Source organism: Tachysurus fulvidraco, chromosome 2 (assembly GCF_022655615.1).
Source record: "Tachysurus fulvidraco isolate hzauxx_2018 chromosome 2, HZAU_PFXX_2.0, whole genome shotgun sequence".
Classification (NCBI taxonomy): Eukaryota; Metazoa; Chordata; class Actinopteri; order Siluriformes; family Bagridae; genus Tachysurus; species Tachysurus fulvidraco.
This window is the reverse complement of record NC_062519.1, coordinates 24,484,744-24,606,639: the sequence shown is the minus strand read 5'-3', so window position 1 is coordinate 24,606,639 and position 121,896 is coordinate 24,484,744. Positions and strand designations below refer to the sequence as shown.

Sequence of the window (121,896 nt, the reverse complement as noted above, 5' to 3'; positions counted from 1 at the left end):
AGACAATAACAAAAACAATGGAAATTGGAAGCATGCTTAGCTAAACAGCTTCGACTTAGAGTTAACAATTGGTGTAATAAAATGACAATGCAAGCTGCATCCAGCCATAATCAATAAACACATCGTTATAGCCAGGACAGCTGTACCATCACATTTGCATAAAGCTTTATGTCACAACTTGACACAGTATCATCCAGAATTATATCACAGTTTCAATCCAGGCTGCAGATGAATTGCACAGCTTGCATGAAACTTCATGGGCGAGTCTCGCAAAGTGACATTGCACAACCATGCAGCCATTAAATCTCATTTGTTCATTCGACCCTACCTTCACTGAATACATAATGGATCTGCTTTTGCTCCATCTCCTAATGCTGAAGCGGGGAATGCTTGGGCACATTAGGGGAGCTGCTGTCACGCTGTCAGCAGTGTCTACTTCTTTTTAGCACGACTCCCCAGGGCTGATTTCCCAGAGACAGCATTGATTAGCATGCAGGATCAACTGATCTGATCTACCATCACACATTCTGCAAATCACCTTTAATGTCAAACACATCTAGAGTTCAATGAATCTGGACTTGTTTGTTAATAAAGAAATAAAGAAAGACCCTTAGTACTCTTGAAAGCGTGCACGTGCGTATCTGGCTGTGTAAGTGTTTTTATTGTTGTTATTTTGTTGATGTGATTTGTATGGCAACTCCAAGAAACTCCTCTAATATTTATATAACGATCAACTGAAACATATGTACTGTGACTGAAATTTTGTAACTTTATTGGTCTTCTAAATAAAAAGTCAGTTTGCCATAATAAATCATATACAACTCCCGAAAGCCCCTATCGACCAACACTTGCTGTATTTATAATCACACCCTCCAGTGTCACCCAAATGAGGATGAGGTTCCCTTTTGAGTCTGGTTCCTCTCAAGGTTTCTTCCTCTTCCATCTAAGGGAGTTTTTCCTCACCACAGTCACCTCAGGCTTGTTCACTGGGGATAAATACAAACGATGCTCAGCAGAATATTTTGCATCACTGTTCAGAGAGAAAGAATAAAAAAAATGAAATAATAAAACATATACTTAGAAGGAGGTGGTATAATGTGGTGTTATCTGATGCCTGTGACTTCTGGGATTGCTGTGGATCGGGCTGCATGGAGACTGTCATGCCGTCTTTGAGCTACTAGTTGCGTCGGTCGGTTTTGTGCTCGGGCTTTCATCAGGGAACATTTGAAGTCTTTGGCAGGAAGGAACTAGTATTGGGTCTGTGGTGAACTCGGAAATGACTCTGACCTGTTAGTTCCTCAGGAGCTCTTGGTTGCTTAATTCAACTTGATTGTTATTTACATTGGCATTATTTCCTGTCCATTGTCACTTTAATGAGGATGAGGTTTACTTCTGAGTCTGGTTCCTTTTTCCTCATATCATCTCAGGGAGATAAGTAATAACTTAATTTGAAACTTTTACATTTCTATTCTGTTTCTATGTCTCTGTAATGCTGCTTTGAGACAATATGAAAGGTTAAAAGAGCTATACAAATAAATTAAATTGAAGTGAGTTGAGTATATTGTAGCTAGCTAGCGAATTTTACCATACAGTAAGTTTAACAAGGTAGCAAAAACCAGCCGTGTGTTATGTAAGCTAATTCTTTGTAATAGTCCCTGTTATTATCAACAACAACAGGTTTGTTCACAGCGGATGTCGCATTGTCTGATTTTTGTTTCGCCCGCAACGACAATGAAATGTTTTCAGACGTTCTCTTGCCTGCATTACAGTGGCATGCTGAAATCTCGCAATAAATGATGTGTATATGTATTAATCAGTTACAGTCTGTATTCATTATGTCCTGTGTAGTTTGTTTTAAACAATGAAACAATTATTTGATCAGAAAGACTAGTGGATGATTGAGAGATAGATAAGCAGATGGAAATTAGGTAGCATCACTAATGAAGTTTTGTTCAAACCAAATCTACACACATTCAGTATCAGCTCCTTTATAAGTTATATGTTTTATTGTGTTATGAAATGTTTTACAATTCACTAAGTTAACTAAAAGTTAGATTCATCATGCCACTCATCATTAATATATCAAATTCCCACTAAATGTAGTCAATCAGCCGAAATATGTTCTGTCTAAGGTTTTCTTCCCTAGATAGCACTAGAGATAACACATTAATGATAATTGGGATCATTAATCTACATAATACATTTAAAGAAACACTTTTGTGAGATAGCACAGCTCATAAATTTGCTGCTTATGTTTCAGGACTACATAATTATATTTTTGACTGAGTTGAGCTGATTTGGAGAAACATTTAAGGCTAGGTTAGTAAGGCCTGCGAGCTTATCAGTGCCATGAAGGAGAGCCAGTATATGGGTCCAGGGCTATCAAGTGTCACGCATTGCTCATGACTGTCATGCATTTATGTCTTTTGTCACGCTGTCCCACCACACATTGTATTTCTCACGCAGAAAAAAGTTTTTGACTATTTATCATATATTTAGTAAGCCGCAGCCCCAAAATGTATCTGTCCGCACCGCTGTCTCTATGGAACTGGGCAGTTTAGTATCTAGGGTATAATTCAAAAGAAAATTAAAGCACTACTTTACCAGTTTCCTGGTGGTTCTATAAGCAGACATGTCGATACTACATCATGTGCTATTTTATATTGTTTCTATTTAATCGAAAACAATATTTTATGTTGTTTTATTTTTACTCTAGTGTCAAGGCAGAAACTCTGAAATACAAAGCACATTGTTGGCCGATGTCAGTATGCTTTATGTTGGACTCTCTACTTATCTGTCATTATTTAACAACTATTTCAAAGCATTTTTCTATTATAGCAAAGGTTTGCTAATAGACCGTAAGTTTGCTTTTCTTTGTCCAACATTGTAATTCTTTATTCTGTCTGCAAACATGGCATCGCAGAGCTGCAGCAAATCTAATCCTGCCCAGTTCTAAAACAAGTTTCTTTGGACAGCTGAAACTAAGATGTTTTTGATGATGTGACTGCTGATAGAAGAAGCAGAATGAATTCTAAAGTGTATAGAGCTAAACTTTGTGCTCAGATTCAATCCAATGCTGCACAGTACTGATGGATAATGATAAAAAGCAACCCAAGATCTTCTTAAGGCAAAAAAATGAAATATTTTTAACAGTAGACAGACATCTGGCCTCGACCCAACTGAGCTTGCTTTTCACTTACAGAAACCAAACTGAAGGCAGGAAGGCCCACAATCAAGCAACATCAGAAGATGGCAGCAGTAAAGGTCAAGGCAGTGAAGGAAAGCAGCTCAAGGGAGGAAAGTCAGCATTTGGTGATATACATGGGTTCAAGACTCAAGGCAGTCATTGACTGCAAAGGATTTACATCCAAGTTCTACAAATAATCCAGCGCTTTCTAACCCTGCGTTCACTTAGGTTACATTTCTTGGGCACTGAACCAACCCAGCCACTGGGGTTGCACAAACCAGTGCACTCATTGTTGGTCCCAAGCCTGGATCAAATTGGGAGATTAAAGAAAATATCAGATGATCCACTGTGAAGACATCTAACGGGATCAAATAAAAGAAAAAGAAAAATTCCATTAACCTCTTTTAAATAAACCGAAGAAAGTTTACACTTCAGTCAACCTTCATTGCTTCATTTCGAATGGATTGTGGTGGGGTCCAGAGACTAATGAAATCCAAATACTTATGAAATTAAAGATAATATGTACCAAAGTAGTGTTGTTCTGTATGTAATAATCACTCACATTATTGACAATAAAGTATGACTGTGGAAATGCTGAAGGTGAATAACATATTTATAACATGAGTGTAATCTATGTTCTTCTTTGATATATAATATAATAAAGGAAAATTATCAATTGTCCCTAATCTTGTGATTGAAATTATGACCCCAGAAGAATGGAAATTGATCAGATACCACATGCAGGATTTCATCATTTACAGTATATCCATGGCATCCATGGCATTTGGCACATGCACTTTTCCAGAGCAACTTACAGAGGAGCTTTAAGTCTTTATTGATGAATACATCAATAGTGGTTACAGACTAAGACAACCGTCAGTCAGAAACTGTGTCGGGAGGAAATATAGCAAGAAAAGCCAGAGACGGCAATATATATATCTATAAGAGTGCTAATTTAAGTACTTCATGAAGAGGTAGGTCTACAGTCGTGGTTTTAAGACAGCCAGTGACTCAGCTGTTCGTTCCACCACCCAAGTGCCAGAACAGAGAAGAGTCTTGATGTGTACTGTACCTTCCTTGTACCCTGAGAGATGGTGGGATGAGTCAAGCAGTGCTGGAGGATCTAAGGGCGCATGGTGCAGTGCAGCGAGTGAGATAAGAGCTTTGAGGAAAAAGGGTGCTGGTCTGTTTTTGGCTTTGTATGCAAGCCTCAGTGTATTAAATCTTATGCATGCAGCTACATTGAAGAGAGAGAAGTGGTTTGAGCAATGGGGTGGTGTGGGAGAACTTAGGAGTGTTGAAAACGAGTCACTTCGCTGCATTATGGATCAGTTTACATGGCATAGAAAGAAGTAGGTTGCAGTAGTCCAGTCTCTAACGGCCAAAAGATTTTTTTTTGATGTTGTACAGGAGTGTATTAAATTAGCAACATTAGAGGAAAAGCACGACTGAGTGCGAACTGTAATGGCGAACTGTAATGTTCTGTGGCGAACTGTAATGTACGTGTTAGTATGATGGCAGGCCTCTTATGTATAAAACAGTCCTCTCATAACACCCTCTATCATGTGAAATAAAAAACAGACCTTGCTTTGTCTCTGTTTATTCAAACAGGCCAGGGTTTAGTCATTTTGCCTGGAATGATCTGTGGTTAGCACGTTCGCCTGACACCGCCAGGGTCGGGGTTCGATTCCCGCTTCCGCCTTGTGTGTGTGGAGTTTGCATGTTCTCCCCGTGCCTCGGAGTTTCCTCCGGGTACTCCGGTTTCCTCCCCCAGTCCAAAGACATGCATGGTAGGTTGATTGGCAACTCTGGAAAATTGTCCGGATTGTGTGAGTGAATGAGAGTGTGTGTGTGTGCCCTGCGATGGGTTGGCACTCTGTCCAGGGTGTATCCTGCCTTGATGCCCGATGACGCCTGAGATAGGCACAGGCTCCCCGTGACCCGAGGGAGTTCAGATAAAGCGGTAGAGAATGAGTGAGAGTGATCTAGAATGACAACACATCATATCATGTGCATATTTTCAGTTTTCCAAGATGGCTGCTCTCATAATATCACTGCTGTCAATTTGTTCAGAGGATATGGTTATAGGGAGATATTTACAGAATCATGGTATTGGTGTTGCTGGCATCTGGATAATGTTTAGACTGCAGAGATGTAAAACACTTGTAAGCAAATGCATGGTTGGTCAAACAGAGAGAAATCTGATAGTTGTTATTGTGTCAAGTCAAGTACAGTCAAGAAGCTTTTGTCATTTCAACCATATGTTGCTGACGGATTGCACCATGATGCTGCATAAATCCCACAGAGCTAAGGACTTAAGTAAGTTGTCCTCACCACATAAAGTGCATCGTGTGCAACCTAGTGCAAACAGTGTGAGACAGAAGATACAGACGATACTAAACACTACAAGACAAACACACAAAACAGCACAGACCAGTGTGCATACTGTATATTATACAGTAGATTGTGCAAAAATATAGAAATCTGTACAAAAATGGTTGTGGTAAACATATCTACATACAATAAAGAGTTGCTTGAAAGTTTGTAAACTCTTTAGAAATGTCTATATATCTGCATATATATATATATGACCCAAAACATCATCAGATTTTCACACACATCCCAAAAGCAGACAAAGTAAACCCAATCAAACAGATCAGACAAATATATTATACTTGGCAATGTTCAGGAAAATGTTTCAATGTTATATATCTGTGAGAGGCAAAAGTACATGATCGTCTAGGTTTGGTACTTAATTTCAACTAAACTAGAGTCCATTCCATGTCAGTCAATGAGATGACAATCAGGTCTCCATCCTGTTTTATTTAAAGAACAGAGCTATATCAAGGTCTGATGTTCATGATGTTTGTGATAAGGTATCTTTGCAGAAACAAAGGAGATTTCTGAGGACATCATCAGGCTGGAAAAGATTACAAAATCCTCTCTAATGGACTCATAGTCATATAGATTCTGTACAAATAAAAAAAGTACGACTCATTACTGAATCTCAAGAAATAAATGGGTCATACACGCGTCTGTGTACCAAAGAATGATTAAAGAGGAACAAGTCGGGGGCAAGTCGTGGCCTAATGGTTAGAAAGTCTGACTTGTAAGGCACCGAACCCCCCAACTGCTCCACGGGCGCCACAGCATAAATGGCTGCCCACTGCTCCGAGTGTGTGTTCACGGTGTGTGTGTTCACTGCTGTGTGTGTGTGCACTTTGGATGGGTCGAATGCAGAGAACAAATTCTGAGTATGGGTCACTGTACTTAGCCGTATGTCACTTGTCAAAGATAATGTTTTATAATGTCCAAGTCAATGTCCTGACTTTAATCCAAAAGAAAAATTGTGGAAAGACCTGAAACAAGCAATTTGTATGATGACACCTACTAAACTCCGAGTGTTGAAGCTCTCCTGTAATGAGGAATGGAATAAAAATCTTCAAAGCTGTTGTGCAGGACTGATCAAAAGTTACCGGAAACTATATTTACAGTTATTGCCGCACAAGGGCTTAGAACAGATACTGAAAGCGAAGGTTCACATACTTTTACAAGTCACAGATCAGTTATGCTGGAGTTTAATATTGTTGGCTTAATTTTTTGATTGTGTTCACTTTGTTTACTTTTAGGACTTTTGAAAATCTGATGATGTTTTGGGTCATATTGATGCAGAAATATAGGAATTTCTAAAAAGAAGCGACACCGTATATAACAGCAGCAGTTGGATGAGGTATTGAAGTGTGGTGTGCAAAACCGCAGTTGAGTTAAGTGTGCAAGACATCGTGTGCAAAAACAGCATGTAAACAGTTTAATATCGGGTGGTGCTGCAGACATGGATGTATATTGAATGAGTGGTTGAGTGTGTTTCCAGAGATGGGGGAATCGAGTCATATGACTTGACTCGAGTCAGACTTAAGTCGCATATTTGAGACTTGAGACTTGCTTGACAAATATTTAAAAAAAAAGACTCGACTTGACTTTGACTTGACATTCATGACTCGAGACTTGACTCGGACTTGAGTTAAATGACTCAGAGATAGGGGACTCGACTTGACTCGAGTCAGACTTAAGTGGCAAATTTGAGACTTGCTTGACAAATATTAAAAAAGACTCGACTTGACTTTGACTTGACATTCATGACTTGAGACTTACTTGCAGTGTTGTAATGTAACGGAGTACAAATACTTCGTTACTGTACTTAGGTAGAAATTTCACGTATCTGTACTTTACTTCGCTATTTAAATTTATGTCAACTTTCACTTTTACTCCACTACATTTCCTAGACAAAATGTATACTTTTACTCCGTTATATTTCCACTAAGCATCTTCGTTACTCGTTACTACAAAATAAACTCAGAAGAAATGTGTGTGACTGCAATAAGAGAGGTTTGGCGAATCACTGCTCCTAGATTATGTTACGCAGCTCCGCACGCTCTATTTCAGCGTAATGTTGCCAAAGGATTAGGAAGCACAACTGAACCCGCCACGGAAGCACCTACTGGAGGACCTCCCGTTATCGTAGACGACCACCCTGACGATAGTGGTGAACTCTGTGAACTACTATACTTCAAATACTTAAGTACATTAAATATTAGAAAATGACTTTTGTTACTTAAGTACAGTAAATATCAGATACTTTAAGACTTTTACTTGAGTAATATTCTAAAAGGTGACTTTCACTTCTACCGAAGTCTTTTTTTAGTACGATACTTGTACTTTTACTCAAGTATTGCTTTCTAATACTTTATACAACACTGCTTACTTGTGACTTGCACATGTGTGACTTACTCCCACCACTGGTGTTTTCGATTTGGTACAGTTTACTGCAGTTCTCACAGTATGAGTGTGTATGTGTGTCTTCAACACTGTTCGGTGTATGAATATGCAAATGAATTTAATACTACTGAGCACTACATTTTTGGTTCCTAAATTTTAGTTTAAATCTTGCTAGGAATTTAAAAGACTTCAAGTTTGACCTATTTAAAGATATTTTGGTTGACAAATGTTGCTTTTGGGGACATTTACATCAAAACATGTAGCACAGAACACCTCCTTAAGTGCTTACACCCTCCACCTTAATGTTTAGCACTTAATATTTTAATGTGGATAATCTCCATCCTAACATAGTCTGTATGCTTAAGACCCATAAATGAGATGGAATGGTTGTTAGAGATTAGAGATAAGTTAGTTAATTAAGTTGAATTATTGATGTAGCTCTAGTATGTGTCTCTGGAGCTAGAAGGTCCTTGTCTCATCACAGACTTTACTTTTAGGAACTGGCATTGCAGAATAATCTTATTTTAAATGTCACTCTGCTGTTTTAACATTTCAAACCAATCTGTGCTACCATGAAAGAGAATGAAATGTAAGCACTCAAGTGCTTTGGACACATTCCTGCCAGGTAGTTCCTGCCATCTTTGATCTCCAAGGATTTATGGCTAGAAATCTTAAAATGCCAGCGTGACCAAACAATCTGTTTATTCAGGAGGTATGATCAAGAGCCTTCTTTCTGTTATCAGACATCCTTTGGACTTTTTATCTGGATTTTTTTTTTTACAGTGTTTAAACATTGGGAATATTCATTCATTCATTCATTCATTCATTCATTCATTCATTCATTCATTCATTTTCTACCGCTTATCCTAACTACCTCGGGTCACGGGGAGCCTGTGCCTATCTCAGGCGTCATCGGGCATCAAGGCAGGATACACCCTGGACGGAGTGCCAACCCATCGCAGGGCACACACACACACACACACACACACACACACACACACACACACACACACACACACACACACACACACACACACACACACACACACTCACACACACACACACACACACACTCACACACACACTCACACACACTCACACACACACTCACACACACTCACACACACACACACTACGGACAATGTTCCAGAGATGCCAATCAAACTACCATGCATGTCTTTGGACCGGGGGAGGAAACCGGAGTACCCGGAGGAAACCCCCGAGGCACGGGGAGAACATGCAAACTCCACACACAAGGCGGAGGCGGGAATCGAACCCCCAACCCTGGAGGTGTGAGGCGAACGTGCTAACCACTAAGCCACCGTGCCCCCCATTGGGAATATTTATTATATTAATAAATTCATTCATTTTACCAAAAGTTATTCTGGTTTATTTTTGGTTCACTAACATGACTCTACTGTAGAAAGGGGTAAAATGGCAGGACAGGACTGGTAGGATGCTAATATAATGTGATAAGGTAACCTAAAATAATGGTATATTACTTATGTGCTATACTGATTTGGACAGTGACAGCTCATTAATATATTTCTGGGGCATTTAAAATAGGCTGTAATATATTTTTTTTAAATATAGACAAGTGGAGTTTTTTCCGTAGACATTGTTTCGACAGTAAAAGGTAAAAAAAAAAAGAAAAAAAAAGAAAAAGATAAAATTATCCTTCTCACAAATACATTTCCTGAAATATCCTGGCAGTTTCTTTTTGTAAATAATTGAATCCTTGCCATGTTGTTTGTGCATAAAATGATGTCAGTCCTAACATGGGGACATACCGAGACAATATTCTTTCATGACTCGAGACTTTGCTGTTGTGAAGCAGCTTGTGCACTTCCATGAAACTCTGCTATATGTCTAGGAGCTTATAGGTAACATCCGTGTTATTGGCAGAGTATGTTGTTCTCTTCGCAGCATCTGAAATTTATCTATGACATGTGGGATGAGAATCAACACCTCCAGATGGGATGAGAATCAACACCTCCAAATTCCAGGCCATGGTTCCTAGGAAATTTGATGGGAAGGGATGGGATGGATATTTCTGGTTTAAAGCTTAGTATAGGAGTTTCCTTATGATCTTATACATGAGGGATGGGAAAGTGTGAGTGTGAGATAGATAGACAGATTGAGTGAGTGGATGTGGTGCTTTAGTCACGTTACAGGTCCGTGGTGGTAAAGCAGGAGCTTGCTTTTTCAGAGAAAGCTCTCTGTTTACTAGTGAATTGATGCTTTTATCCTGTGGTGTGATCAAAAGATGTGGATTGTTACAAAACAAATGGATAGTTTAGCAAAAAAAAAAACAAAAAACAAAAAAAAAACGTTCCTGCATGCTGATTGGTTCACTAGACACCATAAGTCACGCTTCTCCACCTACGTAATTCTTTCTAATCTCAAATAAACTCTCGGACGCTGCCCCTGCACACGGCAATAGATTTTCTTTTTTACACTCTTCCTCTCCAGCATCTTCTGTGTAGATCTGCTGGGGTTTCTCCAGCTTTACCTTCTGCAGCAGCAGCAGCATGTTACTTAAAACATCTACGTTTGAACAGGTTCAACCCGGGCAAATCTTTGTACTCAGCCATCATCATCATCATCATCATCATCATCATCATCATCATCAGGAGCAGCAGCAGCAGCAGCATCAAGCCCAAACCTACTTGCATTTCATTCCTATCAATAAACGTCCATTCAATCCGTTCTGTAAGTTGTCACGACTGAAATAAAGAACTGCTCTGCTCAGCTCATTTTCGATAATAAGGTAAGGAAATTTGCATCGCAGAAGAGACATGAAGTATCTGTTCCTCTGAATTGTGAGGATCACTTGAGGTGGTTCATGCATGCCTGGATGCCCCCTGGTCTGCTCCTATTAGAGCTGTATCAGACACATCCACCTGTACAAAGACCATAGGGCAAACCCAGCACCTGCAGGAGTAATTATATCTGATTCCCTCAGGAAGAGCTGGAATCTAGGGATGGCAAAGAAAAACCTAGAATGACCTTCTCAACCAGTTTTCATTGCAACCATGATCAAGAAAGAAAATGAACAAATCAATGTTTGAAAAAATAACCAAAGTCTCTGAATTTGGCTCCATACTGATGTTTTTATTCGGGATGCAAATGATACCCTTTTTTTCTTAACGAGCACAAATTCATGTTCTTTGGTACTCAAAGACACTGATGACAATAGTGACACCGATATGAATCCACTACTTAGCATGAATTAATCAGGGACGATTATATGGAGCTCTTGTTACATTTCTTTTGTTTAAATAATGACCAAGAAAAGGGCACCTGTGTGTGTGTGTGTGTGTGTGTGTGTCTCTGCGTGTGTGTGTGTGTCTCTGTGTGTATGTCTCTGCGTGTGTGTCTCTGTGTGTGTGTGTGTGTGTGTGTGTGTGTGTGTGTTTGTGTCTGTGTGTATGTCTCTGCGTGTGTGTCTGTGTGTATGTCTCTGCGTGTGTGTCTCGTGTGTGTGTGTGTGTGTGTCTCTGCGTGTGTGTCTCTGCGTGTGTGTGTGTGTGTGTGTGTGTGTGTGTGTGTGTGTGTGTGTGTCTGTGTCTGTGTCTGTGTGTATGTCTCTGCGTGAGTGTCTCGTGTGTGTGTGTGTGTGTTCATCCACTGACTTTAAGAAGAAATCACTGTGTAATTGCTGCTATTTTCACTTACCTGAAAATATCATTTGGACATTTTTTTTGCATTAGTTGCAGCTTTGTGCTGTCTTGTACCGCTAGTAATGAACTTCTCATGCGGTATTTTTATCAGGTCACCTGTTAAAGACTCAATGTAGTACCTCCTCTTGATATTGTCACAGAAGACAGTTTGCAGTGTACTTTGCTTCAATTGCCAAGATGACTTGTGCGCCGCTGTCATCTTGTGTCATCTGTTTGTTAGCATAACAATATACACTAGGCTTTTAGCACATGGTTGGTATGTTTACAAGTATGAGTAAACAATCTTGATATTAGCCCCGATATCAGTATGAAAACATCACTAGAATTGATCTCACTTTCCTAAAAATAAGCCTAGCAGTTAGCAGCTTTTACTCAGTCACACTATCTACGAATGAAAATATGTAATGATTTGTTAAAGATTGAACACAAATCTGAAAGAACCAAACCAGTGTAGTTAGTTAGCAGCTAGTCACCCAAACTGGCTTACTGGCTACTAACCTTTTTTTTTTTTAATAAATGAAAGGCTAGAATATACTAGAACATGCTTATTCTTATTCATTCTTTGCTGAATTCTTAATTCTTCTTGTAAATAAATGGAATACTACATACTTGAAATTTTATTTTATTTTAATTTTATTTATGATAAAATTATTCATTCATATGTGCTTATGTTAAAGGGATCAGAACAGGTGCATTTAACATTCATTCATTTTCTACCGCTTATCCGAACTACCTCGGGTCACGGGGAGCCTGTGCCTATCTCAGGCGTCATCGGGCTTCGAGGCAGGATACACCCTGGACGGAGTGCCAACCCATCACAGGGCACACACACACTCTCATTCACTCACACAATCACACGCTACGGACAATTTTCCAGAGATGCCAGTCAACCTACCATGCATGTCTTTGGACAGGGGGAGGAAACTGGAGTACCTGGAGGAAACCCCCGAGGCACGGGGAGAACATGCAAACTCCACACACACCAAGGTGGAAGTGGGAATCGAACCCCCAACCCTGGAGGTGTGAGGCGAACGTGCTAACCACTAAGCCACCGTGCCCATCTGCATTTAACATGCTATACTGAAAATAGGATTTTGAGTTGTACTGTATAGGTAGTATACAGTGAAATTGTAGGTCGTGGAAATCAATTCATGCTCTGTCGCAAATAACTGGTGGATATCGTTGGATAAAAGATGCTTCTTTCACATTCTTGTGCATTTGTCAGCAGGTTTGCATCCATAATAAACCATCTGGATTGTACCACATCAGGTTTATTGTGAGGCATTTGGCAGCATAAAAGTCATGAATATTCCACACTGAACAATCTGGATAGTTTTGCCTTGAGTAGTATACAGTATAAGATTTTGTTGCAGGAGATGGTTCTCAATTTCCCAGTTCTTAATGGGAGCATTAAATACTAAAACTATAAAAACTTAAAACTATCTTGCTCAGATTGCCAAGCATCAGCATTGAGGATTTTTTGATTTAAAATCTGAGTGGTCCATATTCAAAGTCAATAGATCATCCAAACTCCACTAAAACAATTTATAATCAGTGAAGGCTTCATTCATCCTCCTTTACTCAGACAGAAAAGAGGCAGAAACAATGATGGTGTTGATTTAAGTAAGAGCTATTTTTGAATGAATCCAAAAAATGTATAATGTAATAATAATTCGGTCGATAATAATCAAATATAATGCAATAATGTAATAATAATAAAGTACAGAAGAACAGTATGAACTGTGTGCAACGTTTGTAAGTAACGATGGTAACTACATAAAAAAACAACAACAATGGTGTGATTGTGTTCTGGATGTTGTGAAGAACCTGGAGTCTAACGGCCGGAGAACAGGGGTACAAGGCAGGGGACAGTATGGACAGAGTGCCAGTCCATCACATGGCACAAATAAACAAACTCACAGGTTATGAACATTTTCTATATATAAACTAACGATGAGTTATTAAAATTTAAAATGAGTTAAAAAATATCTACAACACATTCTAAAAGATACCCAGAGAAGTGATAAATCAGTAAACGGCATATTATGGAAGACTTTGGCTGGCTGGATGATACTGACCAGCGACAGGAGTGTTTGAGTTTCAGCAAAAGTAGACGATTGGCTCAACTGCACCATCTTAATGTTCCCAACAAGGTTGTCCAAGCAGCGGTCTACAGGCAAGCCCAAAATAATGAGTGACCCTCAGGAAGCTTACAGTTTCTTCACTGTAAGCAATGTGGCATTATAAATATTAGATTTTTTTTAACACATAACCACAAACAAGTATACAGTATATAATACTGCATTGGAATTGCATTTTGGAGCTTTGTCTTTGTATTAAATAACAAGGAATTTCAGAATATCTTTTGCTTTTGCATCAAGCTGGTGACCCAGTGACATCACCAAACTGTCTCATTCTTCTTTTCCAGGCTTGTAGTTCAGCTTCTTTCAGTTGTTGTTTGCTTTGACTGGTTTCTCTCTTCAGACCCCTCTTCAGGAGATGAAATGCTGCTCAGTTGGGTCATGGTCTGGTGATTGACTTGGCCAGTCGAAAACATTCCACTTATCCCCTTGATGAAGTCCTTTGTTATGTTGCAGGGTTTGTTGGGTTTTTTGGCTTCCTCCCTATTAGACTGGATTAGATTGGATTTCTCTGTATATTGGCAGGCACCATGTTTCTGTAGACTTCTGAACTCATTCTGCTGTTACCATCATGAGTTAAATCACCAATAAAGATTAGGGAGCCTGTTCCAGAAGCAGTCATGCAAGACCAAGTCATGACCAACTGTATGTTTTGGACCATGAGCAGATCCTTTCTTTCTCTTTTGTTTTCTTTGAATAATAGCTTGTGATACCTTCCCCCTTTCCCTCTAGAGGTTGTTGGTAATGTGAATGTTTGTTGGTTTTAGGTTTTTCTTCTCAGCTCTCTCATTGTTTCTGTTCAGTGTTTGTTTGTTAGTACACCAGTGGTTTCAATTCAAAATTATTGCATTGGCTAGGACCAATGCTTCACCCTGATTGACGTTTCCCTTTTTCTCAGCTCTAATATGGCTTGCTTTTCTCCCATAGGCAGCTCTCTTGTCTTCATGTTATTTGACGGTGACAACAAGGTCTCAATCCAAGGGTAGACGTTCAAGCTATTAATTGTCAAAAACTAAAATCTGTCAAACATAGCAGACCTGGGCAACAAGAAACCTGCCAGTCCATCCATCCATCCATCCATCCATCCATCCATTTTCTACCGCTTATCCGGGGCCGGGTCGCAGGGGCAGCAGTCTAAGCAGCGACGTCCAGACTTCCCTCTTCCCAGACACTTCCTCCAGCACTTCAGGGGGAATACAGAGGCGTTCCCAGGCCAGCCGAGACACATAGTCCCTCCAGCATGTCCTAGGTCTTCCCCGTGGCCTCCTCTCGGTTGGACATGCCCGGAACACCTCTCCAGAGAGGCGCCACCTCAGATGACTCCTCTCGATGTGGAGGAGCAGCGGCTTTAGTCCTCCTATCCAATATTTTTGATCCCATGAAAAATCAGGCCATTCAAACAAAAGGTGCTAAGATGTTTAGCAGATCTAGAGGTAAAATCCAGGCAATTAAAGGTAAAATTCTCATATTAAGATTTCGAGCTCGAACCATGATGATTTCAACATATAGCAAAAACCAACAAATTGGCCGTGCTATTCCAATACTTCTTGAGGGAACGTATATCCGTCAGTTCTTTTTTGCGGTTGGACCCCACTCAGAATCTGCCAACCTTACATCTTTGTGTGGGCTAGTACAGTAGATTCCAAATGCTGAGTGAGGAAATCATAGATGACATATCTCATTGATAAACAAGGCACTAAGCCTGTGTTCTGACAGCTTTAGATACATCACACAGACTGATTTGCAGGAGTGGAGTGAAGATCACAAATATACCGCCATATATTTTCATGTGAGTTCACGACATCCATTTGGTGATTGCCTTTTGCTTATCTAAAACAGGAAGTTGCTCTGTCAATGGCTGAGAAAAGAGTTGCATATAGCCATGCAAGACTTTCTATGGCTTATGACTTAAGGTCTCATGACATCCTTAATTTTGAAGCATGTACCCTTCATGCCATTAGACAATTTTACCTTTTTAATGAGGAAGATTACTCGGCAGAAAATCAGAACCACTTCAGTAGGATTCAGTGGAGTCTCGGAGTTGCAGCTGTGTTCTGAATTAATGCCTAACTACCCACAAAGGATAATCAAAGCGTCACCTTTTCTTGGAGCAAATGGAGGAATGCAGATGTTCTGTTCTCTTCAGTGTGAGGGGAGATGGTACAGAGGAAATCCTTTCATTAAGCATCCACACTTCAGCAGACTGCTTAACCAAGCGAGAAACAGCGGGGCTTTTGTTGTGTGGAAGGATATCCCTGGTGTTTACAGAGACTGACATACTGCACAAAGATACCGTTTGCTACTAGAGCAGAACACTTTCTCAAGGCCACATATCTTAAAGGAAAAAAGTGATGAAGTTTTCATACCGAGGGCTGGGAATGAAGTGACATTAAACAGGTTTGACCGTACTTTGACCTGAGAGTGTAAGTACTTTTAAGGGTCGATAATTTATTCCAAGTTAAAGTTGTGGATATGTTATTTTGAATTAAAAGCTTTTCATTCAACCCAAATTGTCTTTTCCATCCCTCTGGCTTCAAACTCTATCAGTACAGTTTGATAAGGACTTATTTCTGAAAGACCAACCCTGCTATGTCCAGGAGCATAAGTCAGAAACTGCCTGAAAATTCTGCGCAGGTCATATCTGCAGTTTGCTTTTCTCATCTTCTGTTCTATCACACTCGACTCCCGCTGTAGGTGATCGAGTGAATTTCTAATGAAGTAAAACCACAATATGCAGTACTCTACTTAGTTAACTAACCAGTGAAAGAAGTATTGTATCAGAAGAGCTAGTTTTATAAACCAGGTTGCCATGTTTGAGCAAAGGTAATTTAAGGACTGGAAAAGTGAGACACATTTCCTTCTTTATCTCATAGCAAAGAAGGTCACTGTAGCACACATGCTTTTCTGATGTACAGATTATTATTCACTACATAATTACCCATTCCTTCTTCTGTGTTTTTCTATATACTTTATAATGTAAACTATTCTGAACATTCTAGACACATTGCAGCATTTTGCTTTTGCTTGTGGTAATATATTAAAAGTAATTCTGGCAAAATAGATAAACAAATTTGGTTGATATAAATAAATAAATAAATAGATAGATAGATAGATAGATAGATAGATAGATAGATAGATAGATAGATAGATAGATAGATAGATAGATAGATAGATAGATAGATAGATAGATAGATAGATAAATAAATACATAATTTCTTGGCTGCAGAGCATTTTAAAATGTAACAATTTGGTCGAAAATTGCAAACCTGGCAACCGGTTATTAACTGTTCTGTCCACTGCTCAGCCACCAATAAAAATGCACATAGAGCGTGCATGAGGCAGCATGATTCCCGCCTGAAAAGACCTTTGTTACAGTTTTTTGGAACACAAGGTGAAAATCAATGGAACATCAGTTTATATGTCAAATAGAAACATCCATCCGTCCATCCATTTTCTGTAGCACTTACTCTAAGCACAGTCAAAAGGAGCCTGGAGACTATCTCAGGGGACTCGGGGCACTAGATGGCGGACCACCTGGACATGGTGTCAATCCATCACAGGGCATCATACACACACACACACACACACACACACACACACACAGACAATTTAGAGGATGACGGATGTATAGAGTGGCGAGAACATGATGTGATAAGAAAAGCTGGTGTAAATGGTGGGGCTCTGGCTGGCTCACTTGCCCCATAGACAAGATGCCACTGGTTTTATGAACATTACTGAAATAAAACACTTTAACACCCAGGCTGAAAAACACTGAATCTTATCCTGATGCAGAATGAGCTCCTAGAGGTTTGTTTACACATGTTAAAATGCCTTCCTCATTCGAAATTTCGCCTGACAGTCAGAAGAGCCCTTAAGCAGAGCAAAGCCATTCCTGTGAAGGGTATCTGGATGAGACCTCGCTGTGCTGCCCACATTTTTTCCCCTTCTTTCAATTTGATCTCTTTGGGACACGCCTCCATCGGCTGATAAAAGCTAATGAGTTCCCACCATCATCGCTAGTGCAGAAGAACTTGAGGATTAAATGAGGTTATATAAAAGGGCCAGATCCCTTTTGGAAAAGCAAATACAAATCCAATTTCTGCTTCATTTTCCAGTTAACCAGCAACTGAACTTTTTCTCCCTAGTTAATTACGAAAGATGTGTACTTTAATTAAAGCCCATGGGACAATTTATGAGAAATAATACAAAATAAAAATAAAAATAAAAAATAAAATAAAATAAAAATAATAGAAGCATGTTCTCCCCGTGCCTCGGGGGTTTCCTCCCCCAGGCCAAAGACATGCATGGTAGGTTGATTGGCATCTCTGGAAAATTGTCCGTAGTGTGTGAGTGTGTGAGTGAATGAGAGTGTGTGTGTGCCCTGTGATGGGTTGGCACTCCGTCCAGGGTGTATAATGCCTTGATGCCCGATGAAGCCTGAGATAGGCACAGGCTCCCCGTGACCCGAGAAGTTCGGATAAGCGGTAGAAAATGAATGAATGAATGAATGAATGAATAATAATAATAATAATAATAATAATAATAATAATAATAATAATAATAATAATAATAATAATAATAAAATTAAAGAATATGATGATATATATGAGGATATAGAAATCTGAACTGTGTTTAAAATGGAATCGTTTGTATTAGTGTTTTTCTATTAATAAGTATCTAATGCTTAGCATGATTCATGTTGTGTTTCTTCCAAATAACAAACACAGTAAACAGAAAAGTTGTAATGATTTGGGATCAAACTTTTACCAGAGGCCAAAGAACTGAACTTGTTTTGTTGTCTTCGTGTTCAACATTGAATTTTTACACTTCACATTGGTGCTTAATATGACACTTATATGAAAGTAAACACTCTAAGATTCTGTAGAAAAACGTTCATATATTTGACACCGATTTTACTGTCTTCGATGTAAATGATGATCTCAAACCCATTTCTGCTCTCGGAGATGTTTCATGTGCTTGTACATAATCGGCTAAAATGTGAAGGTGTTTATCTTCAACCAGTAAAATTCTGTGTAAGGCTATCAACAGACAACACACACTCACTGCGTCACACTGAAAGAGACCTGACTCTTTCTATATCAGACTTGTGATGATAAACTAGGGGTGAATTTAAAGGGTTAATTTTGTGGGTTCGATCAACTTTTAGCTTGTCCTCTAAAGGGAAAAATAATCACTTTGTTCATGTTCATTATGTCCTTGAGTGAGACAGTAACATGCTTGGTGATGGAAAAAAAATTGTGTTGCTCTTGCAGACAGAGAGATTATGGATTCGAAAAGACAGAGGGTCACCTGACCTTCATACACACTCAATAATCACAAATTTAGTCTCCTCTTTGCTATAATAATAGTCTCCACTCTTCTGGAAAGAAGTTCTACTAGAGTGTGACTGTGGGGATTTGTGTGATCATTCACTGATGTAAGAACAAGGAGGTCACAGTTCATCCCAAATCTGTTTATTGGGGTTGAGTCAGAGTCAGGGCTCTGTGCAGGACACAAGGTCTTCCAGTCTAACCTTAACACACCATGTGTTCATGGAGCGTGCTTTGTGCACAGGGCACTTCAGACTACAAAGATGTTCTAGACATGTCTTTGCTTCCAACACCATGGCAGCGGCTTTGTGAGGAGCCACGTATGAGAATGATGAGCAGATATCGTCTTATATCTGAGCCAAATGAAGATCAAAACTAAATATGTGACATGACCGTCATTCATAGGCTGCTTGAATAATTGAGACAACTTCACTTCATACATTGTATGTTTATATTATCAGATATATAGTATTTATTTTAGCTTCCTTCCTTCCTTCCATCCATCCTTCTTTCCTTCCTTCCATCCATCCATTCTTCCTTCCTTCCATCCATCCATTCTTCCTTCCTTCTATCCACCCTTCTTTCCGTCCATCCATCCATCCATCCATCCATGCTTCCTTCCATCCATCCTAATTTCCTTCCATCCATCCATCCATCCATCCATGCTTCCTTCCATCCATCCTTCCATCCATCTATCCTTCTATCCATCCTAATTTCCTTCCATCCATCCATCCATCCATCCATCCATCCATCCATCCATGTATCCTTCTATCCATCCTAATTTCCTTCCATCCATCCATCCATCCATCCATCCATCCATCCATCCTTCAAAAATGAAAGATTATGTTGATATTCATTTGATATACTGCTAAACCACTGATACCACCTCAACAACAAAATTGATTTAATGAACATAAAAGTGTCACAAACTTCAACTCCCAGCAAATATCATGGCCTAAATCATGGACGCACCTACATGCTTCCTTCCATCCACACACACACCCCTACACACACACACACACACGCACGTACGCACGCACGCACCCACCCACACACTCACAAGCACACACACAATCACAAGCACACACACACACACACACACACTCACAAGCGTGCGCACACACACACACATCCACACACACATGCACACAAACTCCCCTGCTCGGTGTCATCAAGTGACAGATTGAACTCGTGCTCACAATCATTTTAAAATGACTTTCACTCAGACACATCACAACAAAGTATTAGCTCAGTTTGTGCTCCATTTCTGATATCAAGACTTTTCTTCTTTGTCTTGACATCTTGGTGATTTCTTGACCCCAGTGTCTGCCTGACGTTACATGGGCTTAGAATGAATCATGATGTTCCTTGATCACTTTTGACCTGTGCAGAGACTTGTTAATTTATTTCCTTCCTTTTCCCCTTCTTCCTTTAATCAGTCTGTTTAAGACCAGTTACAAACTGCAGTGATGTATCAGAGCCCACAGAATCGTCAGCATCAACAGTAGTGGTGTGGTTTATACGTAATTAAAAGAAAACTTCCTGTGATTTTGTCAGTACCCACTTTAGGTGGAATTGTGAACAGATTTATGGATATTTTCCTATAAACAGGTACAAACAGTGACTCTGTTTTTCCATTAAGGATCTTTAACTGCATCCACTCCAGCAGCAGAAAGCTAAATCTTTTATTGTGCTCGTTATGTAATAAGTCAAGTAGTGAGCTAGCCAATTTTGCTGTATACATACACATTGTCCAGGAAACCGCTTCATCTTCACGATGCTTACTAACAGGAGCTTGTCGATATGAAGAATGGGTTAAACGCTCATCCCCTTGTGCTACAATTGGCCACTTATGGTGTGAGGGGAAGTCATGCTGGAAGTGGGTTGTTTATACCTCATTTCTCACAGTGGGTCATTAAAGATGGGCGTTTTGTACATAATGTGGCTAGAAACCTACAACAAAATAACTTAGCTTAAAAAAAACAGAATCACTGAATGACGAGGCTAATACGAAGTGTTCATGCGTTTTATCCTCTCCTGGTATGTAAAACGTTTATTTCTGCTCATTTTATGACCAAAGACAAAACCAGTTTTGCTTTTTAAGCGACACCGCAGCTGGTTAGTCTTCAGTAATCAGCTGGATTGGACAGCCGGCGTGTTCGTGTGTAATCACTCACTCTCACTCATTTTCTACCACTTATACGAACTACTCGGGTCACAGGGAGCCTGTGCCTATCTCAGGCGTCATCGGGCATCAAGGCAGGATACACCCTGGACGGAGTACCAACCCATCGCAGGGCACGCACACACACACACACACACACACACACACGGGACCGGGGGAGGAAACCAGAGTACCCGGAGGAAACCCCCGAGGCACGGGGAGAACATGCAAACTCCGCACGCACAAGGCGGAGGCGGGAATTGAACCCCGACCCTGGAGGTGTGAGGCGAATGTGCTAACCACTAAGCCACCGTACCGTGAGCAGCACATATTTTACTTAAAGCGTAAAATCGTTATTAATACAGAAAAGACGTAGCAGTAAATAAATATATAAATACCGGACAAACCGTATAGCTGGGGGAAAAAAAGGGTTTTATTTTCCTTCACTGAAAATTTTCCATTTTCACACAGTGTCAATCTACAATAAACTCCTGCTGCCTAAAACGCATAGAGTGTGTGTGTGTGTGTGTGTGTGTGTGTGTGTGTGTGTGTGTGTGTGTGTGTGTGTGTGTGTGTGTGTGTGTGTGTGTGTGTGTGTGTGTGTGTGTGCGCACAAAAGCAATTCCCTGCGCTGTGAACAAGAACAGGTGAAAGAGTGTAATTCAAAAGGAAAGTGATGAGCGCTGCCACCGGTTATCAGCCTCCTTCACATCCTGCTTAAAGTCGATGAGATTTGAAATTTCAGATCTACATCACAAAGGCTAAATGAGTTAACTAGATAAAAATCCAATGCTTTCATATGTTTGGAACAGCAGAATGTTCTTTAGCTGAATAAGAAAGTTTTCTTTTTTTTTTTTTTTAAATAAATCCAAGTTGGATGAGATTAACTTTGAGTACTTTTTCTAGCTTCAGGAGAAAAGGGTTGAAATTTTTCTTGCATGGGTCACGAGGTGCAATAACGAGTGGAAGAGGAACGACGAGACGAGACGACACGACTCGTCAGGGAAAATCCTTATTTATTTCTTTTTTTAAGCCACGATCCACAGGAAGGTGTTTAGAGAGCTTTAAGCTCGCTGTGGTAAATTTTGAGCTGTCTATCAAAGAGAAACCCATCTGCATTCCTGTGGAAAGGTATGTTCATTTCTTCTTAAACATTTCATCTGAAAATCTTCCTGTAATTTAAGAGAAGTGGATTTTGTTGGCCAACAAGAACAACCCAGGCTGTGAGGATGTGTGATCGTTTTTACTGGGGAAAAAAAATAGTATTAACGTAACGTATAACGTCTTAGTATTAGATCTCGATTAAATTTTGTTGCCACTGATGGGAACTGCATTATAACGATAATATACTGCTAGAATATTAAACGTGTAACTAAACGAGGCAAAATCGTGCAGTGGTGAAGCATCGTAGGTCCGTGTCTCTGCTCAGGTGTCAACTCGGGTGTGATTTTGATCTCATTCACGGCTTTGAAATTTACGGAAGCCCTAAAGAGGCCGTGCGTTATTTCTTTTTCGTTTTGTTTTGTCTTGTCGTGATCTCGACATAAAAGTTGATCTATCTCGTGATCTATGAGTGAGAACATGTTCTAGTAATGCGGCATCACGGATAATCGCATGCGTAATAGCGCTGATAGAGCAAAGCGATCGTCAGCAAGCTCTTGCATCACAGAACATTAAACACAATGAATACAAATCACGATCGTTTTTGAATCAATGTGCGACAAAACGAATATAGAACAACTGACGGTATTTATGAGAATAAAGGCTTAACGGTTTAATAATACAGTACATACTAAAAAAATAGGGCATATGCAGAGATCATATGCAGAGAAAATGACTGTCGGGATCACAAGAAAATTTGATATAAAGATATAATAAATATAATAACGCATGGCCTCTTAGGACTAGTGTAGTAAATACATGCTCACACCATGTTCAGGTATAAAAGCTAACAGTTTAAACCTGCCTTAATTCACTCTGGTGGAACCGATGTATGGATCTGAATGAAGTACAGTACAGACCAAAAGTTTGGACACACCTTCTCATTCAAAGAGTTTTCTTTATTTTCATGACTATGAAAATTTTAGATTCACACCGAAGGCATCAAAACTATGAATTAACACATGTGGAATTATATACGTACATAACAAAAAAGTGAAAAAAAAAAGACCCCAAACACACCTCCAGGCTGTAAGGGCTATTTGACCATGAAGGAGAGTGATGGGGTGCTGCGCCAGATGACCTGGCCTCCACAGTCACCGGACCTGAACCCAATGGAGATGGTTTGGGGTGAGCTGGACCACAGAGTGAAGGCAAAAGGGCCAACAAGTGCTAAGCATCTCTGGGAACTCCTTCAAGACTTGTTGGAAGACCATTTCAGGGGACGACCTCTTGAAGCTCATCAAGAGAATGCCAAGAGTGTGCAAAGCAGTAATCACAGCAAAAGGTGGCTACTTTGAAGAACCTAGAATATGGCACATTTTCAGTTGTTTCACACTTTTTTGTTATGAACTAAATGTTCTCTTTGAATGAGAAGGTGTGTCCAAACTTTTGGTCTGTACTGTAAATTCATCAAGCTTTTTTCCCCCTCAGTGTATAAAAACAATGAGGAAATCCCCTTTTATTTTTTCCCCTGCTCACAGAATCAGAGTAAAACGGAGCTCATGTGAAATGATTGCTCTGCATTATTTATGGATTCTCCTCCATGATTTATTGAGTTCATGACGGTCAGCTCTGCACATCGTCTCATAATGTACAAACAGTATACAAAAGTGTAGACAGGAAGAAGAAGCATTATTTAAAAAAAAACAAAAAAAACAACAGACTAATCACATGCTTCCAGAATATCAGTTAGCTCATATATCGGGGGAAAAAAACAACAACAGAGGAAATCGCTGTGTGTCCAAAACCATGGAATATTTGACTGAAGTTGAAGTCATTAACGACCAGCTCGTGTTTGAGTAAACTGAGGTCACGTCCTGAAGGTCCTTCTATATTTTTAATTAGGTTTTGTAAGGAGCTGTGTGGAAAACTCGTACAGATCTTTGTTGATTTTCTTCAGGGTCTTCACCTCTTCTTCCAACTCTGACACACGTATTTTGGTGTTCTCTCCATCGCCGAACACGCTCTGTGAAGGTGGAAAAACCAGATGGAATAAAAAGTTATAAAATAAAAACAAACAAACAAACAAATAAATAAATAAGACAGAACTACGACGCAATCACTTCCTCATTAAGCGTGTTTAGTCAGTTTTCTTTTACTGTATTAAAGCAGCTCATTCGCTTCAGCGCTGGGACTTCCTCAAGCTGAAGGGTGAAAGAAAAGGAGTTTCATTTTTCCTTAAAAAGGTCATTTGTGGTTCGAAGGAAATTTGGTCGACCCGACGCTTATTTACCGAGTGAGAGCTCTAACTCTGCCGAGGAGAAAATCTCAAACATCGATAGGTTTTACGGGAACTAAAGACCAATTCTGCACGACGACAAAAAAAAAAAAAATTACGAGTTAACTTTCTCGTCGGGTTTGAAGAACGTCTTGGCTTCTTGATGAGGTCATCAAATCCCATTAAAAAAAAAAAATCCTTAATCTAGCAGAGCAGATATCGACATTGCTATTGTGGAGAATTCCGCAGCGCAGGCAAACGGTGGAGGACAGCAATGCAATTTTCCCACAGATTAAGAAGCAAGGAGGAGGGTGGGTGAGGGGTTAGAAAACTCGTGCTCTCCGTTCATTTATTTATTTTAGCATTTCCTTCAAATGAGTGCTGTGGGCTTTGGGCTCGCCCGCGGGATTCGGCTTCTGTTTTGATTGAGCGTAACTAATCCACTTAACGCCACGTCGGGTTCTTCCTCTCTAAGCACAGTGGAGAAGGTCCCACGGTGACAAAATGCGTTAAAATTCCCCTCAAAATAACAGTCTCTCCTAAAGGTCAACAGGCTAAGGAACCACTGCAGCCGGGTCTATCGGGTGAAGAGTTTGAATAAAATAACCTCATGTGAAGGTTAGGAGAAGAAAAGCGTTGGATAACAAGTCAGTTCCATTTTTTCAACCTTGGAGGCTCCATTATATCACATTATAATCCTTCCTGTAGTCAGCAGGTGGGATTTGCAATAATAAGCTCTTAAGGCATTAATGTCCAAGCCGTTTCTGTATAAATGTGTAATTTCTGAATGCACTTTGATGGTAAAGCACAAGCAATTTATTAGGTATGTAATTTAACAAGCTATTAATGAAAGCAGATCGTTTGGTATATGATGTGTCTGAGGTAGAAGTGATGAGGTTCTTGATCTTGATTTGTGCACGTTTTCTTCTAGTCTTTGGTTGAAGGACTCACAAAACAGGGCTGTTTTTGTAACTAGGATGAACATTTGAATTCGAGGTCCATACTAGAGGTCTTCACGGGTCCACTTAGATCCGAAAACCCGAGGCCTGACTAAAGGTTTCACGTGTGCCTCGGACACGGGTCGGGTATAATAATAGTGGCATCAGGTCTCGGGTAGTTTAAAATGAATATGTTTTTACCAAACGGACCTGAGAAGACCCGAACTACTGTATATCGCGTGTGTGCATCGACTCGAGTCCTTTTCCATCCTCTCCTCTTTTTGCCAAGACCGCTTGCGACATGTGGCTGGCGACATGTGGCTGGCGGTAAGCTCATTTTCGTTGAAACAGACCTGTCAATCAATTTTGAATCCACGCAGTAGCGGTTACTTTAGTGTGGATTTACGCAACATTCGTGTCCAGTCGGGTTAAAAAAAAAAAAAGCCAATGGGTCGGGTCGGACTCAGGTCTATTTTTTTCGGGTTTATCTCGGGTCGGGTCTTTCTTAAAAAAAAAAATATGCACGTCGGGTTTGGGTAAGAAGTGCTTCGGGTCGGGTACATTTTTTTAGACCCAAGAAGACCTCTAGTCCATATGTGTTTGGCCGTAGTTTGTGGCCAGTGGACGGACAGAAGACGAGCTGAACAGACAGGTAAAGATGATGATTCTCACCTGTCTTTTTTGATTTGTAACCTCCTTCTCCAGCTACTCGGACTATTTCAGTTAAATATTATGCGAAATTTCAGTGGGATTTCAGAATTACTGTATGTTCCACCATAATATGTGATCCGTATAATACAATAAGTAATGTTGGGTTTAAATGTTGGTGTAAAACAAACCGAACAAAAGTTTTAGCTGGATTTCTTCGAACTTACATGGATCAGCTGTAACATGCAGAGCGCGTTCCTAACACAGCTCATTTACAGCATTCGTTGGTGCTAACAACCTCAAAGGTTTAAGTGTTCATGCTGGAAATATGAAATGATCACCAGGCGGTGAAAAGTAGCCGGAGATGGAAGTTATTTAGACTCATTTCTATGCAGTAGCAGAACGGAACATGAGAAGTGTGGAGACGGAAGGCAGAAATGTGATTTAGGTGTGAATTAAATGAGACGTCAGTGAAACTCTACACAGGGAATCTGCTCTGTCGGGTGGCATGGTGGAAGAGCTGCACGGCGTTACAGAAAAAAAAAAAAAAAAGGTTTCATTCAAAATGACCGGAAGACGAATCATCAAAATAAATAAATAAATTGATTTCCTGATTAAAGTGAATTTAATCTTACAACTTGTGGCTATGCGCAGACAGACCCGGCCGTCCTCCAGTGCCATTTCTTTATTAAGAAGAAACAATTAGTTTTATTTGCCTTAATGTACGAGTTTGTCTTGGCTCGCTTCCTTTATTGTTCATATTTTTATTTAAAATAAAATGGCTGGTTTCCTCTGAATGTTCTAGACGATATACCTTGTCCTTGACCTTGTGAACTAACCCGAGGAGCGTTTGTGAGACTACAAAGATGTTCCGTAAGTCACTCAGTATAAGCAAAAGTCTGTGAAATGCTGTAAAAGTTACAAAACAAGCTATTTTAAACTTTTCAGAAGATATTGCAGTAAGGAAATCCACAAATTTCTATAAACTATCGGAATGTACTGGATTTTAAGGGGAAAATTCCAAATTTCTTGTGTAAACACTAATACCAATAAATCTTTGTATCCAGCTCGATAAATGAAGCCCAAAAGAGCTTGGAAGAGCTGCTATTTTGTTATGAATGCATAATGTTGACAGTAAAACTAAAGAAAAAAAAAGTAATGTTAAGTGTTTCTTTGTAGCAGCTAAGTCACAATCCTGATCATGTAACGCATGTACACTAATGTAACTTCAGCTGATTAAGGGCACGAACTGTGAGTTCCCTTAGAACTGCAGTAAACGATGGGGGAAAAAATAACAGGATCGGGAAGCAGGGTGATCTGGATTCTTTCACCCACCTTGTCTGTAACAGCGCACATCAGAGAATGGAGTCGGTCTGCTTTCTCCAGGTACGTTTCCTCCGGCTCCTGAAAGAGAAGATATTAAAACAGATATTAAAATACATCGCTCCTATACAGTATGCTGCAAATCTATGAATCCATAACCGAGATAACACGGGTGCCATTATTTACTGACAATGAGTAATACAGAGGAAAATGAATCAACACCAGGTCCGGGTTATTAAGAGATGCTAATCGGCATCATGACGTCGACTTTATTTATCGAATGAAAAGATGTGTTGTCGTGTTAGGAAAGCGTCATGCAAGAATTACAGCATGACTCTAACTAGTAGTCAGGTGAGATTAGTTTTTTTGGTTACTCCTTAAATCGACCCTTTTCCATATAATAAATACTGTTTAATATCTGGAAGTACATGTCAGGATGAAGGCTAGGACAAGTTTTAGAATAAATTCTGTCCATCTTTTCTTTGGGAAAATACATCATACTTTAATTATACTCATTAGTCATCTGAGCAGCTGACGGTTAAGCGTCTTGCTCAAGCACTCAACAATCTTCTGATCGGTAGCCCGACATCTTAACCACTGAGCTGCAGACTTCAACTCCTCACCACTGCTTTGCTGTCGGTTTCCAGCGATTCCACACTGGAGCTAGAGAGTGTACGTATAAATCTCAGCACAGACACCCAGGTGGTGGACTAAACTTCCTGTGGCTGTTTGAACAGCTGAGTCACTGGCTGTCTCCAATCAAAGAATAGAGACCTTCCTCTTCACTAAAAGCTCCTTTTGAGCAGAAACCTGACCTATTTTGTACCAACATGTGGAATTGTGTTAGACTGAAATGCACATCTAAGAGTTGATCTGAATAAAGCCGTCTAATGAATACTGTGGATTTAAAATAAATAATAATTTAAAAAAAAAAAAACTGGTTATGGCATGTCTAAGACAAAAGGAACTGAAATTTCACCTGATCCACAAATGCAGCTGTTGGATTTGTGGTACATCCCTGTTATAATCCCATATTCATTTACAGCAACGCTACTAGTAAACCTTTCACATTTGGCTGAGTGTAAACTCAAAGTAAACAGAATCCTGGATTGTCGTGTTTGACGTTGTGCTTGGACTTTAGCTGGGGTTAACTATAAATCCTGCTTCTTTATAATCTGACCGTTCACACTGCACATTCCAAAACCCTTCTTCTAATTTTCATATTCGCACAATCACCAACCGTGATTAGTTAAACGCAGCATGTGACGTTTTAAATAACGGCTCACCTCACAGATTCACATCGGTGGAAAAAAATAGGCTCGACACTTCGCAGCTCCTTCAGAACAGGGTCAACATTTTCAACACCACCAGGAGACGTCTGTTATGCGCTCAAGCAGGTTTTATTATCTTTCACATTTCAAGGCTCTGGGTTATTGATCGGAGGACGACCAGGCTACCTGTGTTGGGTTCTTGAGCAACGCCCTTAACCCTCTCTGCTCCAAGGGGCATTGTATCATGGCTGAACCTGTGCTCTGAGCCCAACCTCCAAAGATGAGATATGTGAAGAAGGAATTTCACTGTGCTGAAATGTCTACATGACAAAATAAAGGCTCCTATTGTAATGTTCTTTTAAATGGGTCATGTACTTGTCTCTCACGCTCTGTACGCTACAACTATTTACACAACACTCAGTTTGTGTAACTGTACAAATCAGGTGATATGAGACACACATTATTTCATTTTTGATTTCTGTTGCTTACCATCGAGCCGTAACATTTTAAAACCGTATGGTTTCACACTACAGGTCTGCCAAAGCGCTGCTAATTCCGCTTAGGAGCGGGGTTTCACAACCCAGGTTAAAAAGCCGCCTTAACCCTGCTTTTAAATTACAAGTGAGAAACGTTCCTCAATCGGGGGTTAAAAGCAGGGATTAGCTCGCCAATAACACGGTGTGAAAAGCTGGTAGGTGTCTGATACGTGTGTCAATCCCAAAACAAAGCTGTGCCTAGTCCTTTCCTCTCCACTGCCCAATTTCCATCTACTATAAACACTATAACAATGAGTGTCACCACTGTAGTGCCAGAAAAATGTTCTCTTAAACAGGTCTGTCCAACAATCAATCAAAGTCTGATTCAGTGTCGGCTCACATGCAGCAGGATTTACAGCTTCCCCCTATCAGTTTAACAGTGTGGGAGTTAGCACTTATTAAACAGCACGGTCGATAAAGCACTTATTCTTAATGCGGTAAAGGTTTTACATATACAGCTACTGTATGTGGGAGCACGCTGCACACCACAGGATCCATTACAGCTTAACAAAGCCTTCTGGTCAAATCATGCTTTAATAACCACACAGCCAATAACAACAACCAACAGCAGTTTCACATTTACAGTGTTACAGTTTCACATTTCTGGAATGAGTTCTGTTCTGTAACAGTTTAAACCCAAAACGGTGTAAAGCAGCGGCCTCCAATATCACGAGCAGCTAAAGGTTCATAAAATACATGTCCCGCCCCTTTCCGGTGTTGTACCGAATCTGAGTTCCCGGATAAATCCTACTCCTCTAGGTGTGCATGTACATCACGGTTTAACCCAGCCGCTCATTGATCATTTTCACACACGGCTAGCACCAAAATCGTACATTCAATTATATAAACTCAAAGCTACTAGCAGCAATTTTTAACCAGTTCGAATAAAATATAAAGAAAACACCAGACGGATCCGTTGGAAGCTGCCAGGGATTCGACCACGTTAGTAATAAAGCTACCAAGCTGCCAAAACTGATGAACGAATATATTTACATTTACAGCATTTGGTCGAAACTCTCGTCCAGAGCGACTTAAATTTTAATCTCATTTTATAAAACTGAGCAATTGGGGGTTAAAGGCCTTACTCAGGGTTGAGGGAGAAAATGAAGATGATTCAGATTCTGCTGAAAGTGCTGAATTTTTTCACTCTATAGAAAACAGTTCAGCTTCATCCTCATGGGATTAGCCAAAGCATTAGTTACCTCCTCGCCTACAGGTTTCGGTATTCACTAAAGAGTACCACACTGCTGAAATATAGATTGGTGAGGCCAAGATGAGTCAGTTTCGGCCGGGTCTTTTTGATCAGAAGTGATATGTCAAAGAAGGAGAAATTCTCAGCGTTGCAAACTGTGAAGATTAGTTCTGTTTATTATTATTATTATTTTTTTTTTTTTTGAAAGATCCATCAGACATCTTTTTAAAGTGAAACTTTCCATCTTAAGCTACTTTCTTTTCCTTTTCCATCTTTAGTCACATTTACAGCATTTAGCAGACGCCCTTATCCAGAGCGACTTACATTATCTCATTTTATTTTCTTTTTTTTATACAGCTGAGCAATTGAGGGTTAAGGGTCTTGCTCAGGGGCCCAACAGTGGCAGCTTGGTGGACCTGGGATTGAACTCACAACCTTCCGATTGGTAGCTCAACGCCTTAACCACTAGGCTACCACACGTCGTCCCGAGTCACACTGATGGCCAAAGATCGGCCCCAACAGGAAGTGAACAAAAAAACGCATTGTACAGTCACGGAAAACCTACGTGCTGTGAAACAGGATAATATAAAAACAATGAAAACGGAAAAGACGTCAACTGGGAATGTTACGGCTGGATGGTACAGTAAGCAACAGAAACCCGATTAGAAATGAACTGGAATGAATCGACTGGAGTGAAGTGGAGAGAGTCTTAGTTTTGTAGTTATGGTCAGCAAAGTCTGTTCAGGACAAACTGGGTGGCAGACAGCAAATACAAGATTATACAAGAAAAAAAAAAATTATAAAGCTGTGAAAGACGATAATACCTGCTTGAGGGCAGAACATAAGACGTGTCCCACTTTTTTATTTTTCCATTTTAGAGCCAATTGTTAAAGATGGGTCGAGTGATGAGCCTGTAATTCTCGTCGATGTGAAAGTGAGAGACGAGCCGTCATTTAAAGCGTCACATGCTGTATTAACCGTATCATGGTTGTTGATGACGCAAATACGCAAATAAGAAGGTTAAGCCGGTGTGAAAGGCCAGATTATAAAGGTCCAGGATTTATAGTTAACCCCAGATAAAGTGAGCAGTGAGAAATTCCAACACGATAAAACAAGATTCTATTTACTCACTCAGGGAACTATTTCACGTGTGAAAAGCCGTGATCAGAGCGAGGGTGGTCGCGGTAGGAAAAGTGTGATTTATCCTATACATCACACACAGTATTTTTAAGGTTCTCTGACAGCAAACGGGTTTATCTAAAAAAAAAAAAAAAACCTTATTGATATAACTTACATCTTATCTCTCATTGAAAAGGCTTATTTTGGAACGATGACAACATTCCCGCAGGCTGCAGGGATTAGCCTTGAAGTCAATGAGGAGAGCAAACAACCGTGGTGGAGAGCGTGTCAGAAAGAAACAGAGCAGGAGGTGGTGTAAACTGTGAACGTGAAACGTCCGGACGTGTTAAAGGACCAAAGGAAAAGTGTAAACACACAGCAGGTGGCTGGCAATTTGGAAAACCACATTATTCACGAACCTTTAATTGATTTTGACGTTAAAAGGCTTAGTGCTGGGCCATAAACAGCTGTTTGTTAACAATACTATAACATTTATCTTACTCTAATGTAGAAGTGAAGGTGCCACAGTGTCTCTTACACTAAATCTTTAAACGTGTACCGAATACGATAAACATGACATGACACGCTATATACAACAGTGACAAATGGTCCCCGTATTTCTCATTAAAAACAATGTTCTTCTGAACGATAGGTATTGAAGAAATTTGAAGGATTTGAATGAATATAAACGTTTGTGTAGACATTTTTTGCGGCATTTTTCCCTCACCGTAGCTAATTATGTTATGTTATGTTGAAGTTTCGTACAAGCTGAGAAGCTTTTCTGCTCACCGTGGTCGTCCAGAGTAATTATGGGTTGCTATACACTTCCTGGCAGCTTGAGCCTGGACCTGACGGTCTTTTATTAACAAGTGATTCAACCCACAAACTATCACAATGAAACAACTCTTAAGCCGCCTTCACACTGCACACGACAAACGACCGCCGATAAACCGGAAGTCATTCATTTCCTATGGAGAGTCGCAAGGTCGCTGCGTAAGGTGCCGTCATTTTCGGATCCGTTAAAAAAATTGAAATTGTGCGACTACACCGCATCCGATAGGCCGACGTAATGATGTGATGTATTCTAATGTTGTCCAATCAGGTTCGTGTGTGCGAGGTGATAAGAATTATTAAAAACTATTAATATTATCTTAAGTAATTTTTAAACTTTATCAAAAACAATCTTTTTGTTTTAAATACATTGTTATTGATAAAGTAATAAACAATTAATATTTATATTGTATTATTTTTAATGTTGTGTCCATGTGTCCTCAAAAATTATTCACGGTCTTTCTGGATTTATTGTTGTATTGATTGTTTGTATTTTACTCCTTCATTAATTCATTCATTCATTGATTCACCATGAGAAATGGAGGGAGAATACAGGCTCCTGCTTTTGCTCTCCTTTACTGGAGACGCAAAAGAAAACATTGCAAATCAGTGTGGATAAAACACTACCTGACTCGGAGAAAAGGTCTCGGCGAGGATCACCGTTTAGTGCAAGAGTTGCGCCTTAATGGAGAAGATTTCCGTGGTTATTTCCGGGTGTCACGAGAATGAGCTTCTCTCCCATGTTGACGTCTACACTATCATATTGCACATTCCGTGCGACTGCCACTAGGGGCGAAATGCGACAGTCGTGTCCGGTTTGTCGTGTGCGTTGTGAAGGCGGCTTTAGGGTTAGACATATTCCATATACTCAATAATCTTAATAATAACAACAATAAGTACATTTGGAATAACTATAAATCAGTAACGGTTTATAATACAGGTTTGTCCATTGTACCTGGCAGGTGGCACCCAGCCTGAGACACATTCCTCCGGTTCCGGCTCCTTCGGTTTGCTCTGAATTGTTCAGATGACGGCTGAAGCGAGGTAATGGGATGCCAGGCCGACTGTCGGGCAGGAACATGTTCCCGGGAGCTGGGATAATAGCAGCATTGGTCACCTGACCTGTGGACAAAAATTCAAGATCCATGTTCGGTTCCTGCAAGGCCTCGATAAATATACGAAGATTTCATGCTCTTGGATAAATCAGCCGAAGATAATTAGATATGTTATAAGGGATGTTGGAGTGAGCTGCACCTTTCTAGTTTAAATCAGAAAAACTTTACACTGTAACCCTTTCCTATAAATTTCCATGTAATTACTCACAGTACTTTATTTACTTTTTACTATTATTTCCCTAAACCTGGTATCATACTGCAGATACACTGCATTCTGGGATTGATTTATTGTTTTCTTCCAAATTCCAGAAGATTCCAGGTCTAGCAAATTCATTTGAACTTTTCTCCAGAGTTTAATGTGATGGTAGGAACAGACGCTGTGCTGCGGCCAAACTTGATTTGTCAGGAAGACTTGGATGAATTTGTGCGTAGTTTTTAAGCCTGTGACTAGGATAAATGGACTTTGGAGCACGAGAAGACAAATAAATAATTGTTTGTCTGAGTATAACGGTAACAAAATTTGTTGAAGCGCTTTAACCTTGGAACGGTAAACTTTTTTGGACTTTTGCTTAATCCCGTGCAAATATAAAGTGATATCTTACTGTAATTTCGTAGCGAAAAGGTTTCCAGTGAGCATTAAACCAATTAATAATAAAACAGGAAATGGTTTTGCCTCTATGTGATTTGACATTACCTTTTAGGGCCTGAAAGTTTCAAATGATTAAAAAGTATGACTAGAGAGAATACACAACTGAGACATCCTAGAAAATGCCAGAAATATTTTATCAGGTGTGAAAGCTTACAAAGAACTTGTAGGATGATAAATCAGTAAAGCGCATTAACTCAAAGTGATGCCCTTCATTTTTTACGGCTGAAACAAATGCTCAAATGCTTTTCGAGTCCTCAACCCTTCCTTTTTTTTATTTGCCCATTACTTCCAGTCAGACACATAAGTCCCACATCATCGAAACTGCCCATCTGTCCAAAGAAATAAAGGATCTCTCTCTGTTATTGCCTCTTAGGAAAAGATCCATAAAATAGACAGCGCAATGTACCCTGTTATCTCCGCATCACATGGGCACAGTTCGGTGGAGATTAAGGTACACAGTTTGAAGATTTGGGAGATTCTTTGGCATTTCTCTAAAGGATCCTGGGGATTAGATTTCTTACTTCAGAACAGAAGATGAGCAGCAGAAGCAGCCACAGATCCGCTGCACCTTCGGCAAGTTCTTCAGAGTCAGAAACTTGTACCCGTCTCTCACTTATTTGCGGCAATAAAACACAAGAAAGCTTTTGGGCCAAACGTTGTGTGTAAACTTTTCATGTCACAGCTACGGTTTGCTAAATAGCAATATAATCAATAATTGTGTGATTATGTGGCTGATTTTGATCGCATGTCGCACATGATATTGTACATTAAAAATAACACTGACATCAGACATCACAATAAAGGGAAAGTGTGATGTCTGTGACTTTAACTGTGACATGGGTGTTAGTTTCAGATGGGCTGGTGTGAGTATTTCAGAAACTGCTGATCTCCTGGGAATTTCACACAGACCAGCCCGAGGTGTTTACACAGAATAGTGTGGAAACAAGAAATTGAGTGAGGGACAGCTGTGCAGATGGAAACCCCTTGTTGCCAAAAGAGCAAAGCAGCCAGACTGTTTCAAGCTTCCAGGAAAGATATAACAACTCGAATAAACACTCTTTACAAACATGTTGAATAGAAAAAGCATCTCAGCATGCACAGAACTTGAGGTAGATGAGCTCAGAAGGTCTGACAGAGCACCTAATTTAGCTTAACTGGGAATCTTGAGTGATTCAGGATCAGTCTCTAAAGCAACTCTAAGGAAGGAAAATACAAACACTTATCTTAGAGAGGAGGCGGGGCTAAACCTGTCATTATGTATGACACACTCTTGAAGACTGTGATTGGTTGTTCACTAAAAACAAGAAAAAAGGGCGCTTTTAAAATCTGGTCTTGAAAAAGCCTTGACTTTGTCTCTATGTTAAGATATTTGAGACTATATCGTGTAGGGATTATGTTCGTGACCGATCATATTAGCGATGCGCTAACATCTGTATGTTATAAATGTAAACATCTCCGACACAGAGCAGAAATGTCACAGCGTCAATTTATATTATTTCTGCCGCTGTGGCATTTTAGCATTGTTTCAGACACGTTAGTGTATCTGTAAATGATGCGTGCATTTACATGTAAATACAAATATGTGACGGATCTCAAATCTCTAATATAATTGGACACGACAATATTCCCTACACGATCTAATCTGTATCATCTTATTAACTCCCTATCATTATTAAATATTGTATACGATACATTTCTTCTCCCTCCTCACCTTTCGGCCATTTTCTCCTCTGATAAGAAACTCTGAAACCTATTAAAAGTCCTCCTCACTGCTCCTGACACATTTTGTCCTTAAGAGCTCTTTTAAGAGTTAAGATGCTTTATGAATTACTTTTATTATTTTTTTATTACTTGCTTTACTCAGAATTACGTCACTAGGAGCAAATCTTCACACTGAAAACTGTCATGAATAGAGGGCCATGTCTTCAGATGAGGTTCCACTTTTGTTAAAATTACTGTGTTATTAACTGTGTTATAACTGTGTTATTTAGGTTACTATATCTATGCTGAAATCCCAGAAAACCAGCAGTATCTAAAATACTACACCAGCCCATCTGGCACCAACATCCATGCCATAATTAATTAAAAAGTCATTAAGATCACAATATTCCTCAATTCTGATGTTTGATGTTACCACCCCGCTGCTGCGATCCCTCCACTGGCTTCCGGTAGCTGCACGCATCCGATTCAAAACACTGATGCTGGCCTACAAAGCCAAAAATGGACCAGCTCCCTCTTACCTCAAAGCCCTCATCATTCCTCGCACTGCACCCCGCAACCTCCGATCTACCAGCACTGCTCGACTGGTTCCACCATCTCTCAGGGTAAGAGGCAAGTATACTACAAGACTCTTCTCTGTTCTGGCACCAAGGTGGTGGAATGAACTTCCCTTAGAGGTCCGGACAGCTGAGTCACTGGCTATTTTCAAGAGGCGGTTGAAGACCTACTTATTCAGGAAACACTTCAACTAGCACTTCTTTCCTTATCCTTTGCATTTAAAAAAAAAACAAAAAACAAAAAACGACACTTTTTCATTGTAACTTTGAACAAATGTTTTAAACTCATGTGACCTAGTGAACCAGCATTAATGTATTCTGTATTCAATGTCAGAGATTTAAGCACTTATGTACGTCGCTCTGGATAAGGGCGTCTGCCAAATGCTGTAAATGTAAATGTAATGTAATGATGTCAACATTAACTGAAACTCTTGACACACATCTGCATATATTTTATTTTTCCCACTGCACCGCTGCCATCCGAATTGGCTGATTAGTTACTTGCACGAGTGTGCAGGTGAACAGGTGTTCCTAATAAAGTGGACATTGTGTGTGTGTATCTTAACTTAGCTTACTGCTTGACCGTATGTGTCCTTGTAATGTACGATTTTGGGCTGTGACAAACACAATCCCGTCAGGGATCAATAAAGTCATAAAGAACACTTTCGCTCTCTCTATCTAAATTACATCACAATAGACTTTATGGAGATGCTTTATGGTTCTATTTTTTTATAACATTTTAATGCTGTTTTTTTTTTAATAATAGACATATTAGATTTTACAGAATGTATTTTCCCTCCTTTTGGATATTAAATACCTTTTTTTTCCTAGATATTAAATAAGTGTAAAGCTTTATCAAATGTAACGCGACAGTTTCGTGAGTGTCTCTAAAACCTCTATCTCTCGATGCATGGTGTGGGTCGTACAAACGTCTCGTATAAGTCGCACAATATGTTGGTCATTTATTTTTTAAATGTTGTGTTAAAAGGGAAATGATTCAGCTTGGAAACAGTGGACTGTGTTAGAGTGGAAAACAGAGTGGAGAAAAGTCTGGTTCTTGAGATTCGCATCAAAAAAAAAAAAAAAAAAAGACTAAAACAAGCCACAGGGGAAGTCTGCCGTCTCTGCAGCAGTTCTTGCGCCATCCACGGTTTTGAAATAGTCAAAGCACAACATGCAAAACATAAACCACAAATCAGAGGGGAATCCCATGTCCATGCCCAACTGTTCTAATTAAAAAAAAACAACAAAAAAAAAGAGCACAAACAGCACAGTGCAAAACATGTCAACATGGAGCTCTAATTCAGGCAGCCACTAATCTTCTGAAAACAGATTAAAAACCCAACGCCACAAGCTCCGGCCTCAAGCCTCTGGTTTTTATTTTTTGTTGTTGTTGTTGTCTCTAGTTTCTTTTTATTTTTCCTCTTCCAAATCTAAACCTGAACACATGAGAGTAAAGTGCAGCCTCTGACAGGTTCCAACTAACCAGGACTAACGATACAAAGCAGAATCCAGGCTCCGAGTGTTTACTTACCAACCGACCAATTACCATATAAACATCGGCTCCGGGTCACCGGCTACAGGCGAGCATGTGACCGGGGCACATCATCTAGATAAAGTGCAGCAAAGATAATTAGCTGTCATCTGGCCTTCCTTCCATCTTTCCTTCACACTTTTTACCACTCGTTACACCAGCACAAGAAACGTGCTGTGGAGAAAAAAGAAAAGAAAAAGAAAAAAAAAAAAGAAAGAAAGAAAGAAAGAAAGAAAAAAAACACCATTCGACGAGAGGCAGATATTTTCACCAGCAAGTGGCATAGATATATAATCTTATTTATATAATATTTATAATTCTATATAAATATAGAATTTATTATATTTCTGCATTTCTGCATGAATATAATACCAAATATCATTGGATCATTTCCCTAAATTAATAAAAAAAAAAATTTAAAAAGTATAATACTTGTCTCATTTGTTTGACTGGGTTCACTTTGTTGACTTTCAGGAAAATCTGTTGATGTTTTTATGGAACGCATAGAATGGGGGGGGGGCATAGAAGTCTTTATTATCACCACATATACATTACAGCACAGTGGAATTCTTCACACACCCCAACTGAGGAGGTTGGGGTCAGAGTGCAGGGGCAGCTATGATACAGCGCCCCTGAAGCAGGGAGGGTTGAGGGCCTTGCTCAAGGGTCCAGCAGTGGTAGCTTGGCTGTGCTCGGCCTTGAACCCCGATCCTCCGATCAACAACCCAGAGCCTTAACCAGTTGAGCCACCACTGCCCTTTTGTCGTCGCATTTATGCCGATATAGAAATGTCTTTTTTCTGCATGCACGGAAATGTTTCAAACGCATCGCCTGCTGTCGTCGTTTCCTTATTTGAACAAAATTGTCTCATGTTACATTGCCGTTCTTGATTAATCGATGTTCGACCACAAAGTCATTTCAGCAGCTGCTGAGTCGAATGTCGTTTAAGTCTCTTTTTCCAGTCAACAGAACTGATTTGAAAATCTTAAGCAGCTTTGAAGGCGCTGAAGATAATCAGCAGCATTTTGCTGAAGCGAGCTGTTTTGAAAGCTGAAAACCAAAACAAGCAAGACGTTCGGTGTTTCCCCTCAAAAGCCACGCTCCCGAACTCCCCGATGCTAGTCCGAGAAAGAAAGGGCAAGCATTATGACTGACAGGAGAGTAAACAAACTTCCTTGTCCTAATTACTGCTATAGATTTCTTTTCCCTCCCTCCTGTAGGGTCGCAACAAAGAGTTTGAGCAGGGAAAAAATAAACAAATAAAAACAAACAAATAAATAAATAAATCGATAGATAAATAGATAAACTACGTTTATATAGAAATTAAATTAAATTAAATAAATTTATTTGAGCATCAGCATGAGCATAGTAAGAAGAAAACATCTTGCTGAAGGGTGTCTTTTACTTACACCATACTGGGATCTGCTAAATCCCTCCGTGGCACACATTTCAGGCTTGACCTGGTCTTTGTGATATTTTCTGCGACCTGGCTATGATTTTAAAAAACACATACGACCACTTTGTGTGCGTGCGGTCGTGTTTCCTCTTCATATAAATACTGCAGACATGTAAATGCCCTCTCCAAACTTTTGTGAATCTATTCCAGGGTTCTTAGATTCACCGCCATAAAAATGAAGCATTGCTGTATTATAGCTGTGCACTTACAGGTGAGGGATGAGGCAGGAAAGGAAAAGGGATGAGCCTCATGGAATCAGGCATGAATCAAAATTAACACAGAAATGGGTTGGCTCTTAGAATACCTTAAATTCCATTACAGATGACAAGGCTTGGCATTTTTGCTAACGTAAAAAAAACACAAGACGACATAAGCAGAAGAATTTGCCTGTTTCTGTTTAACATTTTGCTCCTGTTCCTAGTGACATAACAGCATTAGCTTAAATGTCAGCGTCTTGGGTCGAGATTAAGCGCAGATTGAGTTTAAATGGAAATTGAACGTTACGTTGGCGGAACGCCGGCTTCTGAAACCGACGAGCTCAAACGCCACGTCGACGTACATCAGTGCACGGCGTTCTCCTCAGCCGGCTCCTTTGAAGGGAACCGAAGACCTTACGGGTATCGGATGGATTACGTTTAAATGTTAATTCGTGGCTCGAGTTCTCCGAAGACTTCAAATACTCCATCATCAGACTTTTCAAATCAGCACTGGGGTAGGCTGTAGCGGGAGCTAATTTCTCACCGGTGCACCAAGCTTCATGCTAAAGGGAGGATCAAATGAAAGAATGAGACCATGTGGGTGCTGACTTAACACAAGAGAACTGGGAGGTGATAACCTCCAATTGGTTGGGGGGGAAAAAAAAAAAGCCCTAATACAAAAGAGCTGGAGCTTCCTCTGTGAGCATGAGGGAATGACGTTCACCAGTTTTTAGCTTTAAACCTGTCTGATTCGAAGGCTCGACTCTACAGCAAAGAGTTGTTCATTTAGACTACAGATGCACTCAAGAAATCTGGATAATAATTATTTGGTACAAACAAGAAATAAACAGGAAAGGGTGTTTTTTTCGGTTGGTCTTCGGTGGATTTCAGACTTTCAATAATAGATTAATTGGACAACAAAACATTCCATCAGTCTCTCTCAAACGTCTCCCTTCAGGACCGACTGTCTATAATGCTGAGTACAGTATTTCTTAAAAACAGAAGACTGATGTATTAATTACGCACTGCTCTCTTACATGACTTAATGCTCCACAGGCAAATAACAACTAACATCAATACAACTTGTTAAATAATAATGGGACCTCGTTAATATTTAATATTCACTTTGGCTAAAGGCTTTGTACTTTCAATTTGAGACTGCATAATACTGATTAATAAGAACAACTGGAATAAAACAAATTGAAGAAAAAAAAAATCAGCTACTACACGCTAGAGGTGGCGGAAAAAAAAAAGAAAAATCACCCCAGGCCTGCATTTGTATGCCAGAGCATTTTGGAGCATTCAGCAGTTTAAGATTTGCTGGATCATTATTTTTCGCCATTTTTAGAAAATAAATGAATGTAAATGAACTGAAAACAGTTCATAAAGTTTACTTTACAGTTCATAACCCCAACCAAATTCGTCAACATGTCAAGCATGCTGTGTGTTAGTGAAAGAAAATGGGTAAAAGAGTGCACTTTTAAGGAATTAGGATGTGTGCACTGCGGTTTCTGTTTGCCTTCTGGTTGATGAGCTGTAGATATTTACATTTACAGCATTTAGCAGATGCCCTTATCCAGAGCGACTTTTTATCTCATTTTTATACAACTGAGCAATTGAGGGTTAAGGGCCTTGCTAAGGGTCCCAGCAGTGGCAACCTGGAAATCGAACATGGGAATCGAACTCACAACCTTCCGATTGGTAGTATAGCACCTTAACCACTAGGCTACCACATCCCCCAGAAAATCGCTCAGGTATGGGTTACGTGTTATACATCGCATTTGGAGGTCGGGTTAAACAATGGGTTGTATAAGGCTTTTCACACTGAGATTCATTCTGAAACCTTGCTATTTAATCCTGGGTAGAGGAGCATTTCACACTTGTAATTTAGAAAGGTTAGTGCTACTTGTTACCTGTGGTTATGAAACCCTGCTCTGAAGCAGAGTTAGCATCATGTGTGCAGCGTTAACCCCAGTATTGCAGTGTTAGAATGTTACAGCTAAATGCTGAGCAACAGAAACCCAATCAAAATGACAACAGATTGGAGGAGAGAGATGGTGAGAAAGAGAGAGAGAGAGAGAGAGAGAGAGAGGGAGAGGGAGATTGCGAGAGAGATGGCAAGAGAGAGAGAGAGAGAGAGAGAGAGAGAGAGAGAGATGGTCAGAAAGAGAGAGAGAGAGAGAGAGGGAGGGGGGAGATGGCAAGAGAGGGGGGGGGTGAGAGGAGAAAGAGCGGGAGAAAGAAACAGGTGGAGCAAGAGTAAGTGAGGGAGGAACAGTTGGAGAGAAAGAAGGTGGTGAGAGAGGGAGCGATAGAGAGAGAGAGACAGAGGGGATGAGAGAGAGGGTGAAAGAAAAAGAGGATTGATACTAATCCCGGGTAGAGGAGCGTTTCACACTTGTACTCGTACACACGATAACCCAGGATTCTGTCACCAAGGGAACGGTTTCACGTGTGAAAAGCCCTCCACTGTACTAGAGTCTAGAAGTTTATGCCAGAATTTGGCATCGTCTCTGTGCTCGGACTGCATTCTAGCTCACTCCCAAAATGTGCATCTGCCAAATGAGTAAATGTAAATTTCCATAAATAAAGACAGGGAAATAAAAGGTGGGCGCTGGGAGCCCAAGACTGGGTCCACGTTCCTGTCTCATTTAAAATGTCTGTAAAACGTACCCCTCAAAACCCCTAACACAGGCAAATGTGATCGCTTCAATCAAAAATCGACCCTTTACCTTTATTAGTGGATTTAAGCGTTAAACGAACAATAAACCCATCATCTGTTGAAATCTCAGACTGCGTGTTGCTCGAGTAGCCCAGTGTATTCATTCCTTGTTGTGTGCTATCGGTCCGGCTAATTATCTCTCACTCAGTTACAACTATTGATTCATTGCATGCTGGCTCCTACTGCTGGAATTACACTAATGGTCTGTTCCACTCCAACTGCAACACACATTTATAAACTGTGCACAATGCCAGGTAGGGTCACCGAATCATGACGTTAAGAGAGAAGGAGAGATGGAGAGGGAGAGGGGGGAAGAAAGAGAGGGGGAGCAAGAGAAAAAGAGGGAGGGATAGATGGAAAAGGGGAGAGAAACCGAGTAAGCGTAGATGAGCAGGAGAAAGAGAGGGTGGGAGCAAGAGAGGGGAGAAGAGAGAAGAGGCGGAGGAAGTGGGGGGCGAGCGGGACGGATAGAGGGAGAGATGAAGAGAGAGGTCGAGATGGAGAGAGAGAGAGCGAGAGAGAGAGAGAGTTCCAGCACACTGCAGATACATCGTCCTGCCACAGGAAACTCCCACAGGGACAGTGGGGTGAACATAAAAGCTACGCATGTAGCTAATGGTGGCAAAAGAACTTGCACAATCGCATGGCTTCCAAAGACTACACTGCTCCGACGCAGCTTCGAGGCAAACTGATTTGCTTTGTATTTTTCATAACGGCTTTCAGATCGGCAAGAAGTCTAACACAACACGACATCACCACAGCCGTAATATAGTGGAGCAAACTTATTTAATCTGCCAGGGCTTACGGAGTGAAGTGTAGAAAATCGTCTGGCCAGAGCCTGGTATAGAAGCAGATTGTCTGCAAATACCAGCTTTCTTTCTGGATTTAATACAACCTGCCTGTGAAATTAAGAAATGCTAGACCGCCTGGTGATGTGGACCCAGATGAAGACTTTCAACTGTGATTCATGATGACTCTATAATTACTGCAATAGATAGAGTCAAGTTCCAGACAGATGCCTGTCAAGCATGGACAGACTGCTGTGTAGTAGCTTGCTAGCTACACACTAGCTGAGGAGTCTCTGTGGGGTGGGATTTTCCTGGTTTACCACTTAAATCTGCGAGGGGTAGTTGCATTTTGGATCACGCAGGAGCAAGGCCCAAGCAGATAATACTACCATCACATGTCCACTTGACCCACCATCCCCAAGGAAGGCATGAAAAAAGACAAACGGAAGCTCTGGCTGACTTCAAATGAAAAACAAATGCTGGACGCAGCATCTCCTCTCCAACAGGGTTCAAGCTTTGTCAATACTCTTGGACTCTGACCCAACACTATATGGCCAAATGTTTGTAGACACCTGACCATCAGGTATATATGTGCCACAGATTTGGAGGCACACAATTGTATAGAATGTCTTTTTCCCCTTTTCCACCAAGGCAGTTCGAGTGCTGGTTTGGAGCCAGAGCCTAATTTAGAACCAGTTCTTTCTTTTTCGACAGCCAAAGCACTGGCTCTGAACCAGGAAAAGTGGTTCTTAAGTAGCACCAAAACGTTGCTGGTCTAGACTTAAGAACCGCTTGCGTCAGGGGCTGTGGGTGGGGCTACTGTTAGCACATTTGATGATGTACCTTAAGTATACTAATGTTTAATACACTTTTACTTTACCGCAATATGATCAATTATCAGCACACATGATAGTAGGTAGCTATATGCTAAGGCTAACTTTTTTTTTGTGTTAATGATAAAATAATGTTATGTACTTTCTCGATTACAACCTCCGTTTATACAAATTACACAGAGCTGCACGTACACGTTTTATTCGCCGCGTTTGGATGCCAATGTAGGTTCACAAAGCCATGAGCATTAACAGTAAAGCAACATCCGCCACTGTTGATGTGTTTGCGTTTGCCGCTGCTGCGCTAACGTTGCTGTGTAACGTGACACGTTTATACAGTGACGTCAGACTCGGCTCTGTGACGGCTCTCTAGCCGATGGAAAGGCAAACCGGTTCTTATAAGGATCGCCAGTGGAACCAACTGTGAACCAGCACCAGTCCAAGCTCTGAACCAGAACCCGGTTCTTTTTGGTGTTCTTCATTCCAACACTGGAATGAAGAGGCCCAAACCTGCTGCGGCATGACAAAGCCCCTGTGCACAAAGCACGCTACATATGTAAAGACATGGCGTTCTGCACAGAACCCTGACTCTGGCTCAACACCTTTGGGATGAACTGAAACACTGACGGCACTTCAGACCTCCTACCCTGCATCAGACCTGATCTTAGTAAAGCTCTTGTAGAAAGCCTTCTCAGAATAATGGAGGTTATAATAAACCAAAATGGGACTAAATCTGGACTGTTAGAAAAGCACATACTGTATGCGTTTGATGTTGATGTCAACAAACCATTGGTCATATCGTCTATGTGTAAACCGCATCTGCTAAATGCTGTGAAGGTTCTACGGGTTAGCCTGAAAATAATTTGCCTGATGCAAAGTTTCTTGATGTGCCTCAGTTAAACCTTCACATTTTGAGCTTTGTGTTGTGTTTTCTTCCCAGTTGATGATGCCATTTCATAGACCTCATGAACATTATTGCACTTTGTGCTTTACGATGTCTATTATCAATTCCACGTTATCTGTAATACGGAGGTTCGGGTTGTCGATGCCGCACTATACGTTTGTTTAGTTTAAAAACACTAAATCTGTTTCCTAACTTGAACACAACACCATTTCAGAAATGTGTTTGTCCTTAAATGCCAATTAGCATTCTTATTTATTACAGGTTTAATAAGCCAACCTTTATCAAGATAATTAACAAATCTACGAAGCATTTTTTTTTAGCAATTGAAATGTTTTCTAAAAACTTTAAAAGAACAAAAAGAAGCAAGAAAGGAAATAATAAAAAAATCAATAAAATGTCTAAAGCCAGAGGTAACCTGCTGGTTTTTTCTTTTATTATTTCACAGGCAACTCACGTTACACACGATGCTCAAGGTTTTCCAAAGATATCTTTCTAAGATGAGGTAGAAAAAAAACAAAAAAAAAAAACACGAGTGAAATGGGAGAAAACAACACAGTTACTAGACTCTGGAGCATGGAGAAGCCATCTGTACTGAAAGCTACAGTATCTTTGTTCGTGATGCTCTGTTATTTTTGCTCACAATTGTATCTACCCTGACACCCTGCTGGGAAACAGTCTGTTCAATCCAATGACTGGAAATATGACCTTAGGATTGTTTGCAGTATTAGTGTGTATCACAGAGGATGTTGCGAAAGTGATCGGGCAATTTTTAAAAAAAAAACTTAAAAATAAAAAAAAAAGTCAAGACTTCAAATCAGAACAGAAAACCCTACGAGCCGCAGGTTTGAAAACTTTCTTCGACAGCTAGTGAAGACTCCTACAGGAATGTACACGCTATCAGATACGACAACTCCGAGGAGCGGAGATCAAGACAGGATGAAAGAAGAACTGGTCTGACTTCTTAATTAAGTTTCTGACTGTCTCCATGTCTGATATCACATCCTATTCATCCTATTATACGGTCGGATATTTGGGCTCTTTGCCTTTTGTGGTTATGTCTGATAGCAGTGCACTCATGCAATCCCACAATGCAATTCTGTACAAACAGAATACTCACAATACTCATGATACGATATGCTGGACAATGTGAGAATTTGGACATAGTCTTTGATTTCCAGCTTTAAGGCAATCCAAGACGAGGGATTTGATTGAAGCTGCCTAGTCGAGATAGCAATCAGCTGTGTAATTAAGACAAGTTTCGACAACGCGGCCAGCCGCTTCTGACAGAGTTCACTCGTGCTGAGCGTGAACGGTGTTTCTAATGAATGGTGCCTTCTTTTTGAATCACCAAGCTTGCTAACCTTTTGCACTCCAGCTTGTTTTCGGTAACTAGAAAATCAATCATGCTTCCCCGTCAGTGACGATCCATAAAAAGTGGCTGATTGAAAGGTAGCTGTGTTAACCATCCATATAGTCTCCAACACCACCACACGTTGAGCTCCAAGAGTCATTTAAAAAAATTTGTTTGGGTCTTGCTTACTGCTCAGCTACATACGTGTATAGCTGCAGACCTTAATGAAAATAGATAAAAGGGAGTGAGGGCAGGGATCAGCAGCATCTGGGGAATAAGCGTGAAAGTGGGATTAATTGCCTTCAAGATCAAATGCTTTGGATGAAAAGTGTTGAATAAACACTCAAATTGGAACGATTGAACGCATTTCTCTATTCACAAGCGGTTCAAGGTTTCTGTGTTAAAGAAAGGAGCTCTTTAAGAGGAGCTAAAAAAAGCTGAATAGTGAAAGAAAATGGTGCGTGTCAAATTATTGTCAACAATGAACGGAGGCAACGAGGCTGAACAGCAGTTTGAGATTTAGAGGGATTGTGAAGACTTAGGGGGTTGAACGGCAAGCAAGATGGAGGATATTAACTAAAACACACAAAGCTTGTGGTGCTTGTTTAATTACTGCAGGTACTACAGTGTTGAGTGACCTGTATGAAGAGATGGCAAAGCCTCTTCACAGTCTTCCTCTGTCCAGTTCATTGTGTACCTGTCACTCCAAAGGACACCAATAACGATGGTCACCAAGGTCATTTATGAAGGGAAATATGTATCTTATTACTTGTTATACTTCCACTGCATATATCCACTTCATATTTACACACAATGTCTTTTGACTTGAATTAAAATAATGCAGTGCAGATCAGGTAAATGGTGTAAGAATTACAGCATTGTTTATATCTGGTCACCTGGTTTTAAGAGGTCAAAAGTAACTGGACAAGTCCAAGACTGGGGAAGTGTTATTTCCTCATTATTACGCTTCTGAGAAGAATTATCTGGAATAGAATTTATGTAAGGTATTTATTGGAATATGTTGCTTTCAATATAACGCTTTAACGGATGTCCCTGCTAGTGAAATATTAAATATAACCACATTTGTTGTAGAAAAAACAATTATATAGTGCATTTAAAAAAAAGAAAAAGAAAAAGAAAAAGAAAGAAAGCGAGAAAGAGACCAAGAGACTTCACCAGAGTGAATACAGACCAAGAGACTTCACCAGAGTGAATACAGACCAAGAGACTTCACCAGAGTGAATACAGACCAAGAGACTTCACCAGTGTGAATACAGACCAAGAGGCTTCACCAGAGTGAATACAGACCAAGAGACTTCACCAGAGTCAATACAGAGGCTGTAACACAATATGTAAACTTTTGGTAAGTCTTTTTAAACCAGGAATACCAGATTATAATTTACCAAAAACATCTACAACAGTCCATACAGCTCTACATCATCATCCTATGGCCAGATGAGACAACTAAAATGATGGGAAGAAGAGTACGGGAAAAAGAAGGTATGATATTTGAGTTTTAAGTCAAAAGACAGTATGTGAGCATATCAGAAGTGGATATATGCTGTGGAAGTATATTAAATAAACACAACAGTGTGTGAATACATATTTCCCTCACTGTACATGTCATGAAAGCTAAGACATACCAGAGAGTTCATAGGCACTGATCTTTCAGGATGACGGTGTTAACCGCTCAAAGTAAAAAAAAGAAGAAGGGGGGAAAAACCTCCTCTGTACCTCAGTACCGACCTGCTGCTTCTCCGTCTGCCAGAATTTCAGTTAGGGAAAAAATCCTGACAGTTAAAGAAGGAATTCTAAACTACCCTTTAGTTGAGGTGCTGCAATCTAACTATTTTAACAGGACTTGGCAGCATTGAAATAAATGTAAAAATGCTTTCAACATATTGGCTGCAAGTCAGCATGACCTAAATCATCAGCATGTTAAGCAGCCCATCAGGGCACCAAACCAGCAGACGGTAAAGCGAAGGGAGAAAGATGTTGGCTGGTACAACCAGAACTTTTGAGTCCTAATTATTCACAAGAAATCTGTCGATGCTCTATTCAGAATGCAAGGAAACACAAAACTAGATGCCACTGGATTAGCAGTAATATATTTTTTCGTTTGCAAAGCACCTGCACCTCTTTTACCTAAAAAAATCCATACGTTCTTTCCATAATGAAATTTCCTTTTTCAGTGTGTTAATGCGACCACAAATAGAAGTCATTGGCATAGTTTAGATCATTAATCGAATGAATGAATTCCTTGCACATCTGTCCTTTAAACCGAATCCTGCACGTGCTGCTTCTCTTCAGAACGCTAAACCAAAAGGAGTTCATTTAAGAGTGATGATGATAATATAGCTAATTAAAAACAATATGGCTTTTCTTAAAACTAATATAGGATTTAGAATTTTCTGAAACTTTTCCAGGCCTGGAAAAGGAAATTGCAAAACATTTTTTTTATTAAAAATAGCAAAATAAAAAAAATTGGTCAGTGTGTCAGTATTGCTTCGTGCGTTTCTGATGTAAGATGATGCATCAGGATTCTGAAACCAGACCAACGCTGCAGGGCCACAGCGACCAATCACACACTGATTCGGACTGTAACAAATGTGCCTGATGTGAAAATCACCTCATATGTAAAATCCCAGTTTCTCCAAAACCACATCCTACATACTGTACTGTATGGTTTTCAGGGTAAATCAGGATTGTTGTATTCTTTTTTCTAGAATATTCCACAGACGGCAGCTGATAAACACATACATTGGAGGATTGCCATTTTTTGCCAAGTCACACAAAAGCTATCCAGAGAATCCTACTGATGGCTACAAACACATGGAATACAGAGAAGCTCAAACGGTGGTCTATAATATTGTACCAAGAGTGCATGGCAGGAGAGTTATCTGCTAGAAACGTGACCAAGCAGTGACGAATGTTTATGAGAACAAGTTTAGAGCGTGATTTAAAATGCAGAAGAAGAAGAAGAAGAGAGCGAGAGGATGCTGCTATGCCGGAGGAGTGGGTGGAACTCACCTTTGTGGTTGATGCAGCGGATACACTGCTTGCTCTGAATGTCCCACATCCTGACAGTCTCGTCATGCGAGCCTGACAGCAGCAGCGTACCGTCCATGGACACAGACAGGCACGTCACTAGGTTTCTGCACACAACACAAAATTTGCAATTTAGGAGGCATGTACAATTTTTTCCCTATTCGAGTGGGAAAGAGCATGATCATATTATCTGCCTTTGCAAAACACTATGCTTGCTTCAGTTGACAGCACCTAGATGACCCTTACCGGGCAAATATGGATATTGACCTATTCCTGCTTGAAAAGCCAACTGCAGAGGACTACTGAAGGCATAACTGCCCTTGATCTGTGGCTTGCAATAGTGTGGCAGTTATTAGCTAAGACCTCATCTTTAAGAGTGCTTCATTGCTCTATGATGGGAGTATTTGAAAAAGTTGCCAAAAACACACCATGGCAGCAGGGGCAAGGTCAAGTACCAACTCTGAGTGAGAGGGGCATGGAAAATGGTAAGGAAGCCAATTTATTTGCTTTATTTTCCCCCCTCGGTTATGCTGCCAGATGCCAGATAGAGACAAAATAAACTGTATCGGCTGTGTCTGGAACTAAGCTGAAATTGAGCCGAATAGTGTGTTGCCGGGTTTTCTATTTGATTTTGTTTTTTTTGTGTGTGCGCATTACTGAGCACCAAAAAAAAAAGATAGAGCCTGAAAGCGATTAATCAAAAGATCATCTCTTCTCTCTCCATCTTCTGCATCATCCATCTCATCCTGATCAAGCTGGGGTATACAACAGATGCCAGGACATTTAGTCTCAATTATCCAGGATATGAGACACTATCTTGGAGTTCTCCCCTTTCATGCACCTTGATCCTCCTCAAGCCACCCTTGACCATAGTCGAACACCAGCAATGCCTCGACATGCTAGCATAAGTGGACCGAGGCAGATACAGGAAGTTTCGCTGCAGCTTACTGCAAACCACGAACGTTCCAGCTGCTGTCAATTCATCCGCTCCACATATTACAGATTCACACTCTCTTACGTTTTTTTTAGAGCATAATGTTTGCCTGTGGATGGTTTGAATCCCCAGGGGTTGTGCCATGACCCGGCAACGGTGAACAATGCTATAAACCGCCAGAGGATCCGACATAATGCTTTCGCTAAGAGTAACGTGTGAAAACTCGTTAGCTGCCATTTAAATTTGGTGAAATTTATCAGTCCCCAAAAGGACCCACGCCACACCTCGTCTCCCTCCACTGGCTTTGCATCAAATTCAAGGTCTCGATGCTCACCTTGTCTTCGCCTCTTCCGAGACTTAACTAACCCCCAAACTTGTTCCCGAGCTTAAAAAATGAAAAATAAATCTGCACTTACACCTCTACTCTATCCACCTTGCTGCTCTAGTGCTCAATTAAAAATCTTGTATGGCAGCACTAAATGTCCTCGCTCCTTGTTTTTTGCTCATTTGTTAATAAAAGAATTCACCTTAAATAAAATCGTCTGCTAAATGAATAAATGTAAAATTTGATTGAACATTCGATAAAAACCCCATGCTTTAGACACCTAGAAACAATCTTGGATCGACCGTATTTATTTACATACATTTTTCTAGTAGCAGCCAGTTTTTTTTAAAATAAATAAATAAAGAAACAAACAAATACATAAATAAATAAATAAATAAATAAATAGATAAATAGATAAATAAATAAATAAATAAATAAATAAATAAATAAATCACCAGGAAACACACCTAGAGCACATCAGCAATGCATATCACTGTTCTCAGCCTTAGGCATCACTATCACAGGTTGGCAGCTGTCAAGCAACAAAGGAGCAGGGGGAAATTGGGGATGACAAAATGAGGGGGAAAAAAATATCCAAATACAAAGTTCGGTAAGAAGCGTTCACGAGAACTTCAAAGGGATTGAAAGTGCAATCCAGTCGCTATTTAAAAAGCAGATTTCCCCTGCTCCCTCCAGCCTGGACTGTATGAGAGCTGAAAGTGATTATCACTGTACCTGTGGCCTTTGAACACCTGATTGCCTTCACCATCTGACTGGAAGGTCTTATCCCGGCTCACAGCCTGTCGGTATGAAAAGAAAGGAAGAAAGAAAGAGAGGAAACGAGAAACGTTTATTATATAAGCAAGACAAATGTTACAGGCTCTGAAAACAGGCTCTAAGCAAATTAGCTCACAATCCAGGTACAAAGCTAACGTGATCCTCGCTTCAACATCCATTAGTTTAGTAAAGTGTGTATTTTGGCCCTGAGCGTCTTCTAAACGGTTTGATCAATTGACGTAATTGCGTCAATTCGGGGGCGGGGGGTCGCTGCAGATACATGGGCGGTCCAGATTACTAAACCGCTGCTGACTCAAGTCATTACACCACTTTTTTAATGACTTGCTCAAGGATTCTCAATTAAACATGACAAGTGGAGTTCAAAGGCATGGATTACGCTATAGACAGCCAAAAGTCATTTATTTTCCATTCGTATATGAACGTTTGCAGCCGCTGTTCTGGTCGAGCTAGGATTTAAAATTCGAGTAATTAGTAGAAATCAATCAAAGTGTTGCATTATTAAATAACCGGATTCATTCTATGCAGCATGTGGAAATGGAAGATTTTTACAATTTTGCTAAACTGGAGGAAGCATAAATGTATCCCTAACACAGAAAAGTATTTTAAAGACATTGTTTAAAGACTTGATTCATGTAATAACTCTTTATGTCTGTAATTATTGCTGTCTTCTAGTAAGGGTGTGAAGGCCACATATGTTGTGCTACTTATGTGGATTTTGTCTTCATTCATTCATTTCCTACCGCTTATCCGAACTACCTCAGGCGTCATCGGGCATCAAGGCAGGATACACCCTGGACAGAGTGCCAACGCATCGCAGGGCACAAACACACTCACACACTCTCATTCACTCGAGAGATGCCAATCAACCTACCATGCATGTCTTTGGACCGGGGGAGGAAACCGGAGTACCCGGAGGAAACCCCCGAGGCACGAGGAGAACATGCAAACTCCACACACACAAGGAGGAGGCAGGAATCGAACCCCCAACCCTGGAGGTGCGAGGCAAACGTGCTAACCACTACCCGTGCCCCTGGGTTTTGTCTTTCCGGAATTCTAATCGTCTTCTGTTCATATTGTGTGTGTGTGTGTGTGTGTTAGGGTAGTGGTTAGTTAGTCCCTAACACCAGCATTTTTATGTTTTTCTGCCAAACTCTGGGGTGTGTGTGTGTGTGTGTGTGTGTGTGTGTGTGTGTGCATATATATATATACATGCACACACACACACACACACACACAAACACACACACACACACCCCGTATATATATATATATATGACTCTATTTACATTTACAGCATTTGGCGCCCTTATCCTCTTACATTTTTATCTTATTTTATACAGCTGAGCAATTGAGGTTTAAGAGTCTTGCTCAGAAGCCCAGCAGTGACAGCTTGGTGAACCTGGGATTCCAAGTCTAACACCTTTACCGTTATATATCCGTGTCCCTAGGCAACAACTCCATCTCTAAATCTCTCAGTATTTATACGCATCAGAACAAGCCTTCTTCCAGGAACCCCAAACACACATGCACACAAAATAAGTAGTATTTGCTGTGCCATTGTGAGATTATTTCTTCTTTTCCCCTGATTATGTTGCAGCGATTTAATCATTTATGACCTGCTTATTCGTGATCTCGGGATGCATGCTGTACAGGACACGATTTTGCTCGTTCATTTCTACACTATCTGTTTTCTGAGTCACAATGTTTTCACCTTTGCTCCTGTTTTCATGCTCTTTCCCCTACCCTTGGGGACGATCTATATGGTCTCGAGTACGTCTTTTGCATGCTTACACTATGGATTGCCTTGACTCTTTTTGTGCACAGTACACAATCTCCTTGACTATCCTCTGGTTGTGTGAATTCTTCAGGCATCTCATTGTTTTGTTTGACCAGAAAGAACCTGAATGGGAACTGGTTAATGATATTAGCACACTCATTTAATCTTGTAATTAGAAGCTTGATTAAATGAAGTTTAAGAAATGAAATCATGTTTTGATGAGAAACTTCATATAATTATGTAAACTTTACGTATATAATATGATCTTTTACACCTGAAGACTGCATAGCTCATATCTGGACGTGTCTAGAAATTAATGTTAGAAATGGTAGAAATTAACGTTAATGTACTTGCATTGATGACCACACTGAAATAAAGTAGACTGTATTATTATACTATACGCTTGACCGTATAGTCGAGTTTTAGAAGGGAAATGATGTATATTCCCACTAGCTGGTGGAGCTCGGGTGAGGATTCGGTTCCCTTTGTGTCCTCTCACAGCTTCTTCCTCATAACATCTCAGGGAGTTTTTCCTCAGCATCTCCTTTCTAGCTTGCTCTTTAGGGATACATTTAAATGTTACACTTTAGGATTCATATTCTATTTTAGATTTAGTTTGTTGGGTTTACAAGTGCTTTGCTTTATGCAACACATTTGGTTTTTGTCCTGGATCCAAATCCCTTAAAGCAAAGCCAGGACTTTTTAGTGTAATAAGACCTTTTAGTGCGGCTGTTCCGTTCACATATTTAACGACAGCACATGATGGTGCATCCGAGCTGCATTAATAAAACAAACAAAATCTAATATTTCTAATATAATATTCATGTGTACACTGCTTCCCTGAGATTACTGAGCGTAACATTAACAAAGTGTATCTAACAGTAAAACCATCATAGCCATCAAGTCTTTATTATCTTCATTCTTTCTTTCCTGCCTCCTGCTCTGCCTCCATCCCTGCCTCCATCCCTGCCTCCCACTCTGCTTTCATCACTGCCTCCCACTCTGCTTCCATCCCTGCCTCCCTTTCTTCCTCCCTCCTTTTTGTTCAGGGGATTGGGGTTCAAGCCCCAGCAGCACCAAGCTGTCACTGTTGGGCCCTTGATCAAGGCCCTCACCCCTCCCTACTCCAGAGGTTCTGTATCATGGCTGACCCTGAGCTCTGACCCCAACCTCCAAAGCTGGGAAATGATACTGTGGTGTAATATGTGAAAAAATATGCTTCTTCTTCTTCTTCCTTTCCCCGCTTCTTTTTCCCTTTCTTCTTTCCTACCTCCTTTACTTAAGACCAACGAATGCTATCTGTAAAGGTCATGAATAATATTTGCCTTTCGCAAAACAGACACAATGCCCCAGGTCAGAGCAGCTCAGCTGATTCACAATATTTGCTAAACACAATGAAGATGCTATTAAAGTAGAATATCAGATCATCCAGGATGTTTTAAGTTCACATGTGAGAGTCAGCGTGCTTTCTGTCTCGGCCCAAAACTGCATAAAATCTGTGCTATTTTAAAAAAAAAGTCAGAGTATTGAAGGGTTCACGAAATCACAAATTCCTGAGAGAGATTAACACCAGGTATAAACAGTGTCAGAGAGACTGGAATGTATCAGGAAGCAGCCTTTGGTAAATCTTTAGATGTTTTTAGGGGTTGAAAGTCTACACTAAATTGTGATCATCTTATCCCTGAGTCCTGAATTCCAGCACGGGCCTCATCCAAACAGACATGAAAAAGACTCTAAGCTTCCAATATCATAAACCCGAGTATGGACCTGAACGCTTTCAGTGATTTAACACAAAATTCCCTTTGATGCTGTTTTCCTGTGGAAAGGTGGATTGAGGTGAAGACGCATAAGAACCGACTCTTCGCGGCCAAGACTCTCTCTGTCATTCCTTCCTCTTTAGCACGATGTAAAGCTTTTCTGCTCCTAACCTTCACACGTCAGAAAATACAAAAAAAAAAAAAAAATAAAAAAAAAATGAACACTCTTTCAAAAAGATGAACCTGCCAACAGTGACTAAGAGTTAAAGGAAGACACGAAGAGCCTGTGTGCTGATGAACCACTTCACAGATTCAATTGAATTCCTTTTGAATAAAAACAGCAGTAGTTTACTTGCAGGACCTGCAGGTTCACACAAGGTCGGAGGACAAATGTGGATTTCTGAAGAAACGACCATACGCTGTAGTGACTGATACTTAATCACAGTCACGCCACAAGATCTAAAGCTGCGTTCACATGCACGGTGATTTTATCAGTACGGGTCTCCAGTTGCTGTACTATGAAGTCTCCAGTAGGTGTTCATTCGATGGGTTGCCATGGTAACAACATTTTTCAGTGGGTAGTGGAATGCTGGCACGAGTGGAATGCTGGCACAGACTCGGTACAGCGACCACCAATCGGAGTCGATCCATATTGGCTTAAAGGTCTAAACTCCTCGTTGTCGCTCGTCTCGCCGCAAGTTCTCATTGAAAATGCATGATTTCTGGTCGATTTGTCGCTGCGAGCGTCTGAACGTCTGAACTTAGCATGAAATATGAAACATTTTTTAAAAACAATCACGTTGTTTAACAATAGCCATTGATATACTGGTACATTTTTGTTAGGAGAACATTTACAGAGTTTCGCCTGTTTGAGACTTTAGAGATTTTACTCTGAAGAGTTTATTCATTCCAGTTTCTCAGCTACATACGTTCCATTTTTTTGAAACAGGGATGAAACTATTGTTAATAATTGCTATATAACATTTTAGTAGAAGATCAAAGACACACGTGTGCTGATATATAAAACTAATCTAGAAACGCAGAGAGGTAGGAGTCGTCTACTGGGGTTAAGGCTTCTTCATGCCATCTGATATAACAGCATAGTCTCTCGTGTACTAGCGAAACAGAACAAGTGGAAATTACGAGAAAGTGTCGGCTGGAACTTCAAGTGTGACGTAAAGTCGATCCTGCTGTGCGATTCAAGTGTGACTCGGAAGACAAGTCACTTCGCTGGAAGTGGTGCTCCACAATCTCAAGTCAGAATATAATTTAAACCAGAAAAGAATCTGATTTTGCACCAACGTTTCATTCGGTGTTTATTCTAAAAGGATTTCTTGCGAGTTTAAACTGCAGCTACACTACAAATGTAGACCTCTGTTCCAGTTGCTTCAGGATAAATTACACAAAATGGCCGCTGATTTTCTGTAGATTTGGGCCGAGACCTATTGTGAGACATCACAACACGCATTCGGTCCAAAACCGTATTCAATTCAGATGTACCAAACATGCGCACAGCTCTCTCAGAAAGTACGATGGACGATGTTTGAAAAATGCTTCAGAAAACCGAGTCGGGCCGTCAAAGAAAACAAACGTGTAGCCAATGAGCACAAAGGGCTCATTGGCTAGTCTTGTCAATATGGGGCGGAGAGAGTGTTCAGTGTGCATGTGTGACATTAGCAGAAAGCGACAGAAACATTGACATGGTGGAGACTTGCCAAGTGCATTTATTGATAAAAAATATCCCCTCGGCCAGCTGCCCCAACAGGTTCCGCCATAATAGTTGCCTGGGTTGCGTATGTATGTGTGGGGCGGAGCTAATAAAACAGGGGTGACACCCATTTGGATTAGGGGTGTGTTTGTTTTGGTGAGTTCAAATGTCAACATTGGCTTTCAAACATCGAGCACCACACCTTTAATGTGCGACTAACGAGCACAGAAACCGTCATCTCTCCATCTGACCTGATCTATTTATAGTCACTACAATTCCTTTTCCGATCAGTATTACTTACTATCTTTATTTAAATTGGGTTAAATTAGAACCTACTGGTACGTAAAGTGAGGTGTGAGAGTAGCGGATGAGTGTGTGTTCATCCTTTAAGCCTTAAAAGCTTTTAAAGCTTTTCCTTTAAACCCTGTGCAAGTTTCGAAGGTTTGGTTTCATTTGTAATGCTTCCTGAGGTCACTTGCGACCTCCCTATCGTTCCTCTACACCTCATCACGCTCGCACAAACGCAGCCCGCAACTGCTGAGGTATCGATCCCCTTTACACGGTTCACGTCTAATCGATCCTATAGATTTAAATTAGAGTCAAATGATGCAACTCGTGCACTCACCGTGTTACAGAGGGACACCTGAAAGACATTCCCGTCACTTCCTCCGCAGAACAGGAAGTACTCACAGGGGTCGAGGGTCACGGACATGATGCTGACGTCAAAGAGGACTGACAGAAGCATCTCTCCGGAGGAAATCTCCCACAGCTGGAAGATACATAAGGAAAGACAGAATGATGTATAAGATTATATAGCAACATAAAAGGATAGCAAAAAAACAGCCTTGTGTTCGAATAGCTACATTTTATTTGAATAGTTGTCTGTATTATTTTCATCATCAGCACCAAGGCTGTTCGCGTCGGACGTCCCTTTGCGCTGCCTTTTGTAAACAGAAGGCCCAGCTTTATTTTATTCTGTCATGAGCAGTGTTGTGTTTCAGTAGTTACTAAGAAATACTAGTTACTTCATTCAAAAAGTAACTCAATTACTTTGTCGATTACTTACACCAAAAAGTAACGCGTTACTGTTAAAAGTAACTTTTTAGTTACTTTTTTTTAAAGAAATAATGAGCATATATCCACTTAGAGAAACTCGTCTTGCTCTCGCCTTGACTCGCCGTTACTGTCGCACATACCTGAATAAACAGAAACACGCCCACAGTGCGGCGTCTTCGTGTTTACAGGTCGGGTATCCACCGATCCTACAATGCGTCGCTGCTGTAAACAGGTTAGGCTGTAGGCTACACTTCAACATAAATGAACTAATTTAAAAAAGTAACGGACAAACGCACCGTATGGTAACAGAGTTAATTTATTTAGATAGTAATGCGTTAGAGAATTAGTTACTGTCAAAAGTAACTGCGTTACAGTAATGCGTTACTGCCCAACACTGGTCGTAAGTGTACACCAGTAATTAATGTGCTCTACTGTAGATTAAACGGATAGATGGATGAATGGATGAAAGGATGAATGGATAAATGGATGGGTGGGTAGACAGACAGAAAGATAGATAAGCGGAAGGAAATGATGTATTGACACTGCAGATATAACAAAGCTGTTTATTTTCGCCAATCTGTTATAATAACTTGTAAAAGAATTTTAAAGACCACGTGTAACCGATACGTGACTAAACGCAAAGCCCGGTGTGAGTAATTTAATGAAAACGTTGCAATGAAAATAATACATAAGTAATAGATAATTTAAGGATGAAATAAGATTATTAAAAGCATAAATGAATCCTATTTCTCCCATACGATCACATGACGAAAAGGGAAAAGTTGGAGCCGATACAGGAAATTACATAGGCATGACGATTAGAAAGAAAGCGCTCGTTCAGACACCATTTAATTGTGTAGGTTCAGATCATTTTGGTATAAATATAAACAAGATCAGTTCTATACGGATTACACACCAGTTCAGACATCACCCGCCCAAAGTTCAAACCGAATCTCCGTCTCGTGTCGAACCGTCTCCTTCGAATCAAACCACAGGATTGTAGCTGTAACTTTTAAAGGTTTTTGTTTTCCCACAGTCCGTTCTGTGCTGATACGGATGTCGGTTGGTGCTCGTTATTATGTTGAAAGATCTGGCGTAACCTCCTGGCACAGGCAGGAGTCAGAGAGAATGTATAAAGTCATGAATCTTCACAAGAGCCTTTGAACCACCAACATGAAATAAATAAATAAATAAAATAAAATCCCTAAAGCGGCGATGGTCCATGGTCAGGAGCTTTTCCATGTGTGCACTCCCATGTGAATTACGGTATACGGTAAGAAGATCTTAAGATTGCCAGGAATTCTGAAGCATCCGTCTACGATGCTCAGCCCACCCGCTTTGTATGTGGTTACAGAGACAGGATGAAGGGAAAGCCCTGTTTTCTATCACCTTGGAAGACCAAGAGCGATGAACCATCTGATGCTAAGGACAATAAATATGAGTCTGCTCTGCATCGCACATTTCTGTTCCAAGCCGTTCCCCAAATTAATGACTCGACAGATCTAATTATTTAGAGATGATAATACTTTTGCCAAGAACTTTGATGCTCGGTCATTGTGCCCCGAGCCAATATAATATAGGCTTAGAGGAAGTGCTGACGAGTAGGTTTTAAAAGTCTACAGTAGGAATGGAAGGCTTATCTCATAGAGAGGTAGGTTAAGGCCATTCATCCTCCTTTAATCCAACTCACAGACTAGCTTTTCAAAGCCAACAGACAGCTCTGAGAGTTAAAAGAAGTCCAACATGCATATCTAACGTCTACTGGGTGAAGATTAATAAGCCGGAACGGCCACGGCGGAATTCCTAGCTGCCCTTCTTTTCCCCGTCCGATTTTTAATCAGACCGCATTTCTTACTGACACGGCAGTAGATTTTTTATTTATTTCCCCCCCCCGTTTTCCTTTCCCCGGATTCCTGGTCAGGATAGCCTCTGCCTCATGACCGAGTTGTACGGACACTAAATATAAGATTATAGAGTGTTCTAGCGTTCCCTCTTTGGCATACCTTCCACAGATCAGAGTGACGGATGGGCCATCATAAAGGAGACAAACCGACCATAAAATAAAGCTGGGATTGGACTAATAATTGGAGGAGATCAGTGTGACGACCCGGTCATAAAACAAAAAGTGCTGAAGCCGAGTGGAGAAAGAACTTGTGTGTCTTTCGCCCTCTGAAAGACGAACGCTACCTTTAATGGAGAAAGTTTAGAGGCATCAGGATTCAGCGTTGTTTGGATTGCTGGCGATCTGATGATCGTCTAGAGAACAAAATCTTTTGGTACATTGAATGTCCTATTTTCAAAATTTACTTTAAAAGACTCACAAGATGCTTGCTCGGACGAATTCGAGATAAAATTGCGAAACTTTGTAGTATCGGGATTTTACACCGACACTAGACTTTAAGATTGCAGATTTTGTGCTTTACCACGTAAACAGGTGAACAACTTGCAGCCTGCTGTAGAGCACTGCGCGGGACTGTTTTTATAAACCCGCACTCACCCGCTCCCACTGAATTTCTGACCAGGACCGCCCACGCCCGCAAGCTGCGTGTTCCACTCCCGCCCGCACCCGCAATGTTTGTGTCCACTCCCGCGGATTTTTTTCTTGAGAGCTTGTGAAAATTTTGATTGTATACAAATGATCAGACTAATTATTAGTTCAGGCTAATGTCCAGAATAACAGAATTAAACATGATTGCATTTAAATAAGATAAATTAATACTAAACCAAAGCAACACACCTGACAAAAACATTTGTTTTTTATGTCTGTTGTAAATGAACACTTTTGCACATTTATTGCAACTTATGAAGTTTAACTTTTTCCCATTTTTTTCAGTGACAATTGAGAATTGTGTCCAGATGTCTGACTTGCCTTGCTTTGCTTTTGTCAAGTAAACAGACGCTTTAAACTTCTTCTCAACATCATGTGTTGACTCCATTCATATTATTAGGCTACACGCCAAATCCCACCGGGTCCCGCGGATCTCCCACTAAATTTTCTGACCGCCCACTCCCGCCCGGGGCAAAGGTGAAACTGCCTGCTCCCGCGAGATTTGCGTTGGGTCCCGCGGGAGCCCAATCCCAATGCAGCCCTCTAGCCTGCTGCTCATTTATGCGTATGATAGATTGAGTGATGCTTTTTCCCAGCTGCTTCCTGTTCGGGGTCTCCATAGCGGATCACGTGGTCCGCATATTAGATTTGGCAAAGGTTTTACTCCGGATCCCCTTCCTGACGCAACCCTTTCATTTTTATCCGGGCTTGGGAGCGGCACTGAGAGTTAACTCTTCGGTGGCTTTATTAGCACCCTGCCTGGGAATCGAACCCGGGCTGTGACAAATGAAAAATAAAAAAAGAATGGAAATAAAAAAAAAAAATGTGAAATTGAATATTACATATAATGTAATAGAACATTAGTTACAGTGGAAAATATAATTTTTTCCATGCAGGTGTCTTTGTTGGGAACTCAGGGTTTTATTAATCAGTCAATTTTCTATTTTCTTAATCCGTTTATATAATTTAGTTCTCTCTCTCTCTCTCTCTCAAGGGTGTGATGCAGCATGACGTAAAGCATCATTTTCTTATAACCGCATGATCTAGACAACAATCTACCACTTACAGCTCGGCCGAGGCGTTTAGCGACGGTGTACAAGGTTTCCCTCTTGAAGACTTTCCTGTTTTGGGAAACAATGTTGTACAAAGTGCTTTGTGTCCGACACTAAATGTAAATCACTACATTAATGATTAGAAGAATGACTTTGTTAAACCAGAAGTTTAATTTGTCTAGTAGTCTAGTCTTATTAAATGATGTACAAATCTGTGTGTCTGAAATGTTCCTATAGCAACAAGGAGGTATTTGAAAGAGGAACAAATTGCTTGTGTTACAGCCGGAAATACGGTCCGAGCCGCGACATGGTACAATAACACACTTTCTGTCCAATCAGATTTGAGAATGTAACCCTTTATAAAGTTCCTATATCTACACCTTTACAGAATTCATTTCAATTTTATTCCTGTAGTGCTTTTAACACCAGGTATTGTTACAACTGGCTTTACTGAAATATACTGAATCAGGACATAAATGAATGATATTAAAAATTAAATCTATCCTTAACGAGCGAGTAAATCGTCCCTGAGATGATACGAGGAACCGGACCGAAACGGAACTATCTACAATTGCGTACTATTATTAAAGCTGCATCTTCTCTTCTGTCCAGTTGTGTTGGTCAGTAAAACGGTGAGTCAGTTTGTATTCAAATCAGCGACAACCATCATGAAGACACTCCAGTCTCAGTGATTTGCAAATTGATGATGATTACTACAGGCGTCCACCGGAGCGTTACTTGATGAGCATATCTAACACGGATGCCGTGTCTCATCAGAACCGTACGATTGTACGGTTTATATTGCGGAAGTTGACCGCATCGAGTGAATTTTTCCCTTGGTTTTCAGACGCTGTTTTAAAACCACAGACTTCATCTATGTCGAGTGACCGATTCATTTGAAGAACTCATTGGGATTGAGCCACGACTGAAATTGAAATACAAGCAAGCCACGACGCCTCGCAAAAGGGATTCTTTTAAATAACTTGCCGTCATTCCTTCATGCTGGCCAATAAACATACAGCACGCAAGGGCTACATCTCAAACTGCATATTATTCTGCTAAGGAGAAATGATTACCGAGGTAGGAAAACACAAGCCACTGGAGGAGTAGAAAAGGGCAGGATAATTTATTCTGGAAAAAATATAGGTATGATTTTCAAAGTTAAAAAAAAAAAAAAAAAAGATGGAGATTGTGTTTCATGAAGCCGTGCATCAGGAAGTGACCAATAAATAAATAAATTCCATATGATTATAAATCAAACAGATGGTTAGACGATTACATTAATGTGAAAATGTAATATCTATAAAACTAAATAAATAAATAAAAATAGAACAGGACTACAGGAACATGATGGTTGGGAATTGGTCTGCTGTTTCTAATCAGGTTCTGGTCGACAGTAAAGGTGACGCAAAAAACCTATTTATTCCCCATTCATTAGATCCTCCAATAGCTTGACTCATGCGACCTCTGGCTCGGATGGAACAAACTGCATCAGACAGAATCGTTCATCTCCGGCGACAAACACGCATCTACTAGAGTTGAGACGATACTGAACACCAGACACCCGGCCGATGACAAATGTGCGACAGCCAGGAGAAATTAAGCCCGAAAAAAATAACGAGCTGATAGATGAAAAATAGCTGCCAACGACACACTGGGTACTTGGGACAGATGAAGGAAAGTTTGTTGTGGAGATTGTCGAGGTTTATTGAGAAAAAAAAAACGGAAAAAAAAACGAATGCTACTGAAATAACATGTTGAAAATTTATTATACAGCAATTCTCCATAAATGTATACTGTAAGTAATAAACCCTAAAAAAAACAAAAACAAAAAAAACTCTAATTATACAAAATTCTCAAATCCAAAGGTGATTCGATTCATTAAAATCACAGCTAGAGCCTTTCCATGTCAAGCCAGCTAGCGTCGGTGCTGTACGTCTCCGATTTTGTTCGTTCTTTTTGTAGTTAATATTTCTTGAAAACCCCATACACACATTTCACCCAGATATTTCAGCCAGGATTCTACTATTGAGATAACGTCACCGTCGTGCCGCATAAACACAGCATAAACCGACAGTAACTTTGTTAATATCTGACTATCTGGATTCGTGCCAAGTTATATATTCTTTAGTTCTTCTCCTTTATTTCATGCACATATCTGCTCACGTCACACTAACCCTATTTTTCGCATTTTGTACACGTTGTGAAGCCGTGCAATGACAATAATGTATACTATTCTATTTGTTCAGACCTCAGATTTGAATAGAAAGTCAATGAAATATAGTAGGTCAAGAAAAATCTGAAACGCTCAGCATATGTGTCTAGAAAAGCAGCCTGTATAAGCCACTGGGAAATGCTTTTCATCTGTCTGTGTCAAAAAAAAAAAAAAAAAGAAAAAAAATAGTTACAATAAAAACAGAAACAATGATATACAGTGGTGTGAAAAAGTGTTGGCACCCTTCCTGATTTTTTATTTTTTGTACGTGTGTCACACTTTAATGTTTAAGATCAAACAAATTGAAATATTAGTCACAGATAACACGAGTAAGCACAACATGCAGTTTTTAAATGAAGGTTTTTATTATTAAGGGAAAACAAAATCCAAACCTACATGGCCCTGTGTGAAAAAGTGTTTGCCCCCTAAACCTAGCACCCTTAGGAGCAAGAACACCTACAAGCGTTTGCGATAACTTGCGATGACTCTGTTACAGCGCTGTGGAGGAATTTTGCTCCACTCATCTTTGCAGAATTGTTGTAATTCAGCCACATCGGAGGGTTTTCGAGCATGAACTGCCTTTTTAAGGTCATGCCACAGCATCTCAATAGGATTCAGGTCAGGACTATGTATAGGCCACTCCAAATCTTCGTTTTGTTTTTTTTCTAGCCGTTCAGAGGTGGACACACTGGTGTGTTTTGGATCATTGTCCTGCTGCAGAACCCAAGTTCGCTTCAAGTTCGCTTCAGCTTGAGGTCACGAACAGATGGCCGCACATCGTCCTTCATTTAAAAACTGCATGTTGTGTTTACTTGTCTTTAAATTATAATATTTACCTCTGTTTGATGATCTGAAACAATAAAGTGTGACAAACTAAATAAGAAATCAAGGACGGGGCCAACACTTTCACACCACAGGTTTAAAAAAAAAACAAAAAACAAATAAATTATATAATACTGTTTATTGGTAGAATAGTGCGACTATTGTGTGTGCGGATGTTCTGATGTTAGTACAATATATAGTAGAAAGGTCTAATCCTGATAGAGCTGATAAGAAAACAACTGGCCTTTTGAGCATTAATACAGACACCAAACAAGTTTGTCTTTTTCCCCTTTTCCACCGAGGCAGTTTGAGTGCTGGTTCGGAGCCAGAGCCTAATTTAGAACCAGTTCTTTCTTTTTCGACAGCCAAAGCACCGGCTCTGAACCAGGAAAAGTGGTTCTTAAGTAGCACCAAAACGTTGCTGGTCTAGACTTAAGAACCGCTTGCGTCAGGGGCTGTGGGCGGGGCTACTGTTAGCACATTTGATAATGTACCTTAAGTATACTAATGTTTAATACACTTTTACTTTACCACAATATGATCAGTTATCAGAACACATGATAGTAGGTAGCTACATGCTAAGGCTAACTTTTTTCTATGTTAATGATAAAATAATGTTATGTACTTTCTCCATTACAACCTCCGTTTATACAAATTGTAGGTTTTATACATAAAGTGTAGGTTCACAAAGCCATGAGCATTAACAGTAAAGCAACATCTGCCATTGTTGTTGTTGTGTTTGCCGCTGCTGCGCTAACGTTGCTGTGTAACGTGACACGTATATACAGTGACGTCAGACTCGGCTCTGTGATGGCTCTCTAACCGGTGGAAAGGCAAACCGGTTCTTAGAAGGATCGCCAGTGGAACCAACTTTGAACCAGCACCAGCACTAGCTCTGAACCAGCACTCGGTTCTTTTTGGTGGAAAAGGGGTATTTATGCCTGCCAAATTTCATGTATATGGAAAAAATTTATATACAAGATATTAAATCCTGAACATGGCTTCACTGATAAGACTTATTTTTCAATGGAATATATTATTTTTTAGGCTAATGGAAAAAAAAAAACTTTGGTCACAAGAAACAAATCAAAGAAAGAAAAAAAACAAAAAACAAACTGATGTTTAGCAACAGCTCTGTATGAACGGAACATGGAAGAACCCAGCAGTTACAACTCTATATCAAATCACGGGTTTATAGTAAAGTTATACAAACGGTAGATATTTAACTTGGTCTTTAATTGAATTTAGTTCGTTTTACTAGTTTGGCATTCAGAAAGGTGTAGAAAGTGAACAACAATAAAACAAACCACCAAATGAGCTTTGGTGTTACTCTGGCAACTTGATTTTACACGTCTGGATCTGTACTGGAGGGATGAGCACGGTTATTCACACAGATGGTGTTTTCGCCAATGATCTAATGCATCAGGCCAAAATCGCCCTGAGCGAGGACAGACTGGGACCGTTCAGGACATCAGGACAGACTGGGACCGTTTAGATTTCATTAAAGTATAGAAGAATTTCTTTGGGAAGGATTTTTCCTTCTAAGAGGACAAGTAGACCTGAACCCATGCTGGCAAAATGATCTCAAAGCGTAACTCTAATCTTATCATAAAAAATAGTATTAACCCAAATCAAACACTAGAACTAAGCAGTCAGATTTATTCTTGTATAGAAGCATTTTTTCAAAGTCTCACATGGAGTGAAAATGTATTGAAAATCATCATCATCATCGAAGATGGTACATGTAAGCGTTCTAACCAGCAAAAAACATAAACCCCACAGGAATACTAGTGAACTGGGCAAGTGCCTCCAAGTCCTTCACCCAATCATGAGCAATCAGGTTTCTCGATGTTTAGACAAAGCAGCTTTAACAATGTGCTCATACTCTGAATTCCAGCTCATCTCTCCAAAATCAGAGAGAAACATGATAGCATGGGGTTGTCAGAAGCCCGACTGGAACGGCACGCAAGAACACGAGGAACCAAACCAGCATGACCTTCTGAGAAGGAAGACCGAGCTAAAGCTAGTGCAGAAGGAACAGTACATCAGCAGAATCATCTGAGAGGATCTGAAAAATATGGTGCTTCTCATAACAAGTGGATCTTTTTTTTTTATTTGTTTGTTCTTACTGTCATCTATCCTTTAATTATGTACAGATCAGAGGTTCACCTGGCGGTTAGCAGAAACAGTCCGCATTGCGTTGCTGTAAACGCTTTCTCCCCAATCTCAAATACCAATAAAGGAAGTTTGATATTTATACAGTCCCAACATCTGGCAGGGTTTCAAAAAAGCTCTCACCGGACATTCTGGGAGTCATTAATTACTTGGGCTCGTCTTGTTACTGTAGATGTGAGGGATCATGGCTTGTTATATTGAAGAGAAACACTGGTCTATGCCTCAGGAATAAAACGGACAGATACATGCATCATTTATCTATAAATGCCACTTGTACATATATTATTTTTTCCAAATACTCAGCTACTGACTGGGTTACTAGTTCTCATCAGCGTTCTTCACACTGAGCTTCAGCTCGGCTTATTGTTGTTCTAAACCGTTCACCCTGTTTAGAGAGAGGTCTCACTCCAGCTACGCTCTTACAGCATGGAGAAAACTCTCGGTGCCTGACACAAACAGATCTCCGAATCTTTCCTTTCTTTCTTTAATCCTGTTCCTTTCTTTCTTTCCTTCCTTCTATTCATTCCTTCTGTCGTTTTTTTTCTATTCCTTCTATCCACTCCTTCCTTCCTTCCCTTCTGTCCAATCCTTCCTTCCTTCTTTTCCTTCTGTCCATTCCTTCCTTCCATTTTTCTATTCCTTTTATCCATTCCTTCCTTCCTTCTATCCATTCCTTCCTTCAATTCCTTCTATCAATTCCTTCCTTCATTCCTTCCTTCAATTCCTTCTATCCATTCCTTCCTTCCTTTCTTCTGTCCAATCTATCCTTCCTTCAATTCCTGCTGTCCATTCCTTTCTTCCCTTAGTTCTCTCTTTCCTTCTGTCCCTTCCCTCCTTAAGTTCCTTCTTTCCTTCCACCCGTTCCTTCCTTCTGTCTGTTTTTCCATCCCTTCCGTTCTTTCCTTCAGTTCGTTCCACGCTTCCTTTCTTTTCCTCCCTTTCTCTTTCCACTCCCTCCTTCATTCCTTTCCCTTTCTTTCGCCTTGCTCTTTCTTTCTTTTTCTTTCTTACCATTCTGTCCTTCATTTTCTTTCCCTCGCCGTCTGTTCCGTCCTTCCTTTCCGTTCTCTTTCTTCCCAATCGTTCCTTTCATCCTTTCTTCATACCGACTTTTGCTCAAGATAAAAGAGCACCACGGCTCAAATTTCAGCCAAAGACATTCGGCCTTTTTGCCGAGGGCTTAAACACGACATTTCAGCCCTGGATACATTATCTATATAAATGGGTACATGAAGATGTCCCTCGAAGGGATTCCACTATTCGTCTTTACCCATATTTTCCATGGTTTGTAATAATCTGTTTTTTGAGCACACTGAAGCTTTAACTTATTAATTTATGTAAGATTCGTCACTGCTCGCTTGGACCTTCATTTCACACTCCACAATGATGTCTATTGGGGTACCTGCCAATTTATCAGGGCAAAAACCAAATGTTGATGTAAGGTATAAAGACAAAGTAAGAGGAAGTGGATTTTATATGTGACAACCATCTACCATTGAACTTTTACTCACTGCAATGTTAAAGCCTTGGTGCAAATCAGCTCTGCCCCACCTTTCAGATTGTCTACCGACAGCTTGGACCATATTATTCTGGAACAGAATATGCCTGATTTTTTTTTTTTAATTTTATTTCCGACCCTACAGAAAATATTTGATTACTTCCCATCTAGGGCATTTCAATTCCAGTCTTTCTCCAACATGTGGAATAGATCAAAGGGGGGGAAAACTTATGCACTTACACACTATGTATTCAGATGACCGTATGAATTAGTCGTTAAAGCAAACAGCAGATCATCTGATCTACAGGTCTATGTTCTGAACACTTATTCAGGAACAGAAAATTGTGGCAAATAATGTTTCTGCCAAAATACCAGCTGTACCTTGTGACAAGCAAAGGGAAGTACCGTGTGGCTCCCGAGCCCCGGTTGCCTGTATTTGTCTGGCCTTTAAACAAGCGCTTGTGCCATTCCTGTCATTTCTCCTCATCTCGGCTCTCTAGTGAACATCCCCAATGATTCAGGTGAAAAATTCACAGGGTTCATGGTGTTGAAAGAACAATCTCTATGGTACTTCAGAAAGCACCTGAGTGTCTCGTACATATAAACACTAGGAGTCTTTCTTGCCACATGTCTAGAGGTTAAAAAACTCATTCCTGCACGCTCTGAAAATCAGTCATGGCTAACAGGCTTGATTACTTCACCTAATCCTCTCACAGCAATGTTGCCATGAAGTCCAAACAATCTGTGTCACACCGTGAGGTCACGCATGTCCAGAATGCACAAGTGACACAACGGCAGCAGCTGCACCATCACCATCATTTATAGCAGTTCGTTAGCAGCCTGTCAGTTAGAAATAATTCTATTTCTGCTGTACATGTAACATGGATTTAGATGATGAAAATTTAACGATGGAATTATTTCCCCAATATTTGCTGCAGGTTGACCAGACTGTGAGCCACTGATGTCAAGTTTTTATCCCATTTGAGCTGACGGTTCTATCAAAGGTCAACATTTCATAACTGAAACTACAGTAGCATCAAAAATTTTGATTAATGTCTCAGAAATCAGCTCTAACATTAAAACCACCTGCCTAATATCACTGCCAAAACAGCTCGGATTCGTCTAGGCATGTACTCAAGACCTCTGAATATTGCAAGCTGTAAGCTGGAGACTATATGTATAGACGTGTTTGTCCAGCACAGCTTGATCTGGGGGATTTGGAGGCCAAGTAAACACTTAAATCCATTCTTGAACAAATTTTGCATTTTGCCATTTGGCAGGCACACAGAGCACTTGAAGGTTAAGGGATTTGAACTCACAACCTTCTGAACAGTAGGCCAACATCTTAAACACTATGCTACTAAGCTATATACGTTATAATGAAGGAGTGTACTTGGTCTGCAACAATGCTTGGGTAGATGCTAAGGTGCCAAAAAAAAAACATCCCGATCCCGATGAATGCCTAGAACTAAAGTTTCTAAGCGCCTCATACTCCCTGTCAGCTTGCCATCTTCCCATAGTGCATCCTGGTGTCGTCTCATCCCCCAGGCCAGTTATGATGCTCACCTGCCCATTGTAGGTGCTTTCTGTATTGAACAGGAATCAGCATGTCATAGTCTTCAGCTACCACAGCTCTATACACAGCAGGCAGTGATATTCCAACACTATGGTATCATAGCCAGCATTCAAGTTTTCAGCAAATTTGTGCTACTGTAGCTCTTCTGTGGAATTTTACCAGACTAGCTAGCCTTCACTCCACACACACACATCAGTGATTCTTGGATGTCTCCATGACCCTGTCTCTGGTTCACTGGTTGTCCCTCCATGACACACTTTTGGTAGGTACTAACCTCTGCATACCGGGACTGTCGACTAGTCATCCCGATCTGGTCCTTGTCAAAGCTGCTCACATCCTTACACATGCTCTCTGTTCTCTATATACGCTCACTACATAAGGAATAACACAACATCTTTGTGGAACCTCATAAGAGAACCAAATGTCCAAGAGATTCTGCAACCCATAGAAGAAATGGGATCATACTTCTTGGAAGTGAACTCACTTTTCTAACAATTTTTATATATAAATCTTTTATATGTATTCAGAAAATGGATACATAATTTAAAATATATGAAAATGAAATGAAAGTTACTTACAGTCCACATGTACTTATTGCAGAAGATTGTCCCGGGGGGTGAATACTTATGCAACCAAATAATCGGGGTTTTTTTTGTTTTTTGTTTTTTTTAATTTCCAGCCCTACAGGAAATATTTTATTACTTCCCATTTAATGCCTTTCAATTCCAGTCCTTCCACAACATGTGGAAAAGTTCAAAGGGAGTGAATACTTACGCACTTACACACTATGTATTCAGATAACCGTATTAATTAGTCACTAAGGCAAACAGCAGATCATCTGATCTACAGTTCTATGTTCTGAACACTTAAAACGGTTTTTAAAAAAAAGACTAACCATATTAAAAAACATATATATATAATTTTTTTTATCTTATATTTATATATTTTCTATAATATATATATATATATATATTTTTTTTTTTTATAGTTATATATTTTATAATTTATATATATATATATATGTATATATATCTTATTTATTTCTGGTGACTTTCTACAAATTGATAATTCTTTTATATACACACACACACACACACACAAATAAATTAATTAATTAATAGATTTATATCAACGTTAATCACTTGCTACAAAATCCATATAGAGCAATTGCAAGTATTTGCTGAATTTTTTATTATTATTTTTTTAATCACACTATGATCTGTACAATTAAATTAAATTGCACGGATAATTTGACGTGCTCATGCAATTGAGTGGATGCCAGACATCAGCAGGAGCAGTGATAGCACAAATTTGCAATTTAATAATTCAAACCACATACTGTCATCTAATATTGGCATGATAATAACACCTGAGTGTTACCGAGTACGGTGATACCGAGAGGGCGCGGAGAGAGCGCTATAGGAAAATCACAGCCAGGCCGATATTTCAGACACACAGTACAGACGAATATTTTGTCTATTTTTTGCTCCGTTAGTGGAAACAGATCAGACAGAAGTCACACTGACTTTAAAGCAAACCATGTGCTTTTAATAAAACTGGCTTCTCATTCATATTTTTCATCTTCAAATAAAGGACCTTGCAGATTTGAAGTCAAAAGTCATTACCATTACCAGTCATCTCCGCTGATGTCATTACCGATACCTCGATAAAATACGAAGTGAAACATCCCAGTGTGGTTTATAGTAAATATAAGCACCGTTAGAATGACCAGGCAAATAAATTAGTGGACATGAAGGAACAGTTGTATAAAATGCTAATTGGTGGAAATTTATATCTAATCTTGTCGATCCAGATCTTTCCTGCTTTCTCTCTTTTTAAGACACTGTAGCGTTCAGAAAGCGTTCGTTCTTCTTCTCGTTATAGCATCGGCTCAATCCACCGCGATTAAAAAGCTTGGTCCTTCTGCGTTCTTACTGATGACTTTGTTGACCTTTCATGAACGTCAATATATCGGATGTTTTGCACAAAACATTGTTATTGGACACAATAAATAACCACAGATAGATTAGCGCTTGGAAAGATTCTAAAATATTTCTTCTTGTAGTTCTGGCTCAAGAATTACAAACAGTGTGACAATGTCTGTAACTACAATATAATACAAAGTCCCTTCAAATCCAGACCTCGGACCTGACCCGAACGTGACGCGTGACACTTTTTTTAACACATATTTTGTTTTGCGAGTTGATAAGAAGATTAGCAAAGGCTTCAAGAGCAAAAGCGACAGTTCGCCACCACCCTCCGTCAATCACAGCAGTCTCTGTCCCTCCCACTCGGACATTTAATCTTTATCGTATTGATCTTATTCTAAGTGACCCAAAAAAAAACAAAAACCAAGCACCCAGGAGAGCCGCATCAGCGCAGGCTATAAATAGCTGGAGGGTGACACGGCTTTATTGTTATGACTCCGTACTCCGAGTCATTGGATTCAGACTGAAACAACGACTTTATTAGATGGTATCCGTTTAGCTGTAATTCAGAGTGTAGTTACAGACTGCAAAGCACTTTAGAAGAGTACAAACTGTGACATGAATAAGTAGAAGTTCAGACACCTCGACTTCAACCTTTACATGTTTTACAGTACAATGAGGGGGAAAAAAAAGAAAAAGAAAAATTGAGAACAGATACGAAGGTAAACGCAACTGAACGGATTACATGTTGATCCATGTCATTTAATCAAGAGCGTTGACTGCCAGGTCACATTCATTACACTGCAAGGAGGATTTTACAGAGCTTTAAAAAAAAAAAAAAAAAAAAAGGCTGGAGGTGGAGGATGCTCATGTTCTTGTTGAAAATTAACCTACTGAACTGCTTAAACAGCAGAGAGGCTTGTAAACGCGTGACGAGATCTCGTTAAAGTCACGAGCACTTTGTACAAACAAAATAAAGCGCCAATAACCCACTCGAGCGAAAAGATATCCCGCGTACTTGAGCCTGCGATTCGTTCTCTTTTAAACCTGTGTTACCGTCGTGTGATTTAAACCTCGTTATATTTATAATTTAACTGTTAATCTGATTAACAGGATTAAGGTTAGCGGGTGTGTAAACACGTTAGAAATATTTATACCCCTTGAGCGGTTGATGCTACAATAACACAAGGAGCTAAGAACAGAGAAGAAGAAAATCACTACACAAATCAGTAATCAGTCCACATGACCGACTGTTAATGACTCTTCTTAAAGAGATTACAGGACCGATGGTGAACGCGGAGTTCGGCTTAAACAAGGGACCGTGGCGGTTGACGCGGCATTATCTCTATGCCTTCGAGTGGCGTGTGTACTGCTTAAAAATTAAACAACCTAATTTACACAACGCAATAAACCAGGCTTCAGTGACTAGAAGATATTAACTATCATTTCTACCGTATGCGAGTACAGTATAATAACATTTCTGGGTTTCATGAATATCCCACACTAATTTGTGGCAGATGAGGAAAGATATTCTTCCAAACTTTCACACACACTTTAACAGAAATGCTTTGTCGCTTGCTCGTTTGTAGGACTGCCCAATCAGCCAATCGTGAGGCAGCGGTGCGATGTGTAACGTAAAACAGAGATGAGGAGCTTCGGTTTTGTTGTTATCATGGAATATCAGAATGGAGAAAACGTGAACTTGGGGTCCCAGATGTCAGATGTAGAGCTGGTGGTATGAGTATTTAATAATAATAATAAAAAAAAAGGATGATCATCTGAGACAAGAGAATGGTGACTCATGTGGATGAGAGAGCTCAAAGGAAAATGTCCAGACGGGTTTGAGATGACAGAAAGGTTATGGTAACCATCGTGAGCAGAAACGTGTCTCAAAGCTCAACAACACACTAATCCTTGAGTAGGATGAGCAACACCACCAAACGACTAGATCATGACACACTCCGGTCATCCAGAACAGGAATCGGAGGCTACACTTGGGCACAAGTTTCCCAACAATAGACAAAGAGCATACGAGTTGTTTCTTTAATCTTGTGAATCAACAGGAAAACAAATGTTCCTGATAAAGCGTGTTGACTTTGTGTTCTTGGCTGTCAGAACTGGAACCTGACATGGTCTTTTGTTGTTGTAGCTTATCCACCTCAGGGTTATTCATTCCGACAAGCTTTTCTGCTCAACACGTTTGTACAGAATGATTTGCTGCGTTAATGTAGCCTTTGTGTCGGTTTGAACCAGCCTGCCCATTCTCCGTTGCCCTGTCTCATGCTTATTCTGTCTTCAGAACTGACGCTAACTAGTAGATCAGCAGTTCTAGAAAAACTCAAACCAGCCTATCTGGCACTAACAATGTCAATCACTGAGGGTGCTTTCGCACCTGCCTTGTTCAGTTCGGTTGAATCGTACCAGAGTTCGATTGCTCATTTGGTGCGGTTCGTCTGGGCAGGTGAGAATGCAGCAATCGAACTCTGGTTCGCACCAAGAGCGGACTAAACAAGCGTACCGAGAACTCCTTGAAGAGGTGGTCTCTGTACGCTTTCAAACGAACTCTGGAGCGGTTCGTTTGTGGTGAGAGCACGGTCCGAGATGGAATAGACCTAACTGCAAAAAGTATTGCGCATTTTGGACTAAACCAGCTGCCGTAGGGGTCGTTGGCAATATTTTCAGAAGATGAGCATGTCACAGTTTCGTAATGCTCGCCGCCTCCTGAAGTGTCTTGCGATGCGTCTTCGCCGTTTGCAGTGCATTACAATGATATTTTCAAGCCGCATCCGCACTTCATTATGAAAATTAAGACTTTGCATAGAGTGCTGTACAAAAGCGATGTAGTAGATCACAACCACGAACATAATTGCAGCACGCAGTCGTCTCTCCATGGTGTATGCTGTATTTTCCTCTTTTTGTTTACTTCCGGAGTTTTGTTGGAATTTCCCGCACGTTTATTCTGACCAATCGAGAAGCAGTTTAGGAAATACGCTCAAAGACATGTGGCCAATGAGTGATGTGGATGTTACCACATGACTGCATTTTGGTTCGTTTCAACTGGTGCGGAACAGAACGATCAGTGTGGTGTCAAAAGGAACCAAAACTGAAACTGTATAATTTTTTGCTTTTGGTCCGGACCAAATGAACCGAACTACAGATGTGAAAGCAGCCTTAGATCACTGTTCTGAGGGTCGACGTGAACATTATGCAAAGCTTCTGACCCATATCTTCGTGTATTTTGTATTGCACTGCTGCCACACGACTGGATGATCACATAACTGCATAAATGAGTGAATTACAGAAATTTGTATTGCCTAAAAATATCTTGGGTCTTGAAGGGAGTGAATGAGACAATTGTCATTTATTTTTATTCAGTTAGTTGTAATTGTTGTTGTTGTTCTTTCGGGCTTCTCCAGCCAAAGCACTTCAGCTTGTCCACATATTGTATCTAGTACAGGGTTTTTATGCCTTCCTGATGTAACCTTCCCATTTTATCTGGGATTGGGACCGGAACTGAGCTTTAATCCCTCAGCGGCTGGTTAGTTCCCTGCCCGGGAATCGAACCGGGACCATGGCGATAAGAGAACGGGATCCTGCTTCTGAACCACCAGGGGACGTTTTTTATTATTTGTAATAACTTATTATAATTGTGGTCAAACGTTTTTTCCTTTAAGTGTGAATATTCTTACCTTAACAGTCTGGTCTAAAGACGCAGTGGCCACTCTTGCCTGAGGTCCCATCAGCCCACAGTGGATGTCCGTGATGGGTAGAGAGTGACGTGAGAACACATGCCGAGGCTCTGGTGTGCGAGACGAGTCCAACTGTATGATACTGCAACACAAAGGCACTTAAAGTTTAATCGTGTCCTACATGATGAACTGTACATGGGCTTGTTTCATAGATTCTCTATGAAATTAGAGATTAGTCAAGAAGCAGGAATCAGGCTGCCCAATAACTTCCCCTACACTCTTTATACAGAGTCACAGTCTCAGTCCTATTTGTTCTGTCAAGCCTTTTGTTATTTAGTTCTTCTCTTAGGTCAAGGTGCAGACCTGGTGAGTTCTCAGGCAGATTGTGTTTTGGTGAACTGGATGTTTGGAGGCTGTGTCCAACTGTAACACGTTCTCTCAGGATCTCTGATGGTGGAGTGGCTGTCTCCCGTCTGTCCCAGAGTGCCCTTGGGTCGGTGTTAGCTTCCAGCGCTCCCTGTCATAACTTGTCTTGCCCAAGTCCCTTCTCACCCTCTGTGTATTAAATCACATTTTCTGAAACCATTACAGGACAAGAGCACATCTAATAATCTGTGTTCTCTGTCCCAATCCTCCCAGCTTCACAAGATACTCCAGGGATACCTGATACCTTCCTTACTAAGCAGTTGATAGTTTGAAAAAACTTCCCCGAGAAACTCTGACAATGATCATACTCATTTCCGCAATTTTAAAACATAATAATAAAAAAATATATCTTTTGATTGCCGCAGCCAAAATGTTTGGCTTTTTTCAAAATTCGAGATTTTTTTGTGCTTTTCTCCCTTGAATTGGCTGCACTCATGCTAAATGCATATGAACTGAAGAGGGGTTTGGTTGAATACGAGTTGTGATGATGTCGCGTGACACGTCTCGGCCCGAATCTACAGAGAATCTTGGTACATTTTGAAAAAAATCACAAGCTCCTCTGCATATCACAGAGTTTGCATAATTTTCTGTTCGTTATTATTTAGTTATCCTAATACCATAGATATTAATACTAAGAATAGAATGGGGGCACAGGCCTTTATTATCGCCACATATACATTACAGCATAGTGGAATTCTTTTCTTCACATACCCCAACTAAGGAGGTGCAGGGGCAGCTATGATACAGCACCCCTGGAGCAGGGAGGGTTGAGGGCCTTGCTCAAGGGCCAACAGTTACAGCTTGGCTGTGCTGGGCCTTGAACCCCGATCCTCCGTTCAACAACCCAGAGCCTTAACCAGTTGAGCCACCACTGCCCCTCAGGTAAGGATATATTTGGATTTCATTGGATTTCACACAATTAAGCTACACCCTAATTAATTGTCACAAAAACAAAACGTCACTGTGACTGCTTTGCGCTCTGTAATCATTTCAATCAGAAAGGTTCGAGGAGCCGGCTCTCCCTGCTTATCAATTATTTCATTTGTTTTTTGTTTACAAGGGTTGGTTATGCTTTTTAGCTTGCGTGGGTATTAGATCGGCCTGTGATTATGGAGGAGTTAATGATGCGTGTAATGGAAGCAATAGCTGACCTTCAACCAAAAGTTCTTATCTAGAAGGAGGAGCAGGTAGAAAACGATGTTTGGCTTGGGAAACGAGGCTAAGCTTAATTTGCTGCTTAGATCCCTGATTTTTCTGGTAGTTTCTGGGGTGATTCGTTATCCCCTTAAAAATTAGTGCAATTAAACATCTCCCTGCAGTGTAACCCAAGTAGATAACTGGACAAAATAAGGACTTCGCACTTCAGTATGTGTCCATGAGTAGGGTTTAGATGGATTTAACTTGGTTGATGGTGGCTGCAGGTTATATTAAGAATCTTGATCTGTAATCAGGCACGAAGCTGCTTGCTGGGAACAAAACCCTGCACCCAGACAAGTACAGTCTGGACCATAATGATGCACGATCACACAAGTGCATTGTCAGATTGTGTGCGTTTTTGTTTAGAGGTTTAGACAGGTGTAGATAAAGCTTTATGCTCAGATTCAATCAAATGCGATATAACTGACTAACTGGACGGCGCTTCACAGTACAGATGGATGATGAGCCAAAACTACAACGGAAGCAACACAAGTTTCTTAAAGCAAAGAAATGGACGTTTTTTTTTAAACGGAGTCCGAAGCCTGACCTCAACTCAACTGAGCTCGCTTTTTTGCTTAGTAAAGACAGAACTGAAGAACGACAGACCCACAAACAAGCAGCATATGTAGGGCGTAAAACCTGGCCGAGAAACTGGAGGGAGGAAACTTAGCATTTGGTGACATCCATGGGTTCCAGACTTCAGGCTGATTGCAGAGGATTTACATCTAAGCACTGTTAGTTTATCCAGTTTATTACTTTTTGTGTATTGTAAATAGAGTCACTATGAAACTTGGCTGCAATTCCTAAACATTTAATGCATTAATTTTGTGTTAAACCCCTTGCATTAGGGCTAAAAGTCTATTAAATACACCTCGATTGTTTCATTTCAAATCCACTATGGTGATGTACAGAGGCAAAATAACGAACACTGTACTTGTGGACTCTTTCTCTAGAATGTCAATATTTTTCTGCTTTAGTTTTTTTTCCATACCCTTTTGATTACTCACAGAAAATGTCTTGAGAGTTGGATCCCATTTGAATTTTTTTGGACTTGAATTAAAAGGACCAAAGCAAACACGAGTCTGAAGTCATTAGACAGCGTAATAAGGCACATTCTCATAAATTAACCAGAACATACATCAAAGAGGATATAAACTTTTTTTAGCTTGCTAATAAAGACCACTGCTGACTCAGAAGCAAGTTTCCTAAAAAAAAAAAAAAAAAAGAATCTAATTTTACGTTAGATTTCTATCCCATTTCCACTAGAACAGCTAAATTTCCTCAAAACACTGTTCCATACATTTACCAAGGGTGCCAATAATTTTGGAGCAGACGAGACTGTACTCCGTAGGCGGAGATGATAAATTACCCCCTTCATAGTGACATTACTTATAGAAAAGCGTCCTGTGACGCAATTTATGATGATAATATTATTATATAGTTTTGCTCAGTCCATTAAATGACCTCTGAGATGTTCATTCATTCATCTTCAGGAAGAATTTTAATCTGGTCAGAGTCACAAAAAAGGAGGAAAACCACAGATAAGAAACAGGTCTATCACAGCGCACACACCCGTGTGCACACACACACAAGACGCGCACACACACACAGTACCTGGCCACCTAGCGTCATGTTTTTGGGAAGAAACTGGAGATCCCAGAGGAAGCCAACACCAATACTGTCTGAAACTGTATTCGATAACAGTGTCAATGATGGAGAGGGGAAAATAAAGCAAACAGAATGTATAATAGGGAGAAAAAAAACCTCTCATTTCATGATCAAAACAGATGCACAAAATGCTACAGACAAAATGTGTTCAGGTTTACTGAAGCTTCAGAGTAACACCTTCAGCCACCGGCACCTCAGTTCTCAAGGTCACGTGCCGTCTACACGGAGATAACCTTTCCTGGCAACATTTCCCTATCTCCCCTGCGCCTGCATTTACCCAGAATAATTTCATTTACCGAGGTCTTTCTCAAGGTACAGGTTTAAGGCTTAAATCCCAACAAACAAATAATATTCATTGAAGTTCGATTTTCTGGTTGGATATGAATTCAATTTGATTTAGTTCACTGTGACTGAAATCGTTTAGACTAAAATGAAATGTAAATGTATTATTTCAGCACAAACGCTAAGTGTTTTATGCAAGGGAGTGTTTTACGGCATGGCAGTTTATTTATGGGGAGCTGAGCCATTACAAGTAATATTTGCAAACTAGGTCTTGGGTTTATGTTTTTAATCATATATTTTCTTCATTTTATGAAATTAAGGAGGCACTCATTACAAAATGAAATGATTTTGCTTATACATTAATTGAATACTTCAGAATTTCAGACAACACACACCTATAGCACTGGGGTTATATTTACCAGATACTACTTAGTAATAATAGTTACCAGTTACTATTTTAAATCTCAAACCAACAGAAATTCTTTTCATCGTTTTATGAAATTAACAAATAAAAAAATGAAACAATATTCCAGCGATTTTGAAAATATACATAAAAACATCTATATTACCGGGTAGTTATTAAAGAACACCACTTACTATCTGAAGTCTCAAATCAGGACGCTGCTTCGGTCGTTGTGGATGACGGCAAATTTATCGATGATGCGTTCAGCATCCAGGGACAAAATTGATTAAGGTGCTGTTTCGAACTTTGCGGACAACCGACATCTGAATCGTTCAGTACTTCGGCCTGGGTAAGTTTAAATTCCCAATTTTCACTAGAAGCGAAAACTGAATTAGAATTACGAGGTCGCTTATTTGGCACAAGAATCCTCTCCATTTTTTAAATAAGATATAATGATATTATGCCTATGTCAGCGTAGCTGCAACTCGTCATGTGACGTTACGTTAAGCACGCGGAATAAGTAAACGTTTTTATGTTATTTCATTTTTATGTTATTTCATTTTTTTTATTATTATTTACTAAATTATTAATTAGAACACAGACTTTATATTATTGCTTTAAGAAAAAAATGCTTAGGGGTGCTATGGGGGGCTTTGTTCCTTCTTGGGGATGCTGAAGCACCTTCTAGCCTGTCTAGCGCCACCTCTGGTTTTAACCTGTTACTTTTTGCTTAATGAAGTCAAATTAAAGTATAATTCTCTAAATATATCGATTATAAAATTATAGACGTACGGTTATAGACGTAGATTTATACGAGTATAGACCTACAGACGTGAAAAAATGAGGACACCCCATGAAATAATCATTAAATGGGCATTTGATCGTTATTTTAACAATATTGGAAGATTCGAGTAAGATTACTAAAGAAATAAAACCAAAGAGAAGTCTTTTTTAAATGATCTGTAAAATGAACTTTTACAAAAATCGAATTTCTTGTGAGGAAAAAGTAATGACACCCCACATTTAATTGTACTTAAAATGGATAAAAATACCTACAGGTGCATCACATCAGGTGCAAATGATGAGAACATTGCTACAGAGCATTCTGAAGAAAGCTTGTCTTATTTAGTTTGTGTTTGCCCTTAATAGTGAGAGTTATCAATATGAAGAGATCCAAGGAACCCTCTGAGGCCTTCAGAAAGAAAATTGTTGATGTTTATTAGTCTGGTAAGGTATAAAATAAATAAATAAATAAATAAATAAATAAATAAATAAATACCTCAAAAGAATTTGTAATCGGCCATTTCACGGTCATAAAATCGTTTGCAAGTGCAACATTTAAAACAACTACCAACATGGCCGGGTCACAATATTCAAGAGCAGACTGCGAGATGCTTAAAGAAGTCCCCAAAAACACTGAAATATCATTAAGGGACCTACAGCTAGCTCTTGCTACAGTTGATGTCGAAGTGCATGAATCTACAATCAGAAAAAAACTGCAAAACTTTATCATGGGAGGTTGTGCCAGGAGGAAACGTTTGCTGAAAGACCACGGAGGCAAAGGCCAAGACTTGTGGAATAATTCGCTTTGGACAGATGAGTCTAAAGTTGAATTATTTGGACACCATAACAGAGGGCATGTTTGGCATAAACCAAATACAGCATTTCAGCAAAACAACCTCACACCAACGTGGCAGTGGAAGTGTTATGGTTTGGGGATTCTTATCATCATAAAATCCACTATGAACTCTACATTGTTTCAGAGAAGGTGCTTGAGGAACACGAGTCCATCTGTCAAAAAAAAATAAATTTTAAGCTAAAGTGGAACTGGACCTTGAAACATGACAATGACCTAAAATGGTACCAGTAAATCCACCAAGATCTGGCTGAAAAATGAAGAAAAAAAAAATGAAGAAATCTGGAATGGACAAGTCAAAGCAAAGATTAAGATCCTATTGAGATCCCGTGTGGTGATTAGAAACGTACTGTGTGTGCAGGAAACCCCTTAAACATCACACAGCTAAAAGAATTCTGCAGTGAAGAGTGAAGGAAACTTTCTTCCAGTTGATGTCACTACAAGAAAGAGGTAGATAGCTACAAGAAACAACTCACTAAGGTTATTTCAGCCAAAGGGGGAAACACTAGCACTTTTTCCTCAGATCAAATACTTTTATGTTTGTTGATTTCTTTTGTTGTTTACATGCAATTACATCACTTTTGTCTACAGGCACAAATTAAAACACAATCAGAAATTGACATATTGACATTTCTTAACAAAGGACTCTATATTTAACGGGACGGGGTGTCCTAATTTTTTCACATGACTGTAGATATTTACATCAAGAGATTTCTGCAGTCGTGTATAAAATATTTAAAATGTTATTTATTTCTCAAGAGGAATACAGAGTTTAGAGTGTGTGTGTGTGTGTGTGTGCGCGCGTGCGAGCATGTGTGTGTGTGTGTACAAGGTGCTCATCTGTAATAGAGATCCAAGTTAACACATCACATTTAACTAAAGCTTTCATCTATCTCCTTTCAGTCCGAGCACAAGCTCCGGTGACAGCAGAAAGCGCAACAGAGGAAAGGGTGGGGTGGGGGGGGTTATAGAAAAAAGAAATGCCAAAGAAAGACAAACAAAAATCAAGAGAGCAAAAGAACATAGTTGAGAGGCAGGGAAAGCGCAAGAGAGAAACCGAGGAAAACAGACGAACAGACAGCGGGACAGATGAAACAAGAAAGATTTCTGAGCCCAGTTCTGTCAACCCTGCTGCAACCGCAAAAACCTCTGGCAAAGCCAAACCTGTCTGCTGAAACAGCTGTCACAAACATCAACCTGGGGCCTGGCACGGGAACACGAGCAGCACAGCAAACTGTTAATCCCCAGAATTCCACAGACACTCATTATCTCCAGGTTGACAGCATGTTGGGGGGCATTTTCCCTCCTGATTTAAGAGCTGTTACATATGGATGGTGTTTTGGCAAATACCAAGGCAAAATCTTGTGTATTATCAGCTTGTGCAATCCCATAATTCTGCTCAACAGCCAAGTACCAAATGGTTCTGCCCACCGAGGAATACATTTACGAATCAATTTCTTTTATAGAAATCATTTTGAAAGCACTTTAAAAGTAAAACCTTAAAAATTTTGCATTGTGGGCTGCTGGAGCTGTGAATAGACAGATTTAAAAAAAAGAAGAAAAAAAACTTTTACATCGAACAGAGTGTCTATTTGTTTAACAAACGAAAATGTGTTGTAGTGAAAATGCACAGAGTTCTATCCAGATTTAAGTGCAATACAATAGTGGAGATTTATTAGGGAGTAGCGGCGCTGTGTACGTGGCGGCCGAGGATGCTGTTTTCATGCTAACTCGATCGAGGCATTGTTAAGGAACGTGTTAAAGTGACGACAAAATTTCTCTTGAAAGATATACAAACAAAATACAAACAAAATATTAATGCAAACAATCCTTTCAATGCTAAATAAAAATAACATTTATTGATTTGTTCTTTGTCTTGTGAATATTTGTTTATTAATGACTGCATTCATTGGATACACTGTTTGTAGAAAATGCACACATACATGAACTGATTTGATTCAAGACTGTCATCATTACATCATGCATAAAATTTTGGTGTACACTTTTGCCATTTAATAATACCGTAACTTTTGGCTTACTATGTAGTCATATAATATATAATATAAAACTCTTCTTGTTTTAAATTCTCACTGAGGGCTAAAACCCCCTTAAAGATGAAATCCTAGAAATCCCCTGATCTTATGCCCACCGAAAATCACTGAAATTTTACTTTTTACTTTTACTTCAAATACTTACGTACATTAAATATCAGAAAATGACTTTTGATACTTAAGTACAGTAAATATCAGATACTTTAAGACTTTTACTTGAGTAATATTCTAAAAGGTGACTTTCACTTCTACCAAAGTCTTTTTCTAGTACAATACTTGTACTTTTACTCAAGTATTGCTTTCTAGTACTTTATACAACACTGATGAGCTGGTTCACGTAACCACTTTATATAACACTCTTAACACACACACACGTTACCAGTGACGTTTGTGTCACGTTTTCGCATAATTGTGACGAATGTGGATGTAGATGAAGTCGCATCAAATATGCCTTGGTTGTTCACACTGCGGCCACATTGGAAAAAAATCCGATTTGGGTCTGATTCAGGACCACATATGGAATCATTGATTTGAAAAAATCAGATCTGGGCCAGATTTGAGTGTTCACACTACTCCTGAAGAACTCTGACCACTTGACCCCATAAAAATCAGATTTGGGCCACTTTTACCTGCAGTTTGAATGGGGCCTTAGGTTTGGACTAAATTCCAATTTAGCATCATTTTTAACCCCTTCACGTTCTCTTAGCGATGAGGTTGCAGGTAAGATTTCTTTATGACTCTTCCATGCAGATAACCAGCACAACGTTAGCTAAATCTTCCAGATCTTGCCTTGACTTCCAGATTTTCTTCTTAACTGCCATTTCTAAAGGACATTTCAGACAGTAAAATAAATAGATAGATAGATAGATAGATAGATAGATAGATAGATAGATAGATAGATAGATAGATAGATAGATAGATAGATAGATAGATAGATAGATAGATAGATAGATAGATAGATAGATAGATAGATAACAAATATATTTTCATAGCCTTCCTCTGCTTTAAAGGGCACCAATTTTCAGATCATATTTATTGAGCATTAGCACAAGGAACGTTAGAAAGTTCAGAAAGCACGAATCCTAATGAGTCAAGTAAAGCCTAATGAGATAATTAAGTTCTGATGCTTTACAAGAAGGGAGTCCAAACCTCTGCATATTTTAGTCTTTTTAAGAAGACATTCACTAAATTGCTGTTTATTACTTACAAAAAAAGCATAATATGGAAATTTATTACAGTAAAAAAAACCTATACTATCATATTTCCCATCCATTTAAATTACTGAGAACTTATAAATATTCAAAGGATGTAGACGATCAGCCGTTGCCACTTAGCCATGAAGCCACTTGCGCCAAGATTGGTAAGAAAGCATGAAATCTGTTATCGCACCAAGGTGTGAATCACAGGAGGGGAAAAAAGAAAAAAACAGCGATCTGGGGTTTGATACGAGTCATTTCGGCTGCGGACTGCACCATGTGTGAATCAATCCTGGTTACCGCCTCGAGAGAGTAAGTGTGAGAATGGCCTTTGTATCTTTGTTCGGAAAACAGAAGTAGGAGCATGACTAAGCTGGAAACGTGATCAGAACTTCAAAGTGTCCAAGAGGATATTGATTCTAATGTCTGTATCAATAATCAAAAGGTCAGTTTTTATCATTGTGACAAACGCTCAGGTTGGCAACGAAGACCTTTATTCGTTAAAGCTGCGAATAAACAAATGCACCATAGCATGAACACAGTGAAACACTCTTACTGACAGAATCCAGTCTCTGATCCATGAGCCTGTCAGGCTCTTTCAGCTCATTTACATCAAACACAATACAAAGTTATGAAGGTGTTGCAACAGTGAACCAATTACAGGAAAGTGAGCAGCAGGTCACTGGTTCTTTATTGTCCAAGAGCCGAGCAGCAATTTCTGACATCAGACCAGACCCCCAGACCCCCAGACTGATTTTCTTAGAGAATTTGCAGATTTTCTTTCAGACCTATTGGTTAATTTTGATAAAACATTAATTGTAGAAGACTTAAACATTCACGTTGACAATACAAACGATGCTTTAAGACTTACATTTATGGACTTACTAAACTCATTTGGGCTTAAACAAAACATCACTAGAGCAACTCATTGTCTTAATCATACGCTAGATTCAATAATATCACATGGAATAGATGTCACTGATATAGATATACCTCAAAGTGATGACATCACAGACCATTACCTCATAATGTACACACTGCCTATAGAGCAGACTAACGGTGTCTCACCACGTTATCGACTCGGTAGAACTATTATTCCGACCACTAAAGACAGATTCACAAATAACCTAACAGCATAGGCGCTATCTTCACTAGCACATTAGACACTGTTGCCCCAACCCGATTAAAGAAAGTTAGAAACAAAACACCTTCACCATGGTATAATAGTCATACCTCACAACCCTCCAGAGAGCAATCCGTAACCTCGAGCGAAAGTGGAGAAAAACTAAATTAGAGGTGCGTATAAGGACAGTATGTCCAGCTATAGACAGACTCTAAAAACTGCTAGGTCTGAGCACCTGAGCAAACTCAACACTAAATGGATTAAAAACTTCTCTTTAGTCAGGCATGTACGTCTTCCGTGCGATCAAGCTTTTGGACCTCCACCGAGACGATGCCGACTCTGAGAATCCTGAGGCACCTAGAGATCTACCAGCTCCAGTTGGACTCTGCGATACTATAGAGGAGATGTGGACTTCATGTGATCTTTTGCATCAATACAACAATTGTCCGATTTTATATTTATAAAATCACACTCTCCAGTGTCACCCAGATGAGGATGAAGTTGCCCATTGAGTTTGGTTCCTCTCTAGGTTTCTTCCTTACCATCTAAGGTTTTCCTCATCACAGTCACCTGAGTCACTTCAGACTTGCTCATTGGGGATAAATACATACACATTTAAATCTATCTAATATTAATCTTGAATTTTGTATTCTATTAATCTTTATATTATTCATTATATTAACCTTTTGTTCTATGTTTATTTTCTGTAAAGCTGCTTTGAGACAATGTCAATTGTAAAAAGCACTAAACAAATAAACTTGAATTGAATTGAACTGTTGGACACCGATGACGACGACGGTCCGTTGAATATACTGTTCAATGGGCAAACATATAAAATCCAATCCCTCATACGAATAAGGCCACGTTCACACTGCAAGGCTTAATGCTCAATTCGGATATTTTGCTCAGATCTGATTTTTGTTTGGCTGTTCACATTACCTTTTAAAATGTGGCCTATATCAGATACCAGTGTGAACTGGTTGCCGTTTCGAAATGACCCACATGCGCAATGAAGAAGTCTCAGGTCATAGTCATAGACAATTTCATAGTCAATTACATAACGTGAAAATTATATAAAAACGTATTTATTCCAGTGGGTTTATAAGAAGTTCTATATAAAACCATATGATGTTAAACATTTTTTACATTTGTTTTTATTTATTATTTTTAATATTATTATAACGTGTATAACATTTTTAAACACTTCACAAGTTAGGATGTTTACATTTTAAAGTGCTTAAATGTAAATTTACTTGTTAAATTCATTTTGTTACTTTACTACTATTGATCGGTCATATGACCATACGCAATCCACACATCCTGGACATGTGGTCTTGTGCAACGCCCACATGTAAAACACAGACACTCCTACCTCCGTAATAAACATAGAGATGTTAGTCCCGTCCGAATCCATACATGAAATGACAGACGTCGGCTGAAAAAATTTCTAACTCAAACGTCGTTTGGAAAACTAGTCCCGTCCGAATAGGGCTAAAGAATGAAATAATTTGTTACATTTTTTATGAACAGACGTTAGAATGTTTTAAATGTCCCTCATAGTGCCATGGTGATGTATAATGTTTGTTTTGTTTGATGATTTCTATAATCAGATTATTTACGTAGCTTTATATTGGAAGTATATTAGCTAAAGCGGCCAGTCAGTAAGTTCTCTCCATGTTCCTTTGTTATTGTAATACACTTAATGGAGCTACTGATGGAAATATTCTGCTTTGGTTTGTCATATTTTTATGGCTGTGAGTTAAGCATTTTGTTTAGTTGCTGATGTTTGCCGTAATTGGCAAGGAATTGGCTTTTTTTTTTTTCCATTTAAATATTTAAAGGTCCCTTCATAATGATACTAAATTTGTTTTGAGACAGTTTTTGGAAATTATGAAAAATATTCGTACCTTAATCCTCCCTTTTTTCCACAAATTGAAAAAATTGACTTGACGTTAATTAAAACTACAAGTAAAAACACAAGTTTAGAATTTGAGTGTTTGGAAATTTTTTAACCAAAAAAAAATTCACATTGTCTGATCTTCATCAAAAAGACTAATGGTGTGGTTTGATGAATGTCCTCCTTTCATTCACGAGAGCTAAGATCTCAGCAGGTATTCTGTATTCTACTGCAATAAACTCTCATCTAATATTTACTCTGCTACATTACAGGATATTTGGATAATAGGATTGAAACTAATCACCATCTCAAGTTACTAGTGAGTTCCTTAATGTAAATTGTGAATTTAGTGAAAATCGGTTTCAGGTGAAATTTTAGCTGTGTTTTTTTGGCTAAAAAAAAAATTATATTTTCTGATCTTCAGTAAAATTGCGCTATGCATTGGGGGGGGTCAAGACTAACATTGTGGTTTTATTAATATCCTCCTATCATAGTCGAGACCTGAGATCTTCATGCATTCTGACTATTTTTTATAGAAGAACTGAAGTTTATACAAATCCACATTTCAGAATTCTCATTTTTACAATTTATATTTAAAATGTATAACGCACTTCCGTATATATATATTATATATATATATATATCCCCATTTCTTGTGATTTTCAACTTTGCTATGTTATTATGTACTGTTTTTATCACTCTACTTACTTCACTGCTATAACCATTTAAAACATCTCCTTACTATTTAGCAACAGGCTAATTTTTTCAGGTTCTTTAAAAAAAAAAAAAAAAAAAAAGGGTAGATCAAATCTACATTCTTTTGCCATGGTGTGAATTTGATCGTCCAGATACGGCCAGTATATGCAACGTTTTGCTGGAATTTCCCATCAGCATTTGCAGATGTAGCTCCAAGCAGCTTCACGGTGTGAGAGGGTAATAATTCAGTAGCAGCGGTCTTTGTGCTTTAAATTCTCCTCATGCTCCTCATTGCCTAATTCTTCATGCTACATTGCACTCAACATTGTCACTTAACGGGAAAGGACACGGACATCAGGAAAGCCAAGAGGATGCGTTCGGAATTCTCTGAGAATCAAGTGAGCTTGTGGCTGAGATCAGAAAACATAATGATGAAACTTAAAAAAGTGTCTTTAAACTCATACAATAATAAAATTGTGTTAAAAAAAACTATGCACTTTTCATGCTCAGTACTGAGTGCTTGACTTGACACATTGTTGAAGTAATAATTTACAGCAGGGTTAAATAGAGGGCACTGCTGAAGGTTCAAAATACACCGTTTGAAATTTTAACACGCGTCTTCTCGAGACATTTGAGGGACTTCACTTCTAGCCACTGGATTCAGAGACTATTGAGTGGTTAGTTATGGAAATAACTAAAAATACAACCGACCCCAAAAACACACCAAAACGAGTGTCTTGATGAATGATTTCTTTCCCGAATGGAAGAGTGAAGCATTTTCTGTCTGCGTACATGACGCCAGTGCCTGACCTCTGTCCCGAAAAGACGGCATATCGGATCGTCACTGGCTGAAAAACAACGACACGAGTGTTTTTTCAGCCTTGGCTGGAAGTGAACGCCTCTGAATACCACTTGGTTTTCCTTCCACAGCTTTTCGCTATGTTGGAAACTCCTGCTTGACTTGTTTCCAAGCTTCCATTAGAGCTGAGCACTATGATTTCTAGTATGAGTCATCTCCTGAACCGCTGGCATTCATCAGAATAAGTGCAGATCCTCGCTGGTCCAGGAAGACATGCTACTAAGCTCCACGTTGCTGCTCGCTTGAGTAACGATTGAGTGTTTATTACAAAACAAAATGATACCATTGGTAGAAAGGAACAATGACCAAGACTTGCATTGAGGTAGGGCAGATAACCAACATAGTGGGATTTCATTATATATAATCACATCCTGTTAAACCATTACATTTTATTTGATATAAAGGAATTAAAGCATGGGACTGGTCAGAATATTGGAGGCGAGATAGCTAGTGGTAGCCTAGTGGTTAAGGTGTTTACATGAGCAGAAGGTCATGAATTTGATTCTCAAGTCCACCAATCTGCCACTGTTAAATCCCTGAACAAAGTGGCTCAGGTGGATAAACTGAGACGAATTGGAAGTCGCTCTGGATAAGAGCATCTAGATATGTAAATATAATACATTTCTCCAACCCTGAGGTGCTATTCCTCTCACAGCTCGCTACGTCACTCGTCTGAGTCAAAAACACACGGTTGCTCTCATTGAGCCTTTGATGCAGAGAACTAATGCGTCCAGTCTGAACACTGTGAACTATACAGGAAGCTTCTTGTAGCCAACAAATGTCCGAAGCCAAACTCTTCTCATTTCTGGTTTGCCAATTGTGGACTCAAATGGGAGACATTGGGTTATAATATATAATCAGGATGTGCTCTCTGGCTAGGACAGACGGCATACTCTTCCTTCCCTGTCAATCAGAGCAACACTAACCAATCGCAGGCGTCTGTGAATTGAGACAGAGGGAAGACAGCACATTTCTCTGAGGCTTTAATTCAGATGCATCTGACTTGATGTCACGTGTCTCAGAACACGAGTGTCTTCGCCTGATTGGTAGATAATGGCTGGGAATTAGCAAATGACCAAAGTGGGAAAGAAAATGGAGTAAAAATTGTTTTTAAAAAGTAGTATTAAATATATATTTTTTCTTTTTTTATAAACCAAAAACAAAAAAAAATTAAATGACCATATCAGAACAGTTCATTTGAATGCAAACCTCCTGCTCCTACCACCAACCTCACTCACTCACTCATTTTCTACCGCTTATCAGAACTTCTCGGGTCACGGGGGGCCTGTGCCTATCTCAGACACACACACTCATTCACTCACACACTACGGACAATTTTCCAGAGATGCCAATCAACCTACCATGCATGTCTTTGGACTGGGGGAGGAAACCGGAGTACCCGGAGGAAACCCCCAAGGCATGGGGAGAACATGCAAACTCCGCACACACAAGGCGGAGGCAGGAAAAGCCTATGTGAACTGGAACGTGAGGTGTTTGTCATATGGCCCTTTTCTACTGCTCAACTTGTTTGAATCAATCTTCAATCTTCATGAAACGTCGAGATCATCGAGGAGCACATGAATATAAATGCAAAAAACACTACAGTTCTCCGTGACCGTATAAGCGTACATGTATATATCTGTTTGAGTTATATGCAGGCGTGTTTCCTTTCTCCGTGTAACACATCACATTGTATCTTACAGTTACTTATATTATTCTTTAATAGAATTCCGTATGTATTATTAGATATCATGATTACAACTTCTGTAGCTTTTCTTCACTATTGTGTCTAGTTGCAACTCCTAGTATCTTCCTTCAAACATCTTACATTTGCATCTACTCGTTTCTTCGTTCCTGAAGCGGCCGATATCCCGTCGGCTCCTCAGATGACCCGACTGGATTGCATAACGCCTTGTTTATACGCTGCTTTGGATAAAAGCTAAATAAACAGAGATGTAAATCTCACCCTGTTCTGTCCTACATTCATTTCCCACCAACAGACGAGGAATTCTAATATTCTGGGAATTTTTTTCAGAAAGTCTGTTTTTCATTTCTCTCGGCGCTCGTGGTTAAGGTGTAAAAGACATACATTGCCATCTATGGACATGATGGGAGAGTTGCACATGCTAGGCCTGAGTCAAAAACAAGATGAACGCTTTCCTGGAATGTTCGAGTTGTAATACGAGCAAATAGTTGCGTGTGTGAGCAGAGGAAGTGTTCAGCGGAAATATCTACAGTGGTTACAGTGTGTCCTAGATCTTGAAGAAATGCCTCAGATACAGAGCGTGCTACATACAGATTAAACTACACAGTGTTGTTGTATTGCTTATTAAACTGTTTCTCGTACGCTGCTTCTGATGCTAAGCTTGTGATTGGAAAACCTTTTACACATTTATGGCTAATAAACAAACCTTATTCTCTGCGCATCCATTAAAACATATTGGACCCAAACAAGCTTTTAGTCTAAACCTAGAAAAACTTGTTTTAGTCTAAATTGCTAAAAAAAAAAATGAATCAGAAATAATTGTAAAAGAAAAAAAAAAGGAAAGAACCTGCATGATTTTATTTTGGATTTAAATCTTAGCTTGAAAATAGCACAAAACATATTTAGCTGAGTGAACTCCTCCAAAGGAAACAGGGTTTGCCTTGCACTACAACTGAATGTTGGCATAGAGGGGGGGAGAGAGAAAATGAATAAATCATCAAGTACCTGGCAAGGTTCCATACAAGTGCTAGATTGTCCTTTCCTCCTGACACAAAATGGCTGCAGTCATCAGTGAACCGCAGGCAGCTCAAGTCCTGGTAGTGTCTATTCAATACGACCAGCAGGTTTCCTGTTGAGACCTACAATAAACAAAGTGGCATCTGAAAGGGGCTTAAATCTGTTCAGACAGATGGAAACATAGCATTTCTTCAACGACAAGTGACGTCAGTATAACAAAACTAATGCTGCTTAGATATCAAGGTCGAAAGGTTGCATTAATACACCAGACACTTTTATAATGCACCGGGGCCTGTTTTCATAAAGGCACTAAGAATGATCTCAGAGAGCTCCTAATTTAGCTTAACAATTTCTAGCTAGGCATCTTAACTTAAGAGTGATTCAGGATCAATCTCAGAGCAACAATGAGCAAGAAAATATAACAACTTTTATCTTAGAGAGGAGGCGGGGCTTAACTCTGTTACTAGGTACGACATTCTTCTGAAGACTGTGATTGGTTGTCTAAATAAATAAATAAATAAATAAATAAATAAATAAATAAATAAATAAAAACACACGCTTTTACAATCTGGTCTTGAAAAAAGCCTTGACTTTTTCTCTAGGTTAAGATATTTGAGACTATATCGTGTAGGGATTTTGTCTGTGACCGATCATATTAGCGATGCGCTAACATCTGTATGTTATAAATGCAATAAATGTAAACATCTCCGACACAAGAAGAAATATAGCGCCAAATTCTATCATTTCTGCCACTGTGGCATTTCGGCTCTGCTTCAGAGATGTTAGTGTATCTGTAAATGACGCGTACATTTACATGTACACAAATATGTGTCAGTGATGTTTTCTCTAATGTAATTGGTCACAAGAAATAATCCCTACACGATGTAATCTGTATTGTTTTATTAACCCACTATCATTATTAAATATTGTATCCAATACATTTCTTCTCCCTCTTCACCTTTGGGCCAGTTAAACCTATTAAAAGTCCTCCTCGCTGCTCCTGACACATTTTGACCTTAAGAGCTTTTTTAAGAGTTAAAATGCTTTATGAATGACTTTTATCTTTACTATGATCTTCTCTTTTAAAGAATTTTCTCAGAATGATGTCACTAGGAGAAACTCTTCACATAAATACAGGCCCAGATCTGTTTACATGTTTTTGTTCTTTTCGCTCGCGTTCAGTTGTAACTTTGCTTTTCGACTCTTCCATGAGACAGTATTTCTACTGACATGTTAGTACGTGCTGATGCCGGATCCTTAACAAGCCTGGATTATGAAAAGAAAATGTCAGTGTTATGTAGTGTAGTGTAATGTTTATGTGATAAATACATTTCAGCTTGTTCTTCTGGTATTTCATATTCTTGGCTCACACAGAGTGAAACCCAAGACATAAGAGAATACAGAGGCTGTGTTCTACAGAACAGCCACAGAACACAATTGGGGGTGGGGGGGTATTTAAGAGACTATATTTGGGGCTTTTTACACCTGGTCACTTCATGCGTTTTCTGTGATCAGATAGCTGTCCGATCGTAAAAAGACCAGGTCTAAATGCCCTCCGAAACTTTTACGAGACGGATATAAATCCGATGGTTCAACCCCTTCAGGAGGTGGTCTGGGACGCATTACAGATGAAACTGGACAGGTGTTCAAGCCACATACGTCAGCACTATACTCCTCCCAAACGGACGGATGGTGATCTTTCACCCAGGTGTCTCGCTGGGTCTTAAAATGCACTGCTGTCGCCGGTGAAAACGCCCGTCGTAACAAGTTTTTTCGTCTTCTTTTTGATTGCATGCTGAAAACCGCAAACACCAAAACGTGTTCCATTTCAATTACCCCGGAAATGAGGTAAAATATATTTGCATATTGGGCGGGAGTAGAAAGATCGGATCGATATCTGATTCGCCGAGACGCGTTTATGTGGCCTGATGTAAATGGAACAGTTTTAAAAAATCAGATAGCTATCAGATCAGAGAAAACACATGAAGTGACCAGATGTAAAAAGAGAGATCAGTCTATCCAGAATTCACGCCATTGGGGATTTTTGCACCCAAAAATGTTGGTGGGTTTTTGCAATTGACTTTATGTACTTAAATTAGTGAAACTACAAGCACGGGATTCATCCTTTAAGCTCCAATGAGCGAAGACACATATGTAATGAATGTAAGAGCGGTACTCATTTTCGAGGCACGTGAATCGAATGCGTGTTGTATCGATATCACACAAGACAAATCTTTGGATAATGTCCAGCTCCTCCGGATATCACGGGGTTTGTTCGATTTTGCGTTCGTTCCCGTGATCGCAAAATTGCCTGATCAAAAGGTTAACAGAAAACGGTTCAAGTTGTTTTTGTTTTTTTTAAATCTGATTTATTTGTTTATACGGAATGCGATTTAAAGTTTTTCTTACTTGTCTGAACGATCGAACGTGATCAAATCGTGTAGTGACTAGCGGGAACTATTTAAGTTACGGAATCTCGCGAAGACGTTAAAATAATGACTTCGGTATGAAAATTAACCCAACGGTTCTACAGCACGGCGAGAAACAGCACCATCTGGGATGAGAGTGCAGACTTTTATACACTTTTCCTCAAGGCTTTGAAAATGCATGATCAAATCGTGTTCTGCAAACGCAAACGGATTATATAATTATAAGTACGTTGTATGTAACTCCACTCAATCACGTGGAACAAATACACACAATGATAGTCAGAACTGAGTCTGTTTAAAAAAAATATGTCCAAAAAAAACTGTCCAAAAATGATGGCATAAAAAAATACCAAGTATTTTAACCAGTTCAGTTCTAAGGGGAGCACAGGAGGTCGTAATAATAGCAGTGTGGAGTCTGAAACTGCTTGATGGCTGTGGCGATTTTTACGTAAATATCTAGTAATGTGCAAATAACAGGGAAAAAAAAAAAGGTCATAACCAGCCCCCGGAAATGAAACAACCCCTTGTTTATCGAGTACATCAGTTATGACAACTCCCTTCATTAAATATAATTCCTATATGTAATACAATAAATATAGAATATTAACCAGTATGCAGTGGCAGATGATGCATGCAATCGAGCTGGAGTTGCTCTTTAGTGTAAGAACATCAGAAGTAATAGAAAAAGAAAAAAAAAGAAAAGGAAAAAAATAAAAGATTGTTTTGATTTCTCACCTCCCACAGATATATGGCCTCGGCGATGCCCGCTAGCACATACAGCCCATCAGGGGAGGCTGTTAGGCAGGTTACAACCCCAGGACACACAATTTTCTGTTGCAGTTGGTCCTAAGAGCAAGACGTAAAAGCGAACACGGGAGTTATGTGACAGAAAATATGGTAAAAAAAAAGACACATGATGTACAGTAACAAGTCACACAAAGACATTTTCACGTCTGAAATAAAACACACTTTAATCATATAGTACTCTGTTTTTTAAACCATGTAATCGATGTGTTGTTCAAACTCGTCTATAGTCACTGAAGCGTGACTAATTATTTATGTTCGGTTAGCTTTAACGCATGCATACACAGTGCCATATGAGCTGGGTTATACCCAGAGCACTCGGATTCTGTTCTCGCTTAGGGAGCGTGCGGACTGGATCGATGCACGTCATCACAAAATCATCCGAAAAATGTCTCTGGCTGCGACTGATCTTATTCCAGACTTTTCAGCTCAGCAATCTTCAGTTAGCAGTGTTGAGATTTTCTATCAACGTTGCTCTCTCTTGTCAAAAGTATGCAACAGGTAAAACGCTTCAAGCTCATTTTTATTCCTATACAAACAGACTGATTTGTTAATATTTTTACATAGAGTTATATACAGGCACTGAATCCCAAATCTTGAAAACAATCAAACAAACGAATAAATACCATTATTTGGTCACATACAGTAGACATTACAGCACAGTGAAAATCTTTCTTAACGTATCCCAGCTTTGGAGGTCAGAGTGCAGGGGCAGTTATGCTAAAGGCCCTCAGCCTACAGTACATGAGCCAGGCTGAATTACTGAGGTCGGAATTTTCCGGAGTACTTAAAGTTGATCAGAAGTTAATGCATTAAATGAAAGGAAGCATGACCCCACTGAGGTGGCTAAAAGAATGGAGGACTCATGGAGCCTGGATTCTCAGTAAGAGAATTTGATTTAACTTCTAGTTATTTATTTATTTGTCTGTTTATTTTTTACATCAGATATCAAAACTAAGATATAAATTTAATTTTGATGACCTTGAGCAGCAGTGCATCTAAACTCAAATACTTAAAACAGCACGATGGAACAGTCCATGGTGTGTCCCACATGAGCAAAGCCCACATGAGCAAATCTGCAGCAGCAGTCAAACAGCATCAGAAAAGGAACACAAATATATATATTGTATCAGTTGCTACGATTGTGTTTTCTGTGCACGTCTGATGATGTCGCGATGAGCACCAATGCACCGGAACAACGATAGACACACTCCGATTCGGACCACGACAAACGTGTGCGATGTGAAAACCAGCTCTGTGAGTGAGTTGGGAGGAAGTCGTGCATATTTCTTCACTGAATCACCAGTTTCACCTTAACTGATTATCTGGGTCAGGGTTGTAGTGAATCCAGGAACAGGAGCCCAGAAGAGAGAGAGCTGAGGTCTGGACACACTTTGGATGAGACACCAGTACACTGTAATGCTTAATGTACACATAAATTTAGAATAGTCAAGAAAGCAGGTTTCTGGAAGGAAAAGAGAGAACATGGAGATCTGCAGCTCTTGCATCAGAAATTCTGGGTAGCATCCTCAATCAGCCCAGACCTACTCCAGTGGACCATTTCTAATTTATATGAACATAACTCACGCACGCACGCTCGCTCACACACACACACACGCACGCACACGCACACACACGCACGCTCACGCTCACACACGCACGCTGACACGCACGCTGACACGCACGCTGACACGCACGCTGACACGCACGCTGACACGCACGCTGACACGCACGCACGCTCACACGCACGCACGCTCACACGCACGCACGCTCACACGCACGCACGCTCACACGCACGCACGCTCACACGCACGCACGCTCACACGCACGCACGCTCACACGCACGCACGCTCATGCTCACACACGCACGCTGACACGCACGCTGGCACGCACGCTCACGCACGCACGCTGACACGCACGCACGCTGACACGCACGCACGCTGACACGCACGCACGCTGACACGCACGCACGCTGACACACACGCACGCACGCTCACACGCACGCATGCTCACACGCACGCTCACACGCACGCTGATACACGCACGCACGCTCACACGCGCACGCACTCACGCTCACGCACGCACTCACACGCACGCACACACACAGATGCACGCGCACACACAGATGCACGCACACACGCACGCACACACACACGCGCGCACGCACACACAGACAGACGCACGCTCACACGCATGCTGACACGCACGCACGCTCACGCACTCACACGCACTCTCACACGCACGCACATACACGGATGCACGCTCGCACGCACGCTCGCACGCTCACACACACGGACACATGCTCACGCACACAGCCAGGATACCAGTAGTCCTGGGTTCAGATCCGTCACCAACTCTACATCACGTTTATCATGACATCTTTTCAAGGATGTCTCCCACTGATGTCTCTCTCCACACCACATCCATGTCCTACATTCCATTTCCTACTGTGTAAATGATGGACCACAGCCTGCAACAGATGCCCACAGTTCATGACTGCTTTTCAATAGATTATTATTAATACACACTGAAAAATGAGTGACAGAAGACAAGCAGGAACAAGGTCGAGAGTGTGGTAGTTTCCTAAAATTCATCTCATTTTGAGTGTTTGCTGTCTGAATCAGCCAATCGTGTCGCAGCAGCATGAAGTAAATACAAGACAAGAGCTTCAGTTAACGTTCACAAACAAAACACTTGGGACAAACATCAGAATGGGAGGACGTGGTCATAGATCTCAGAGACTTGGACCATGGCGTTGTTGCTGAATATGTAGATCTGAGCCTCTCGGCTGATGTCGGAAACTGATCTCCTGGGTTTCTCTAGGGTTTAAATGACGTGGTGCAGAAAAACAACCAATTCTCCTGGATAGGTCAAAGAACTTCACACCTGTATGTGTGATGATGTGATAATAGACCAGGTCACAAAACATAAAAAAAAAAAACATGTATAATGTAAAGCATGGCCTTCCTAATAAAGTGTCCAGTGAACGTATAGCACGTTGCTCTGTGTGAATCACACCGCGGTTAAGAGCAAAGGTTTGTCTGGGTAGTTTGTTAGCTTCCTGCTAATGGATGCAAGTTGCCATCGTACAGACTCTAATGAAAGGGTTTTTTGGACACCGGGCTCATTTCCTGGTCCTCCAAACCAGATACATGCCCCCAGGGAACAAAAAGCAAGACTGGGAGAGGCCTCCGTGTAGGCAGGACAAAATCCTGACGTACTGACACGTCAACGAACATTCGGAGTGAAGGTTTTTCCTTAGAAACAAACTCCGAGGCTCATGCTGTGATATATTATAGGCGTTAGTCAAATGCAGTGAATATATAAATATATTGTTTATGAAGCATAAAAAAAATGCTTCATGCAAATTCCTGAAAAAGCAAGCAGATGAGAAATTAAGAATGAATATTTCGCTACATAAATATAAGTTAAAAGACGCCAGAATTAAGCCATGATTTGAAATTATTTATACCTTTCGGCCATTTTCTCCTCTGCTAAAGAAATTCATAAACCTCTTAAAAGTCCTCCTCACTACTCCTAACACTTTGTAGCTTTAAGAGCTCTTTTAAGGGTTAAGATGCTTTATGAATTACTTTGAGCTTCTCTTTGACTTTAAGGGGAAACTCCCACATTTCTCCACAAATTTTCTTTGGAAATTTCGTCTCAAAACTCTTTACACTAAGAACTTTAGATCTTAATGTTTAAAAAAGTTTTAATTGGACACATCTTCGGCCCACGCCGGCGGTTCTTCCGGGCTCTTAAGATATCCTCCCTAATGGTGGTCTGGTACCACCAGGCAAAAGTCTCGACTTACAGAGATCCTGAATACATCTACAAACACAGGTACAGAATAACATTTGGTTATATTCTCAGTCAGTCAAACACTGATATGTCATCATAGCTTATACATTGCATATGTATAATTAAATATACTTTGATTTCTTAATCATCATCTTCTTCATCCGGCTTTTCCCGTTAGGAGTCGCCACGGCGAATCATCAGTTTCCAGCTAACTCTGTCCTCAGCATCCTTTACTCTCTCGCTGGTTACCTTCATGGTAATTCGACACATCTATATATCTCCTCTTTGGTCGTCCTCCAGACCTCTTACCTGGCAGCTCCATTTCCAACATCCTTCTACCAATAGAACACAGTATTTACACTCGTCGGCACTGCTTTTGTGTGATGTCTTTTGCATTTGTTGTTTGCACTGTCTTTTGTCCTGCACGGGTTGCACAGATACACTTTATGTGTCTAGGACTAACTTACTTAAGTCCTTAGCTCTGTGTTTGTTTTATGTAGCACCCTGGTCCTGGAGAAACCTTGGCTTATTTCACTGTGTAGTGCAACAGCTATATATGGTTATAATGACAATAAAATCTTCTTTTCTTGACGTGACCACTCTCCCTCCTCTGTACACGTCCAAAGCATCTTAATCTAGCCTCTCGGAGCCGACCTTATCTGTCCCTCTGATTCCTTAATCCTGTCCATCCTCGTCACTCCTAAATAGAACCTCAACATCCTCATCTCTGCTACTTCCATCTCTGCCTCATGTCTTTTCCTCACTGCTACAGTCTCTAACCCATACAGCAGAGCTGGTTTCACTATTGTCTTGTACAGCTTTCTTTTTAATTGTTGATAACACTCTTCTGTCACACACACACAACACCCCTGACACTTTTCTCCACCCACTCCAACACACATGTATTCGCCTCTTCACCCCTTTTCCACACTCCCTATCGCACTGGATGGTTCACCCCGAATACTTAAACTCCTGCACCTTCTTGACCTCAGCCCGCTGTAACCTCACTGTTCTTCCTTCCTCCCTCTCGTTCAAACACAAGTATTCTGTCTTAACTTTGATTGGTTAATGACTGAGTAAAATATTCCATGGTTCAGCTGGGGTTAGAATGGGTGTGTGTTGGGTTTCTTTGGGTTCTCTGGTTTCCTTCCACTCTCTACAAAAAAATAAAATAAACAAAAATAAATAAATAAATAAATAAATAAATAAATAAAAAGCCAGTAGTTCAGGGGTGTAGATTAGATCACAATAAAAGAGATGAGGGTCAGGCAACAAAATTCACATTTAATGATAATCTGTGCTTCTTTTCAGGATAAATCACAATAACCACATTAACGACACTCAGAAGAATTCTTGTTGCTGATGTCTGGAGAGCTTCCAGCTGCTTCAGTTACTCTGTCCTTTCATCCACTGAAGAGTTTTTGCAATGCCCGTGATTTGTGCCGTAACATCTCAGGATATTACATTTCTTAATTTAACGGTCTTAAACGGTCTCTTGACATACGAGGCACACGCATTTGTTAAATGAGTTTGCAGATGAAGTCAGAGAAATATAGGATCTTACCATTTAGCTAAGCCTACGTGTTGGCTGGTGCCCCACATGTCATACTTTTAAACAGACAAGCCTTGACGAAATTAAAATCTGCCCTCGTGCTGGACTAGAGGCTCTCCTGTGGTAGTCGCATTGGCCAGGAAAAACTGAAGATAAGATCAACTGCCCCTTAGAGTGAATGAGGGAGTCCATGTAGACTCCAGATACACCGTCACAATGACCTGAATAAAGCACTTACTAAAGAGAGAGGAACGGATGGATGGAAAGAAACCTTTCTTACCAGAAGGAAGGAAGGAAGGGAGGGAAGAAGGAAGGGAGGGAAGATGGATTCATTTCTTACCATTAAGAAGAAATAAGGAAAAATGGAAGGAAGGAAGAAACAAAGGGAGGAAATAAGGAAGTAAATAATCCTCTCTTTCCAGAATGAAGGAAGGATTCTTTTCTTACCATTAAGAAGAAATAAGGAAGGAAGGAAGGAAGGAAGGAAGGAAGGAAGGAAATAATCCTCTTACCAGAAGGAAGGAAGAAACAAAGAAATGAAGGAAAGAATTTTTTCTTAGCAGAAGAAAGGAAGGGACTAAGGAAGCAAAGATGGAAAGAATCCTTTCTTACCAGATAGGAAGAAGGAAGGATGGAGGGGGGGTAAGGAAGGAAGGAAAAATCCTCTCTTACCGGAAGGAAGAAAGAAAGAAAAGAATCCTTTCTTACCAGAAGGAAGGAAGGGCGAGAGGAAGGAAGGGAGGAAGGATTCATTTCTTACCATTAAGAAGAAAGAAGGAAGGAAGGAAAGAATCTTTCCTTACCAAAAGGAAGAAAGCAACAAAGAAAGGATGGAAAGAATCATCTTTTACCAGAAGTAAGGAAGGAAGAAATGGAGGAAGAACCAAGGATTAAAACTGTACAGTGTGAAAGGTCGGACACTAAAGAGCCAGGATTTGTTGCTCATCCTGAAAGTGTGAAAAGTCTCTGTACTGACTGGTGGGTTCAGGTCAATAAACTGCAAAACTATCATCACTCTTGCAGATCGAATCTCACCCCGTGTATGAAACGGTTTCAGCTCTGAGCAGCTTTCAGTGACAGACTGTTACATCCTAAGTGTCTGAAGGAGCGATACACACAGTCTTTTCTCCCTGCTGCTATTAGACTGTACAATCAGAGCTGCTCCCAGTGAACCAGTCACCATAATACACACTGTTATTACTATGTCACTGCAAACAATAAACAATAACAAAGTATTTTAAACATGTGCAATATTACCTGTGTGTAATATGTCTTCAGTGTAACCACTACTCTTTTGTATACACTGTATATTATATTAGGTCTTTATTCATTTTATATATTTGTGCTGCTGTAATAAGAGAAATTTCCCCATTGTGGGACAAATAAAGGTATATCTTATCTTATCTTATCTTATCTCTTAAAGGGACTTGACAGCTAGCTAACGTTAGTTGTGTTTAATCAACGACTGATAAACAAACCTTGTTATTAACGACTAAACGCTATTTACGCTGACATCTTTGCTTACTAACACACCTGTTTCTGTTTTGCACTGAAACACACCCTATAAAGTGCACTTATATGTGGAGAATGGAGGTGTTTGGGATGTAGCCGAGCTCGCTTACTTTCCGTTGTATCTCCCACACGTTGATGAAGTTCTTGCCTAATTGAGCTCCGAGGATGTATTCACCGTTTAGAACCGTTAACGAGCGAGCAGATGAATTCCCACCTCGGTAAGATAAGAGATTTGTTCCGGTGTGAGGATCGAAAATAGCGCAGTTCCACAACTGCCCCGCAGAATCAGCAGTTACCACGACCTCCATGGGCGCCGACATCTTGGATGCACAAAGCGCGATTATTTTGGAACGGGAGGGGGAGGGGCGTTTGTCTGTGAACACATTTCCGATACAGATACGCGAAGCATTCTGGGTAATGAAGTTTTTTTAAATTTAGTGCCTTTGCTTGTGTGCAACACTCACTCACTCACTCACTCATTTTCTACCGCTTATCTGAACTTCTCGGGTCACGGGGAGCTGGTGCCTATCTCAGGCATCAAGGCAGGATACACCCTGGACGGAGTGCCAACCCATCACAGGGCACACACACTCTCATTCACTCACACACTATGGACAATTTTTCCAGAGATGCCAATCAACCTACCATGCATGTCTTTGGACCGGGGGAGGAAACCCCCGAGGCACGGGAAGAACATGAGGAGGCGGGAATCGAACCCCGATCCTGGAGGTGTGAGGCGAACGTCCTAACCACTAAGCCACAATTGCTAAAACACTAAACCCCATTCTCTGAACCCAATGCTCAGTGGCCTAAACCCATTTGTCGAATCAGTCACTTTGTAGGCAAAACCTTAAACAAGTTCAGGTAGTTAAGTCACTGTTTGCAAATCTCATCCACTCTTTTTGCAAAACTCTAAACACGTTCTTACTCACTAAAACACATTTTGCACTGTGTTGCAAAATGGTAAATACATGTGGCAAAAGTTAAACACAGTTTCCAGCTGTCATAGTTTACACACAACAACTCAAAATTGTTCACACTTGTTTCTAATGATGTGATCAAATCAGTTGTCTAGAATATAAGTCACTTCCTATACATACACTTTCGCAGAAGTATGTCTTTCTCTTTTATATATAGAGGGTGTTTGAAATGAATTCCATGGAAAGGCCCCATGAATATATTTTTGTAGATGAAGCAGGGTTCAATCTGGCGAAAAGAAGAAGGAGAGGCTGGGACATAATTGGCCAACGTGCCATTGTGGAAGTCCCTGGCCAGCGTAGGGGTAATGTCACCCTATGTGCAGCCATAAGCAATGGGGGGGTTCTCCACCATCATGCAACCCTGGGGCCATATAACACTGACCATCTTCTTACATTTCTGGGTGGTCTTCGGTATGCTTTGTTTGAACGTGAGCAGCAGGATCATCAGCAGGCAGTGCATCCTGTCTATGTTGTGGTTTGGGACAATGTGGTGTCAGAATACATGAGTGGTTCAACATCAACCAGCGATTCGTGAATGTTTTCCTACCACGATACAGCCCTTTACTCAACACAATAGAAGAGTTTTTCTCTGCGTGGCAATGGAAGGTCAATGACCGTAACCCATATACAAGGGTAAATCTTTTACATGCAATGGAATTGGCCTATGAAGACATAGGTGTGGAGTGTTGTCAAGGCTGGATCCGGCACATGAGAGGGTTCTTCCCCCGTTGCCTAGGAAGGGACAACATTGCATGTGATGTGGACGAAGTCCTCTGGCCGGTCCGGTATCCCATAGAATTGCTAGCACTGTTAGCATGGTGTGTGTGTGTGTGTGTGGTAGGTCAGTGGTTAGGGTGTTCGACTACTGATCGGAAGGTCATTGTTTGAATCCCAGGTCCCCTGAGCAAGGCCCTAAGAGTGTCTGTTAAATGCTGTAAATGTGTATTTGTGTGTGTGTTCTGACATTTCATTAGCCTTAGCTTCATCACTCAAGTTCATAATTGGTCTTAACTAATGATTATTAAACGTCCTTGTTGGTTCTATAGGATTCCTGTCCCAAAAATACATATATTTCTATCTGAATTTGCATTGGTTTTATTTCATTACCACACAGTAACATAGCTATAATCCATTCACATAGATGATGCGTGCGTTTAACACCAAATGTTGCTTGTAGCTCTTACACGTGATTATCCAGCGGTTAAGGCACTGGGATCTTGATCAGAAGTTCGGGGTTCGAGTCCACAAGCTGCTAAGATCAACGTTGGGTCCTTGGGCAAGGTCCTTAACCTCACTTGCTCCAGGGGCACCGTCCCTATGGCTTGACCCTGCGCTCTGACCCCATAACCTGGAATATGCGAAAACCGAGGGGCAGTGGTGGCTCAACTGGTTAAGGCTCTGGGTTGTTGATCGGGATATCGGGGTTCAAGACCCAGCACAGCCAAAAGCTGCCACTTCAAGCTGCCTGAGCAAGGCCCTCAACCCTCTCTGCTCCAGGGGTGCTGTATCATAGCTGCCCCTGCACTCTGACCCCAACCTCCTCAGTTGGGATATGTGAAGAAAATAATTCCGCTGTGCTGTAATGTGGTGATAATAAAGGCTTTCATGCCCTGTCCTATTATTACAACATATAATTTTGCAAACTTATTGCACTGATTTTTGGCGTTCAGATGCGCATATGAACATTCATCGATAACATTCCCATAACGTGTATGTTTTTTGTCTGCTTTACTTTAGTGCTAGGAAGTCACTACCTGCCTGAATCCCAAGGACGGGTAACCTTTCTGCCAAGTCCTTTTAAACACATTGTTTGATGTTAAAAACTCAACCAATTCCAAACTTCATTTCAGTTAAAGTTTAAGCAGACAACAGCAGTAAAGACTGCTTCCACTTTTCAAATTCCATTTTTCCTGCAGTATTTAAGCAGAATCTTTACTGGCTTGCCAGTTTGGAAGGAATATACATGAACTGGGGTTCTTCAAGTCTGTTTAGAGATAGCGTAATTCTGTGATAATTACATTCGTCCACAATTAATCTAGTCTAAATAGGGCTATAGATCACTATTTTCCTTCTTAAATATATCTGAAAATGTTTTTAAGCACAAACCCTTTGTACCGTTAAGTGATTTATTCAGCAGTGTCTTAAATGAATAACTCTACAAATCCACAAATTTCATTAGTTGTCTTATTAATGTCCTTCCTATAGGCTACTACTAAACAATTGACGATTGCATATTCAAGTGGTTGCAAGGACAAAATCGAAGACATGTTAAGTTTTTACTCGTTTATTTCCACAATATTTCCGATACACTCAAACACTCTCGTTTTCTGTGAACACTCACATATGTTTTCCTTTTCCATTCTGCTAAGCTAAACTGTTCCTAAGCCTTATCTTGTGTGGGCTAATCTGAGATCTCACCTCACTTCTAGGAAGTGTCCCATTTTGGCAGTACTTTATTTGTTTTGTTCTATGAATAACTTCCAATCTTTGGTGGAAAGAGAGTGCATGGACAAGATCCGAAGTAAAATAGCATGTATATAGACATTATGACATCAATACAGATATAAATGTGAATTAGATTTGTTGATCCCAAGACAGATATTGCTTAATGACAGGTGTTTTTTTTTTTTTTTTTTTTTTTTTTTTTTTTTTTATCTATCACAGTTGGGGGATATATCTATCACAGTTGGGGGACAAATGACATCTGAAAAATTCAGTTTGCAGCTGATACACATTCAGCATTTAGAGCTGCACTTTACAGGGAGCTCATGCTGTGAGAACTAGTACAAATTGTTCAACTATTCAAATTGTTCAACTTGTTCAACAGTCTACAGTAAATGTTACCTTTTTTGTCTAAGTGATAAGCGTTCGGATAAGGTGGCTTCTTTGTGCTCCCATTCCAACACTTCATATTAAAAGATGCCAGCGTTTGTAAAGTTGGTCAATTTTGCATCATTTATGCTTGAGTATATTGAAAGATTTAACTGTACACTACAGTATTGTTCTAGGGTTTCTGTCATAAAAAGCAAGTTTCAGTGAGATTGAATAAATATGAGGAGCCATTGTGGTCATCCTTTAAGCCTGGAGAAATTCTTAATGCAACAGTTTGTGACAGAGAGAGTGAGAGAGAGAGAGAGAGAGAGAGAGAGAGAGAGAGAGAGAGAGAGAGAGAGAGAGAGAGAGAGAGAGAGAGAGAGAGAGAGAGAGAGAGAGAGAGAGAGAGAGTGTGTACAGGCAGTGTTAGACAAATAAGATGCTAAACAGGCTTTAAGACCTTTAAAATCAGCCCTAGCAATTCATTGAGCTGTAAAAATGACTAAAATGTGCATCTGTATCATCTCAAGGCCAGCCTGCAACTTTATTTTAAATACATTAGTAATGCAAGATTATTTTTTGTTTGTGAAGCAAGAAATGATCCAAATAATAGATAATGCAGATTATGATGATAATTGTTTTTGCCCTAATCCTGTAATCAATAAGAGAAAAGCACAAACAGATGAGTCTAATGAAGCTCATACAACTGAAATATATTATACGACGTAAAAGCGTAAAATCAATTTCTCTCACCTTTCTCATAATGTTATAAATTAATTCTGTCATAAATTAATAGCCGACTCCAGACTATACGTAATTTAAAGCTTAATGTGATTTTTAAGATTAGGCTTAATCTTTGATAATGCTTAAAGACTTATTTGAATTCGATACTGAAGGAAAAACATTTTTGTATCACAGGAACAAAACAAAAAATTAACCATTATATTAAGGGTAAATAAGGCTTGCAGGAATATCCTTATGTGAACAGAATGTTCCTGTTTGTTTTACAGCAGTGCTTTTCCGTACAAAGGTAACATGTGCTTCAAGTCCAGGTTAACTGCACATGTCGTTTGGGTGTCTTGAAACAGTGTTGTACTGAAATATGTATCCAATTATTTTATTCAAGCTCTCTGGGTAGCTCCGCTCTGAAACAAGAACAAAAAAAAAAGTAAAAAAACAATCACTTCAGCAAACGCTAAAACCCGTGTAGCATTTAGCCGTATTAGTCATGTTATGAGTAACTTACATGGTATTAAAAGGATGCTGATGGACAAAAGCCCGACCAAGAAAACAGCACTTTTTGGTCCAGGTGGTCCATCATTTTCAGGTGAAGTCTGGGTTGTGACTTTGCACTTTTCTCTATAATCAAAGCATGAAACAAGAAATCCTCATCCAGTATTGTGACAGTGTGCTCGTTTTTATTCCAGTTATGAAAATCTGACCTGAATTATGACGAAGCGTGAAATAAAATATGAACCGTGACTCACAGCTTCTTCTGTAAGAACTGCTTGCTGGCCTGGCAGCCCTCGGTTTTCTTCTCAGCTGCAATTTGAAGATTCTGAGCAGCCTTCTGCATACTTGTGCACGAGTCCAAGCTGATGGCATTCTGGGTCAGATTATGCTGCAGTAGTTCAATCATTTCTAAAAATCAGAGAGCAATCAGAGAGCAATTTTGATGTGACTCATATAGATATAGATATATATGTATATATAAAACATGACTTTAGGTTACGATGGATTTTCCTGACTCTATAGGTGTAGCATAAAGCAGAGCAAACAGAAGGGGGGGAAAAAAAGCAAATCTCTAAAACACAGCAACGAAATCGAATATCAACATCATTTGCATGAAAATAAAACATAATTCCACTGTCTTATAAGGCTATGTCTTGCCAGAGAACAAGGTATCAGTGTGTTTTACAGGCCTACATGAAGTCACTTAGCTATTTTGGGTAACACATGAGCAGACATGGAGGTGCTGTTCACATCAACATTGTTTTAGGTTTGGCACAGGCTCTGATTATTAAGTAAATCACGGAATTGCATCCTGTTTCCTGATCCGATTTTCCTGCCGATTTCATGTTTCCCATCTTTAGTAGAAACGGCGAGTGTAAGGCTTACTTTTGCCTCCTTACTTTTAAGATCCTATTTGCCACCGTCACCTCTCTTTTTATCGCGTGCTTAACTTTTGCATTTAGCAGCTGATCATTTCCTGTGGTTTGGTTTCATGTGCGGCTACGTTACTGACAAATCGACCCTATTTGTTGTCTTTTTCTCGGTTTCTATGGCTACATGGGAGAAAAAAGCCTCTAAGTATATCGTCAGTAGGAGAATGTTCCTTTCACGGCAGCCTGGAACAGGAGGGGAGGAAAAAACTGACTTGGATTTTCCTACCTTGCTGCAGTGTAATATTTGCAGTTAGGTTGGCCTCAGTGGCTTTGTGCAGCTCAATCTCATGCTTCAGCACAGTGATGTTGTCCTTCAGCATTTCCTGAAACACACACATGTGATGGAAGTTAATTAAAAGAGATCATAGGGTCATGGGGTTATGGGTTAAGGGAGAATGGGAGCTTTGGCTGTGGATAGTAGCGTTGCCATGTTAAGGAGTGTTTCAAATCCCACAAGGGTGTGAGTGCTTCGTACTTATGGGATCTCTGACTATTAGACATGACCTGGGACCTCTGATACGTAACTGTCAATGGCAGAGTTGGAATTTTAACCCTTTAAAGTTGCAGCATATGACCCAGTTATTTATGATATGATGAAATGAATAGTTGAGTGAGGAGTGTCTGAATCTGCCAAAGGGTTTATAAGTTTGCAGGAAATTCTGTAAATTAGATAATCACCATCAAAAAATGGTTGAATTTAATTATATTCTCATTGTTTTTGTTTAGTGATTTCTTTGTAGTCCATTTTACTTTTAAACCGTTTACTTTTAAATGTATTTTATGTACAGGTTCTTTTTTTACGTTTTCTTATTTTCTTATTCTAGTGTAACAATTCTTCTTTGCCTCATCTTTCGCAATCTGGGACGGATATTTCATAGCGCGAGTTATTTTTCTTATCACGTTTCACTTGCTCAGGAAGAGCACAGATTGAACTCCCACACAAAATCTCCAAAGCATTTTAACAGTGGGTTACAGAACACACTTAAAAACATCCCATGGTCAAAGTTATGCTCTTGAATAGCCAGTAGTCAAGCCATAATATACTGTATAGAGGGAAAAGAAGTCAGTCATCAGAAACACTTACATTGTGATCCAGACAAGAGTCCAGGGAATGATTGAGGAGTCTCAGTTGGTCTTTAAGCTGGTCTATGTGAGTCAGCAACAGGCTCTGGTTGGTGCGCCCCTGCCTTACCAGTTCCTCCAGAGCATGCCGGTCCTTGTTCCATGTGTTTTTTTCATCAGCATAATTCTCCTTGAGGTTCTTCAGATTGGCATAACACTGACTGGCCCCCTTCAAGTCAGGTGAGGTGGCCCATACCACTATGATGATGAGCGAAATGATCGACCAAAGTGCTAGAATAGCGATGACAAAATTGCGCATCTTGTGTGATTTGGTGGCAGTCATCCTGTTAAAGCTGGTCTAATAAAATACAGACGAATAAAAAAAGTCCAGTCACTGCTGAAAGTCTGAAAAAGGCTGTGTGTTTGTTGGAGGCAGAGGTTAGCTGCTGTAGAAGGAGTCTTTTAAGGGCTGGACTTCCCGCTTAAACCTTTACGTATTGCTGGGCAGGAACAAGAGGTGTGGCTTTGCTCCTGGTGCTGGGATGCATGCCCGGGAAAACCTGCTCATAGCATTCCTCCTTATCCTGACATGAAGCAAGATGTACAGCTCTTTTGAAAAGAACTACTTTGCAGCGAGGGTTTCCGTATTGCATTTCATAGGAAAGTGAAAGTTAAAACACACTCTCGATTTACTCAGAAAAGGTTCGACCTTGTATGAGTTTCACATTCTTTTTTCATTCTCAGCATTGCTCTGGCAGGTTCCCCAGATCCAGCTTTGGGACCAGAAGCCTGCTGGAGAGAGGAAAGTAGTGCAGCTTGTTTGTTCCATTAACTATGTCTTGTTTAACACACTTTCATAAGACCACTAGAGCAGGAGCCACTCAGTGTTTCCAGACACCATGCCAGGTTTTGAGAGGACACACACACACACACACACAAACACACACACACACACACACACACACACACACACACACACACACACACACACACACACACACACACACACACACACACACACACACACACACACACACACACACACACAGGGTCCACACCCTGTACAGCCACTCCTTTAAACTGCCAAGCTAAAAGGGGATGGTCTGGATTCCTTTTACAGCATCTCTAAAGAGCAAAATTGAAAAAAGAAAAAAAACTATCAGGGGATTTCATGATTAAAGATGGAAATCTGGGGGAATTTATTCATATAAAAACTTCAGTTAAATCGGGCAAAAGTATGTAGAATCAAAAGAACACTATGAACCTTTAGCTTATAATTTAGTAAAAATCTTTATACATACTATATAAGTACCTACTTTGTAGAATAAAGAGAAAAATTCCAGCAATGTAAAGGAAATACAAACATTTTAATGTCATTTGGAAACAATTTCTAACTTAATCTTTTCATGCAACAAGTAAACTCTGTCATTACTTAGTAACTGTTTTATCCTGGTTAGTGACCTTGCTGCTCTGAAGCCAAAGACTAAATAAGGTTTGGAAACACATCCTGGATGAGAAGGCCGTTCATTGCAAGGTGGATTACAAAATAATCCAAAACTGATCCATTACAATCTCACAGGTCAATTACAAAACTCCAAGAGCACCATCTTCTGGTTCACATGTTACTCAGCTGTTCTTCAACATACTGGAATCCACCTCTTAATCTCTGATTCATGTTGACATGCAACCAAATAGTGTGTAGTAATCAGAACCTGGCTTCATAAAGACTCTAAGAATGTTCTCAGAGAGTTCCTAATTAAACTTGGAATCTTATCTTAATAAGATTCAGGATCAATCTCAGAGCAACTCTGAACAAGGAAAATACAACAACTTTTATCTTAGAGAGGAGGCGGGGCTTAACCCTGTTACTAGGTGACACATTCTTTTGAAGACTGTGATTGGTTGTTTAATTAAAAAAAAAGAGAGCGCTTTTAAAATAAGTGTGTAGGGATTTTGTTCGTGACCAATCATATTAGAGATGCGCTAACATCTGTATGTTACGAATGTAATAAATGTAGAGTCCACATAAATCTTTTAAACTCTACTTTCTTGAATCTAATCAAATTAAATGTAAATCGAATTAAATGTGTTCAGCTTGATGAAAGCGTGCGCTTGTAAGATTCAGATTTACAAATTTAGATTTAGATTTTCAAACGATCTGGTCTTTCATTCACTCATCTACACTATATATTTACACAAATGTTTTTTTTTCCCTTAAGCTTGATGAATCGCATTGAGTTTTTTTCGGATTGATGAAAACTGGCACATGTGAGCAAACCAAACCTACTCAGCATGATTACATAATGAGGATGAAGCTTAAATTTAAATCCTTCAAGCAACTGAGTAAAATCTGCCTGTAAAGTTTTAACTTTTGGAAATGTAACATATTTTTAAGACATTTTGGTAAAACAGGTCTGGGATATTTCCCAATTTAAGACTGTGCTATGTTTCTTTGACAGTTTTAGATATCAGATGAATCCGATTTTTTCTTGGAATGCTACTGTATATTTGCTCAGAATTTTTTAATTTATCTATTTAAGAATATGAATAAAGCAATGCCAGAGACATTAAATAAAAGCACTGCTTTGTCTTCTATTTTGTACTGGCTTCATGACAAACATGAACTGATAGTCATCTGCCTACCAGGTTTAGGTATATTGAGTAATTTTCAAAGATTAACTGTCTCTAATAAACTACATTAACACATAAGTATGTTATGCACACAGTGCATAACGTTCCAGCTCCTGTTACTTAGGTTTAACTTCTCCACCTCTTCCCCTACACCACTGTTCTGTAAACCGACTTTCTTTGAGTGTGCACAATATATTGATCAACAATATTTTGATCATGACACAAATGAAAAAACTGGCATTTTTTTAGTTTGTTTTGTTTGAAAATAGAACTAGAACTTTATTAAAAAATGATGAGGCTAAGTGTCTTTTTAGTTAAAAAACGTTTTGTTCCAAAAAGGAATTATTGTAACTGACCTAAGCAATAACTAAATCTACAAACTGGAATTTCTACATTTCGGTGCAACCGAAATGTTACTGTAGATTACTGTACAGTCTGTACAGTTCAAAATCATGAGATTTGAAAGTCACATTTTTTAAATCCATTTATAAATCATTCTGAAAGCTGGTGTATGTTTTATATGTAGATAAAAAAGGAATTTAATCTGTTAGCGAGTTAGATTGTAACATAAAAGCTAACAAATATAATATACTTTTTTTCTAAATGAAGTAGTTTCAGTTCCTTCAAGTCTGTCCAATCAACCTGAGGGCTGAAAGAAACCTGAGGGTTTATGAGTTCTCAGAGATCGTTGTTGTGATATAGACGGTCCATCCTTATAAGCTCACATCACACGGCCAATTTCAGAAGCTCGATATGATTCACAAAGTTGCTCTGCTTTTTTTCTTGTGTATCACTTTGCACAGTGAGTAGCTGCTTTTGAGTAATCAAAACTGTTGTGTTAATATGCGTTAAAATAATCTACTCAGAATTTGATTGATTTGAATGATTATATGTAATGGCTTCTAAATAACAGAATTATATTTCAACGCAATCATGAAATGATTATCTGCACAACACTGAATACCTCAAACGTATTTTTTGTACAGAACATATTGCGTATATTTGTATACAATTACACACATCTGCACTTTATTCACACACACACATTTTTTTTTACATTTTATTTATTTATTTATTTATTTATTTACATGTTTGCTTTTTTGTTTCTTTGTTTTTAATATTTTATTATCTAGTACATACAATTTTATTAATTTTATCAATTATTGTTTTTATACTGTTTGTGTTTTACTTCTTTTTCAATAGCAACTATTTTGTTCTAGTTTTATTCTTATTTCTATTTTACTCTATTTCTTATGACATGGACAGTTGAAAAGCACTTCATTACATGTCAGACAGTCTATGGTTATGAATGTGACTAATAGCTGAATTTAATGTTGTCACATAAACAGGAGTGTGATATATTTGTGAGTTCAGATGCTTAGATTTGATCTTGTTTGAAGTTTAAGGACAATTCCTGTGTCTTTGTGTCCCAACCTAAAAGAAGTTTAACAAACACTGAAACACTCTTAAAAACTAGCTAAGAAGTTTCCAATTGGTTTTTGAGGTCATTTACTGTATGCCAGTGGAAGGTCCTCACATGGATAGTATGACGTGTGTGTGTCTGTGTGCATGTTCATGTATGTGTTCTTCTAGGCTTTTTTTGGCAAACCTCCGCAGGCATCTCAGTGAAACGAGGCAAAAACGTCACCCTGACCTGCCCACTGAAGCCCGTTAAGAACATCGGAACAATGACCTGGTACAAGCAGAACCCTGGTCAAGGTGTACAAATGCTGCTGATCTACAACTTCACTGTGCCACCGTATGTGCGCTATGCCAACGGAATTAACACTCACAGATATGTGGTGTTACCTGGGAAGAGAGATGGAGCCCATCATCGCTTACGGATCATCAGTGCTGCAGAATATGATGCAGCGACTTATTACTGTGGATTTTCAGATAAAAATATAGACATTAAAAAACATGCCTGAAGTACAGGATCTCTTTGTGAATGGGATTACATTCATCTTTAGATTAGTTTAGTGTTTTTTGTTTCTTTTTGGGTGATTATTCGCTAAGTTTTATTTTGTCTTGAGACTTATCATTTTATCAGCCTCATGTCATTATTTCCTACACAACCTTTTCTTGAATATTTTTGAACTCAACTGATTTCATATTCAAACCAATAGCATTTTTTTTTCAACATTTTTGACAGCATTTCTACTAAATAAACATGTGTGAATACAAGCTCTATATTGTGTCTCTAGTAAAAAGATGCTCCATACAGTAATTAATAATAAAGTGTACATGTAAATATGTGTCATCTTATCTAGTAAAATGCAAGGGTCAGCTTTTTCTCCACATATTATGCTTATAGTATACATACAGCTTGCTAGCTAAACTTCAGCTTGCTAACTAAACTTCAACTTGCTACCCAAAATTCAGCTTGAAAACTAAACCTCAGCTTGCTAACTAACCCTCAGCTTGTTAGTTAAACTTCAGTTTGCTAACTAAACTTTATCTTGCTAAGTATCCTTCGGCTTGCTAACCAACCCTCGACTTGGTAACCAAACCTCAACTTGCTAAGCAAACCTCAGCTTGCTAACTAAACTTCAGCTTGCTAACTAACCCTTGGCTTGTTAGTTAAACTTCAGCTTGCTAACTAACCCTCAGCTTGCTAACTAAACTTCAACTTGCAAGCTATCTTTCTTCAGCTGGCTATCTAACCCTCAGCTTGCTAGCTTTCCTCCAGATTGCTAACTAACCCTCAGTTTGCTAACTATTCTTCAGCTTGCTAACTATCTTTCTTCAGCTGGCTATCTAACCTGCTTTATCTAACTTTCCTCAAGATCCTCAACTAACTCTCAGCTTTCTAGAGAAATTTCAATTTGCTACCAAAACTTTAGCTTGGGGGGCACGGTGGCTTAGTGGGTAACACGTTCGCTTCACACCTCCAGGGTCAGGGTTCGATTCCTGCCTCCGCCTTGTGTGTGCGGAGTTTGCATGTTCTCCCCGTGCCTCGGGGTTTCCTCCGGGTACTTCGGTTTCCTCCCCCGGTCAAAGTCATGCATGGTAGGTTAATTGGCATCTCTGGAAAATTGTCCGTAGTGTGAGTGAATGAGAGTGTGTGTGCCCTGCGATGGGTTGGCACTCCGTCCAGGGTGTATCCTGCCTTGATGCCTTGACGCCTGAGATAGGCACAGGCTCCCCGTGACCCGAGGTAGTTCGGATAAAAGCGGTAGAAAATGAATGAATGAGTGAGTGAGTGAGAACTTTAGCTTGCTAGCTAACTAGCTATCCTCCAAGTTGCTTTCTAACTAAACTTCAGCTTGCTACCTATCATTCAGCTTACTAGCTAAACATCTTCACTGACTCAAAGAAAATAATATCATAAATAAATCATTATTTTATTATTTAATAAAATAATAAAGCATGTGTAATATTTTGCATGTCCTTCATGATGGCTTCAAGCTTATAAATTAGGCCATTTAGCAGTACTACAGTAGCAAAGCACAGTCCTAACAGACAGAACATGTGCTTTTATTCAAGTGCTGGCTTCTACAATGTATTTTCATGCCATTTACTTCAAAATTCACCATCATTATCAGTCAGTGTTGCAGTGTCAGTGTGCATGTTATCACTACACAAAGTTTTATAAAATACAAACTGCACAACTGCTGCTCTGTAAGCATCACAGCAACATCCAGTAAGTTCTTTGCAGAAGTAGTTAGAGCGGGTGCATCTGGCTCAGCGACAGCTCTTTCCTGTTTTTTAACAGTTCCCAAGTGCACAACTGTCAGATAAGTTTGTTTTTACTGTATAACTGTCAGGTGCCTTTGGAAAACACCGACCACAGCTACATAACACAAACTTCACAGCTTATCTCTACTGAACACATCATTTTAAGATAATAATAATGATTAAATAAATAAATAAATAAATAAATAAATAAATAAATAAATAAATAAATAAATAATATTTAGTCTACATTCAGATAGTATTCAAGATTCAAACAACATTTAAATATCACATTGAAATATGTTAAGAAACAAATGTGAGAAAGATTATTGACATTTGGATTAAAATATGTAATGCTTTCATTCATTCAAGGTGATTTACATATCATTTAACAGCTATATATTACAGTTGTATACTGTAGCAGACAAAAATGATATCATTCATTTTAATAGCAGTAATACACCAGAATTTTACCGGATAATGTTGACAATCACAGCTGTCAGTAGTTTATTCTGGGCTTTTTTTTTTTGTTTTGTTTTGTTTGTTTATATTACATGTGAGGTAGTCCAATTGTACAGATTCAAGCATTTAAGATGCTGGGAGTGAAGTGACATGAAGATTCAGAAGATGTAACTGTCAAGACAAATACAAATAAGTTAAACAAACACAACTGAATGCAAAAAATTCTAAAGACAAAGAAGTCAATCCAACTGCAAATGACTCAATTACAGGAATGATAGAAAATTTAATTAACTAAGGTGAATTAATTACACTGACATACAGAAAAAGAACACACTTACACACACACACACACACACACACACACACACACACACACACACACACACACACACACACACACACACACACACAGTATATGAATATGTGTATGTCAGTTATTTAGGAGGCTGGATGTTCAGTGAGCTGTGCAACATCACAGCATCCTAACACACACTTGGGATCTCACAACACAAATAACCACCATAAGTGTGTGTGCAGTGTGCAGTGTGTGAGTTCTGAATACACACTAAGAATGAGAGCAGAGACCTTGATTATAGACCTAATTTTGCTAAGGTAAGGACTATTTTCCTTTTAATCAGATCAACTTACACATAACCAGCTTCTGGAGCTTGTTATGATTTTTCTGTCTGACTTTCAGCTTAAGTCATGGACAACAAACGGACCCTAAAATGATTTCATTTAGTCCTGGTGTTCACCTATTTGTTAAAGGTAAGAAATGTGTGTTTAATATTATTATTATTATTATTATTATTATTATTATTATTATTATTATTATTATTGATTTTCTTCGTTACTTTTACTTACAGGTAAAAATGTTCATTTTGTTTGTTGTTTTCTGCACATGAGTCACATGGCTTATTTTTCACATCACATGTGGTGCAAGGTTTTTTTATTATTTCCACACAAAATTCTATTATATTTTTATGATTTTCTTTTCACATTTTATTTATTTATTTATCTTTATGTTACATCCCAGGAAACAAATTCAGATTTTACAACTGTTTTTCATACATTCCAATTTGGTTGTGTGAACATTCTTATAAACTATTTCTAAGATATGACATGTTATTTTGTCCTTATTATAACATCATTATGTTATTGAGTCGTTTCTTTTTCCATATGACTTTTTGCCCCCACATAACTCATATATCTTGAGATTGACTTTTCAAAAAATTGACTTTTTTCACATTTACAGCATGTAGCTTCATGCTTTTCACCTTTTTTTTTTTTTTTTTTTTACCAATTGTAAAGCTTATCATGGTACAATGCAGATTGATGGGATTTTTTCAGAAAGGTTCATTAAAGGTGGTATAGTGGCACAGCACACAGCATAGCACTCACCCTTACTGAAGGTTCAGTCATGAGCTCAGTTTACTGTCTGAGGTTGACATCTTTGCAAGTGATAATAGCTTGAATCCAGACACATCTATCTACTATTTCTAATTATAAGATTACAATAAATATTTTCACTATTGTTATTTGTTTTAAATTTTCTCATTCTAGACAATGAACGTGTAACATCAGCAAAAAGTAATCTGAACAAAAAAATAAAATATTTCAGTTATTATTTAAATAACAAGAAAAAGAACAAGAAAAATATTCAGAAATATCAATAGTAACGTCTCGAAATGGCTTTAATTATCTTAAAAAAATTTGGTTTAATGTAATCTTATAAGAAAAAAATAGATCAATTCGACTACATTTAAGAGAATTAAACATGATAAGATGTTTCTCTCTGTGTGTGTGTGTGTGTGTGTGTGTGTGTGTGTGTGTGTGTGTGTGTGTGTGTGTGTGTGTGTGTGTGTGTGTGTGTGTGTGAACTGGTGTCCACTCCAGGATGTATTCCAGTTCCTCCATAATTTTTGTGAATTTGTAACCGCAAAATAAAGCAAACTCCAAGATTTTTGGAGAGCTTGCAATTTTTGAATATGACCACAGATTTTCTGCAGATTAGGGCCCAAACGTGTTGTGTTACGTCATCACAACACACATTCAACCAAAGCCCTCTTTGATTCACATGTGTTGAGCATGTCATACTGTAGAAAGTGTTAACATACTGTATGTGTCTTCAATGGTAGGAGTTTAAGAGAAGAATCATGTGCTTACAATTTCACCAATTCAAGTTAAAAATGCACAAATTGCATTGCAAATTAAAAAGAAAATCCATAAAATCAAGCATTTTGCACCACAACAATCACAAAACCCAGCAAAATCCTGGAGGGATTCTCAGATTTTCACCTCTTACTCATTTTCCCCCAATCCATTTACTGTAGGTTAGAATAAAATGGTTACTGAAGACAAATGAAGGAACGGTGACTTAATTGATCTTCTAATGAAACTTTGGTTGTTTGCTCTGTTTCTATGTACTTTCTACCTATAGATTTCAACACAAAATCATAAATAATTCTATCACGTAGGTGTTCACGTCAAGACTGTGGCTCCAAAACTCCAAATCTTGCTGCCTCTTGAACTTTGGATGGAAACGTCTGATGCTTCGGTACTTACATGTATCATCACAGGATTACACATCAACACACCAAACATCACTTGGAAGATTAATAACTCTATAGTATCACAAAAACACACCATTTTTGATGTCTTTCAGGAGCCTGATGGCATGTTCACTGCTTTAGGGCTCTTCTACCCCAAACCAGGTTACAAGCTGAAACACGATGACGTATACAGATGTGAGGTCGAGCAAAAAGGAATAATTTACCATGAAGAAGTATGGCCGTCTAATTGTGAACAGACACCGTGACTTTACGTGATCATTTTATATGCTTTGGACTGTTTTTTTGGACCGTATGAAGGCTCTACTCAGGGTTGCCAGGTCTGCATTTTTCTGTGGTTACGTTTCTATTTTGTGAACATCACATTGTATAATTATACCGATATAAATAACTCTAATGGATGGATTTTAAACCTCATACACTAATGTGTAAATGAAAATATAATAATAAAAATATTAGTCTGCATTGTCTATCTAAATGTTCTGTTATGTGTCAGTAAATTGATTTACTCAATATTTTATTCATGAGAATATTTGCAATAATATTCTGTAAAACCATTTGGTGAAAAAAGTTGTTTAGGATCTAATACTATTAAAATAGAGCATAACATGTTCTGAATAGGGGGGGTACAGTGGCTGAGTGGTTAGCACGTTCGCCTCACACCTCCCGGGTTGAGGGTTCGATTCCCGCCTCCTGTGTGTGGAGTTTGCATGTTCTCCCCGTGCCTCGGGGGTTTCCTCCGGGTACTCCGGTTTCCTCCCCGTTCCAAAGACATGCATGGTAGGTTGACTGGCATCTTTGGAAAATTGTCCGTTGTGTGTGATTGTGTGAGTGAATGAGTGTGTGTGTGTGCCCTGTGATGGGTTTTCACTCCGTGCAGGGTGTATCCTGCCTTGATGCCCGATGACACATGAGATCGGCACAGGTTCTCTGTGACCCGAGTAGTTCGGATAAGCGGTAGAAAATGAGTGAGTGAGAGTGAATGAATGTTCTGAATATCACAGTATACACTAAGTACCCTGTTTAATTAAAAAAGGACCATAAACACCTTGTTTTAAACCAGCCTTGTGCCCAGTATAGCCTCAGACTCCTATTCTAAACATGTTGTTTGTTTTGAGATGCTTTTCTGTTCACCGTAGTTGTAAAGAGTGGTTATTTGAGATACCAAAGCCTTCCTTTTTTTGCATTATTGTGTTTATACCCCAGAGACTTCTCATGCTTGAAAAACAGTTTCTAAAATACTTGAGCCTGCCAACAAAGAAAGTCACTGAGATCATACTTCCCTCCTTCTCCTATTTGATTTGCATTGAAGCTCTTGATCTTTAATCTGCCTGATTTTACGTTACGCTGCAGCCACATGATTAGCTAATGATTTGTTAACAGCATGAATAAATGATGGATGTTGGTGTTCCTTTTAAACTGTTTGATGAGTGAATTTGGAAAACATGATTTTACTGCTTAATATAAAATTTGGGGTTTTGGTACTGTATTGGATTTATAGAGCACTTGTTTACTTATTGCAAAACAATGAAACGTGGAAAAGCAAATAACTTAAATAGACATGCTTCTTAGAGGTAATAATTGTGAGTGAAGTATATGAATATGATTTTCTTTTCACATTTTATTTATTTATTTATTTATCTTTATGAAATCCCAGGAAACAAATTCAGATTTTACAACTGTTTTTCATACATTACATTTTGGTTGTGTGAACATTCTTATAAACTATTTCTAAGATATGACATGTTATTTTGTCCTTATTATAACATCATTATGTTATTGAGTCGTTTCTTTTTCCATATGACTTTTTGCCCCCACATAACTCATATATCTTGAGATTGACTTTTCAAAAAATTGACTTTTTCACATTTACAGCATGTAGCTTCATGCTTTTCACCTTTTTTTTTTTTTTTACCAATTGTAAAGCTTATCATGGTACAATGCAGATTGATGGGATTTTTCCAGAAAGGTTCATTAAAGGTGGTATAGTGGCACAGCACACAGCATAGCACTCACCCTTACTGAAGGTTCAGTCATGAGCTCAGTTTACTGTCTGTAGATGACATCTTAGTGATAATAGCTTGAATCCAGACACATCTATCTACTATTTCTAATTATAAGATTACAATAAATATTTTCACTATTTTTATTTGTTTTAAATTTTCTCATTCTAGAAAATGAACGTGTAACATCAGCAAAAAGTAATCTGAACAATAAAATAAAATATTTCAGTTATTATTTAAATAACAAAAAACAAGATTTTACGTTACGCTGCAGCCACATGATTAGCTAATGATTTGTTAACAGCATGAATAAATGATGGATGTTGGTGTTCCTTTTAAACTGTTTGATGAGTGAATTTGGAAAACATGATTTTACTTTTAATTTGGGGATTTGGGGTTGTGGTACTGGGTTGGATTTATAGAGCACTTGTTTACTTATTGCAAAACAATGAAACGTGGAAAAGCAAATAACTTACATAGACGTGCTTCTTAGAGGTAATAATTGTGAGTGAAGTGAAGTATAGTGCCTGAAACTCTTAAATTATTTTCTTCAAGATTTAATGAATGTAAAATCGTATCATTTTTAAGCCTGTAAAGATCTCTTGAAATGAGTTTAATACTGTGTACAAGTAAGCATACATACAGTATATGGGTGGTATATCTTGATCCTGACACCTTCTGCTCTCTTAATCTCCCTGATGCATCCTGATGCCCTGCTTTTGCTTGGAGTTCTTATCACATGGATGTGGCTCGCTGTGTCACATCTTCCCAATGAGCTTCACAGACCAGATCCAAATGCAGGACTTTCTCTATACTTTTTATTCATGTACACATAACGAAACAAAACCATAAACATTACATAGCATAATCCGTGACAAACAACACACAGAGACGAAACCTGACAAAGACTTCAGGGCAGGTATAAATAGAGCAACACATTAGGCATAACAACACACAGGTAGGAAAACACATGACCTTGAATAAGTGAAAATACCAGTCCCAAATGTTCCTGAAAGGATGATAGCACTTAGTTGATAAGTTACAGTGAAGTTCCTGGTTAAGTAATTGCATTTGTTTTTACAATATTGTACACAGTTATTGAAAGGAAATGATTATATACTCCTGTGTCCCCCAGGTGAGTATAAGGTTCCTCTCAAGGTTTCTTCCTCATGTTATCTCAGATGGTTTTTCCTCACCACTGTCACAACTGTTTTGCTCATTAGGGACAAATTTATATCCGAAATGACTATTTTTCAGTAAAGCTGCTTTGATTCAATGTAATGGGATATACATAAATATTAATAATATTCAAAGCTGCCTGGTAGATGTGTGCATGCTATAAGTGACAAACATGTATGAAAAACAATTATCAATTAAAAATTCAAATGAATATCTGCGTTCAATACATTATGTATTTATTCATCGTGTGTTTTGACATTGCTTTTATTTTTTCAATATTTCTAAACATATGTGTGTGCCTTGCAGATTTAGCCTCTGCTATATCTATGATTTTAATATACTGTGACGATATTTTGATTCACAGAGATTTTAACTGTTAGACATTTGTAGGCATATTGTGTTACTTGTAACTAGGAGCTCATTCCATGACACGGCCACACGGGGGCGCATGTCGACTGTAGCCCGCTGTGACACCTCACACAAGTTTTATTGGAGTTATGGTGGATGTGCAGAACTTTATTTACTGGATTGAAACGGTGTGTACATCCTAGTGAAGTATCTTACAGTCTAACAGCCAGGTGTATTTTCGCTCTAAAATTATTTTGGATCCTTAATATGAAGATAAACGAGAGCTTTATACGTATTATTTCCTAAAACGATTTAATGCCTATTACGACACTGTTAAGAAAATCAAATTGAGAAAACAATTCATTTTTTAAACGTTTTATTCATTCGTTTTGTTCATTCTTTCTTTTCAAATGTACTTAAAGTTTCCAAAATTTACAATCATGATAACATTTTGTCATAATGAAGGACTCACGCACACACGCACACACGCACACACACACACGCACA

The 121,896-nt window shown here is 39.5% G+C and overlaps 3 protein-coding genes and 1 long non-coding RNA gene across 5 annotated transcripts in view; 2 read left to right on the top strand and 2 right to left on the bottom strand.

Annotated features, from left to right (window-relative positions):
* Positions 1-23,955: 23,955 nt before the first annotated feature.
* wdr18 (WD repeat domain 18) lies at positions 23,956-101,860 on the bottom strand. Of its 2 annotated transcripts, XM_027169952.2 has the most exons (10): positions 101,611-101,857; positions 94,567-94,677; positions 91,391-91,524; positions 75,247-75,388; positions 57,313-57,456; positions 51,383-51,447; positions 49,371-49,495; positions 33,474-33,640; positions 27,582-27,650; positions 23,956-24,408 (listed from the first exon to the last, which is right to left on the bottom strand). In XM_027169952.2, exons 1-10 carry the CDS (start codon positions 101,818-101,820, stop codon positions 24,280-24,282), a joined length of 1,296 nt encoding a protein of 431 aa, XP_027025753.2. In that variant the 5' UTR covers positions 101,821-101,857; the 3' UTR covers positions 23,956-24,279. The 2 variants fall into 2 exon arrangements, with proteins under 2 accessions (XP_027025753.2, XP_047666195.1); XM_047810239.1 differs by lacking the exon at positions 33,474-33,640 and having other exon boundaries at positions 101,611-101,860.
* Positions 101,861-105,151: 3,291 nt separating this feature from the next.
* Positions 105,152-109,133, bottom strand: si:ch211-1a19.3. Its single transcript, XM_047810220.1, has 5 exons — positions 108,544-109,133; positions 107,686-107,782; positions 106,782-106,935; positions 106,541-106,653; positions 105,152-106,439 (listed from the first exon to the last, which is right to left on the bottom strand). Coding segments are annotated over exons 1-5 (687 nt in total). The 5' UTR covers positions 108,865-109,133; the 3' UTR covers positions 105,152-106,437.
* Positions 109,134-111,801: 2,668 nt separating this feature from the next.
* On the top strand, positions 111,802-113,342 carry sid1 (secreted immunoglobulin domain 1). The gene is made up of 2 exons (XM_047810073.1): positions 111,802-111,954; positions 112,746-113,342. Exons 1-2 carry the CDS (start codon positions 111,906-111,908, stop codon positions 113,078-113,080), a joined length of 384 nt encoding a protein of 127 aa, XP_047666029.1. The 5' UTR covers positions 111,802-111,905; the 3' UTR covers positions 113,081-113,342.
* Positions 113,343-121,079: 7,737 nt separating this feature from the next.
* Positions 121,080-121,896, top strand: part of LOC125139567 — a 1,344-nt gene continuing 527 nt past the window's right edge. Inside the window, exon 1 of the long non-coding RNA XR_007138603.1 lies at positions 121,080-121,577. This is a non-coding gene — a long non-coding RNA (uncharacterized LOC125139567). The remainder of the gene's footprint in view (positions 121,578-121,896) is intronic.

What these genes read in the sequence shown, in the direction of transcription:
- si:ch211-1a19.3 (XM_047810220.1), bottom strand. Translation starts at nt 108,864, where the DNA reads ATGACTGCCACCAAATCACACAAGATGCGCAATTTTGTCATCGCTATT. An exon ending in ACTCTTGTCTGGATCACAAT is followed by an intron (nt 107,783 to 108,543) that starts GTAAGTGTTTCT and finishes TGTGTGTTTCAG; the next exon opens with GAAATGCTGAAGGACAACAT. An exon ending in CAGTTCTTACAGAAGAAGCT is followed by an intron (nt 106,654 to 106,781) that starts GTGAGTCACGGT and finishes CTTTGATTATAG; the next exon opens with AGAAAAGTGCAAAGTCACAA.
- wdr18 (XM_027169952.2), bottom strand. Translation starts at nt 101,820, where the DNA reads ATGTCGGCGCCCATGGAGGTCGTGGTAACTGCTGATTCTGCGGGGCAG. An exon ending in TGTGGGAGATACAACGGAAA is followed by an intron (nt 94,678 to 101,610) that starts GTAAGCGAGCTC and finishes TCTTGCTCTTAG; the next exon opens with GACCAACTGCAACAGAAAAT. An exon ending in CTTTAGACCAGACTGTTAAG is followed by an intron (nt 57,457 to 75,246) that starts GTAAGAATATTC and finishes TGTATCTTCCAG; the next exon opens with CTGTGGGAGATTTCCTCCGG.
- sid1 (XM_047810073.1), top strand. Translation starts at nt 111,906, where the DNA reads ATGATTCACAAAGTTGCTCTGCTTTTTTTCTTGTGTATCACTTTGCAC. An exon ending in CTTGTGTATCACTTTGCACA is followed by an intron (nt 111,955 to 112,745) that starts GTGAGTAGCTGC and finishes GTGTTCTTCTAG; the next exon opens with GCTTTTTTTGGCAAACCTCC.